The sequence below is a fragment of the Maniola jurtina genome, chromosome 22 (assembly GCF_905333055.1).
Source record: "Maniola jurtina chromosome 22, ilManJurt1.1, whole genome shotgun sequence".
Taxonomy (NCBI): domain Eukaryota; kingdom Metazoa; phylum Arthropoda; class Insecta; order Lepidoptera; family Nymphalidae; genus Maniola; species Maniola jurtina.
The window spans coordinates 10,614,919-10,716,387 of record NC_060050.1 but is presented as its reverse complement, the minus strand read 5'-3'; the positions used below and the strand labels follow the sequence as shown (position 1 = coordinate 10,716,387).

The 101,469-nt window shown below is 36.9% G+C and overlaps 6 protein-coding genes and 1 long non-coding RNA gene across 16 annotated transcripts; 3 read left to right on the top strand and 4 right to left on the bottom strand.

Moving 5' to 3' along the window:
• Positions 1-9,158: 9,158 nt before the first annotated feature.
• Positions 9,159-13,245, bottom strand: LOC123877038 (ATP synthase subunit b, mitochondrial). Its single transcript, XM_045923548.1, has 5 exons — positions 13,091-13,245; positions 11,409-11,550; positions 10,533-10,731; positions 9,919-10,107; positions 9,159-9,417 (listed from the first exon to the last, which is right to left on the bottom strand). Exons 1-5 carry the CDS (start codon positions 13,116-13,118, stop codon positions 9,238-9,240), a joined length of 738 nt encoding a protein of 245 aa, XP_045779504.1. The 5' UTR covers positions 13,119-13,245; the 3' UTR covers positions 9,159-9,237.
• A 587-nt stretch (positions 13,246-13,832) lies between these two features.
• Positions 13,833-17,446, top strand: LOC123877047. The gene is made up of 3 exons (XM_045923563.1): positions 13,833-14,031; positions 14,928-15,092; positions 15,563-17,446. The coding sequence occupies exons 1-3, from the start codon at positions 13,972-13,974 to the stop codon at positions 15,575-15,577; spliced, it is 240 nt and encodes a 79-aa protein (XP_045779519.1). The 5' UTR covers positions 13,833-13,971; the 3' UTR covers positions 15,578-17,446.
• Positions 17,447-18,059: 613 nt separating this feature from the next.
• On the bottom strand, positions 18,060-26,623 carry LOC123877052. Its single transcript, XR_006798480.1, has 2 exons — positions 26,557-26,623; positions 18,060-19,286 (listed from the first exon to the last, which is right to left on the bottom strand). It is a non-coding gene; the product is annotated as an uncharacterized LOC123877052 (long non-coding RNA).
• Positions 23,770-39,401, top strand: LOC123877021 (solute carrier organic anion transporter family member 4C1-like). 2 transcript variants are annotated; one of them, XM_045923511.1, is made up of 14 exons: positions 23,770-23,788; positions 30,628-30,721; positions 31,287-31,451; positions 32,242-32,409; positions 33,053-33,229; positions 34,019-34,222; positions 34,863-34,984; positions 35,546-35,632; positions 35,865-36,000; positions 36,462-36,522; positions 37,176-37,289; positions 37,532-37,656; positions 38,452-38,592; positions 39,099-39,401. In XM_045923511.1, the coding sequence occupies exons 2-14, from the start codon at positions 30,682-30,684 to the stop codon at positions 39,275-39,277; spliced, it is 1,719 nt and encodes a 572-aa protein (XP_045779467.1). In that variant the 5' UTR covers positions 23,770-23,788; positions 30,628-30,681; the 3' UTR covers positions 39,278-39,401. The 2 variants fall into 2 exon arrangements, with proteins under 2 accessions (XP_045779467.1, XP_045779466.1); XM_045923510.1 differs by lacking the exon at positions 23,770-23,788 and having other exon boundaries at positions 30,610-30,721.
• A 939-nt stretch (positions 39,402-40,340) lies between these two features.
• Positions 40,341-58,596, top strand: LOC123877024 (UTP--glucose-1-phosphate uridylyltransferase). Of its 3 annotated transcripts, XM_045923515.1 has the most exons (7): positions 40,348-40,495; positions 41,513-41,539; positions 51,713-51,899; positions 52,361-52,593; positions 52,966-53,171; positions 55,598-56,369; positions 56,766-58,596. In XM_045923515.1, exons 1-7 carry the CDS (start codon positions 40,466-40,468, stop codon positions 56,871-56,873), a joined length of 1,563 nt encoding a protein of 520 aa, XP_045779471.1. In that variant the 5' UTR covers positions 40,348-40,465; the 3' UTR covers positions 56,874-58,596. The 3 variants fall into 3 exon arrangements, with proteins under 3 accessions (XP_045779472.1, XP_045779471.1, XP_045779473.1); XM_045923516.1 differs by lacking the exon at positions 41,513-41,539 and having other exon boundaries at positions 40,341-40,495; XM_045923517.1 differs by lacking the exons at positions 40,348-40,495; positions 41,513-41,539 and adding an exon at positions 46,876-47,071.
• A 483-nt stretch (positions 58,597-59,079) lies between these two features.
• Positions 59,080-69,065, bottom strand: LOC123877022 (solute carrier organic anion transporter family member 74D-like). Its single transcript, XM_045923512.1, has 12 exons — positions 68,997-69,065; positions 66,545-66,715; positions 64,919-65,089; positions 64,370-64,567; positions 63,478-63,669; positions 63,264-63,385; positions 62,309-62,404; positions 61,577-61,770; positions 60,964-61,077; positions 60,444-60,565; positions 59,808-59,948; positions 59,080-59,574 (listed from the first exon to the last, which is right to left on the bottom strand). The coding sequence occupies exons 1-12, from the start codon at positions 68,998-69,000 to the stop codon at positions 59,393-59,395; spliced, it is 1,707 nt and encodes a 568-aa protein (XP_045779468.1). The 5' UTR covers positions 69,001-69,065; the 3' UTR covers positions 59,080-59,392.
• Positions 69,066-69,968: 903 nt separating this feature from the next.
• Positions 69,969-93,997, bottom strand: LOC123877014 (venom protease-like). Of its 7 annotated transcripts, none has more exons than XM_045923496.1 (10): positions 93,805-93,997; positions 86,573-87,229; positions 85,907-86,527; positions 79,752-79,909; positions 78,982-79,180; positions 78,490-78,628; positions 74,426-74,589; positions 72,874-72,975; positions 72,201-72,385; positions 69,969-71,206 (listed from the first exon to the last, which is right to left on the bottom strand). In XM_045923496.1, exons 1-10 carry the CDS (start codon positions 93,866-93,868, stop codon positions 71,060-71,062), a joined length of 2,436 nt encoding a protein of 811 aa, XP_045779452.1. In that variant the 5' UTR covers positions 93,869-93,997; the 3' UTR covers positions 69,969-71,059. The 7 variants fall into 7 exon arrangements, with proteins under 7 accessions (XP_045779452.1, XP_045779453.1, XP_045779454.1 ...); XM_045923497.1 differs by having other exon boundaries at positions 85,907-86,605; positions 86,651-87,229; XM_045923498.1 differs by having other exon boundaries at positions 85,907-86,627; positions 86,697-87,229.
• Between the last annotated feature and the right edge of the window lie 7,472 nt (positions 93,998-101,469).

Sequence of the window (101,469 nt, the reverse complement as noted above, 5' to 3'; positions counted from 1 at the left end):
TTTTATCTGTTATTCGAATTTAAAAATGGTGCTGATTGATGATGTTTTTTGTTTGCAAACTTTGTTAGCTACTTTTTGTTGAAAATTATTTAACCAGAGTCATTGTAGGTAACTTTAGGTTTTGAAGATTTTTTGCTACCTAGTAGTCCGCCATTTTTCTTCGTTTTTTTTTTTTTTTGCAAAATCGCGACCACGCATAAAATTTGTATTGATCAATAGCTGCTGGCATCAATAGTACAAACAATGAAACAAAATCTTCGAAATTGTTAGAAGAAGAAAGTTGTACTGGTGGCGTCATTTGATTAATAAATAATACAGGTTTTACGCAGGGCGTTATTTTGAAAGCCAATCAATTTTAGGTTAGTCCTTCAGCCTGGCTAGTTGGCTGATGAATAAAACAACTCAGCCCAGCTTTTATTGTAATTTCATTTTATTATTATATTGATTGATATGTTCAATGAAGACCTAAAGCTACCTATATTGACTGTAATATTTTCTTGTACCAAAGTGACATAATGCAAAATTGTAGAAAAAAAATTGAAAATTGAAAAAAACTAAACTTGAATTGTGTCACTTTTGTCAAGAAGCAGCGATGATTTTGAGCACCTATTTTTTAAAAAATTTATTGATAGTACTTTTTAATTCACATCACCTCTTTTATATGACGTTCACGAAAACAAAAACTTGGCGCGCATCTATAAATTTTTTTTTTTAATTTATGGTAACTTATGAGATATATTTTTTTTCTATGTGCCATCTTTGGCTTTTTAATATTACTTTAGCAGTGACTATTGCAGTTATATTTTTGTTCTAGTTAATAAGCAGTATAAATTATTATTTATTTTGCTAGGTTTTCTTTTTACTTGTTAAGAACAGTAAAGCACAAAAAAGTTGCGATTATGGTAAGCGCACACATTTTATGTATTTTTTATATAATATAACGCATACCAATAAAGAAACGAAACAAAAAGAGCGGCGTTAATTATATTTATTCGCTCTCACTTATACAGTATACCCGTGTAGAGTGTGTGAGTGAGACGGAATAATTAGCGACGCTTCATTTCGATTTGTTTCTTTATTGGCACACGTTATACAATTTAAGGGCCTGCACAAACACGTCGAATTTGGACGTATGTTTTTTCGTCGTAGTATGTCAATTCTTAATCAAGCTAAGCTACTTAACTTTCTGAGTAAAGCATTTTATCGTCTAAAGCTGGTTGGTTTTATGTAAAAGTCGCTTGTCAAAATTTCGTCGTCGCCTTAGTCTTGTTGTACGGTACAGACCTAAGGCTACTTGGCCCACCGCTGACAAGAAAGCGACTAGCTATCGAACCCATGCGAGTAATTGACCGTTAAACTCGCACACTCGCTCATAACCCAGCGACAAAACTATTCCAACGACACACTCGCTTCTCGTTGCTCGCCAACTCGTTTCTGGTCTTTAGCTTTACTCGTATCTCGGCTACCTAAAAAAGAAAATATTGTCCGTACGTCCAAACTCGATGCGACTGTCAAACATTAAACTGTAATAACTTTACATATAGAGTTGAAAATGTGTCTATTAACTTTAAATTAGCTAAAACTGTTTGTGTTTGTTTATTTTGGATTTTTGAAATTGTTATGACAAATTAATACCAAACCAAGTCGGTGATAAGTGTTTGTCACGAAACCAAATACTAATTAATATTTTTTTGTTACAAATAATTTTGTAACTTATAGAATAAAGGAAAAAGATAGACAAGCCCCACGATAGAACGTGTTTATAAACCGTAGCCAGTGTTTGCAATTGGTAACTCTCTAGAACTCTGGAGTTCCGAGTTTTGCGTTCCATTGTGACGACTAGTCAAAAGTGCTAATTGCAACACTAGGGTATTTTACCATGTTTTGAAAAGACGGCCGTATTCACAATCATTACTATGAGGTCTCACAGTGCGCTCGGACGCATTGTGTAGGTTTCACCAATCGGATCATTGTAAATTGACATGACACAGTAATCTGATTGGTGGAACCTACCACTGTGCGTTCGAGCGCACTGTGAGACCTCATAGTAATGATTTTGAATACGTGTGTTAGTCTTAATTTGATAATAAACTACCAAAAAATTAAGAAAAAACTTATTCAATTTTGGATTTCAAATTTGCCCGCGAAAACGTAGCTGCCATTTTGTTTAGGTTAATGAACTGTCTTGACAACACAGACAAGTAAAAAGGAATTTTCTCAGTGAAGTTGGAAGTACATTACAACTACAATCCATGTGACGTTACAGTTGGAACTCATCATGGCGGCTACAGCTTCGTGCGTTTCGAGCATTTGTAGAACAGATAAAAAAGTGAAATCTTTAAAATGAATTATAAAATTCAAGTAAAATAAAAGTATCAAACAAAAGCATAATAAAGTTCGTGGTGGGATAATCTTTTTCCTATTTGCTGTTGTAACTGTTTAATTTTAGACCTAAGTTACATTGTTGCGTATTATAACATAGGTATAGGATGTGTAATGTAAAACAAATAGGTACACTATGTTATTTGCTTAGCCTCGAAAATAAATGCCAAAATCTTTTGCCTAAAATCAGGACCTCAGAAAACGTAACTAAGCACAAAATTTGGTCCTCTTCAGTATTTTGTTACAGATTTTTACTGAGATCTATAGACTTTGACTTTGCTCAGTCTTAAGACACTGTTAAAACGAGACAGCATTATACCACTGGCATAAATCTGTCTCGTTTTAACTCAAACTTAAGTCTAAGCAAAGTCAATAGATTTCAATTTTCAGCCTTAGGCCGACTCGTCGTGTTTGCAAACTTAAAGGAAACTTATTTCACAAGAAAATAAACTAATTTAGGTATTTATAATAAAAGATATACTATATTTTTTTATAATGTATTATTATTATTGGTTTTTACGCATTTTTTGCTAAGCGAAACTTTTTACTTTTTAAGTGCAATTTTGATACAATATTTAATATTTATAAAGTATTTTGTTTATATTAGCTTGTATAATAAACTAATGATGTATTCAGTATACTGTATATTCGTTATATTGTAAGGATAATAATTAATAATAATAGAAGTGTTGTTTGAACATGTTTTTTTACAGAACATAATACTTCATTCGTATTACACACCGAACAAACGTACCTATAGTACCCGGCAGGAAATATTGCACATCGAAATCTCTTTCTAAAGTTCGATGTGCAATATTTCCTGCTGGGCAATGTAGTTTGGCTGTCATTTGAATCAAACCAATCAAACTCAATTAAATGTAGATATGCTCTAGAACTAACATCTGTTGCCTCACACGAGGGCAGAGAAAAGTTTGGTACGGAATCCCCGATCAACAAAGTGACGAATTCCCCCGAGCAGTTGAGCGACTTAGCCCGTGCACTGGTGATTTTATCAAAATCAAAAGTATTTTCTTGTCTCCATGAAGAAAAAGTGGTCAAAGATTGCAGAGGAGACGGTTTTTATCATATTTACCAACCCTGAAAAAATTGGATCAACTTATACTTCAAGTATATGTTATGATATTCTAACAAACCAATTATCTGGGGTCCAGGTGGTACGTCAACCAGCAGCTGCTGCAAAAGCGTGTCAACAATCCGCTGTACACCACAAAGGTGTACCAGTAAGAGGTGGCGGGGGGAGGGGAGGGGGTTACGGGGGGTTACCGCCGCCGTTTGTGCGTTTTTCTTCTGCCGCCTTTGTGTGTTCGACTGTGTGGTCGTTTTTCCGGTTTTTGGACAAGTGGTGTTCCAGGTGACCATTGGACACATTACTAACATAGGTTAAGATGTTTACTAACATAATATTGTGGGCCTTTGTTGCTTAAATAAATAAAGATTATTATTATTATTATTATTATTATTTGACACTGGAGAATTGTTGACAGCTCCTGGGCCGAGACTAATCTGGCCAAAGGAATTGGTGAATTTTGAGTTGAAAAAATTTGATACGGAATTCCTGATCAACAAAGTGTTTCCCCTAAATTTCCCCGAAACAGTTGAGCGACTACGTCCGACTTCAGTTCACAACAAAACTGTCTGGCTACCTTCGGACAACGGGGATCCCGCGAACGTAGATAGCACTTTCAGGTCATACAATGATGCTCTAAGCCAGCCAGCGGATAGTATGACGCATCGGCAGCGCCTGCTCTGGCTGCAGCAGCGTCGCGCGCCAGGGCCGTGGGCGCAGTGCGCACGGCCGTAGCTGGGGTGGGGGCATTGGGGGCATCTTGTTCGCTTGTTCTATTAGTTCTTAGAATTAGATCCATGCTCATGTTCTGTCACAGATATTACCTATTTGTTTACGAATTATAGGTAGCAATGATGTACATGGTGATTGATTTAGGAGCCAGTGCTTCGGGGATCAGACTAATTATTATTTTACTTCCGTTCTACCTGTAACCAATGCTGCCCTACCTCAAATTCGACTCTAGCTACAGCCCTGGCAGTGCGACGACTGCAACTGTTAGGTTTGCCAGATTTTCACTAAAATATTTAGTTTCATAACTACACTGGCTCAAGGATTTACGTACAAATCCTTAAACTCGGCTAACTTTATAACTAGATATTTTTACGGATATCTGACAAACCACAGACACAGTTAGTTTCTAGAATCTAAAAAATTTCATTGAGCTTGGTCGGTTTACATTCAAATGAGAAGCAAACTACTTTTGTATAGAGAACGCTGGAGAGAGTGCTAGAGAAACTTTTCTTAATCCTACACAACAACAAAATGACTAAAAAGTTTATAACTCGACAAGTTCGATAAAAAATAGCAAATAAAATTGTGTCGTATCCAGAAGTTAAAAAAATTTAAAGTCGTTTTTAATATGTGTGTAGATGTTATGAAAAAACGCATGCCTTTTGGTTAGTAAAATCACTTCTATAAATTCCATTCTAATAAATAGTTAAATGTAATATTTTGTTTTTCATAACCGGTTTTCTAATTGTACATATCAATGCAATAGTTATAATCGTAAGAACATACCACCAAGCAGGAATAGGTCGCACCTAGACAGAAAAAAAGTTTTGTATATTTTTAATAGATCATATTTTTTTTTTAATTCGATTTAGTGCATATGTCGCAGGTATATTGTCAAAGCCGTGATGTTACAATCTCACTAGTGATATTATAACTAAACGTCAATCGACTTAATCTAACAATTTAACGGTCCGGTTTTAGGGTCATCATAATGTCACGGGGACACAGTGACATTGTAAATGTAAGGCAATGATATTTTGACAATCACTGGTCGTTAGATTATGAGGCCGCCTCTGATTGGTCCGTTTCCGTCGTTGAAAACGATGGTTGAAAAAGAATTGACCAATCAGAACGCTTGACGTCTCCCACTACCTACTTCACTCATAATATACCTAGATTTTTATAATGTCACTATAATGACCCCGTGACATTACAATGTCACTAAAACCAGGCCGATAAATTGTAAGAAATTAAGTCGATTGACAATCCGTTTAATTATAATGTCACTATAGAGATTGTAATATCACGGCTTTGACAATATACCTGCGACACATACATTCTAAATCTAAGATCTCACTCGCCATTTTAACTATGTCACATAGTTACAAGTGTAAATTAAAAATTTATAACACTCCCGACAAGTGAAGGTTACAGTAACTGGAAAAGAGCTGATAACTTTCAAACGGCTGAACCGATTTTCTTGGATTATAGCTAAGAACACTCTCGACCAAGCCACCTTTCGAACAAAAAAAAAAACTAAATTAAAATCGGTTCATTAGTTTAGAAGCTACGATGCCACAGACAGATACACAGATATTATAACACCCCTCTTTTTGGGTCGAGGGTTAAAAATGTCGAGTGAGATCTACTAGGAGGCAGTGCGGGTGAGCGGAGAACCCCCACCCCGATTGCCATCTCGACCTGTCGTGTACTATATTTGCAATTTTGCACCAATATACGAAGTTATAATAATATGTATACCTACATACGACCTGGAGTTTTTGTAAATTAACACAACTTTTTTGTAAGTTTTTTTTTAGTAATCATAGGTGACGATACGTTGTAAAGAGCTTTAACTGTGGGCTTTACGCCCTTAACTGAATAACCATACCTACTGTTGTCAAGTAATATTATCGTATTGTAATAAAATAATTGTAACAAAGTCACGCTTTTTATTTAATGTATCCTGTTCCTCAGTGACGGATTAAGACTACTTGGTGCCCTAAGCAATCCATGCCTGTGGGCCCCCCTATAGCCCAGTAATTTGGTCGTCAAAAAGGGGCTTATCTGGAAAGTTTTCAGAATGTTATGCAAATTGGTGATTTTATAGATTTCGATGTGCTCTTTCCGAATTTTTATTTTGCCACCTCGTACCTTTGCCGCTCGCGCCGCCATCTTGGAAAAATGGCGCCCAAAAACAGTTTTTTCACGATAACTTCTTTCCCACTCATTTTACGATAAAGATGGCTATGTAACAATTAAACTAAAGACAATTTCCTACAATTTGTGTAGTCACCTTTTTTTGTAGTCTCAATAGTTTCAGCGTACGAGCGCCACAAAGCCCACTCCAACACACGTTTTGGCTTAATAACTCATTTCCACACCACCATGTGGTAGAGTGAGTGGCGTGATTTTTTTTTATGGTATCTCCAGGAGACGGTAGTCACCTTCAATTTAAGCCATCACTTCATTCAGAGAATACTAACACTCTTCAGAATTCTGCTCGAGATAAGAGTAAATATACTGCATCGCAGTTTCGATCTCATGTGAATATGGACCTTTTTTTTGGGTTTCGAACCCAAAGGATGCCAATGGGACCTTATTACTAAGTCTCCGCTGTCATCCGTTTGTCCGGCCGTCCGTCCGTTTGTCTGTCAGCGGGCTGTATCTCGTGAACCGTAATAGATAGAGAGTTGAATTTTTCACAAAATGTGTGTTTCTATTGCCGTTATAACAACAAATAATAAAAATTTCAAAATGGCTGACATGAAAAAAAAACAAAAAAGTAATGTTATTTCTTGTTTGATGGTACGGAACCCTTCGTGTGCGAGTTGGGCTTGCACTTGACCCATTTTTTTATTTTTTTAGTTTGTAGTGCGAGGTAAAATTTTTCATGCACGAATTGCGATATTGTGTATTGACTGCGACCACATTATAAACATGCTCGAGACACCGAAAAATCGGTCAAGTGCGAGTCCAATTCACATAGGAAGGGTTCCGTACCATAATACAAGAAATAATGCTCTTTTTTATTTTTTTTTCATGGCGGCCATTTTGAAATTTTTATTATTTGTTATTATAACGGCAATCAAAATACACATTATGTGAAAATTTCAACTTTTTACCTATTACGGTTCATGAGATACAGCACGCTGACAGACAGACGGACAGACGGACAAGCAAACGGATGACAGCGGAGGCTTAGTAATAAGGTCCCATGGGCATCTTTTGGGTTTAAAACCCAAAAAAAAAGGCTCAGATGTACGTGAGATCGAAACTGCGATGCAGTATATTTACTCTTATCTCGAGCAGAATTCTGAAGAGTGTTAGTATTCTCTGGTCGAACTGATGGCTTAAATTGAAGGTGACTACCGGTTCCTGGAGATACCATAAAAAAAAAATCACGCCACTCACTCTACCACATGGTGGGGTGGAAATGAGTTATTTAGCCAAAACGAGTGTTGGAGTGGGCTTTGTGGCACTCGTACGCTGAAACTATTGAGTCTACAAAAAAAGGTGACTACACAAATTGTAGGAAATTGTCTCTAGTTTAATTGTTACATAGCCATTTTTATCGTAAAATGAGTGGGAAAGAAGTTATCATGAAAAAACTGTTTTTGGGCGCCATTTTTCCAAGATGGCGGCGCGAGCGGCAAAGGTACGAGGTGGCAAAATAAAAATTCGGAAAGAGCACATCGAAATCTATAAAACCACCAATTTGCATAACATTCTGAAAACTTTCCATCTCATATTACAGAATTACTGGACTACTATCCGTATGTCAACTAGAATCGGTCTTTAAACCTTTACCGCCTAAAAACATTAGTTTTTTGTAAAATAAGATGATGAGATGTAATGTACTTTAGAAGTAGAGTAGTTAGGTTCGAATTGTTGAATGCACAAGCGGGCAGCGAGTGGGCAAGCGGGAGTGGGGTTATGACTCTGGATTGGACTCTATGTCAACTTAAAACGAGCGAATCTTCAAATTAGTCCCAGAAACTTTTTTTGGTGTGGTTTTTGGTGACGTGAGAGTGAGACGTGATGCCCTAAGGATGGATTTTTTTTGTGCTTCTTCTGGTGCCCCCTCAGACGTGATGCCCTAGGCAATTGCTTAATTTGTTTAAGGGTTAATCCGTCACTGCTGTTCCTGTGTATCCCATAGGAGACAATCACCTCAATCAATTTAGTGTATCCCAAAAAAAGTTGACATCACCTCAATCAATTTAATGTGTCCCATGATGCAGTAACTCATGGCCTGTTGTTCCTGCTCGAGGGTACTGGGTAATGGCTTTGATGTCACTGGCTAGTACATCATATTGTTTGGACTATTCAGTGTTATTTTGGACTATTCAAAAGTCAAAATCATTTATTCAAAGTAGTATGTACAATTGTACTCTTTTTGATGGTCGAAATTGTTTATGTACGATATAGTGGTAATAATTAATTAAGTAACTTAAAACTAAAGCTACGAGGGTTCCGAACGCGCCCAAGTCTGAGAAGAGCCCACAACAAACTCACTCTAACAACAAAGTTCTAGGTTTTCCTTGAACACTAGGTGACTTAGGAAGGGTATTTTTAGTTATCCAGTCCATTATGTTGATTGGACTATTCAAAAAGTGTTATTTCAAACTATTTGACATTCAGGCGATGGCCATTGGAGCCGGAAAGTCCTTGGACTACAGGCTACTTAGGAAGGGTATGCTTAATAGTTCAAATGACCACATCACATGGTGGTTTTAGGGTATTTCCTTGAGCTATAGGTGACTTGGGTGGGTACTTTTAGTTATCCAGTCCATCATGCTGTTTGGACTATTCAAAAAGCGTTATTACTTATTTCGGACTATTCGACTTTCTAGGTTATTTCCTTAATAGGCTACTTAGGAAGGGTATTCTTAGTTAATAGTCCAAACGACCACATCTCATGGTTGTATAGACTACCAGTCACAAAAACACTCAATGAACTATATGACGATTTATTTTACTTCAATAACATATTGTACAACGTAATAAATAGTGTCTAGGTCTGGTATCTAGGTTCACTTCCTGGTCACAGCGAGGGCCGCCAGGTCGGCGATGCAGCGATCCATGGCCTGCTTCTCCTGGTCGGGGGTGATGGCTTTGGTCACGCTGGTCACTATCCAGTCCACCATGTTCTTCTGGGCTATGCGGCGCTCCAGCGCGGACTTTTCCAGCTGGTAGTCCAAGCGGCGTTTGACCTAAATAAAGGAAAGAATTTGTTTCAATTGAGTTTTAAAGGATTATTGTCTCCTGATGCATTTTAGTTCATAGTCAAGTGGTGGTAATTTGATATAGTACACAAAATCTAAAGTGGTAATTTTGTAGAACACAAATCCTAAAGTGATAGTAATTTGATAGTACCTACACAAATCTTAAACTGCGATGGTGGTAAGTTGATAGCACACAAAACCTCTGTGATGGTGGTAATTTAGTAGTACACAAAACCTTAACCATGATGGTATTACTTTGATAGCAGACAAAATCTCTGTGATAGTGGTCATTTGATCATACACAAAACCTAAACTGATAATGAATTTGATAGTACGTACGCAAAACCTAAACTGTGATGGTTATAATTCATGAAATATTTTAGTTACATAATTAAAGAAATACTTCAGATATTTAAACGTAAATGAGAGCGAAGTGAGCGCAATTTTTTTCCTATCCAGAACAACTAGATGCAATGCGAATTCACTCACCTCCAGGTAGGCATTCATGAGGCGCTCCCTGTAGGCAGCCTCGAGTTGGAGCAGCACATTCTCCTTCTTGGCCTCAATCAGGAGTTCCTGCCCCTGCGCGCGCCACTGCGCATCTTTCTCACCCTCGATCGCTTCTTCTAGCGACTTGATTGTCTGGATCCGACCTTCATTCCAGGTGTTTTCTACTGCCTGGAAAATATTATTGTTTCTATTATTTCTTTGGTGCGTTCATTTGATGGTTGACAATAACGAGAGCGTAGCGAGCGAAATTTTTTTCTAATTTTAACAAATCAACATAAAAGTAGGTGAAACATCACAAAACCCATTAGCTTAAAAGTTATAACTGACTGTCATAGACTGATATATTAACACAAAAAACCAAATGTTTATGAAGTAAATAAACATTGATTGTATTGTGATTGTGAATTTTTTTATGGAATGTCTTCTCTCATCAACTTTCTTGACAAGCCAGGGTGTGTGGGTCCACCTACTTGGTAGAACAATGATAAAGATAAAGAGACTAGTGTAGTATAGTAGATCCTCTACAAACATCAATTGCTATAGCTACTTACATCAACTATTCTCTACATACATCAACTACTGTGTCTACTCACATCAACTTCCTTGTCCAGCCAGGCAGCTATTTGCGGGCCCACCTTCTTGGTGAAGAAATAGACCATGACGAAGATGGAGAGACCAGTGTAGTACTCATGCTCCATGACGTAGATCTCCTTGCTGAAGAGGTACGTGATAAGGCCAGCGCCAAAAGTGTAAGGTCCTGTCACACCAGTCTTAGAATGGAAGAACTGGAACCTGGAATACAAAAGTTATATCTTTATATGTATTAGCTTTTTTTTTCTTTTTTTTTTTTTTGGTGGGGGTTTAGTCTAAGAAGACTATGTCACCCCCGTTTGTTCTACAATTAACAATTATAATGCATACATAAAACATAACAATCAAAAAAAAAAAAACAAATCAATATTAGCTTTTTAAAGTAATATCTTTGTATAATCTGTAAGTATGAATTTTGTAAATGTTTTGCTGACAAAAAGCCTACCTATCTAATATCATTAATTGACATAAGAATTAATTTCTATTAGACATCATATTTCATATTTTATTCTTTTTTAATTATTGAAATAGTAAAATATTATTGCATGCCATAAGGAGAAATTTGGCATACAGGAATATTATTGTAAATTGAATATGTACTTGAAAAGAGCAACCGCCGAGTTTTTTGCTGGTTCTTCTCGGTAGGAACGGCATTCCGAACCAGTGGTAGATTTTTTTGACGATTCAAAAACACTTGTAAAAGTTTAATTGAATAAAAACATTTTGAATTTTTGAATTTTTAAAATAAGACAGGTGTATCTACAGTAAGATTGATTGATTGATTGAATGTTGAAACAGTGCAGCTAATTGATCAATCAATAAATCCACCTGTATGCATCCACTTATTAAAAGAGCAGCTAGATATAGTTTTTACACACCATTCTTCAGGAATGAAGCCAAGTCTGACTTTGCCAGGCTCGCCTCGCACCGGCCGGGGGAAGTTGACCTCATCTCGCATGCCACTCTGCGACGCGGACGTGCGCGCCACGAGGGCTGGGCTGGCGGACTGCCGCGCTAACGCTGGAAGCAATCCATCCATACTTAATATTATAAATGCAGACCAACAAATTCCTGAAATGCCGGCAACACTTTATTGGTGCTGCAAATGTTCATGGGTGGCGGTAATCACTTAACATCAGGTGCCTGCTTGCTGCTTTACTCGCTATTTTTTTTTTAAAGTGTCTGCCTGACTCTGCTAGATTTTCAAGTCCATGTTTTGAGGAAATTTGGTACAAGCTTGTACAATAATAGCCTGTAGCCACGATGGTAAAATATCTTTGAACATCAAAACATGCTATCGTTCTGAAAGACTAATGTATCCTTCTAGTGAAACTGTCAAGTTTTAAGCAACATTAATCCAAGTCTGTAAATACACTGGACAGCAAATAAACCGGGCCACCCGCTACCTTGGAAGTCTGATTCGATTTTCTCAAAAAGTATAAAATTTACAATTATCAAAATTATACCTGCAGAAAGTGCATTTCATGATGATTAAAATGAATGGAAAGTCATTGCGATTAATCAATTAATTAAGTGTTTATTAAGGATTTAACAAGGAAGAGTCGTTTTCCAGCCATGTTAATCGTAAGTAATCATGAAATGAAAACAAAAATTAAAGCCAGAAAAAAAGATAAAATTAAAAAAAAGTTTTTGGTCAGTATTCAGTATTCCCTCCCCTTGCTCGGATAACTGCCAGCATCCTCGTATTCATCCACCTCACGAGCCTGACGATGAAATCTCGAGGAAATGCGGAATACAATTCCTTGAGATTTCATCGTCAGGCTCGTGAGGTGGATGAATACGAGGATGTTGGCAGTTATCCGAGCAAGGGGAGGGAATACTGAATACTGACCAAAAACTTTTTTTTAATTTTATCTTTGTTTCTGGCTTTAATTTTTGTTTTCATTTCATGATTACTTACGATTAACATGGCTGGAAAACGACTCTTCCTTGTAAAATCCTTCATAAACACTTAATTAATTGATTAATCGCAATGAATTTCCATTCATTTTAACCATTATGAAATGCACTTTCTGCAGGTATAATTTTGATAGTTGTAAATTTTATACTTTTTGAGAAAATCGAATCAGACTTCCAAGGTAGCGGGTGGCCCGGTTTATTTGCTGTCCAGTGTAGATGGGTGACTGAAGTTGGAAGAAAGAAACCAAGAAAAGATGTAGATTAAACTATTAAAGTTTACAATGCATGTAGGATATTAAATATAAAATATATCCGAAGCATGGACTTATATAGGTATATCAATGATTCGAAGAGAAAAAGCAATCAGATTTCAGAAACATTATCAGCTGTAAAAAAGTAAGGTTATTTTTTTTTTTGTAGAACAGCAAATCACATAAGATTCTTGACAATATTTTTAACAGCAACTCCCTACATCCTGAGCAGGTTAAAGAAAAGCAACGCCTATTTAAATACTCCAAATTCGAAATTTATTCGGCACCTGTCAAACTCGCGATTACATAAACCTGCCTAACACCAAGGTTATTAAGTTTTAACATACAGAAACGATAGAATTATATAGGATATAAGTAATTAAACGTACCTGAACGCAAAGCAACGCGTGAAAACATATTTTATAGCGCAATTTTTTATTTTTTCTTGTATTTTCGACAGCCCACCGTAAAAGTACTTTGCGCTAGTGTTGTACCTTTTTTGCTTTTTATCACTTTTTATCGACAAAATTGATTGATAATGTGGCAATGTTGCCCTACTCGTATTCGTTAAATATATCGATCATTTTGGAGTTTGGAGTCCGATTTTCATTTCCATTTTAACTAACTAGTTACATGAATATTATGGAACTGAAACATTTAAATAATAATAATTTACATTAATATAGGAATTAATCGTCTGGATGTAGACTTTGATAATAGCTTTTTGTTTGTTGGTAATATTATTTTGAATTATTGATCGTTGTGTGACTTGCGCGGTTTATATTTTGTAATTTATTACGTTGTTTTGAAACAGATTAACTAGTGTTCGTTTCAAGCTTTAAATTTTCTTTAGACAGTAGAAAATGGCAAATATAGTTTCTAATATTTGGAAGAAAATGGTTAGTTAATCAGAATTTAAATCGATATTTAAAGTAGGTATTCGAATAGAAATTGTAGAACTTTTAATATTATTTATAATTTTGTTTTATTATAATATTTTGATGTATTTAAAATGTACCTATTTAGTTTTTAATACGCTTTCATCTTAAATTATTATTTTAAATAATATTACGAAGGTCAATATTTTCAGCACTGTTAACTTCCAATATTATTGAACGCATAATTAAATGTCAAAATTTAAATGTCATTTTTGTTGTATATTTTTTTGGAATTGCAATTTGTGATGTGGATGGAAATTGGAATGTGTATTTAATTAAAGTTTTGTGATGTGATTGGATTTAAATCAAGTTTTGATTATATTCTCCTCAAAATGGGGATTTTTACGTCTTGCTGCAGACCTTCAGCCTCGGATGTGTTGACTCCTGATGCAGTAAGTTTCCGTGTAACTTTAAAACTTGTGTAGGTAGGAGGAAAATCAATTACATAGTTTTGCTAATAATGCATTTCTGACCTATATATTCGCTTGATAAACAGGCGCAATTCGTAAACAACTACCATTTTGCTAGTTTTTGATTAAAATGTTTCTTAATTGTTTTATTTACCCATTAAATATCATATGAAATAGTTTGCTTTTGTTATATTCTGTACATTTTTATGTCCTCCTTTACAGTAGTTTAACTGTTTTAGCTACCTTTCGTTTTATCAGTATGCAATGCAAATGACCATGACAAAAAATTCTTTGTCTACAGATTTTAAAGTTTATTGCAACATAAATGTGTGTTATGAAATTATGCTAAGTTCTTTATTAAGTACTTTTATTAATTATATGGCAGACCCTTATGAACCTTTATTAGACCAGTGTACATGTGACTTTTTTTTTAATCTACAATATGTTTTGGATAAAATCTTGTATGAAATTCTGTGGTGTTCACTATTGAGCAAAAAAATTAAAAGTTTGTGGTTTGTTTTACCACCACTCAACATATCCCTCCACCAACTGAATGAAGTATCTATTTAATCTTTGATCAGTATGGAAATATGGATGCAGAAGATGCAAGGTTACACAAATACCTATTCTGTACTCTGTTGTCTAAATATGTATGTAAAAGTAAAAAGTGGCTGACTGACTGACTGATCTACCAATGCACAGCTGAAACTACTGGACAGATTGGGCTGAGGCATGCAGATAGCTATAATGATGTAGACATCTAGGTAGGGTAGGATTCTTAAAAATTCAATCCCTAAGGGGTAAAATAGGGGTTTGAAATTTGTGTAATCCACCCGGACGATATCAAGAACATAAGCTATTTGTATCTATGTTACTAGGAGACCAGACGCAGACAGCAAGTAGAAGCAGCTGAGCGGAGACGCACAGAGGAGGCTGGCCGTGGTGTCAAAGATCCAGAGAAAGTTAAACGCATGCAGCAGCGGTCCGAGGAAATGGAGAAAAGGGAGAGAGAATTGCAGAAAGATGGGGGACCTACTTTGAAGGTATGTTATATTTCTTCTGTCCTAGGATTTCTGCACTTAGACATTGTCTGGCATTGTATCTAAGACAGCTGGTGTAAATGTAGTATAGAAGCAGGTGTTATTTTGCGAAAGTCCATGAAATACAAGGAACCAGAAGCTTAGTTAGCTATAATCCGCCAAAGTAATCTGTATGGTGCAACATGCAGCGTGGGACATGCACCACCCACGCTCTCAGTGATAAACATGCAGAAAAAACCAGCCACCAAGCAGCACCACACATTTTGCCAAAGGAAACCCACATTTCTTTATCCTACTACCAACTAACTATAACAAAGAGTTATCCCAATTGCCATTCCTTCAATTTCCACCATGACTGTGAGAACACTAAGCAGGCACGACTAGCATGGGGCCTGACTATGCCTGCGTAACAGGTTTTTAAACTAACTTTTATCATTTTTAAATAAATCCAAGTCTATTTCTTTTCCTTGCAGTGGACGTCAGACTGAAATACGGAGAGTGGGTGTGGCCAGCCCCCCGCAGAACGATACAAATAAAAAACTGACTGCCGACCGACACATGGTACTATTCGAAGACTTCATAACAAATGGGTGTAAAGATAGTGTAGTTTCACTGGAGGGACAAAAATGTGATTAAAACCAAAACTATACTCTATCTGTGGAAAGAAGTTAGTATAGCGCTCTCTCTGTTACACAATCCTATACAAATGATAGAGACAAAAATTTCAATTGGTGCTAAACATTTTTGAGTCACCGACCAATCACAAACGAAACTATGTTTTCTAATTGAATTTTGAATGTTTTTGAAATCATTTTCGGACTGAATTTTGAGTTATTTTTGAAAACATTTTTGAATTGAATAACGAATGCCTTTTGAAAACATGTTTGTGATTGGTTGATGCATTAAGATTTTTGTCCCTATCATTTGTATATTATGTAACAGAGAGAACTCTATACAACTTCTTTCTGCGGATAGAGTACTATAGTATTTATTGTCCCTTTCAAAAGTACCCTATTGATAAATAATTGCGAAAATGGTAAACAAAACAGTGTGATTACATGAAATAAAATTTTATGGGAGCAGCAAAAAACTCAATGCAAACTTTACTGTAATTTTACACGAATTTCGGACTGTGATTGGAAGGAAGTCAAGATTTTATTCAGTGATCAGAATTTTGGGATTCAATTTCAGTACAGTTTAGATTTGTTTGGAAATGAGTTCAGATTTTTATTCTGTGGGCTAAAAACATCCAAAATAAAGAAAAAAAGTATTCTGATTAGAAGTGTAACTACACCATTTTGTTCACCAGCTTCTCAAATTACATAATTCATATTGTCAGAAATCATAGGTCCGCAACTTTTTCATTCTGAAAATGTCAATAATTTTCAAAAGTGGGCATACTTTTGAAAATTATTGGCATTTTCAGTAGTGGGCAATCTTCTTTGTTGGGTGCTTAAGTAAAATTATACTATGGTATTTTTGATAACTTGTGTTTAAAAAATTATAATTTAGTTATTTTAAATTAATTTTCGTATGGTGCAAATTAAAGATTTTAAACATTTTTTTTAAGCCATAGATTTCCAAACTTATTCATACTTACTTTTACGTATTTTTATTTAAAGAGTAAAAGCTGGTAAAGCAACTTGTTAGTTTACTTTGTATAAGCTAATGATTTTAGGGTTATTTCGTGGTTTAACAACTTAATAAAATAGCGTAAATAGCGATAAATTAAATATCGATGATTCAAAAATATCGAATAACATTTGAACAATCTAAAAAAAATTGTTTTCGATTGTTCAATTATTTACAGAACGTTGGTCTGGGACGAATGAATCGAAAATTGAATGCATTTGTGCAATTGATTTAGGTGTTGTATTTATTCATTCCAGACTGCGTGCTCTTTTAGACTTTACAATCTTCAATCAATTTAAATTCAAAGAAAAATTTTACAATCGGTTGTCGTTTTTTATGCGATTGTTTTTTGTGAAATAATAAATCGACAATCAATTGTTTTGTCCCAACAGTCGCTATTGACGCTATTATCGATCGTGGTACATACCTATTACATACCGACTATTTACTGAATACTTTGTGTAAGCTTACGAAAGCACTGCAAATATATGTTTGAATGTTTATAAGTTCCTACAAGTTACGAATTTTACTGATAGATGATAATATAGGTTTATTAAGTTGTATGTATTTTCTAGAACTTATGAAAAAATGAGCATTGAAGAAGATACACACAGCTGTATACCTACAAGCACTTAGGTTAACATATACAGGTACAGGTGTAACCAGAACTTTAACAAAATCGAAATCAAGTGATAATACTGATGATTACTGATAAGATAATATTATTTAAAAAAAAACCCTACGAAAAAATAATAAAAACGTCCTGTATTTTAAAAGTTCACAATATATTGCAAATAAAACATCTGACTGACGTTAGAGGTCAGCAAACGTTCTGTACACCCATCACACTACTAAAGAAACAGGAAAAGCAAGTAAAACACACCAACACACAACACTACACAAATCTTTTAGAACACATTTAACATACGTTTTACTCCGACACTGGAGCATTCTCAAGAGACTTAGACTCCACAATGCAAAAAGAAAGAAGAATAAAAAGAAGAGTCTATTGTTCTCATGATCATTTGCAAGAGACTCACCAAGAAGTCACCACTTTGCAATCCGGTGTTTGACAACTAGTCAAATCACTATCTTTTTATCAAACGTCAAAACACATGGTTTGTATGCAAGCTATGAAATACTGGCATGTGACGTCACAATAACTTGACGTAGGTACTTTTTAGTTTAATCGATAATTTAAAATGGTCAATACACTTCAAACCATAGACCTATGATTTTTCGCTTCGCTTCAAACAAACAAAGGACGTGGATTCTACGTATTTTGGAAGACCCTCTTGTTAATAATCACTGAGAAATAATTTAATTTTGACATAGGCAAATACCGTACTTTGCATTGTAGAGTCTGCAGCTGAAAATGCTATGGTATCAGAGTGCTTTTATACACCACCACTTTTATACATATTTTAGATTATGCGATGTACACAGACCACTTTTTTGGGTTCAGACTAATCTAGATTTTATACAGCGTCATTAGTTAAGCATTTAATGTTATTGGTGTCTAGTGTCTACAAATAAAAGTATTATTATTGATGTGAATACTGAAAAACAATATAAATATATTTAAAAGTAGTTTATAATAAAAATATTTAAATCAGTCAAGGTAAGTTAACTTTATTGTTGAAAAACCCGACCAACTTTTAAACACTTGCCTATGAATTCTATACAAACAAATAAGAAATAGTTGAGATTAACGCACTATTGCTTGGTTTAGCGTCCTAACCACATAACTCTAAGGTTGAAATCTATAGGGTAGGGTGAAACTATAAAGTTGAAATATATACCTACTTTGACTTTGTTTAGACTTAAGTTTCCGTTAAAACGAGACACATTTATGCCAGCGGTATAACGCTGTCTCGTTTTAACAGTGTGTTAAGTCTGAGCAAAGTCAAGTGCTCTCTATAGATCTCAGCCTCAAATTATTCTCGGCTTCGGAAAACGAATTTTTTATCTATAGGTACACTATCCACGGAAAGAAGTTAGTATATGGCCCTCTCTATCACAAGCGAAACTATAATTTCGAATTGAATTTCGAATGTTTTTGAAAACAAGTTTGCGATTGGTTGGTGACTCAAAATGGTTAACGCCCACTGAGTTTTTTGTCTCTGTCATCTGTATGGGATTACGTAACAGAGATTCCTGTACCTTCTGTCCGCGGATAGAGTATAGCAGTGGCGTTCAAATCATAGAGGCGTAAAAGCACTGCTTACCCTAATTGTAATAGTTGAATGCCCATTTTCATTGTGACTTACTACTCAATAAGTTCCTATTGAATGCGTACTCGCTTAGTATAAGATTTTACTTTGCTTCTCTCCAACGTTGTATTTTGAGAGTCGATACACTTTAGCGTTAAAGTAAAATAGCCCTTATGGGGATTGTTTTAATGTTCAAGTTTGTACATATATTTACAGCTAAAGTTCCAAGCGGAAACATTGCGAAATTAAAATCAATGGTACTGAATTTTTTACTCTAAATCAAGAAACTTTAGGTCCATTTCACTTTGACGTCATTTTGTTTCATCTCTCGAATACTAGCGAGAAATAAAATCTTATACTAAACGTACTGACTTCAAATCCTGTGCACGCCACTGCAGTATGGATACCTGTCTTGAACTGTGTCATTGTGATTACCGCAGACATAGAATAAAGTCAAAGCGTCAATTTGAGATGGGACATTTTGCTAGTTCACCAATCTACATGTAATTCTATTATATTATACTGTATATTTGGTATTTTTTTACTGCTAAGCGATACTTTATTACACAAATGTTAATCATATTTACTTGATGTGTAGATGTATAATGAATTATTATGAATAAATGATGTTATTTGATGTGTAATATCCGTCTTTTTATTGAGTAGGTACACTAGTTCAGAGGTTCCCAATTTTATTTGGCTATGGATCCCTAATTGTTCATATTTTTTTTGGCGGAACCCTATTTGGCTATGTTTAACTTGTGATTTGAATATATTATTCATGTTATCGAGACTCGAAGAAAGAACAAATTATAAATGAAAAATAAATAATATGTAAGTAGATAATTGATTTTCCTTGAAACCAACAAAGAAACATACCTACATTTAAGTAGTTAGGTAGATATATCTATACATATAATAAAATTGTAGAAAAGTGGTGTCTGTACAATGGAAATATATAAAAAAAAGTAGCAGGGGTTGTTATTATATTGATGCCGAACCCGAAATTGTAATTAATTTTTTTTTGTCTGTTTGTCTGTGTGTTTGTGCACGCTAATATCAGAAACGGCTTATTCGATTTAGATACGGTTTTCACTAATATATTGTAGTAAGCTTCACTTAACATTCAGTGTTTATTTCATGTCAATCGGTTCATAAATAAAAAAGTTATGTCAATTTAAAGAATCACGGCGAACATTTTTAACGTACACGCTGCCTGAAAAGTCACTATTCCACGCGAACGAAGTCGCGGGCACAGCTAGTAATATTTATATATTAGGAGACAGTATAAAGGAATAAACTTAAATCCGATGTTTTTGTGGAGACATAATAAAAAAATAGGCGCGACAGGTCAAGATGGCAATCGGGGTTGGGACACCTCGCATACCCACACAGCCCCCGCGTTAACCCGGTGCTGGATGGCGCGGGTGACGTGCGGGTGTGCGGGGCGTCCCCCCGCCTTATACCCCAATTGCCATCTCGATCTGTCGCGTACTATACCTACATTATAAATCCAGGATCTAAATCAATCGAAATATAATAAAAAAAATTATAATACCTACTTACCGATAAATATACTACTACGATTCGTATTGTACCTAGTAGGTACTCACTACTCACTATCAAAGAAAGATTTACTTAGTGTCATAAAATTAGGAGTCAAAATCCTTTTAATAATAGGTATGCCCTCTAGACTTATTAATCCTGGAAGGGTACCTACCTCACTTGGTGAACTGATAATAAATAATTTATGTAGGTAGAGTACGCGACAGGTCGAGATGGCAACCGAGTGGGGACGCCCCGCACACTCGCACAGCTCCCGCGCTAACCCGGTGCGGGATAACGCTGGTGTCGTGCGGGGCGTCAGGTGCCAACGGAATTCCAATTTTAAGCCTCCGCTGTCCGTCCGTCCGTCCTTCGGTTTGTCTGTCAGCAGGCTGTATCTCTTGAACCGTAATAGGCAGAGAGGTGAAATCACAGAATGTGTATTTCTATTGTCACAATGACAACAAATAATAAAATTTTAAAATGGACTCGACCACGAAGGGTTCCGTACAAGATTATTTACTTCTTAATTTTTTTTTATTTACATGGTGGCCAGACAGTATTAATGACATCCTTAAACAGGTTTTTCCGCTAACTAAGTTGGCATATAAACTGTTATCGTGCTCAAATAGACGGCTGGCCATTACACGATCAAGTTTACCGTCAAGTTTTCATCGGGCTTGAAGCGGCGCGTCCGGTCATCTGATAGCCATACACCATCAAGCACAGTTCACGACAGTAGTTGTAAAACTTGTAAAAACCTCGAGGCTTCACCTAAAATGGTGGCATGTGTTAAAATGTAGGCCAAGATTAATTTACTCTATGATGTTAGGCTATGAAACGAACTAGTTATGTCACATGGGCCGTCTTGGTAACGTGACAATCACACTAATATTATAACTTAGTTTGTACGTGTGTGTATGTTTGTTACTCCTTCACGCAAAAACTACTAAACAGATTTGGCTGAAATTTGGAATGGAGATAGATAATATCCTGGATTATCACATAAGCTACTTTTTATCTCGGAAAATTAGGGAGTTCCCACGGGATTTCTAATAACCTAAACCCACGCGAACGAAGTCGCTGGCATCAGCTAGTATTTTAATACTTTTAGATCGTGAACTGTGTCTTTTATTACCCCTAGTACTCAAATACCTAATATTTGGCATATAGGTATAGATTCAGGATAAAAACTCTCATTCTAGTTCATTCTGCCATCAATTATCCACACTGATACCCATACACAGTCAAGTTTACCTACCCGATGCCGCATTATCTTCTTCTCTTATTTGGTGGCTTTTTGTCGTGCCAGACAAGCAGAATGCACTTCGCCAATGTCGAGTAGCTTGAGAAGTATAGAAGATTGGTCGGTAAAAATGTGCCAATTTTCGGAGTAGAACAATACTCAATAGTACTAATATGTAAAAGGCCTAACTTACTTGTTAGTAAATTACACTCTGCTGCAGACTTGACCGGTAAACTTGATCGTGTATGTATAGCATTAGTAGGTGTGTATTTTAAACATTTGCATAGTTATGACAGTATGGCATACACATATAGTATCTACATAGGATCTATACCGTGGCAATAATAGTAGAATCGATAACAGAATTTGGTCAGTATGTAAATAGGATTTGGTGAGCAAATTCGTTTTAGTTATTGTCTAGTCCTAGTCTAGTAGTCTAGTTAGGTTTTACAAAAGTAGGTATCGTGTGTTAAATTATAGTGATTAATGGACACCTATAGGTATAGTACGCGACAGGTTGAAATGGCAACCGAGATAAGGACGCCTCACACGTGCGGGATAGCACGCGGGTGACGTGCGGGTGTGCGGGGCGTCCCCCCGCCTCATAACCCGATTGCCATCTCAACATGTCGCGTACTATACCTAATATTGTCAACAACATAACGGTAAGCAAGTCTCCCCTACCTTCCTACATAGATAAGACACAGATGATCTCCAAACCTATTTACTATATTATACCTACTAACTAGGTGTAACCAGAACGCTACCAAAAACTTAGGATTATTATTAACTACCACCTAAACGCAATCCAATGTTAATTACCATTTGCCTCATTTTGTAGGTTTAGTGATTCGGTATTTTTCAAACCCGCAATGTATAGCGTGCAAAACTCAGGTCAATGTCCCACCGACGACGCAGCATTGACCCCGAGTGGCCTATTTACGTAACATTCGTTAACCTCTAGCGTCGGTCAGATGTTTTATTTGCAATTTATTGTGAACTTTTAAAAGTACAGGATTTAAAAGAAATCGCGTTTTTATTTTGTGGTACCTTATCAGTAATCGTGAATACTATCACCTGTCTTCGTTTTTGCTAGCGTTCTGGTAGGTATAGGTATAGTCTATCACCATCATCATCATGATTTAACCCATAACCGGCTCACTAATGAGCAGTGGTCTCCTCTTAGAATGAGAGCCAAGTAGTTGTCCGTCATTAACAGGGCTCTCTCCGTCACTCGTTTCATACAATCGTAGTTCCAATTTCATTTGAATATTAAGCAACCAAAGTACATGAAATTTTGCAGACATATTCTAGAAACTAATATCTGTGTCTGTGGTGTTTTAGATTTTTCTAACAATATGTAGTTTTAAAATTACAGGTTTCAAAGATTTGTATGAAAATTATTAAGACCGCGTAACTTTGAAACCGAATATTTTAACAGAAATCTGGAAAACCACAGACAGATATTAGTTTCTAGAATATGTCTGCAAAATTTCATTGACTTTGGTTGCTTAATATTCAAATGAAATTGGAACTACGATTGTATGAAACGAGTGACGGAGAGAGCCCTCTTAACTTGCAAATTTTTATTAGTACTGGTTTGACATTTATTATCCAAGTTAAGATAATCGAAATTCCCAGCTATCACCAACCATTCTTTAAGAGGGGTCTCTCCGTCACTTGCTTCATACAAACGTAGTTGCAATTTTTTTTTTCCAAAAAAATTTCATGGACTTATGAAATTAGAACTACGATTGTATGGAGTAAGTGACGGAGAGAGCCCTGTTAATGCGGGTGTGCGGGGCGTTCCCAGCCCGAAAAATATAGGCAAGTAAGTATATAATATTTTGAGACATTAAATATGACTATAATATAATATAGGTACCTATCTACATACCTACTAGGTAGGTAGGTAATACAAGATTATCTTATTTTGTGCGGAACACATAATCTGACGGATGCATCATACAGAGTCGAGAAATTGAGATTTACAAATGATAACGATAAGTTGTACGAATAAGTGGCCTTGAATGCCTATGCCTACTGACTACCCGTAAAATACCTAATCAAATACAATATACCTACTTAATATTAGCCTCAATAGCTCAACCGGTAAAGGAGTGGACTGAAAACCGAAAGGTCGACGGTTCAAACTCCGCCCGTTGCACTATTGTCGTACCTACTCCTAGCACAAGCCTGACGCTTAGTTGGAGAGGAACGGGGAATATTAGTCATTTAACATGGCTAATATTCTTATTTTAAAAAAAACCTACTTAATATTAATATAAGTATATCAAATAACACTTATAATAACAAGTAGGTAACAATCAAACAACCCTGAGTTCAATTCAATCTAGGTACGTAGGTACTAGTATAAGTACAATGCGAAAAAAACTGGCCAAGTGCGAGTCAAACTCGCGCATCGAGGGTTCCGTACTCGGGTATTTTTTCCGATGTTTGTGACAATAAATCAAAAACTATTAGGCATAAAAATTTATAAAAATCTGTTTTAGAATGTACAGATAAAGAAAGCTCTTTCATAATATGATACCCCACTTGGGATAGTTATCTTACTTTCAAAGTAGAAAATTCTAATTATTTTGTTCATGAACACATTTTAATTTTTTCCACCACAAACCACACAATGTAACCACAAATTCACGGTTTTCCGATTTTTTCCTAACTGCCAAACATGATTCTAGGTCAACGGGAAGCACCCTATCTTGACAGACACGATAAACGGACTGACAGACAGAGAAACAGACAACAAAGTGATCTTATAGGGGTTCTGTTTTTCCTTATGAGGTACGGAGGCCTAACAATTCGTGAAGTGTAAAACGATGTCGGCCTCCTATCTAACGCCAAATTTTACGTTTAATGATCACCATCATGATCAAACCATTACCGGCCCACTACTGAGCACGGGCCCAGGCTCAGAATGAAGGTCATAGCATAGTCCATCACACTGGCCAAGATGGATTGGCAGACAAGTTACTCATCAAGTGCTAGTCATACATACCATCATACCTATCTACTTAATTCTAGGCCTTTTATCATGATGAGTAAGGCCACGTAAGGCATTGCGCAAACGTAGACGCTTTTGTGTCTTGTGTCGGATACAAGCTACTATTTTTTTTTAAAGAATAAGTATTAGCCATGCTAAATCATGACTAATGTTCCCCTTTCCCCTCCAACTATGGAGTTAAGCTTGTGATAGGAGTAGGTACGACAATAGTGCAACGGTTAGGGTTTGATCCGCCTGCCTTTCGGAATAAAGTCCGCTCCTCAACCGTTGAGCTATTGAGGCTCAAATCATGGGTGGATCTTTGTAAGGAATTTTTGGGCTGCAGCACCCTTGGCTATACATGGCTTCAATCCCCGTTAGACAAAATGGACAGTATTAAGAATTTAAAAAAAATGTTTTTGGTTGTATTCTCTCGCTAGTAGGTACCTACCACAGTTTTACGCTGGGAAGTACTCTCTTCTCTCCTACAATACTATACTACTTAAAGTGTTCTATCTATCTATCTACTATTTAGCTATATAATACTTATTTTTGCAATAAAAATAAAAATACATAAAAAATAGAGCTAAAAATTTTGATAACTCAAAATTTAGAAAACCCCCGACACAAAAAAATATATAAGAAAACTAGAAAAGAGTTGATAACTTTCAAACGGCTGGACCGATTTTCTTCGATTATAGCTAAGAACACTCTCGATCAAGCCACCTTTCAAACAAAAAAACCTAAATTAAAATCGGTTCATTCGTTAAGGAGCTACGATGCCACAGACAGATACACAGATAGAGATACACACTTCAAACTTATAACACCCATCTTTTTGGATCGGGGGTAATACTTAACTAATCTAAGTAAAGCTGTTGATGTCGCACCGATACAGGTTGGACCAATATTTTGTAAAAGCTCTCTAAAATATTTTGTAAAAAACTCAAAATTTTGTAGATCCTCGATAGCGAGTGTCTAACGTTTGCGTAGAGCCTAATGAATGAACATCTTCCACCTAAGTAGTTTATTTTTGCAGTCTCAAGATTTTCATCTGGTAGGCTAAGTACCTACGATGATTTGATGATTATTATCATTTACCTACTTATCTAGTACGTCCTAGCTATGACAAACAAAGTCAGACCTAAGGACCTGGTTAAGTACTTAGTTCTTGCTATGTTCTTTGCCTGGGGCTTGGCTCGTGTAAGTAAATGTCAAAATCAAGCCAAAGTCCTATACCACAAGCAAAGGAAAAATCGGGAAATCGTGAATCACAGAAAAAAATTAAAATGTGTTCATGAAACAATGATTAGTATTTTCAATTTTCGAAGTTAGATAACTATACCAAGTGGGATTTCAATATGGGCTTATGGCACATTGTATAAAACAGATTTTTATTTATTTTTATGCGTAATAGTTTTTGATTTATCGAGCATAATGTCAGAAAATACACCCGAGTACGGAATCCTCGGTGCGCGAGTGTGACCCGCACTTGGCCGGTTTTTATTTTTGCATGTCCCTGGCTGAGATACTCTTAGCACGGAAGTTTAATTACTTACCTAGTTTTGTAAGCTCACAATTTTACGACATAGATCATAAAACTGTGGTAGGCTTCTTAACATAGTTACTCGTAGGTTCATCATCTTAAAAGACTGTGATATTTAATTGTTTAAAACGCACATATAACTCTGAAAACTTAAAGGTACGCGCCCGGTATCGAACCCCCGTCCTATCGAATAAGAAGCCGATGTCTTAACTTTTAACCACTAGGCTATCGCCGCTATGTGGGATTAGGACACATGAACATTAATCATCTATACTCTATACCTACTTACTAATAAATAAAATTGAAGTGTCTGTCTGTAATTTCGAAAGACTTACCTAGCTCATATTATGGCTATTTGAACGGTACCATAACTGAATCACACATTTTTAAAATTTTTGTCTGTATGAGTGTTTAAACGGGTTAATCTTTGGAACGGCTGAACCGATTTTGACGTGATTTTCACAGACAAGTAGAGTATTGACCAGGGTGTAACTATAATAATGTAAAATATGCTACTTTTTTAACCGACTTTCAGAAAGGGAGTTGTGTTTTTCTACCTATGTACATCGAAATCTCCGAGATTTCTGATCCGATTTGCGTAATTTTTTTTTAATCGATGGAACTTTGCGACATTGTTTCGTAAAAAATTTGGATTCCAACTCCTCAATCCTGATGCTTAATTCTCATATATATGCCTATAGTACGCAAAATGGCAATCGGGAATGGTAATAGGTAAAACCTCGATTCTCGACCTGTCGCGTAAAATAGGTACCTACTTATTCAGATTGTAGATAGAGAAGAGATAGAACAGATATATAGGAAAAGATTAGAAGTTCAAAATGTAAAATGCAAACTCTCAACATTGCCACTATCTTGTTATAAATTATATTAGTAGGTACTAGGGATATCAATAAATACGATAATATAATAAAATAATAAATTACTTACCTGGATTGTTTTGTTAAAACTGACTCATTAGGCGCATGCGTGAGTTCGTACACTCTGTATTCTTAAAAATAAATAAAGTTCTAAATAAATATTTAAATAAGTATTTATAAAATTAAATAAAACTTCTTTGTTGGCTCTAACTACACCAAATGAGATTCTTTAATTTTTAACAAAAAGAAATCGGTTAGTAAAATACGGTTCTGATTTTATTTACTTACAAAAATTAAAAACAATTACTTTACTACCTACTTTTTAAAAATTTTAAATAAATAAAAGTGAAGATAAAATTGTGAGTGTTTTAAAATAACAATAACTTGTGTGCAAAAGTGTTTGTTTGTTGATTTGTTCTTCAATCATGCCACAACGAGGTATCGGACATAATATTTAAAGACCTGGAGAGCGACATAGGCTACTTTTTCCCAGAAAATCAAAGAGTAGGTATTCCATTTTAAAAATTATATTTAAAAACCGACTTCCAAAACCACTACAAAGTAAAAAAAATATTTTGAACTTCACACTTTGATATCTATGTAGCTTCTTTTATTATGCTCACCCGACTTTATAGTGGTTTTGGAAGTCGGTTTCTTTTAATATTTTTATTTTATTTTTAAGCTTTTTAGTGTAAATAGTCATTGTGTGTAGTAGGTATCTAAAATATTAATTATAGCAACACTTTCCAAATCCACAAAGATTAGGAGTTCAATACCTTGCAGCATCAGGATTGAAGAGTTGGGACTCAATAAAGAAATCTATGCTCGGCATTTACAGTATTATTTCACCAGGAACAGTTCCTGAATCTCTATGGTTTAGAAGTCATGTACCCTGCATCATCAGGTTTGAGGAGTTGGAACGTGGAGTCCAAGCATGAAGCCGTTGCTTGATACCTAAAATATTAATTCACCATGAGCACTTCCTGAATCTTAATAACTTAGGCGGGCAGCAACCCTGCAGGATTAAGGATTAAGGTGTTGGATCCAATAATTTTTATGGAACCACCACGGAAACTTCTACTTTTAATCAAAAAAAATTGTAAATCGGTCCAGAAACCTCTTTTTAACTCTCTACCTATTACGGGTCAGAAGATACAGCCCGCTGACAGACGGACGGACAGCGGAGGCTTAGTAAAAGGGTCCCGTTGTCACCCTTCGGGTACGGAACCTTAAAAACTTGAAAATTAAAAAAAACTGGTCAAGTGCGAGTCAGGCCTCGCTCTTTTATGGTTCCGTACATAATTATGAACATCACATTTTGGGTGTATGAAATATTTTTTTTCCGAGCTAGAACATCGCAGAAAACCGTGAAAGATAAACCCAAAAAATGTTCGGTTGGTCACAGCTTACGAACTATTTTATAAATCGTTATTTTTAGTATTTGTTGTGTAAATACAATATTTATGGTGCATAATATACCGAAATTTCATATTCCTAACTAGTTTAATTTTTGAGATAGACCCCATCACAAAAATGGTCTAAAACTTTATTTTTGAAGATAAAACATAAATAAAAAATATATTCGTACTCTCTCAATGGGCTCTAAACAATGATACCCCACATGCTAGGGTAAGATTTTTTTTTCTTTTTTGGCATCTTTTTCATGTAACGATGGGAGCCCCCCTGATTAATTTAATTTAATTTTTGATTCAACATTACCTAATTGGTTTTGGGTCAACGTTCTACACCAAATACCAAAATTTCTTGTAACTCATTTCGTCTACGAGCCATCGACCTGCGACACGCGGACAGACAGACGGACAGATACATAGACAGACGGCAGAGTGACACTAATCCTTCCTTTCTTTTTTGCTCTTTGGGTACGGTACACTAAAAAATACGTAGATATTTATTTACGAGTTAATGAAACTCCTTCATACGGTCTATGATGCTTACCCATTGCCTACTCCGTTTGATCACAGTTACTAGAGCTACCTAATTTATCATTATTTAAAACTACATATTCCAAATTTCAAATAGATAGTTAGTTATTGAAATATGTAGTAGGTACCTAAGCATGTTTACAGATTCGCGGAACATGGAAGTAAGGGATAGGTCGAAGGAGTTTATCATTTTGAAACGGAACGCTAAATTTTTTTTGATATTTATTTTGGCGAAAAACAGTCATTAAGTACAAAGAAACACCATATTACATGTAATTACAAACTTATTAATACACAAATTATTACCAAAAAATTACATAATTTACAAAAGTTATAGGAGTATTGATACATTATTGTAAAAAAAGCAGCAGTTATTAACAAGAAAAATTATAAACAACAAAGAAAAAATAAACGTAACATGATATCAAAGGTATAGTTTTGACATAAGTATAAAATTATTTCACTATCAAGTTCAGTGCAAAGACATTTAATATTATGTAAGTTTTGAGTGTGAATTGTTTTGGTTAAAATGATAAAAGATTTTCAAACTGTTACGTGCCTAGCTTCTTAGGGTTCCGTAACCAATGAGTAAAATACGGAGCCCTATTAATGTCACCCTGCTGCCTGTCTGTCCATCTGTCTGTTTGTCCGTCTGTCTGTCTTTCTATCTGTGTCTAGTTCGTAGACTAAATGAGTTATACAGCTGTTTGTTATTTGGTATAGAACGTTGACCTTAAACCAAATATTGAATTAGAAATTCAATTTGATAATTTTTCAGCAGGGCTCCTATACATGAAAAAGGAGGATATGGAAAATTCTCCCCCCTTGCTCCATATATTATGTATATTTAAATCGTCTATATTATGCACCATATACTTACTATATCATATACCTACTGTATTTAGGTAAATTAAAAATACTGAAAACAACGATTTAAAAAATAGTTTGTTAAACAAATGATTTTTTTTGTGTTTTTTTCACGAGTTATTGCGATGTTCTAGCTCGGAAAAGAAATGTTATATTATACACCCAAAATATTATGATCATATCATTAATAGTTATGTACGGAATCCTAAAAGAACGAGGTCTAACTCGCACTTGACCGATTTTTTAAATATCTACTTATCTTCAACACTATCTACCTACTTACGTACTTACTTATAAATGCAGCTTGCGACATCTTTCGTCTGTCTATTTGATAGCGCTTATCTCAAAAAGTGGTCAAGTGCGAATAAGATCACGTATAAGTTCAAAAGGATTCCGTAGTCACTATACTATCCACGGAGAGAAGTTAATATATGGCTCTCTCTCTCTTACGTTAACAAATGACAGAGACAAAAAACACAGTGGGCGTTAACCATTTTGAGTGGCCAACCAATCACAAATGAAGCCGTGTTTACCGTACTAAAAACATTCGAAATTCAATTCCTACCTTCTTCTAAACCCCTTTATGGCTCTTGAATAAAATAAGTAAGTATGTAATTTTGTTCTGTTTTAGATATATAAACAAAACCTATTCATCGTCAATACGTACCTAAGAATGCAACAGTAATTTTTATTTACATGAGATTGCGATATTCCAAAAATGTCGTTGCTGGTTGGAGGTTCAACAATATGTGCAAAAGGTTCGTGTGACCTTATAGAATTTTATAAATTTTTAAGAAACTGTCCTTAGCCTGCTTCTGGTTCTATATTCACGAAGGTTCACGAACACCTTTACCTATGTACTAAATGCTCTGCTGAATGCAAAGTTAAGCAGTACTAGTTACCTAGATGAAATAAGAATTACTACTTGCTAAATCCATGGCTTAATGTATCAAATGTATAAATGTGTTAAACTTCCAAAAAGGTGAATGTTCTCAAACTTACCTTAAGTAGGTACCTACCTGTTACTCTTTTATGGTGGAGGAGAGAGTGATGTGTCTCCTGACAGATTTTGCAAAAGTGCGAGACCCTGCACATTGCAAGTAAATGTTCCTATTACCTCCTTAATAAAATTAAAGCAGATCGCATCCCCGGTAAATTAAGGTAAAAAAAAACAATTAACGCAAAATTGGTTCTTTATTTCATAAATTGTCATCAGTTTTCTCTCACCGCCTTTTTCGTATCTGTCGTTATGGCAGTCAGGGGCAGAGTCGTTATTTCACTTATTTGCGTTGATTTATTTACTATAATATTGTGTTTTTACAGTGCTGGAGCGTGTGAAGTCATGGATCAACCCGAAGAGCTTCAACGTCGCAAGGTTCAGAGGCATTGTGATGGGTGTGATGATTGGGACCACCCTGGGTGAAATATGCGCTTATAAGCTTTTGCAGCAGGATACCAGGGCTGGGGACCTTCCTGCTTATACCATTGGTAAGTAGATTTGAACTGCTTCGTTGGTCTAGGGACTGGTTTATGCGGCTGCGGACCATACAATCTTGAATTCAAGTCCGAATCGGACCAAAAAAGTAATAAGGTTTTTATGACAAGTAATAGATTAGTGATTTTATACATCGTGCGTCGAAAAGCTTGTAAAACTTGGCTCTGCGTCTGATTTCTCTCCGGTCGTGTCGGATTGCCGACTCATTGGACTGCGAGACTGAGGGGATAGAGTAGAAAGTGCACCGGCTTGTGCACCTAATCCTACTTATCAGTAGGCAATGCGAGCAGCATCAAAAAATCATGATTGCATCTTTGTCAAACCCTTGCCAAATGCGAGGTTAGAGAAAAGGACTTGGGAGTCCGAGATGTCGTTGAGCGGACTCCTACGCGTTCACTATAAACTGTGATTGCTTGGAGTTTGGACCTCAAAACACAAAAAGAATTGATCGCAGTGATCCTTTGAGCAGAGATCTGCTTTTCGCTTTCTCCTGCCACTCTCTCTCTTTGAAGTTAAAATTTGAAACTCCGTATTTCCCTATTCCGTAGTGTATAGTTATTAGTAAGGTTTGGAATACTCTTCCGCGATCAGTGTTTCCTACCAATTACAATCCGGGTATCTTTAAAACAAGAGTGAATAGGCACCTTCTAGGTAAACGCGTCCCATCTTAGACCACATCATCACTTTCCATCAGGTGTGATTGTGGTCAAGCGCTTACCTATAGTGAATTAAAAAAAAAACATATTGTGATATGTATGTCTTAACATTATTTTAATATTTCAGATGTAACCATATTAGTCGTAGCTTTGTTTGAAGTTTTGGTGGCACCATTCGTATCCTGGTGGGGCTTCAAGAACCGGCGCTCGCTTCTGATTGGCTACACCACTGTCACACTTGTGATCTTTCTTTCGTGGTACTTTTTGCCTGGCCATGGCAACAGAGAAGAATCAGGTGAGATGTCCATCCATCCATCCATCAGCCTGTATGCGTCCACAGCTGGACATAGGCCTTTCCAAGAGCGCGACACCAAACACGGTCCTCCGCCTTCCTCATCCACCCGCTCCCCGCCACCTTCTTCAAGTCATTGGTCCAGCGGGAGACAATGTATCACAATAAAATACAGGGTGGGAAATTTAGCGTTATTATTACACTACCTATACACATTTCAATGCCAATAACTTTAATAAATAAATTGCAATATTTTGTAGTTTTAGTGATTTAGTATTTTTCAAACCCGCAATGTAAAGCAAATTAGTGTAATTGGACTTAAAAGGTCCGTTCTAATTAAATAATTAATTTAAAAAAAATAGCGAGCAAAATTCGAGTCAATACCCCACCTACGATGTGGCATTGACTCCAAGTGGCCTACTTACGCAACGTTCGTTGACCTCTAGCGTCAGTCAGATGTTTAATTGTGAACTTTTAAAAATACAGGTTTTTTAATTGTTTTTTGCGTTTTTTTTGTAGTATCTTATCAGTAATCATCAGTACTATCACCTGTCTTCGTTTTTGCTAGCGTTGTGGGTTACACCCTGTATTATCCTCTCATTTATGTAAATCACCATCAGAAATTCACGGTTCTTCTGGTTTCCAGAGTTTTGCAACGGAACGAACGACACCGCGTTCCATGGTGTTCCAGCGACAACCGTCGCGAGGCTGATCATCATCATCCTTAGCTGTATCACCTTCGTGCTGACTCGCGTCGCGTGGTGGAGCCACGGCATCGCTTACTGCGACGAATTCGCGCCTGAGAGAACTAGCGTGCATTATGGTAACTTCAACAGCAATTAATAGATATTGTTCAAAAATCTTTTTCAACCCTACCCGGAGCAATAATTACCATAAAAGTTGATCAAATCAGTCCATACCTATTAATGCGAAAGTGTGTCTTTCTGTTTGTCTGCTAGCTTTTCACGGCCCAATAGTTTAGCTAATTTTAATGACATTTGGTTCAGAGTTAGCTTACATCCCGGGAAAGGACATAGGCTACTTTTCAATCTGGAAAAGCAGAGAGTTCCCACGGGATCCTTGAAGACCCATCCATTTAACCGATTTACAGGAAATTCGCCGTAAGCTACGCTACTTGCACCCCGGAAATTGATATAGGCAACTTTTTATCCAGGATAATCAAACAGTTCCCATAGGATTTTTCTACCTATGTTTAGCATAAGTTACCTGACCAGTATCAGCTTCTCTCGGTTGAGAGTTCTGGTTTATTCTTAGTAGGGTCTACAAGGAAGATTACACCCAGTTAAGTTTTTAAACCGAACGGTGAGCAGTTTGAAATGTTAGTATATTGCTTCCTAACAATTTAATACCGACAACCAAGATCTTCTTCTTCTTGAAGTGCCGTCTCCTACCGGAGGTAGGCAACCATTAGGGTTATCTGCACGTTGGACGCTGCTGCGCGGAAAAGAGATCGGGTACACTCTTCCCTTACCATTGGCGTAAATTCTTGAGCCACGATGTTCTCCTTCAGCTATTTACCAGGATAGTATTTGAATTTTTTTAAATGCCTGATTAATTGTCATAAAAGTAATCATTTTACTGTCATCCACAGCACTAGTCCTGCTGGCCAGAGTTATACCGATGATTCTGGGCCACAGGCTCCTGACCAACGACGTGGACAACAATATGACGATACAAACTGTGTTCATGATGGTCGGCTTCACGCCCAACCTGGTGCAGCTGTTTCTGCTCCTGCCCAAAACTGCGCCCAAGGTGAAGGGAGTGCAGAAGACTGCGTTACCTGATGAGCATAGGGGTAAGGAGTAGTTTCTCTTCATGACCAATGTCGTCGTTGTTACTAGACACATTTCAATACTGGTTATTTTTTCTGCCCCAAAACTACATCCATCATCAAGGGAGTGCTGAAGATTGGGTTACCTGAAAAACATAGATGTATAAAAGTTTCTCATCATAGCATAATCTGAGACAAAATTCCGCAAAGCACAATGAAGTACTTACTTTGGTGTTAATTGATGGTGGAACTGACTGGGAACCGCTCTAAAGGGGCGCCGCGTGTATGTCGGCGGGCGCCGGCACAGACGGAGTCCATACTTATACATACATATAGTTTCCCTAACTTGTAAATAACTACAAACTTGACATTGGCTAATCAGTGTAAAGCCAGACAAGAAAAAAAAAATAAAGAAAGTACTTACTTACATAATAACTAACTGCTTTTCTGTTTTTCATCTTCAGCCCACCACTAAGAACGGGTCTTCAAGTTCAGGTTATGGTTGACACGTTGGTCCATTGCAGATTGGCAGACTTTAAAGACATTATGGAAAGCTCTCAAGCACGCAGGTTTCCTCACAATGTTTTTCTTCACTGTAAAAACGATTCTTTAAGTGATAACTTACTGCATGTTTTTATGAATGTCTTATCCTCTTTGGTTGCAGATTTCTTTACAAGCATCAGTCGCGTGTGCTCCAACCCCCTGGCGACGTCGCAAATGTTCGCCATGGGGCTGATGTCGGCGGCGCTGTTTAGCTACATGCACAACGAGGTCCTTGTTGTTAAGGTAGGCACTACATATTGATATCCTGTAACATATGATTTTTATGAAACAAAATACTTGGTGTTTTATCACGAATGCTACTAATGCTAATGTAAGTTATGTGACATTGGCTATGTAAATTCAAAAGCCGCGTCGCCAAGTGATTAAAGGTGCCCACGCACTTGAACTGAACTGCGCGTCGCGTCAGCGCCCCGCACGATATTCTCTCCAGCCGCGACGCGCGTACGTCACTGCCGCGCGGCGCGCCCCGCACGATATTTTTCTATATCGTGCGGGGCGCTGACGCGACGCGCAGTTTAGCTGCAGTTCAGTTCGATTCCCTGAGCCGAGTGGGCACCTTTAGCGTTCCGGTACAATCTCGTGAAGAAACCATACGGAATCCTCGAGTCTGACTTTTGGGCAGTTTTTTACTCGCTTGATGGTGGTGATGGTATGAACAGTTTATCAAATGCATGACTTTGGTTAGGATTTTTAAGAAAATCTAGGAAAATTAACTTTTATCGCAAAATTGATTTCGATTGTATACGAATTACGATTTGTAATTCGTATTCTTTTCTTTTTCAGGTGAAATTCAACTTGGTTCCCGAAAGGAATGGGACAGTCAACGTTGCAGAGTTATTCCAGTACATCTTTCTAATGTTTGTTGTGGGGGTAAATATTAATTTATGTATATTATGATTTTCGGGGGTATAGTTCCCGAGTGGTCCCATTTTTTGGTGAAGATCGAAAATAGCTGATGATGGAACTCCTCAACGGATGAGCGTAAATTACTCGCGATCAGTGTAATATAGCTTTTGGAGTACGGAACCTTCAGTGTGCGAGTCTGACTCGCACTTGTTTTTTACTGTCTAAAGAGCAATAATGATATTCTTTGTGGTTCCAGTTTGCCGGCAATCTGTATGCTAAGCCGATTTCGACGGAGTTCCGCAGCGCAGCCGTCATGAAACAGATCATCCGGTCGACAATCTTCGTGATCATCTTTTACGTTCTCTTGACCCTTGCAGTTCGCTGCGATCATGGTATGTTGATATTTTTAGGGTTCCGTACCTTAAAAGGAAAAACGGAACCCTTATAAGATCACGTCTTTGTTGTCTGTCTGTCTGTTTGTCTGTCCGTCCGTCGTGTCTGTCAAGAAAACCTATAGACTACTTCCCGTTGACCTAGAATCATGAAATTTGGTAGGTAGGTAGGCCTTATAGCACAAGTAAAAGAATAAATCCGAAAACCGTGAATTTGTGGTTACATCACAGAAAAAAATTGTGTTTCAATTTTCAAAGTAAGACAACTATACCAAGTGGGGTATCATATGATAGAGCTTTACCTGTATAATATTCTAAAACAGATTTTATTTATTTTTATGCATAATAATTTTTGATTTATCGTGCAAAATGTCGGAAAACATACCCGAGTACGGAACCCTCGGTGCGCGAGAGCTGACTCGCATTTGGCCGGTTTTTTTTATCATTAAATTGATTTTCAGGTTATGTTTCCGGATTAAGCAACGATAGCTATGGCAATCCTGAATGCAGCCTCTCTTGTGGGTATGTAACTTTGCCTATCTACTCAAGCCGGCACTTATTCTCAAGCCAGTTTCAGTTTAGTGTAGAATAATGACTCGATAATTCTCACCGAAAATTTTCGGTGTCAGTCTGGAGTCTCAACTCTGAAGGACGTTCTTGCTCGCATTTGTCGACTGCGGCAGCTTCAGACTAAGGCTTAAATCTATAGAGTGCACTTTGACTTTGCTAGACTTAAGACACTGTTAAAACGAGACCGCTGATATAAAAACGTCTCGTTTTAACTGCAGAAGGGAGTCCCTGAAGATGTTCCTCTCGACTGTAAACCACATAAAACCTTCAAACTGAGCACAAGCAAAAACACCAAAACCATGTTCTCGTCTCGTCTCTTCTAAGTATATTAGTCTTTATTTATTTCATTACTAGATGGTACCCGCGACTTCGTCCGATTTCATGTAAATCGGTTGAACGGATAAGACTTTAAGAACCCCGTGGGAACTCTTTGATTTTCCAAGATAAATAGTAGCCATGTCCTTTCCCGGGGTGTAAGTTAACTCTGTACCTCATCAAAATCGGTTCAACTGCTAGGCTGTGAAAAGCTAGCAGACAGACAGAGAGACAGATACACTTTCGCAATAAAATTAGTAGGTATGGATAATTTTGTTGTGTTATTGCAGGTGTGAGCCCCGCATGCGCGAGTTTGAGCCGGTGTGCGTGGTGGACGACATGGTCACCTACGTGTCGCCGTGCCAGGCGGGCTGCGGGGGACAGGAGTTCGTCCACGGCATTAGGTGGGCTATGGTTATTTCAGCTCAATGGGAAGAACCCTATAGATTTCTTGATAGACACGACAGACAGACAGACAGACAACGAAGTGATCCTATAAAAGTTCCTTTTTCCTTTTGAGGTATGAAACTCCAAAAAGTAATGAGTTTTTACCAGGTCTGAATCACTTTCCTCTCAGTGGTAAATTATTTTGACGATTCAAAAGCACTTGTAAAAGTTTATTTGAATAAAAATCTATTCTATTCAGGTCATACACAAACTGCACGTGCTCGGAGAGTGGCCGCGCCGTGGTGGGAGCGTGCAGCGACGTGTCCTGCACGCAGGCCTACCGACTTCACAGCATGATGCTGCTCGTCATTGTCGTTTTTACACGTAAGTATGAACTAAGAAAATTCGACATAGGCCTCTCGACATAGGAGGCCGATGGACACGCAGAGTATGAAATACAAACTTATAACTGTTAGCGATATTGCCTTTGCCTAGAGTTGAATTTAAAAAAAAAATAAAGACAATTGGGGAGATGGGGGCAAGAAAAGCGGTTGATTATTTATTGATTCGAAACAGAAAAGATTGGAATTTATTCTTAAGTTTTCAAGAAGTTAGTAGTTTAGAATTAAAGTTAAAGTTTATCATGCATTGTATAGCTATGAAATAAAGTCAGTTCTTATGAGTTGAGGATATTTTATTATAACCTTATAGTATGCACTTTTTTTTAAATTGTAATAATTTTAAGTACTTACCTATCTAATCAATTAATTAAGAAAAACTTGTATAGTGCCTACTTAACTCTGCAGTAAAGGCTCTTTATTATTATTTTTTTTACTAAGAAAATTCAGCTGCCCACTGGCATATGTGATCAAGTTTACCATCACTGCAGGACTGGAAGCGGCGTCAAGTAAACTTAAACGTCTATGGTCAGCGTGCAATTGAATATAATTTGCTTTTATGGTAAACAAAAACGCTGTGGGCTAACCCATGCTGCAGCATGCCTGAGAATTATTCCCACTAGATTACAACATGGGGGTATTCGAGGGGCGGACCAACAATTTTTTTTAGTCAGATACGAGTTAGCCCTTGACTGTAGTATCTGACTGCTAAAATCATAACCCTTCCTTTTGCCTTTGCCGCAGTCGGGTAAAAACTGATTCTGTATATTATATTTTTCAGTGCTAACCTTGCATGCCCAAGGAGTTCTTCTGCTGCGGACGGTGGACCCACGGGACCGGTCTGTGGTGATGGGGATGACATGGTCCATGGTCACTCTCATGACTTTCGTGTGCGGGTACATGCTATTTATAGGCATTAACGGTGAGATTTCTATCAAATAAGTACTTTTTTTACGGGCTCCGTACTTTTTAACGCGTTTTAGATTTTTTTTAAAAAAGATCCACAATATGTTTTCTTTTAACTTTTGTTAAAACCGTTGTCGTTAGTATTTTAAACAGCGTCCTCTATTGACGTTTAGATGAACCACTACGTCAAACTATGTACTTAGCTTTAAAAAATAAGCTACTCACTTTAGTTCTTTAATCTACTTGACAACAGATGGCGCTGTTCAGTTACATGTATAGTATGGATTCAGAGTTTTCGTAAAAGTTCTGGAATGATTGGAAAAGGGTTGTAGCTTCAAAATCCTTAGCAAAGACTAATAATCCTTAGTTGTTAATAGTAACATGTAACTAATTACTTTTTACCATTCAGGTTTTCTCGTGTTTTGCTTAATAATGTGGATATCACGCTTTCAAGGCACAGGTTCGTCTTAGCTAACCATAGGCATATGCCATTAGGATTAAAAAATATGTTTTTTTTTTCAGTGGCTACCTGCCGATGGTTTGACTTCGAAGGAAAACAGTGTCACTTGCAGACCAGCAAATACCCTTACCACGTCGGCGGCACCTGCACCTTCCTGGCTCTCATATCGCTCTTGATCAGTATCATGTCTACTTTCTCCATACAAAAAGCGAATAAAAGTATAGAGAATACCAGATTATAGTGTGTTTAAAAATAATATTGAATAGTTAATTTAAAAAAAATGTCATTTGTTGGTAATATCGTGAATGAAAGTGATTGATGTAAATATCATAATTTTAGTGTAAAATAATGTAAAATAACTAGATACTAACTATAATAATAATACGTGATTATTTTAAGCGTACCTAATAATTTTATGTAAGTAAATAAGTATGTGAATTAAAGTAATTAAAATAGTTTTGTGTACTTTATTATATTTCAATTTTTAAATTAATTAAATCATCCATGCTTGACGAAAATCATGCCTGATAAAAATTCACTTATCGCGCTCGCTCCCTCTTGTTTACTAATCGTGCTCGCTTCCTCTTATGCGAATAAAGGTCCATATAAACGCCATTTTCACATTTAAAGAGCAATATTTGAATGTAATTATTTTAATACAAGTATGTATTTGTTTATTTATGTGAGTAATGACTGATGATAACTGAAAAATGGAATGCGATTATTGAATGCAAATATGGGATAAGTATACTTTAATTAAACAGCGATAGTAAGTAAAGATTTTTATATAAACCTGTGAGGATGATACTGCCATTGTCGCAATTAAAATACCATAAGCCTACGTTGTCGTATTAGTTTACAAATTGCGAAAAACCAAATTTAATTTGAATTTCGCGGTCAGGCCCGTCACTTCCACCTATGGCATTGTGTAAATGGACCTTAAGTAAATGCCACAGAGTACTTTTTTTTTCTCTTTCGTCTGGCTTTACAAAGATTAGCCAATGTCAAGTTTGTCGTTATTTGTAAACAAGTTAGTTAAACTTACAAGTATGGACCCCGTCCGTGCCGGCACTCGCCGACATACGCACGGCACCCCTTTGGAGCGCTTTCCAGTCAATTTTAACAAAAAAAAACACTGCAAAAAGGCAGAGCACGAACGCCAGCTAACACCAACACAGACGAAGTCCAGAGTACTTTTTACATACGGGAAAATGCACTTCTACCATTCCAAAAAAAGCAAAAAAAAGTCCAAAAATAAAACGCAATCCGACACATGTCATCAACATATGGTTTGTGACAGTGACATTTCCTTTGTTTGACAAAATTACATAAAAGTAAAAAAGTTAGCGTAGAACGATACAACAGACAACTATTATCGATATTATCAATTTTCCTTGTGAATGTGTGTAGTTTGATAAGTGTTTACGCAATGGCTGATAACAGAGACGCGAGAGCAAAGGTAATACTTATCAACAATACTCGCTTGAACTTCTCGAGTTATCTCAGGCTATTATAGTGAGCTATTTATCATATTATCGACTGCTGACCTTGTCGAATGCAAAGGTCATTTAAAGGGTCATGTTTCTATTAGGTACAAAATTATGATATTCTTGATGAGTTATTTAACCTATTCATATAATTTTTTAATCATGGTTTTGCCCAGAAAAACTAGACAACTAACCTATTGTTTACTGTGTTAACTGACTTATTGTTTTTTTATGGATTATTGATTTACTAATAAGTATTAATACTTATAATTGTACTTATTTATTGCAACTGAATAAAACCAACTCAGATTTAAGTTTCTCAATAGTGCCTATAAAATTATAGTTTAATTACTTACCTAATAATAAATATTATAAATGCGATAGCCATGCGATAGCATGTCAGACTGTCTACTAGGTTTTCACTGCCCAAGTTTACCCGAATTTGACAAAACTTGGTACACAGATAGACATCACAGAGACAGACATTGGCTGCTTTTTGGAAAGTTAAAGAGTTCCCATAGGATTTTTGAATAACTTAAATCTACACTGAACAAGTTGCTGGTCCTTATCTAAATGATACAGAGATAGCTTACATCTCGGAGACAAATGTAGGCCTCTTTTATGCAAAGAGTTCCCCCAGGACTTAAAAACCGAAAAGATGGAGTTTCAGGTATCATCTTGTAATAAATATACTTTGTTCGTGTTTAGGTTATTCAAAATCCCATGGGAACTCCGAAGTTCCCAGGATAAAAAATAGCGTATGTGTTAATCCAGGGTATAATCTACCTCCATTCCAAATCTCAGCCAAATCTGTCCAGTAATTTTTGTGTAAAAGAGTAACAAACACACCCACATACATAATCACAAACTTTCGCCTTTTTGGGTAATATTAGTGTGATTTTTGGGTAATATAGATGTGGATTATAGGTACATACACATAAGTAATTACATATTATGAATGAAAAAGTTAAATAAAATTAAAATTCCAGACCGATGACAACCAGCTGAGACCAGCGGTAAGATAGAAGAACTTTAGAATTGTGTTTTATTCGTAAATAACATATTTTTTTCAAATATTTCAAAGTTTGGTTCAATGTTCATGTTTTAATTTATTATTTACCTTTACTTTATGTAGGTATGTAACAGCATGTGATATATTGTTTCAATGAGTATTAACTATGGTTTATACATATTTAAAAATATATTACATATTTTTTGAATGTGTTTAATTCATTTAAATATTATTCTGTACAATTTAATATTTTACTCTGTAGAGTCTAGTTTTTTAAAATAGATACCTACTAAATACTAATTATTTTATCATCGCAGCTCATTTTAGCATGAATATAATAGAATAGAATATATTTTTGTTCAAGTAAACTTTTGCAAGTGCTTTTGAATCATCAAAATAACTTACCAATTTCTTAGTAGTATTAGTGCATTGCATAATTTTAACCTATATATGAGTACTAGCCGATGCCCGCGACTTCGCCCGCGTGGATTTAGGTTTTTCGAAATCCCGTGGGAACTCTTTGATTTTCCGGGATAAAAGGTAGCCTATGTGCTAATCCAGGATATTATCTATCTCCATTCCAAATTTCAGCCAAATCCGTCCAGTAGTTTTTGCGTGAAGGAGTAACAAACATACACACACACACACACACACACACACACACACACACACACACACACACACACACACACACACACACACACACACACACACACACACACACACACACACACACACACACACACACACACACACACACACACACACACACACACACACACACACACACACACACACACACACACACACACACACACACACACACACACACACACACACACACACACACACACACACACACACACACACACACACACACACACACACACACACACACACACACACACACACACACACACACACACACACACACACACACACACACACACACACACACACACACACACACACACACACACACACACACACACACACACACACACACACACACACACACACACACACACACACACACACACACACACACACACACACACACACACACACACACACACACACACACACACACACACACACACACACACACACACACACACACACACACACACACACACATACAAACTTTCGCCTTTATAATATTAGTGTGATGTTGCATGATTTACCTACCTACTTAATTAATTCTGTGTGTTGGTTATAGAGTACAAGTAGTACTCACATTTAGGATGGTTGTCATCACTACCAATGGTAACTAATTCTGGATTTCTACTAATGGTAATTAATTGGATCAAGTTTTTTTTCTACTAATGGTAATTAATAAACTGTTGGATCAAGTTTTTTATCAAAGTATTGTTAAAGTTGCCACCATCAACATTATCAGCACTGGTCTCCTTTCAGAAGGACAAAGGTTTAGGCTGTAGTCCCCTCCGCTGGTCTAGTGTGAATTGGCAGTCTTCACACATCTTTGAAAACTTTATGGAGAACTCTCAGGCATGCAGATTTCCTCATGGTATTTTCCAGCAAGTGATATTCAATTGTTTAGAAAGCACATAACTGAAAAGTTAGAGGTGCATGCCCAGGATGGAACCCCCGACCTCCAGAATAGAAGGCCGACATATCAACCACAAGGCTATCAATGCTTTGAAATTACCATAATATTGTATACCTACACAGTACACTACTTAAAATATTGTGTGGATTTACGCAAATCACTCCTATATGATGGGAGCATGACTAGTTAAATTGATAAGTAGGTATCATTCTCAGGGAAGTATTAAATATGATGAGTTTTACTATTTTATGCAAAGCGTAAAATAGCTAAGCAGTTTAATTTCTATCATTGTTAAAAGTGCTCTAGCCTGACTCAGGATACTCGGATGGAATTTTTGAAAATCGGTGGGGGGGGGGGGGGTATGAAGTATTGAAATTTTGTAGTTTTAATTTAATTTATTTATGCACGAAGTTATATAGAAGTATCATAAATACGAAAGTATATTATACTATGTTAAGTATTGTCTGCCATGAACGAAAAAGAAATAAATCGATATCTGGCTTAGTTTTAGATCTAGAGCAACACAAAATAAAATAATTAGCATGAATTCACGTTTTTATGGAGAATTAAGTAAGACTAACTTTAATATCAGAATACATAATAGTACAATGGCCTTAATGCAAGTAATTTATTTATATTGAATGTGTTTGAGATAACAGAGCCATGAGTATTATTTTAGGATATATTAAATACATTTTTCCATTTGAAAAAAAAATATACACTTTTAATCTATAGGTACTGTATTATAACGAGGTAAAGTTTGTAAGTTTGTTTTCTCTGGAACTGTTGAAACGATTTTGAAAAATATTCTTTCACCTGTGGAAAGTTTAATAATTTGTGCATTATTACATATGTTATGAAGGTGAGATGAGATTCTAAACTGGATTCAATTAATTTTGCACGCCATACTTGACAGGATATGCGAATTTAAGCAGATAGGTACTAGGTAGGCCTTATAGCACAAGTACAGGAATAAATCTGAAAACCGCGAATTAGTGGTTACATCATTAAAAAAAAAAATTAAAACGTTTCAATTTTCAAAGTAAGTTAAATATACCAAGTGGGGTATCAATATCATATGAAAGGGCTTTTACCTGTACATTCTAAAACAGATTTTTATTTATTTTTATGTTTTTGATTTATCGTGCAAAATTTTGGAAAATACCCGAGTAAGGAACCCTCAGTGCGCGAGTCTGACTTGCACTTGGCCGGTTTTTTTTTTATATTAGAGATCCCTACGAAAATTGTAATAAGCTACCCGTGCGAAGTCGGGGCTGGTCGCTAGTTTATACTTGTATGTGCTTAAGTTTAATTTTAGCAGGAAATGCACATTAAGTTTATGTAAACTTGTATGCCCAATTACCTATGTAGTTTTTATTACCAACTTTTTGTCATTCACATACTGCAGTTAAGGAATTATAAAATATACTATAATATCTTAATTATTATAATCTGATTATAACCACATGATTATAACCTAAACATTATTTAGGTATACCTACAAGTAGGTACTAAACACTACTAAAGATTTCTGCTGAATCACTATAAAGTAGAATTTTTTGCAAAATGTCCGCCACCTAAGTTAAAAACAGAAAGACAGACAGCGAAGTATGGATTACTCTTTTTCCTTTTGAGCTACGAAATCCTTACAAACTACAAACTACATAAACGATGCTAAGTACGGAACCCTTCGTGTGAGAGTATAGCTCGCACTTGACCGGTTTTTTAAAAGACGAGGACCCTTTCTTCCTTTTCCTGTCCAGTGTTTCTTGTTTACGCATGTAATAATTAATGAAAGTCATACTATATCGCTATAGTATATTGATCTCATTTAAAAGACAATAATTTACATTAACCTTAGATTAAACTAGCGGCACGCTATGATGGCCGGTTTGACGTTTGTCCGCTCATGAAGTTCCGTATTAATTGATAACGACTTTGAAGGAAATAATTGTATTACTTTATTGACGATAGTGATGTGCAGAGATTCATAAATTTTATCGAATGTAGTTTTAGGTTTAGGACTCAAAATTTATTTATTAAATTGATTTCTTAAATGTATACAAGTGTAGAAAAATCAGTTTGCACCATTTAAGGGGTGAATGTACTTGTGAATATGAACAATTTTCACTATGTGGACAAACCTCTGAAATCGCAAAAAAATATCAATAAATTTTTAAAAATGGAATCTAATACGATCGTCACATAGGATCGCTGGCTAGCACAACTACTACCTCCGGCAAACTCGCGTCAATGCTCAATGCAAAACAAAGCAGTTTCGAATTGACGTTCATATGTTTTGTATAATCTTTTGTATTCATATGTTTCTTGTGTGCATATAAAGTATGTATATTCATTTTCGTTCAAATATTCAGTTCGTTCAAATAAATTAAATAAACATATACATTTTTGTTTTATTAAACCTATTTAATCAGGTACAAAAACAAAACTTAATTGTTTTTTGTTCGAGAATAAATTGACATTCCACATCACTATTGTAATGTGTCAAACCGGCCATCATAGCGTGCCGCTAGTGTAAGAATAATTGGTCTTTATTAGAATTTAATTGGAATGCTTAATCTAAGCCATTAACTGAATATTGTTATGTTACGTCAAACCTCGTAAAATACATATTTTATGTTATCAGCTTTTTGATAAAACTGTGCCCGATATTGACGTATCTGAACTCTGAAACTACATAATTACATCCTGTGACTTTGATTATAACATAAAAGATAATTTTTGTTATTCAATTATTTTAGAGCCGTGATAGCCTAGTGGTTAGAAAGTTTGTCTTCTATTCAGGAGGTCGGGGGTTCGATTCCTGGGCACGCACCTCTAACTTTTCGAAGTTACGTGCGATTTAAGAAGTTAAATATCACTCGCTTTAACGGTGAAGGAAAGAAACCTGCATGTCAGAGTTCTCCATAATGGTCTGAAAGATGATGATGAAGATTTGGCGAGCGTAGTGAACTATGTCCAACCCCTTCACATACTGAGAGGAGTGCTCGTGCTCTGTAGTGAGCTGGCGATGGGTTGATCATGATGATTCTATTCTTTTGAATTCACCTAAGCTGAGATTCTTACGATATGTACAAACGGAACCACAATATTGAAATTATAGATGCCTTTATTTTAGTTACTAGCTGATACCCGTGATTTCGTTCGTGTGGGTATAGGTTTTTAATAAATCCCGTAGGAACTCTTTAATTTTTCGGGATAAAAAGTAGCCTATTTGTTAATCCATAGTATAATCTATCTTCATTCTAAATTTAAGCCAAATCCGTTCAGTACTTTTTGTGTGAAAGAGTAACAAACAGACACACATACATAAAACTTTCACCTGTTTATTATTAGTGTGATTAGTCGCCATAATTCAATTGCTAATAAATATTTTTTTAAATAATTTAAAAAGTACCCACAATCGTAATATCATATTCCTAGGTTTTTGTTTTTTAGTCGCCAACCCAACCAAAATCTTTGGAATCCGTAGTTAATTTTTAATTAATTAAAATTTATTTGCGGCCGCTTTAAATACGACCCTTTATAAATTATAATACATATTATAAAAATACTAGAATTACCTGTGTTTAAAAAAACACAAAGTAATAGCTATAATGGTGTATAATTTAAAAAATACGTCCTAGGTACGTGATTACACGTGCGGAGGTCACTTATCAACGAGTAGACGGACAAACAATACATTAATATTGCATATACACGAACCATGTATATATCTATTGTATGTATGTACCTACGTAACCACAGTAATCATTCCATCATTTAGTTTAAAGGCGTCACTTGTCCGCATCGCGTACTTCGCGCGCTCGTTTTTCCTTCTTCGCGCCTAAATTTGACAGTTCTTATTTTTTTTCCTCAACTGACAGTTCTTGTGACATTGTAATTTTTTATATTCAAGCACTTTTTTGGTTTTTTAATTAATCGGCCATGGATGTATTGAATAAGGTAATAATGGAAATTTGAAAAATGAAATGGTTAATTTGGTGTAGGTAGGTAAATTTAATTCACGATTTTTTCGATAAGAGTTGTACTTGTACCACTAGTTATCCATAACTAAACTAATATCATAATAATGCGGAAGGGTGTCTATTTGTCTGTTAATTATTTACGAGTCAATCGCTGAACCGATCTTGACGTTTTTCACTAAGATATTTTGATCCTGAGGACTTGATTTTAATTTTGAAAATTCATCGGACTTTCGAAAACCTAAATCCTCGCCGACGAAGTCAGTTATTAGTTGTAAATCCATATATAATTAGAATCGTATTTTTGCATGTTTTTATTTTATATTATAGTAGTTAAAAACGCAGAGCAGGGAATGATTAAGTACCTACTTATGGCGATTTAACTTGAAGGTTAAATAGAGTTCAAAACTGTTTATTTTGTCTATCATCGTGAAGTAGTAAGAAAATAATACCTATCCATTTGCTTATTGGACATTATTTGCAGGTCGATATATTTATTTAAATACTAGCTGATGCCCGCGACTTCGTCCGCGTGGATTTAGGTTTTTAAAATCCCGTAGGAACTGTTTGATTTTCCGAGATAAAAGAAGCCTATGTGTTAATCCAGGGTATCTATCTCCATTCCTACCCAAATCCATTTCGTAGTTTTTGCACACATACAAACATGCACCACACACAAACTTTCGCCTTTATAATATTAGTGTGAAATCACATCACATCTCAGGTCCACTAGGTGCTGATGACGGGTCTGCCCTCAGAATGAGTAGAGTTTAGGACATATTCCACCATTCTGCGCAAGTGCGGTTCTGGCCAACATTGATATTTAATACCTACTCTATAAATTAACGAGTAAAGGGTTGCGGCCTTTACTCGCGAAGGGGTTCATGTTCCATAGCGAAAATTGTTCACTTACTAACCATACTAACTTAGGAAAATAAGGGAAATGTAATAACTAAAAAATTAACCTACTATGTAACTAATGATTAAGGAATATGAAAATAAAAAGGCTTTTTATTTATTTTTTATTTATTTCTATCAATTAACAATTTACAAAACAAACTTACGCTTTAAAAATGAAATTCTTAGAATCCATAGTCCATTTTATATTTTATATTTGAATTTGCCAAGTGGCTTTTTTGTAGGAACTGTTTTATCTCTGGTAACATTAAGGAAAGTCAGAATTCTGACTGTCCGACTATAACTACTTACCAGTGGCGCGCAGGTCATAGAGGCACAAAAGCGTTGCTTACCCTGATTCGAATAGTTCAATGCCCATTTTCCAGTAAAGAGGGAAATACCTAACTTATGCCTACCCTGCCTAAACCCTGTGTACGCCACTACTACTTACCTCAAGGAATATAAAATGCGTATATATTGAGATCTCACTCACCACTTTTACGATTTTAGCCCTTGTTTTAACAGGGCTCCTCTCCGTCACTCGTTTCCACTCGTTTCATACAATCGTAGTTCCAATTTCATTTGAATATTAAGCAACCAAAGTCCATGAAATTTTGCAGACATATTCTAGAAACTAATATCTGTGTCTGTGGTGTTTTAGATTTTTCTAAAAATATGTAGTTTTAAAATTACAGGGGTTCAAAGATTTGTATGTAAACTTTTAAGACCGCGTAACTTTGAAACCGAATATTTTAACAGAAATCTGGAAAACCACAGACATAGATATTAGTTTCTAGAATATGTCTGCAAAATTTCATGGACTTTGGTTGCTTAATATTCAAATGAAATTGGAACTACGATTGTATGAAACGAGTGACGGAGAGAGCCCTCTTAAAGGTGAACTGTACTTTTGACATTACAGTTGACACATAGAGTTAAAATGGCGAGTGAGGTCTCATTTTGTACGGACGATATCATATGATTTGTCAAAAACGCCGCTGTAGGAGAGTTATTAAGACTGCACACTGCGCACTTGATAACCAGCCTTGTAGTTACTGCTAACTCATTGAACTGCGTCTAGTATTTCTTTACAAAGTAAATTCAATCGTATCTCTAAGCAGTAAAGTTTATTTATTAAAGTAAACTTGACGCTTCTTATGACTTTTTGGATCGGTGAAGCAATTATGTTTGAGTATTTTGAATGAAATTATTATCAAACCAAAGTACCTACGAGTAAGTAGGTTTGAGATGAGAATGTGTACTTGGGTACACATTCTCATCTCAAAGTTTTTTTTTTAAATCTATGCAAAATAAGGCCCGGTGTCCACTTAAGCGGAGAGATGTGTACAGTAGATCAATCAGTTTATTGACATACTAGCGACCCGCACCGGATTCGCACGGGTAGCTTATTACAATTTTCGCAGGGATCTCTACTATTTTGAAAATTAAAATACCCTACCGGCAAAGCAGTGTCGCCAAGCGATTTAGCCTTCCGGTATGATGCCCTGTAGAAACCGATAAGGGAGGTGTGGGTTTAATAAGAAACTGCCATTCTCCTTTCAAGTTAGCCTGCTTCCACCTTAGGCTGCATCATCACTTACCACCAGGTAGATCGCAGTCAAGGGCTAACTTGTAATGAAATAAAAATAAACAAATAAATTAACACATCTCCGCCCATCACCAGTTTACTGGATACCGGACATCCGAGATTCAAACCTTAACATTTTAAACATCATCATGTTTAATGATCCTTCAAGATTGCAGATTTATTTGGACTTTTGAATTAAATTAATAATTTTGTTGAAAATAATTAATGAGGGCATCTTTGGTCAATAATAATTATTATTATTCACTAAAGTTCCCATTTTTTAAGTCCATTTTTTTAAACACATAACAAAATTTATAACACCCCCGACAAGTGAAGGTTACAGTAACTAGAAAAGAGCTGATAACTTTCAAACGGCTGAACCGATTTTCTTGGATTATAGCTAAGAACACTCTCGATCAAGTCACCTTTCAAAACAAAAAACTAAATTAAAATCGGTTCATTAGTTTAGAAGCTACGATGCCACAGACATGATACACAGATACACACGTCAAACTTATAACACCCCTCTTTTTAGGTCGGGGGTTAAAAAGTCCAAATAAGTCCTCTATCTTGAAGGAACATAAATATTAAATATTGTTTGTTCACTTTCATGTCCTATGTTACCATTCAGACAGCAAAATCGATTTGATATAATTGTTATGAATATACGGTCAACGGACTGACTGTTATAGTAATAATTATAGTTTTGTGAAGCGTTATCAGCTGTTGTCAAGTTCGAAGAAGTGAGATATCTAAATTTTAATTTTTTAAATCACCATCATCATGATCAACCCTTCGCTGGCTCACTACAGAGCACGGATCTCCTCTCAAAGTGATAAGGGTTTTTTTAAAAAAAAAAAAAGAATATTATCCATGCTAAATAAGTCTAATATTCCCCTTTCCCCTCCAATTAAGCGTAAAGCTTGTGCCAGCAGTGGGTACGACAATAGTGCAACGGGTGGGGTTTGAACCGGCGACCTTTCCGAATTCAGTCCGCTCCTCAACCGTTGAGCTATTGAGGCTTTGATATTTGGTTATAGTCTACCACGTTGACCAAGTGCGAAGTTCACATCTTTAAGAACTTTATGGCGAACTCATCATGGTTTCCTCACGATGTTTCCTTCACCGTTAAATCAAGTGATATTAAATTATTTAGAACGCACAATAACTTTCAAAAGTTAGAGGTGCGTGCCCGGGCTCGAACCCTCGACCTCCGATTAGCAGGCGGACGTCCTAACCACTAGGCTATCACAGCTATTTTAAATACGTAATACTAAACTAGCTTAAGTCGGCAGTTTCGTCCCTGTGGACTACACAAATTTCAAACCCCTATTTTACTCCGTCAGGGGTTGAATTTTTAAAAATCCTTTCGTAGCGGACTTAATTACTATCTGCATGCCCGATCCGTTCAGTAGTTTGAACTGTGCATAGATAGACATCAGTCAGTCAACTTTTCTTTGTATACATTTAGATATACAAGTGTAAATTAAAAATTTATAACACCCCCGACGATCCAAAGTATCTGAGTTTTCCAAAACATCATTTTCAAATAAATAATTACCTATGTATTTAGGCAACGTCCATCTTGACAGCTTGATATTTGTCTATTGACATAATATTATGAACCTAACGGTTATCTAACCTTCTTTTCTACAAGAAAACTAGAAAAGAGCTGATAACTCTTAAACGGCTGAATTATTTTTTTTAGATTATAGCTAAGAACACTCTCGATCAAGCCACCTTTCAAACAAAAAAAAACTAAATTAAAATCGGTTCATTCGTTTAGGCGCTACGATGCTACAGACAGATACACAGATACACAGATACACACGTCAAACTTATAACACCCCTCTTTTTGGGTCGGGGGTTAAAAAGTAAAGAGATTTATTTACCCTTAGATGATGCCCGCTATTTCGTCTGCGTGGATTTAGGCTATAAAAATCATGCGGGAACTCTGCTTTTCCGGGATAAAAGTTGCCTATGTCCGTCCCTGGGGATGTAAGCTAACTCTACCAAACATTAAAACCGGTTTAACTGTTGGACCGGAAAAAGCTAGCAGACAGACAGACAGACACACTTTCGCATTTACTCGTATAATATTAGTATAGTGTGGATTTAATTATTCTATTCCTCTAGATAAGAAGTCATCAGCGTACACCGTCAGGGTCTCGAGACTTCAAAGAAGCGACCAAGCGCGATGCCCTCGCCAGGCTGGAGGTGGAGCTGGATCGACTGCTGGCAGCTCTACCAGAGGTGAAGAAGACCCTCGTGGAAAAGGAGTTCCGAGGGTTCAAGAACCTCTTTCGCAGATTCTTGGCTGAACGTTAGTATCTTATCTATCTATCTAAGCTCTCTGTAGGCTATGGTTTGCTCAAGTCAATTTTTCCATCTATCTTTATCCTCTACGAATTAGATTCAGCTTATCAATCCGATAGCCTTTGTATCCTGATCAACGCCGTAGATTTTTTTGAATTTTAAACGAAGTAATGCATGGGGATCCACACTGCCAATTTATCCCGATAGGTGGCGCATAAGCCAACCGGCCATAGAGGTAGTATATCATCTGTGGAACTGGCTATACTGAGCTATCAAACGCCATAATTTTAACTGTAAGAGCTTCCAGGTATCCAAACATCTTTAAATAATTCACGACAAAATCGTATATTGTATCGATATCAACAAAACAAACAATGCAAATCTAGAAAATTCTGATTAATTAATTTGGCATTTATTTTCCCAAATAATATCACAGATATAAGTATAGACTTGATAAACTCTTTTCAGAGGGACCTTCGGTGACATGGGAGAAGATCCAGAAGCTTCCAGAACACGCAGTCATAGACTACTCGACTCTAGAGACGCCCACCACAGACAACGTCCACCACATGCTCGACAAACTGGTCGTGGTAAAACTGAACGGCGGTCTTGGCACGTCTATGGGGTGTAAGGGACCCAAGTCTGTCATACAAGTGCGGAATGAACTGACTTTCCTCGACTTAACTGTACAGCAAATTGAGGTAAGTAAATTTTAATGGTATCATCATCATTATCATCATCACCCATAGACGTCCACTACTGGACATAGGTCTCTAGTAGGAACTCCCACACGCCCAGGTCTTGCGCTGCCTGAACATTGCCTCTCTGCGCTTCGTTTGATGTTGTCTGTCCAACTAGTGTGGTCTACAACGCTGCGCTTTCCAGTGCGAAGTGGGTATTCCAGCACCTTGGGCTCCCTCTACTGGAAAAAATCCAGAAGCTTCCAGAACAAGCAGTCATAGACTACTCTACTCTCGAGGCGTAGGCGTCACGAGATTTTCACGTAATACCTTCTCCAACCGTTTTAATTCTTCAATTTTTTATCAACTATTATAGACGCACAATTTTCGCAGCACCTGAACAAAACGTACAAATGCAACGTGCCACTGGTCCTCATGAACTCATTCAACACGGACGAAGACACGCAGAAAGTCATCCGCAAATACAAAGGGTTGAAACTAGATATCCACACATTCAACCAGTCCTGCCATCCGCGAATCAACAGGGAATCCTTGCTGCCCATTGCCAAGAACCCTGACGTACACGCTGATATTGAGGCGTAAGTTATTTTTCTAGCTATTTTTAATAAACAGTTGGTGCTATAAAAAAACGCATTCAACCAGTCTTGCCATCCGCGAATCAACGGAATTCTTGCCAAGAATCCATTGCGAAGAATGCTGCCGTACATGCTGATCTTGAGGTCTAAGTAATTTCTTTCCTATCTTTTTTCTCTGTGATTAATGTCATTTAAAGACATTAAAAAAGAGTTAAAGCTAGACATCCACACATTCATCCAGTCTTGCCATCCGCGGATCAACAGGAAATCCTTGCTGCCCATTGCCAAGTACCCTGATGTTCACGCTGATATTGAGGCGTAAGTCACTTTGTCTGCTTTAGTAAATGTCATCCGCAAATACAAAGGCTTGAAGCTAGACATCCATACATTCAACCAGTCCTGATGATACAGAACCCTAAAAAATGATGGGTTAACTGCAAATTTTGGAAGAAATCCCTTGGTTTGTGTAATAATCACAGAGGCGAGTACAGAAGATCTAGAAGAATCCATTTGCAACATCAATCAATATTCCCCAGAAATTTATAACAGAAGTCGATCATAAACTTTTCACTTTGATAAAGTCGTATTTAATTAAACTGTTAAATTTAACTGTGGCTGTTGTACACAAGCTAACTCAAAATTTTTGAAATTTACTCATAATTCAGATATTTTTACTCTTTTCTAAGTTGAAGTCTATAGGGTTGACTTTGACTTTGCGCAAACTAAAAGGGTACAGATTTATGTCTCAAACATGAATATCCTATTTTAACTCTGGTAAATTCAGAGCAAACTCAAAGTACGCTCTAAAGATTCCAGCCTGAGACCTCCAATATGGACTAGAAAAGAAAATTTTATAAATGAAAAACATTCTTCAAATCCAGAACGAATCATTTTTCAGTAAGATTTTCATTCACTTGATACTGGACGCTTTATGGAAATGGCAAAATAATTCTATAGCCCGAGATATTATACCATGTTACAAGTACCAACTTGACATTTCCTACGCGATTATTTTGATAAGGAAATCTTACGCGTGTAATGTAGTTTGATACACTATCAGATAGTGACGCTAGAAATTGATACCTAACCTTGCCAATCTATAATTATGTTATCTTTTCTAAGCTAACATCCATACTAATATTTATATTTATACTAGCTGATGTCCGCGACTTCGTTCGCGTGGATGTAGATTTTTTAAAATTCCCGTGGGAACTCTTTGATTTTCCGGGATAAAAAGTAGCCTATGTGCTAATCCAGCGTATAATCTATCTCCATTCTAAACAGCCCAATCCGTTCAGTACTTTTTGCGTGAAGGAGTAACAAATATACACACACACACATACAAACTTTCTCCTTTATAATATTAGTGTGATATTTATATTTATATAATATTATGAATGCGAAAGTGTGTCTGTCTATCTGTCTGTCTATCTGTCTGTCTGTCTGTCTGCTACGCTTTCACGGCTCAACCGCTGAACCGATTTTAACGGAATTTTGTACAGACTAGGATACATTCCGGGGAAGGACATAGGCTACTTTTTATCCCGGAAAAACAAACAGTTCCCACGGGATCTTTAAAAACCTAAATCCACGCGGACGAAGTCGCGGGCATCTTCTAGTTAATTATAAGCCGTTTGGAATTATGTCAAGAGTAAGGTTATTTACGTGGTTTATCGATAAGATTTAGCCGGATTTATAGCCATCTTTAAGTAAATTGACAATATGTAAGCAATAGCATGGCTATTGCGTGTTATGGCAGCTATGAAATTGAGTCGAACACTACGAAAATATTATCTACGCCCATCTGATTCCCAATCAATATCTATTGCCGAGTTGAGTTTAAGTGGACGTTATTCATGTTGGTTACCGAAGTAACCTAATTACGTATTCGGTCTTTGACAGTTAGGGCGATTACGCACTGCATGCTATCCGAGTCCGTGAAAATACTTTCCGAAGTAGTCATAGAACTATTTGTATGGTAGCTTACGCACTAGCTCCGACTTCCGTCATCTATGAGAGGTTCTCGGATGTGTTGGATTCAAATCGGACGTATGACGTAGATAATAAGTCAAAGATGTCCACTGAATTGGATTGAATTTGGATCAGAGATTGTATTAGTGCGTAAGCAATATCCGAGTTCGGTCCGAGTTTATTACATCCGTATTTTTAAGCCCCGACCCAAAAAGAGGGGTGTTACAAGTTCGACGTGTGTATCTGTGTATCTGTCTGTGGCATCGTAGCTCCTAAACTAATGAACCGATTTTAATTTAGTTTTTTTTTTGGAAGGTGGCTTGATCGTGAGTGTTCTTAGCTATAATCGAAGATAACCAGTTGAATCAAGTGCGAGCTTTAGACCGCAAGCAACAACTTCAAAATTCTTTATTTTCAATAATTTGTAAATGCAGCCCAATTTTTTTTTGCCTTTGCAGATGGTACCCACCAGGTCACGGCGACTTCTACGAATCCTTCAACAACTCGGGTCTCCTTCAAAAATTCATCAAAGAAGGCAGAAAATACTGCTTCATAAGCAACATCGATAATCTGGGAGCAACCGTCGACCTGAACATCCTCAATCTCCTGCTGAACCCTGAGCAAAAAGCTGGCTCAGAATTTGTTATGGAGGTCACTGATAAAACCAGGGCGGATGTCAAAGGAGGAACTTTGATCCAGTACGAGGATAAATTGAGGTTACTCGAAATCGCTCAGGTTCCCAAAGAACATGTGGATGATTTCAAATCTGTCAGCCAATTCAAGTTCTTCAACACAAATAACTTGTGGGCAAAATTAGAGGCGATCCAACGGGTTGTTGAACAGGGATCTTTGAATATGGAGATTATAGTTAACAATAAAAGTTTAGCGGATGGTGTTAATGTTATTCAGTTGGAGACTGCAGTGGGAGCAGCCATGAAATGTTTTGAGGGAGGGATAGGTGTTAATGTACCCAGAAGTAGATTCTTGCCAGTGAAAAAGACTTCCGATTTGTTGCTTGTAATGTCGAATTTGTACAGTTTATCTCATGGTTCGCTAGTAATGTCTCCCCAAAGGATGTTTCCTTCAACTCCGTTAGTCAAATTGGGGGATAACCATTTCGCAATCGTGAAGGAGTTTTTGAATCGGTTCGCGACTGTACCAGACCTGATAGAGTTGGATCATTTGACGGTATCTGGTGATGTCACGTTTGGCAGAAGAGTTTGTTTGAAGGTGAGTTGAATATTATCTATTTATATCCGCTTTCCTGGATGGAATTTCGGAAAAAACCTTCCTTTTTTCCTTTCTTAGGGGAGTCTATGTTATAACCCCCTTTCCACTCTCACTAAGCGAAAAGCTTGTGCTAGGAGTGGGTACGACGATAGTGCAACGGATGGGTTTGAACCGCCGACCTTTCGGAATTCAGTCAGTCCCTTACCGTTGAGTTATTGAGGCTCATATACGGTTTTTTACCCCCCCTACACACCAACTAATATACTATATAATAAAATACAATTTTATAAGTTTGACTATGCAGTTTTTAAAGGAGTATTATATCCGCAAATATTTTCCAGTTTTTAATGGTTTCAATTAAAAAAAATCTAATATTATTTTTGTCCTTTTTTTCAGGGTACCGTGATCATAATAGCGAACCACGGCGACCGTATCGACATACCTTCGGGTGCGGTGCTTGAAAACAAGATAGTTTCCGGAAACTTGCGTATTCTAGACCACTAAAGCCCACTACAGCTGCTGGCGGCTTTACATCGCCGTGAAAAAGCCGGCGACCTTCGAATATATCTAAATAATAACATGGCCTGGCTTTAGCTGTTGGCTTTTATCCTCTCTTTACGTCACAAGTGTTAGAATAAGTCCGAACTAATAATTTTGAATGGATTTTGTAGGCCAATAAATTCCACCTACAAAATCTATTGAAAATATTAAAAAAATAGGTACTGGATCATAATAATGTATTTCTAGGTAAAGTCTGATCTACACCTGCGCACACGCACGAACCGTCCACACAACATGGTTAAAACTGGTTTTTTAAATAAAAAACATGTATAAAACTTGTTTTAAACATTTGTTTAAAACAATGTCAACCCTGGTTTATAGTTTTATACTGACTTGTGCAACTCATTTTACCTGTGAGATAAAGTTTAAAGTAACCGTTACTTGGACGGCTTGTCATTCAACTAACCAAAATAAGTTAAATATCGAGCGACTATTTAAATCGATATATGTGCGCTTAGCTTTTGAGTTGAATAGGCATATTGTTATTTAATTTTATTAACGTTGTAAGCACTGACCTCTACTAATACAAGTACGCTGGATCTGCGATTGCCGGCCTGCATTCTCGAAACTAAATGCTAGTGATGACATCTGTCAACAAAATGTCAAAGTATAATCTTGAATTGCCAGTACACTCGGTGGAGCAATTCGAATCGGCACAAGAAATTACAGTATTTACCACTTAGATGAGTTATGCCGATGTCTTATTTTCAATTGAGCGAAAATATCTCAGGCGATCATAGCGCGCGTCCGTCCACTATTGGTATTGCCAACGCGCCATGTTTTGTATGGACGAAATATAAGAGAAATAGCACGAGTCTCTTTTATTCTTGTGTCTAAAATGTTAACGTCAAGTAATAAAAAAAGGTCTAAATCATAAAGGTATGCATTTCATTGGTGTAAATTCGGTTTTAGTCTGCGTTAGGTTGCGCTTTTATACTAACGAAATATGTCGATGCGACTTTTAAAAGTGGTAGTACGTCATCTTGTATGGCACACCTTTTCTAGCGTACTTGTATATGTTCATATCTGTGGTTGTAAGGTTATAATAATAGTTTAGTATAGTTTGTGGATTACTTTAGAATAAATAGGTTTAAGTAAAATAATGTGAAAAATGTTGTCCCCAAAGCACAAAATAGCAGCTTATAATATTTTGTTTTAGTCTTTTTTAGTAAATGTTTAAGTTATTTTATGAAGAATATCTTTTTATACGTTTTATTCTTAGTTTCGTGCCATTTAACGTTTTATTTTTGGAATTTTATTTAGTATTTACGATTTTCGTGCAATTTTCGAGTAGATGCCAAAATTAGGATAAGTATCAAAATCCATAAAATACATAGGCATAATACTTGCCATATTTCCATATTGATGTTATGTCAAACTTGTACTTACTTATTTGAGATAGAAATCAATAAGAAGATTAGAATAAAGAATTATAGTTCTGCTTATTTTTAGTGTCATTTTTAAAATGTTTGTTGGAATAGAAAGTTATTCTTAGAAAAAAAACTGAAACGTAAGTCAATGTTGGTGTCAATAGTTTAAGTTATGAAAGGGATCCATTGATGATGGTTTTCAAAACAATTTTATATTTATAATTTACCTAAATATGCTTGAGCCATTTGGCTCAAATGGCTCAAAATGGCTAGAACCCAAAGCCGTAAAATCAGTTGAATAAAAAGATGCAGGCTTTTTAATGTTTTTCCACCACAATGTGTTTATATTTTATCAATTTTATAATATTGAATCTTTTTTACGGCCTAGTCTATAGAAGAACGTCGATAACAAGTTATTTTTAAAGAATACGAAATTTACTGATTTCTATTCAAAATTTAAAACAAAAGACAAACCCTTTTGAAATCTTTTATAATATATATCTTAGAATAATAATTATGAATGAAATTATGAATATAATATTATGAAATCTTCATATTTGAAAGCATTTTTATTTTCTCGTAGACCGTAGTTTAAAAAATCTGTAGGAAAGGAGGAAAGAAAATAGATTTTTCAAAATAATTAATTTAATTCTTAAAATTAGTTACTTAAGCCTAAATATTTACATCAGTTCTTAAAAATTAAAATACAGACAGCCCCGCGCCTACCGACCAGATGGAGTACTTGTGTGTGGCAAATGCCGTCCTTTTACCCTCTATCTGATTTAATTACCTATTACTACTACCGGAACACCGGCCTGTCCGCACACGATTCGAGTGTGTGGGTAACGGTATAGCACTGATGTTCGAGCGGGACAAGGACAACGCTATATTAAGCAACATCAGTGCTTCTCAGAGAATCGAGTGACGGCAGTGCCAGTAGCCAGCCATTATGTTGCAGGCGACGATAAATTAGCGGGGAGTCAGTGTCGCTTCTTTACGTAGGTATTCGCGTAGGTAGTGATAGTTAGCATTCTGTGCTTGTGGTAACTGGATTGAGAACTTAAGTTAGAGCTAAGTGCAGCGTTTCCATTATCATCTGCCGTCGACATAGACGTCGGAGGTGCTGAGCAGTTCGGGCGCGGCGGGGTACCGACTCGCTACGAAGCTGCACACGCCGGACAGCAGGGCCAGCCCCGCGCTCACCGCGCCTACCGACCAGATGGAGTACTTGTGGAGGAGGCAGATGCCGTCCTTTTCGTACGCGCACGTGAAATCTGAAACAGCATTAAAACGGTTAAACTTTGGGCTAAACATCATTATCAAAAACATTAAACGACAGATGTGAGCACGAGCGCAGTGAGCGCAAAAATTTATTAGAATAGAATAAATTTTTTCTCAAGTGCTTTTGAATAACCAAAATCATTTGCCACTATATCGCTTCGTATCTGGGATTTTCGGGGCTCAACTCCCCACCACCATGTCTATGGCGTTGGGTTTGTGTACTTACAACTAATGACCATGTAGATGAAATGTCCCAGCACATGGGACAGCAGCCCGATGAGCGCGAAGCTGACGCCGATTGCTATGGGCTTATCCCGCCGTCGGACAGCGCGCAATATTACCATCCCTTGCATCAGGAATGACGCCGCTGGGAAAAAGAATTTTTTGATAAAATTAACCCATTCTTGAACGACGTGCCAATTTGGGAACACTTATTGAAGTAAAAAAAATATATTGGCTAAGTGCCAAAGAGCCGGCACACGGAGGGTTCCCTACGATCGTACAAGAAAAAACACTTTTTTAATTTCATGGCGACCATATTAAATTTTTTATTATTGTTAACATCTGTTTGTTAAAATGTTTCTGCAAATAAAAAATCTTGAATCTATAGCGGTAGTAGAACACATTATGTGATATACTTACTTATTATGGTTCACAAGATACAGCCTGCTGACAGACAGACGGAAGGACGGACGGACGGACAGCGGTGGTAGATAGGTATTGGTAGGTAAACGGATGAGGATATGCGTGCAAAAGGGGTTGATATCGATATTATTTGGTCTTTCTCTCCTCTTTTTTCCTTCCACATATAAAATGTGAACTATAGATCTCGTCTAAAAATCATCGATCGATCGATGTTTACCTGCAGCGGCGAGGACCAGAGTGAAGAAGACCAGGTAAAGGGAGTACGGCAACCAGCACTCGGGGAGGGTACAGCTGCCGCGCACCGCGCGGTGAGGGCCACACTTGCACTCCTCAAATAACCTGGAGAAGCAACCGAGGGAATCACTACGTGTAACGTTGCAGTAGGTATATTATACCTACACTTTCTTTTCGAAATTCCTTGACGTTCCTTCTGATTTTCTCGAAGTTTCTATGCCAGACACAAGTTTGGCTCTACACACCTTCAGCACTACGCAAGAAAGCTGTGCATGATCTTTGTAGAGGGTGTCACGCGTACTGTCATCCTCATAGTCACGGATGTTGGTGTCTTGCAACATGTCATTGATATACAGGATGAAAAGTATGGGGGATAACACTGCGCCCTGAGGGACGCCAGCACTGATTCAGGGAACTGTCGATACCGACATGTTGCGTCCATCAAAAAAGCTAGCAATCCAATTACACAGCTTCACAGGTAGTCTGTTATGTAGGTAACTTACTGGAATCCATTAAGATCTTCGTACTGCTGGCAACCAGCGTGGCAAGGAGAAAAGTAAGTGGTGCTCGTGTTTAAAATGCACAGCGGCGCGAACCCGTACCGCTCAGAAACACACCTGAAACACAAAGCTGTTTTTTAAGAGCGTAGGTTTTTTTTAAATTTACAGACTAGCGCTTGGCTGCAATCAGACCTGCTAGCAAGTGATGATGCAGCCTGAGATGGAGCGCGCTTGCCTAGAAGTTGCCTATTCACTCTTGATTTGACTAGGTAGGTCTTTCATAGAAGCTTAAGAAGCCGTATAAATACCTAACTACGCAATATATTAATTATCAATGACACCAAAGGTCATCTGAAGTAGATCGCTTCAACTGATAATTTCTTTGCATAACTATTATATAACTTTGCATACCTATTTTTTTTAAATGGTTAAAACATTTCTCTCGTCACTCGTGCCATCTTTGCGTTGTTTAAGAAGTTAGTAGGTACCTACACGCACTCCGAGCTGTACTTAGGCTGGTGGTACAGCACAGTGCACAACGCAGCCACCAATACAACCATACATACACACACACACCGCCGCGCCGCCCACTTTGCTCGCCGTGTGAACATCTTACCCGCACTCCGCGCTGCACTTAGGCTGCTGATATAGTCCACTATCAAAGCCAGCCATGTCCCCCGTCTGACAGTGCAAGCCCGCCAGCACACAGAAGAAGGCTGCCACCAACACACACACACCGCCGCCCACTTTGGAAGCTGTGTTGGACTTGACGCCGTCACTGCGACGGACCGAGAAGCGCATTCTGAATATCTGAAAAAATCAAAATTCTTCTTCTAAATATGGACACGAGACGTGTTTGCTATGTGCCTCATAGAAAACGCAGAGTCATTCAGCGGGCTATGGAGAGAGCTATGCTTCGAGTTTCTCTACGTGAAATATTAGCATGGCTAAGGTTTGAAATATTCTTCCGCAATCTGTATTTCCTACCAATTATAATCCGGGTATCCTTAAAACAAGAGGGAATAAAGATCTTCTAGGTAAGCGCGTCCCATCTTAGGCCGCATCATCACTTTCCATCAGGTGTGATTGTGGTCATGCGTTTGCCTATAATGAATAAAACAAAATGATCAAATCAGAAATAAGGATATCCAACAGCAGGTGACCCAGAGTAACTGACGTAGCTCAGCGAGTGCGAAGCTGAAAGCAAACTGACTAAACCAACCAGATGATCCAGGATTTCTATGGTAACCTAAATATTTATTGGTCATGTCCAAAGTAAAAGTTAAAAATGTAAAAGCAAATTGTAAGGCAGATTCTTAACATAATAAAGTAACCAAGTTAATCTTACCGAGACAAAGAAAATGATGACCAGTGAGCGGAAGATATCCATGATGGTTCGTGTAGTGCGCGGGTCCTGCCTCAGCGTCTCCACGTGAAATTTCGCCTGCAAACATATCATTGAAGGTTAATTGAAACTAACAACTACTTACTTAACATTTTTTAGTAGCTTTAATTTTTTCCAGCCTGTATGTGTCCAGCGTCCACTGCTGGACATAGGGCTTTCCAAAAGCGCGCCACCAAACACGGTCCTCCACCTTCCTCATCCACCCGCTCCCCGCCACCTTCGGGTCATCTGACTAGCTTTAATAATGTTCTCTTTAACCGTGCCTTGACCGAACTTCAATTACGCCAGTCAATGTCAAGAGGAACACACTAATATTATAAAGGAGAAAGTTTGTATGTGTCACACACACATGTGTATGTTTGTTACTAGTTCACGCAAAAATTACTGGACGGATTGGGCTGAAATTTAGAATGGAGATAGATTATACCCTGGATTAGCACATAGGCTACTTTTTATCCCGGAAAATCAAAGAGTTCCCACGGGAATTTTAAAAACCTACATCCACGCGAACGAAGTCGCGGGTATCAGCTAGTACACTATAATATCTCCTAGTGCACTTTCTGTTTCTTTCTCTCATACTCAGATGGGATGACGACTAGAGAGAGAGAGAGAGAGAGAGAGAAGAACTAACTTTACGTGCTCCCCGCTACACGGGTGTGAGGCGCCAACTTCCAAACTGCTGCTGAGAACTTTTTCACAGAACACCCTAAAAAATTTTTTTGGGACTTTAACCTGGGACCTCATGCCGAATAAGTATCCTTCATAAACATCGTCATCCATCACCGATCTACTACTGAGCACAGGTCTCCTCTCAGCAAGAGTATGGGTTGGACATAGTCCACCACGCTGGCCAAGTGCGGATTGGTAGACTAGCTATCTAGCTTCAGTTAGTATTTACCTGTATAGTAGCTGTATCGTAGTTCACATAGCCAAAGAGAGCTGTGTTGAGAAGGGATAAAGCTACAGTCTGAATCAGTACCGCCTTATTCCGCAACATACGACCAATTGGTTTCAAGATGCCTAGAAAATTGAATGTCATGTTAAAAATCTCCAGACTCTAAGATTAAAAGTTTAGTTTTACTGAGTTCATTGTCAATTTTTATAATCATTACAATTATATTCCTTTTCCTCGAACTCCTTATACCCCTCCATCCTCCTCGGGAAGAGGGTGAACAGTATACAGAACATGAGGGTTAGCATGGAGAGGGATATTTGGGCCTCCCACCAGTCGTCCCTCACTGATACCGCCCTCATCCAGTTCTGTCCGCTCAGACCAAGAGACAGTCGGATTGAGATTAGGATTCCTGAAAAAAAAAAATATTAGCACAACACAATATCACTAATAAACCAAATTAAAAAAAATGGTTGTCTGTAAAGTCGGTTTACTGACGATAGTTGAACGTGACAACAAAGGCCGATTGTGCTTCTTTGTCGCTCGTTCCGCGCTCTCGCTTGCACTTCAAGCCTTACATGGAACGCCTCAGAGCGAGGTAACGCCGCATGAGTCATGTTTTTTCGTGCGTGCAGCCGGCTCTATCGAATTATAAGACGTTGTCACGTCAAAAAATTGTTATAACTGGTGTTAGTGACGATGCATTCTTAGATGGATTTTGAACTTGAAAGAGATATGGGCTATGGTATAAATTAAACCCATGCCATGATCGGTTTCTACGTGGTATTAGACCGGAATGCTGAATCGCTTGGGAACACATCCTTAACAGTGGAGTATTAAATAGAACTAAAGTAAGACGACGCAGAGAAACCGATTAGGGGTAAGTGTTTAATAAAACTGCCATACCTACTCCTTCCAGGTTAGCTCGCTTCCTTATTTGACGGCATCATTACGGCCCGGTAGTATGCTACCGGGCGAAACTGCAGTCTAAGGCACAGATACACATGCCTACATAATAGCGCTACATACATTTTAAAAGAGCAACCGCCGAATTATCTACTGACTCTTCAGCAAGATAGGTATTAAGTGGTCACTTGATCTATTTCTGTTACCATAAAAGTAGGGTCCGCTCTCGGGTTCATGGTCGTCGAGGTAAGTGAGGCCATGCGCCCACACGCTGATCTTGGTGAGAGCGCAGAGGAGGGCCGTGGTAACCAGGAACACTGTGCGAGGCACCACCAGTGTGTCTTCCGCGGGTTGAAGCTCGTACAAGTTGGACGAACCTGAGATTACGTCACCTCCGCAAAGTTCTGGTAAGGAAAAAGGAAAATTTTAGGGGATTTATGTTAATGTTAAGGAAGATGAAGTCTTGTTTCGGAGGAACTTGCCTCACCCAGAAAGATTTGTAGAAGTAGTGGTAGAAACAGATTAGGTGGCAGAAATCTTCTCGATATTTACTGTCTCAGGAAGTCGATTTTTTCCCTTACAAAAGGCAAGAGTATTTTAGCTAATTCAATACCCACTCTCCAAATAAGGATCTACAATTTTTTTGAGAGCTGCTGGACACAAGCTTGCACAAAATGCCTCATCCCTCGTCCCCACCACGCCACTATTGCTCTTAAGTAGTAGGAAATATTAAATAGCAGAACAGAATGACTTACCCACCGAAGGTCGCCCAGATTCAGCAAAGGGGAAAGCCAGTACGATTAGCCCTGACACAGCTGTTGCTCCAAGCCAGCCTGACAGCGCGAAATGTCTCATCCCTCGTCCCCACCACGCCACTATTGCTCCTAGTAGGAACTCCGCTCCCCCAACTCCTAGCTGTAACCAATCTAGACGAAAAGAAAGATTTTAATATCCCGTCACGTGTACCTTTTTGGGTAATTCCATTGCTACTTTCCCTGGATTATAAACACATTTGGCAGTAAAAGTTTGTCTATATTTAGGTACTTTGTCACGGCAGCTTTTTTAACCCTTGCCTTGCAAACAGGCGGTTTCCGATTAGATTCATTAGAGTGTGCTCAGGAACTTCACAGCCTTGTTCCTCCTTCACTATTCTATCACAGAACAGCGAGAAACCGTGAAAGTTGGCATCTTAGCGGTTCTAGTCACACCGTTACCACTCGTAAAACTGTGCCGTTACAGTGCAGAATGCCTTTTCGGCATCCATGTTTCCCGAATAACCCAAATGCCTGAGAGTGAATTATAGGCATCTTCTAGGCAAGCTCGCTCCAACCTAGATCTCATCATTGTTTTTTAAGCATGATTTTCATCAAGCGTAAAACCTACCAGGTTACAACAATAGATTTCAGGGTTTTCTATTGTTTTCTTTCTTTTCTTAACAACTAACAACTCAATCTCGGTCAGTATAATGTTACTGCACATCTCCTAGTTATTTGTGAAGGTTGATCTTTTTTCTTCTGGATTCGTTTTCGCAATTAAAAATGGTGATTGCTTATACCCACCAGCCAATCCACCCAGTCAGTCATACCAATAGACGTCATTGAAGCATATCTACAAGAAAAATATCTACTAGGCTACAATATATTTTAGCACTGCCATACCCCTTGCAGATTAGCCCACTTCCATCTTAGACTGCATCATCACTACCACCAGGTGAGATTGCAGTCAAGGGCTGACTTGTATCTGAATAATCTATACTATCTATACTTACTAATAAATAAAATTGGAGTGTCTGTCTGTAATTTCGAAATAATTACCGCATATTAAGGTCATATGGTTATTTGAACGATACTATAACTGAATCACACGTTTTTAAAATTTTTGTCTGTCTGTCTGTCTGTCTGTCTGTCTGTCTGTCTGTCTGTCTGTCTGTCTGTCTGTCTGTTTGAAAAGGCTAATCTTGGGAACGGCTGAACCGATTTTGACGGGATTTTCACAGACAAGTAGAGAATTGACCAGGGAGTAACATAGGCTACTTTTTTAACCGACTTTCAAAAAGGGAGTTGTGTTTTTCTACCTAGTTATGTACACCGAAATCTCAGAGATTTCTGAACCGATTTGCATCATTTCTTTTTTAATCGATAGAGGAACTTTGCGATATTGTTTCATAAAAAATTTGGAGTCCAACTCCTCAATCCTGATGCTGCAGGGGATCTGACCAATCCACGCGGGCGAAGCTGCGGGCATCAGCTAGTGAAATATAAAGAACTTGGCGAATTGGTCTTTAAATTGGACTTTTGGGACTGAATCTAATTGTTACAGGTAGAGTGAGAGATTATGACCTGTTACGTCAGGTCACTAGTAGTCTGTTGTCTAGACTATACCTTCATTAATAGTCCTCAGGTAGCCCGTCCCGGCGTTTCTTCGCAGCAGCAGGAAGACATAGCTCTCCAGGAAGACCACGATGAGCAAGGCGCCTTGGAGGAACAGGTCGAAGCGCGGGATGGTGAGGATGTACTTCCGGAGGAGGAACCATGCTTTTGCTATCACTGGAACTGTTTTTTTTTTTTATTCACTATAGGTAAGCGCTTGACCACAATCACACCTGATGGAATGATGGATGGATGGAAAGTGATGATGTGGTCTAAGATGGGACGCGCTTACCTAGAAGGTGCCTATTCACTCTTGTTTTAAAGATACCCGGATTGTAATTGGTAGGAAACACAGATCGCGGAAGAGTATTCCAAACCTTAGCCATGCGTATGAGGAATGAAGACGCAAAACGTTTTGTGCGTGTAGATGGAATGTCGACGACATAAGGATGGAAACTCGCCCGACGTCTTGCGGTTCGGTGGTAAAATGGTGAAGGGGGGACAAGGGGGGGACTGATTGATTCATACTTAATCCATACTTCCATACTAATATTATAAATGCGAAAGTGTCTGTCTGTCTGTCTGCTACCTTTTCACTGCCCAACAGTTTAACCGATTTTGACGAAATTTGGTACAGAGTTAGCTTATATCCCGGGGATGGACATAGGCTACTTTTTATCCCGGAAAATCAAAGAGTTCCCACGGGATTCCCAAAAACCCATCCGCTTGATCGATTTGTATGAAACTTGGTACCGAGGCAGCTTGCGTCCCTGTAATTGACATAGGCAACTTTTTATCCCGGAAAATCAAACAGTTCCCACGGGATCTTTAAAAACTTAAATCCACGCGGACGCAGTCGCGGGCATCCTCTAGTAATACTTATTATAAATGCGAAAGTGTGTCTGTCTGGCTGCGACCTTTTCACGGCCCAACAATTTAACCGATTTTGACGAAATTTAGTACCTACAGAGTTAGCTTATATCCCGAGGATGGACATAGGCTACTTTTTATCCCGGAAAATCAAATAGTTCCCATGGGATCTTAAAAAACCGAAATCCACGCGGACGAAGTCGCGGGCATTCTCTAGTCCATAATATTATGCCTGTCTTGGTCTAGTGGTTAGCATGTTCGACTGCGGAAGACGAGGTCTTAGGTGCGATTCCCGGGTTGGGCCAAAAATAGGTACCTACTGTTCGGTTTACTAAGGCCAAAGTAATTTGAATTCTCTATACCTACAACTATCAGGAATGTTATTTTCAAATTAATTATGTCACTCCTCACTATCAAACGATGACCTTCAATAACGATTATTAACCTAATCAAAGAAAAATGGATAGTTATTAAATTGTTTTGTGGGCTACGTTTTGTTCTATTATCCAATATCTCTATTTGCCTAATACGAACTGAATAATTACATATAATTATCACATGAAGGGCTACAATTTACGAGTATGTAAGTACTCTAAATCAATTGACCTTTGATTATAATTTGAATAAATTAGGAATGAGCGTAAATTTTTATTATTCCATTCATATAATTATATCAAATACAATGTGAATTCTTAAAAACTACCTACTAATGTCAAAACCTAAAAACGAATACTTAATAATTAATTAAGAAAACACAGTAAAAGTGCATTTTGATTAATATGTTTTATATTAGGCAAGACTAAGTGCTCCGAGTAAATTAAAAATTTATAACACCCCCGACGATCCAAAGTATCTGAGTTTTCAAAACATCATTTTCAAATAAATAATTATGTATTTAGGCAACGTCCATCTTGACAGCTTGACATTTGTCTATTGACATAATATTATGAACCTAACGGTTATCTAACCTTCTTTTCTACAAGAAAACTAGAAAAGAGCTGATAACTCTTAAACGGCTGAACCAATTTTTTTAGATTATAGCTAAGAACACTCTCGATCAAGCCACCTTTCAAACAAAAAAAACTAAATTAAAATCGGTTCATTCGTTTAGGCGCTACGATGCCACAGACAGATACACAGATACACAGAAACACAGATACACAGACACACAGATACACACGTCAAACTTATAACACCCCTCTTTTTGGGTCGGGGGTTAAAAATTAACATTAATATATTTTATCATCGTCAAAAAGTCTGCCCCTGGTTGCCCCTAAAATATAGACCGTACAGTACAAATGAGCGTAAATATACCTACCTACTATATGCCTAGTTTTTAGTAAGATTCATAATCCTATACTTACTATATCTTACCTTTTTGCTCCTACAAACATTTTCTTAATAGGTAGGTCTCTACCTACAGTCTCTGATATTTTACAATTTTAATGTTACGTACCGAGCGATGAATCAAACAAAATAAACAAAAGGACTGCAAATTACAAACACCAGTCTCAGTTTTTATGTAGTGCTTTGGTCTAAAATGTTAACTTTTCATTTAGTAAATGTAAATAAATAAAATAAAAATGCGTTTTACCCATTATGAAGATTCTTAACTCCCCTAATCACAGAAGATTTTACTGTGAACCTTTATTTAATCACTGATTAGGATGGTATACAGACTATACACCACAGTTAATATTCTTTCACGCTCTATGCTTTCAAGTATCATTACCACCTTTATTATTTTAGTAATGTAAACCGCAATAAAATAAAGAAATATTATAAAATTCGCAACGCTTGTTATCAGTGTACTGAAATTCTTCAACTGAGTCGAACATTTTTTTATCGATTCTGCCAGTTTTTCTTATCTATCTTGGATCCTAATATCTACGGATTTATAAAGATAACATTTGTTTTGTATCTTTTCATTCGATGGTAAGTTGACTGCGATCTCACCTGGTGGTAAGTGATGACTGCCATATTCCTTCCAAGTTACGGGGCCTTAAATCGATAAAGGGCTTGTCTTTACTGGTAGCGTAGTAACTAGTAACTAGGCACGACGGAAGCCTGCCTATCCAGACTAGAGATAATTTAGATATTATCACCACTTCCAACAGTTCCAACCACCGGGTAGACCAATAAACTTGAAAAATTTTAAAAGAACCGAGAAAAAATAATAAATAATTTTGATGCTACTAAAAATAAAAATAAGGCAAAGAAACATCAAATTAATGAAAATAATAATTTTATTACTAATAAATAGAATCACTGGTTATTAAAAAAATTAACAAGAAACTAATACAATAATATTTTGTGTTGTCATATTCATATTTACAATCCTTTACAGAAAACTTGGAGCAAAATAAATGCCAACGAGACTATATTAGTAACTTATTACTAAACCTCTGCTGTCCGTCTGTCCGTCCGTCTGTCAGCGGGCCGTATCTCGTGAACCACAATAGGCATAGAGTTGACATTTTCACAGAATGTGTTTTCTATTGGCAGTATATCAACAAATAATGAAAATTTCAAATTGGCCACCGTGAAAATCAAAAAGTGTCTTGTACGATGGTATGGAACCCTTCGTGTGTAAGTCCCAATCGTACTTGGCCGATTTTTTTATCATGGCGTCAAAGTTTAACTTTAAAACAAAGTTCAGTCATTTAGTTCGGTCTAGTCTTAGGTTTAGTTAGTATAGAAGATGTATTTGCCTTGATTTAAAAGTACCCAAGTTATATACTAATTTTATTATAGTAGGGTGGGTATTTCCTTAGTTCTACTCTACAGAGTACAGAGGATTTTTATTAAATGATCAATAAATAAATACTGTGTTTAAACATAAAATAACAATAGAAATATTTCAGTAGGTTATAAACTAATACGTGAAAATACTATAAATTAATAAGTAGGTATTTAGGTACTATTGGACGGAATAGAAACTTTTTAAAGCTCGTTCATCCTAACATACATATTAATATAAAATACAGGTTGCTTTTAAAACGCTAACCAAAACAAAGACCACAAAAAACATATTTTGGTGTTTGTTGGTCTTTCAATCACTAGTAACTATACATTTCAACGATAAAAGGCACCACCATATTTTTTGTTAGCTTTTCTTCTTCTTTAAAAATAATACTTAATAGAATTATTTAAACCAATCATTTGTTGCTAATTTTGTAAACAAATTAGTGACATCTATTGAATCTTGCCGATGGTCTTCTTAATTGAAATATATTGTATTTAATTAACAGTTTATCTTTAGCTCAAACTAAACCACAAATTATATTTATCTGTAACTAAGTGGATTCTTATATAATTGTTATTTTACTTAATTATTCTTATAGCTAATGAGTTTTTAATATCACTAGTTAAGGTGGCATTTGACTCGACCTATTTTTGAATAATTAACCACGAGTTCATAAACGTGAGCGTAGCGAGCTGGATTTTTCTAAATCAAATTAAGTAAAAATACCTTGAGGTTTTTTTTAAGAGACTGTCAACGTGTACCTCCTAACAGATCGTCACAATTAACGAGTAGGTAGCCGTCAAACTACGACACGATTTTTAGTAGTAGGTAGTAGGTTTCGACCCAGCAAAACGCCACCTTAAATATAATTTCATTAGAGTCCTAGTAGGTGTTTTTCGTGTTTCCACAGTCTAAGGTCCGAGCATGTTCTGCTGCAGCCACGGCACGAAGTTGGTGACGCGCGTGTAGACCCCAGGGAAACCAGCCTCGGCGCACTTTTTGCCGAACGATACCACTCCGATTTGGTAGAAATAGGTCTTCAGGGTCTCGAAGTTATACTGTAAAAGTAAAAGATAAAGTTGAAAACTAAAACCCGACAAAGATCGTCTTATTAAACGCTGAAATATTATAAAAAAATTCTCCTGTTTCATTTGACATCCCACTCGGTACAATAGCATAAAAAATTTTGGAGACCTCCACTATTTTTGATGTAACATCCGTTAGGTCAATTTTTTTCGTATAAAATATAACCTTTGTCACCCAGACATTTACAACTAATCAATTGACACCTCATTCATCAAAATCGGCCCAGTAGTTCAGGCGCTACGGTGGAACACACAGAATATGGATACAAACATACATACATACGAGTACATAGATTATAATATAAAATCATAACCCTCCCTTTTGGCATTGCCGTAGTTGGGTGAAAATGGAAACTTTTTATACTACCCTACCTACAATGTACGTAATACCTACTTATTTTGAGTTTCATAGTAAAAGGCAGAAAGGGGCAAATTTCATGATAAGCTATATATATCATGGGGCGGCCGCTATTACCCTAGCCAGAGTCCTTGCCTCACTTCTTGAAGCTGTCGCACAGAACTCGCTCGTCAATCATTTATGCTTTATATCTGTGTACCTCTCTCTACAGAAGATCGTCACCATTGACATAGGGGAAAAAAAGGGGAGCTAACTGACGACAAGCTGCATCATTAGCCTATTGTCACCGCTATTACCCTAGCAAGAGTCCTTGCCTCCCTTTTTGAAGCCGGCGCATTAAACACTCGATCGTCTAACACTTGTGCTTCATAATATGCAGGATAGTATTCGATACCACTAACAGAAGGGGGTGAAAGGGGGGTTAACGCACGATAGGCTGCATCAAGGGGCCACCACTGTCACCCTGGCAAGAGTCCTTGCCATCCCTTGAGGCCGGAGCGCATAGAACTCGATCATTGATCAATTGTGCCTTATACATCGTGTACATCCTATAGAAGTTCAGCAGTTGACACCAATGGCAAAGGGGTGTAAAAAGAGGGGTTGACTCACAATAGGCTGCATCAAGGGGCCACCACTGTCGCCCTGGCAAGAGTCCTTGCCTCCCTTCTTGAAACCGGCGCATAGAACTCGATCGTCTATCACTTGCGCTTTATACGCTGTGTACGCCTGTCTACAGAAGTCGTTGGAGACCACTGGCAGCTGCAGCACTTGCAGGCGGGTCGCTTTTGGGCCACCTGCACAAGAATATAAACTAAAAAGATTCCGACGAATTGAGAACCTCCTCCTTTGTTGGAATTCGGTTAAAAATAATCATGAAAATGACTAGACATAAATCTTTAGATTAAATAGTTTGATCGAAGAGAAGGCCAAAATCTTATTGAGTGAATTTCCACGTTTTACAGGTAGGTAGGTAGTAAAACAAGGTAACCTTTTAATTTCTTTGGACAGACTTATTTAAAAGGAACTGAGCTACTATCGTGAACTGTGCATATTGCAACCAAACAGCTTTCAGGGATGTCCAATTCCAGTTTCATACTAATTCATTCAAGCGCGCTCCATCTTAGGCTGCGTCATCACTGATTGCAGCCAAGCGCTAGTCTATATAAGCTTAACATTAGCTTCATGGGTTTTTGTTTGAAATAGTTCTCCTATTGGTTCTACTAATGTTTTCAACAATTATACCTACTTAGACAATTTGCTCAACATTTTAAAAATGACTTACGGAACTCCAGGTCGCCCCATCCAGCTATGAAAGGCGTGTAGTCCTCAAAGTTCATAGACCTCAGGTTAGTCTCCATCGGTATGCAGATGGGTTTTATGAGATCTGAATAAAAGAAAATACAAACACATTAAATCTAGTACAGTATCCTGGAAATCTACCCACACTAGAAGATGCCCGCGACTTCGTCCGCGTGGATTTCGGTTTCTAAAGATCCCATGGGAACTATTTGATTTTCCGGGATAAAAAGTTGCCTATGTCAATTGCAGGGACGTAAGCTACTTCGGTTCCAAATTTCATGCAAATCGGTTATGCGGATGGGTATTTAGGAATTCCGTGGGAGCTCTTTGATTTTCCGGGATAAAAAGTAGCCTATGTCCATCCCCGGGATATAAGCTAACTCTACCAAATTTCGTCAAAATGGGTTAAACTAGTGGGCCGTGAAAAGGTAGCAGACAGACAGACACACTTTCGCATTTATAATATGAGTATGGATAGTATGGAAGTATGGATGGATTACTACCCATATTATAAATGCGAAAGTGTGTTTGTTTGTTGGTTTGTGCTTCACGTCTCAACAAAGCCACGATTCACCTGATGTTTTGCAAGGTTACAGTAGACTTGGAGATTGACATGGGCTACTTTTTACCCTGGAAAATCAAAGAGTTTCCACGGGATTTTTAAAAACCTAAATCTACGCGGACGTAGTCGCGGACATCAGCTACTATCATATTATAACTAAACAAACAACGGTTTATCGGTTCTGAACTTAAATTCTTAGAACGTTGGGATTACCAGTTTCCTAATAAAGAAAGCATGACGAACAAAAGACCGGACTTTCATATTTGCGTAGATATTTAAATAGAGAATATTGGAAAGTAAATAATCCAATATTTATTCAATAATTGCAAATGGGCACGTACAGGAAAATGAGTTAGTTCCAAGAAAAATAATATAGATTTTTTACAACTTTATTATCTGTTATCTCCCAAAGCCACGATGATCCAAACTACATAGTCGTTGATCGTTTCTCCCCGTTTTGGGGACAATACACAGAGAAACTTACAGCTTTTATGAAATAACGAGGGGTTGGCACGCGCTGGCATTTTCTCTATTACCTAAGAATATTTATTTTTCCTGAAATGTAGTAGCTTCTCACTGAAATGTGTAAGAGGCGCACTATATTATCTAGATCTACGCGGCCCATAGGACCTTGTCAACGCGAACTGACATGAGTGAATAACTAAGTCTAGAAAATCTAAAGCGCCGGGCAAATCGCGTCGCTTAGGTTTCTACTAAGGAAAACTACCGTATTACCTTGTGGTGGTAGCTACATTCGCAAGCAGATGGCACTTCTCACTCATACGAAGAAATCAATCAGCAATCATTGAGTACAAGTACCTAAGTTTGACAACTCACGACGCTCTCACAAGATGGCAGCACGAGTACTTTCATCGGAAGTCAAAGTAGAGCACGCAAAATCTGAATCACACTAACAGAGTTTTCCGAAATCTGCACGCCGCTCCCGTACAACCTACTTCAGGATTGGACTAACCGGTAAACTGCACGTCGTTCTGCAGCACCAGCAGGCCGATGTCGTTGGTGAAGGCCTTGGGGTTGTAGTTCTCGTGCTTGATCTTGTTCTTGATGAGCACGTCCACGGGCGTCGCGCCCTCGTCCTCGCGTGCCAGGTCCAGCTCACCCACGCGGACGACGTACCTGAGAATAAAGGGTAGGTATATTTTAACATCATTAATTTGCTTCAATAATATGCCGGAAAGTCTTTGAGTGGAGACCGCGTTTAAGCAAGCGTAGTGTGTCCGGGACGCCCTCCAGCACGATGGGCCGACGATATAAAGCGGCTGGCGGGAAGTGGCTGGATGATGATGATGAATTTGCTTATGTTAGGGGGGGGGGAGGGGTTATATTAATATTTGAGCGTGTGCGATTTGTATTTGAGTGTTATCCTACCAAAAATGAACAAAATTCAATCAAGAAATGAAAATCTGTGATGTGTCTACATTGTGTCTTCTTTGGTTGGTTATACAGGGTGTATGAACGCTAGCAAAACTTAGCGCTATCATTGTACTATCTAAACACAAATCATTTTCCTTATACTTGAAGTTTTAATGATTTTTTACAGTTCACAATATATTGCAAATAAAACCTCTGAGTGACGCTAGAGGTTAACTGTGTGCCTAGTGGGAGATATTTAACCTATTCGATCGCGTAAAAGTTAACTACGTTTTGTATGGAATTGAAACAGCGCCATCTAGTGACAAGAAGGGGAAACATAATTTGTGAGTGCGAGTTTTTTACGTCCTCGGGACCGACTATTGTTTACAGACTCGCATGCGAAAGTGACAACGTGAGCGCACGTGATTGGTTGATTCAAGAACTATGCGAGTGCGAGTATCAAATTTTGACAATTCGCGAAGTAAATCGAGTAAACACGACGCTAACGCGATAGTTAAGTTGTCGCATAGATTTTTACAGTGAAAGTGGAGTGAGGAGATAATTTTAAAGACATTTATTTGCATTTTTCAAGTTTAATTTAAAGGACTACGGAAATTTATGGCAGGGCGGTATTTTAATCAAAACTACTTTTAATTTACTTTTCTAGGCTCTAAAAGAATATGTGTTCTTAACATAATCAGTTTTCTAAATCACATATAGATGGCGCTGTTGTCATTAACTTACAGACTTCCACGTAAAATTATTAAAATATCTTGTACGATGCTACGAAACCCTTAGAGTGCGAGTCCGACTCACACTTGACTCATTTTTATTCCTTATTATGATGACGTACATACTATACCTACCTACAAAGACGATGATTTCAAAACATAAACATAGACAGTAGGTATAACCAGTTAAATTTTGATAGACAGCTGCTTCCATACAATCACTTCATAGAAATTTCATTCTAAATTTGGTTGGTTTATATCACGACGCCAACATTACAAAAATAATAAATGCCATTCACGGTGAGTACACGCGTATGGGCTGGTTAGCTTCGGTGGAATCTCACACTCGCTGACTCGCGATTCTCGATGCGTTTGACGTTAGCTCGGTTAACGCAGTAGTGAAGTCATTCGAATAATTTTGTGGATCTCACACTCGGCACACGGGCGTTACGCAAATAGGCGACTCGGAGTCAATGTTACGTCGTAGGGGCATTGACCCGAGTTTAGAATGCTATTCATCGCGGTTTGAAACATACTAAATCACTATAACTACAAGAATAAGGCAAAGGGTTATTGGCATTGGATTGTGTTTAGTTGGTACTAGATGATACCCGCAGCTTCGCCCGCGTGGATTGGTCAGAACTCCTGCAGCATCAGGATTGAGGAATTGGAATCCAAACTTTTTATGGAACAATGACGTAAAGTTCCCTTAACGATTCAAAAAAAATTACGCAAATCGGTTCAGAAATCTCGGAGATATCACTGTACATAGTTAAAAAAACAAAACTCCTCCATCTTTCAAAGTCGGTAAAAAGTTTATGTTACTCCTTGGTTAATCCTCTACTAGTCTGTGAAAGTCCCGTCAAAATAGGTTTAGCCATTCCGAAGATTAGCCCGTTCAAACAGACTCAACACTTCAATTTTATTTATTAGTAAGTATAGATAATAATCCTAAGTTTTTGCTAGTGTTCTGGTTACACCTTTTATTTATGACTGTTAATGGTCTTAAAATTGTTCCCCGCATGGCATAATTGGGGGCCTATTAAATGGCTAGTCTAACCTACTCGTGTGGTCTAACAGTTCACTGGTATTATACATTACAGCTAAATAATGATACATAATACCTAACTTCGAATGTGTTTGAACCGGATACGGGTTGTAATTTAGCTACGTAGTCTGTTATTCACGAGGAATCATTTATTTTGATAAATAAGGACATTATTAGGTACTTACATGTTCGATGTACAAAAACCTAACCTACCTAAATAAAAACTGCAAGCACAATTTAAATATCACACTAATAATATAAAGGCGAAAGTTTGTGTGTATGTGCGTATGTTTGTTACTCTTTCACGCAAAAACTACTGGACGGATTTGGTTGGAAATGGCGATAGATTATAACCCTGGATTCATCCATTTATACCAACTTTAGCGTTTATAACATTAGTAGGATAACTACGTACGTAGTTAAATAGGTACACTAAATAGAAAATCGTACCTAATTTACGCAGACTTGTCAACAAAAATGTACAGTAAAAATATTGTAGGTCTACTACAACTTATCCCGTTAGTAATGTCATTACTTATAATAAGTACCTACTTACACATGTTTTATCATAACTAAGTCTAACATTATTCCAATAATAGTTCTATCTAACATTGTTCCTAAAGCCATAAAGAGGTGTCTATTAATCAGACATACATACATATTAATGACTTAATCACAACTTAATGTCTCAATGAATTTATCATTTGCGGATTCTATAAGTATAACATAATATAAAACGTCGTCGGTGCGATTTATACTAAGACGAAAAGGCACTGCATACCCACACGTAGACAGCGTGTATGATAAATTTAAAATTATAACTTAAGGGGCATGAGACGGGCCTGGTGGCGAAATTCAAATTTAATTTGGTTTTTCGCAATTTGTAAACTAATACGACAACGTAGGCTCATCTCATTCTATTCTCACAAATTAGTCGATACTAGAATTAATTTCTTAAACTCGACCCTTTCAAGTAAAGATTTTTATATAAACCTGTGAGGATGATACTGCCATTGTCGCAATTAAAATACCATAAGCCTACGTTGTCGTATTAGTTTACAAATTGCGAAAAACCAAATTAAATTTGAACTTCGCGGGCAGGCCAGTCGCTTCCACCTTAACATAAAAATAAGGTTAGTTACTGTACTAAATAGTATCATAAATTCTTTCGTTGGTTCTCTCTGCTACTTGACAAACATTCAAACGGTCCTTCGAATTTACTGAAGTTTTTTACATGTTTGTTTCCGCGATCAGCTGTTTGCAGGGTTGCTACATCGGAGTTTTCTTTATATTCTCATCACGGGTATAATGTTATTTCATTGTCTCTCCGTCTGTCGTGTCTGTCAAGAAAACCTATAGGGTACTTCCCGTTGACCTAGAATCATGAAAGGCAGGTCTTATAGCACAAGTAAAGGAAAAAATCCGTAAACGGTGTATTTGTGGTTGCATCACAAAAAAAATTAAAATGTATTCATGAATAAATAACTGTTTTGAATTTTCAAAGTAATTGAACTATACCGAGTGGGGTATCATATGGAAGGGTTTTACCTGTATATTCTAAAACAGATTTTTATTTGTTTTTATGCATAATAGTTTTTGATTTATCGTGCAAAGTGTAGGAAAAAATACCGGACGAGGTTCCCCTCAGTGCGCGAGTCTGACTTGCACTTGACTGGTTTGTTTAGTACATCTGCTTTACGGTCATAATCTAACACCTTGTATATTAAAAACAATAGGCTTTTTGAAGATCGCAATACCAAACATGGTCCTCCACCTTCATCCACCTGCTTCCAACCACGTTTTCACATTGGTCTGGCAGGCTGGAGGTCATCCTGCACAGAAGGAAATTCGGTCAAGGGTACTTTAGTATTATTGGCTACTTACAAATCATCCTCATGGTTGTGTATGCAGTGAGCAGCAGTGAGGACATGGTGGTGACTGATGAGGGAGCCGCCGCAGAGCCAGCTGGTGGTGGGACTCCTTTTGCCCTTGTAGCCCAGCAGCGCCATCCATGGGAAGTCACCTGATAGAAAACAAGAGGAAATTTGATTATACCGATGATTCGACTAGAATCTAGATGTATTGAAGTAAAAATATGCTATACCTGGTTAAAAACCTACTGTTTACTAAGCTATTACACTGATCGCGAGCAATTTACTCTTATCCATTGAGGAGTTCTGTTCTCCATCTCCGAAGATATTCATCACATCTTCACGAAATTTATGTGGGACTAAATTGGTAAGAAATAAAAGTATTCTTACCAAGTTTGGCGACTGTTCATTTGCTCGTCTATTGATAATGCCTTTGCCGGCACAGCAAAGACACAACAAACTGGCATCAGCCATAATTTAGTATAACTAATAAAGTATTTCTTACCAAGTTTAGCATCAATGCCACCCACAACTCTGCTGAATGAAGCGTTGCTGACTCCACACTCGGGCGGAACAGGGAAAGCTGATATGAAATCATCTGTCAAGGATTTCCCAGCCGCCGTGTCGACAGGGGCAGGCGTTGGGGCAGGCGTTGGGGCAGGCGTTGGTGCAGGGGTTGGTATTGGTTCGCGAGGACAGCAGACCTGTAAATATTACACAGTTAAAATACTATCTTGGATATCTCCCTGGCACAGTGAGCGCTATGATCTTAAAAATGGGAGGTGGCAAGTTCGATCCTCGGCAGAGGTCATTTGGAAAATTACAATTTCAAAATTGTCTCTGGTCTGGTTTAGTGTGATTCCCACCCATTCAACCAATTTATATGAAACTAGAGGATACCCGCGGCTTCGCCCGCCTGGATTTCGGTTTTTTAAATCCCGCAGGAACTCTTTGATTTTCCGGGATAAAAAGTAGCCTGTCTGTAAATGTCCTTCCCCGGGATGTAGTCCATGTCTGTACCAAATTTCATTAAAATTGGTTCAGCGGTTGGGCCGTGAAAACGTAGCAGACAGACAGACGGACAGACAGACAGACAGACAGACACACTTTCGCATTTATAATATTAAGTATGGATTTGGTATAGCGGGATGCAAACTATTGCAAAAAAATGGTAAGATGCTGAACCGATTTTGACCCATCGACTCCCTCGATGTTGATGTCAGCAGGTTTGACTGGAGCCAAGCGTGAGTCTATAAATTAAAAAAAAAGTAATACCTTAGGGGTGCTGCCATCGAAGCCGCAGTGCGCTTTCCTCAACACCTGGAGAGCTCCGGAGTTGGACTGCGCCTGCAGCAGCAGCTTCACGTAGGGCGGGCACAGCTTGATGTTGACACACGACCCCACTCCGTTATCTACCGTTGGGCAGGACTCTTCTAAAAGAAATGAAGATAACGTTAGCTACTCTGTGAGAACATACAGTGCAATGACTTTCGATCTTTGCCCTTTGAGTTTTGAAGGAGTGAGGTCAGAAGCGTCAATGGATTATGATTTAGATTCTTCCCGCCTTTCTCAATTCTACCATGTGTGAATTGGGAGCACTAAAATCTTTGATTTTTCGGTTCAAATGTATGAGGGCTCTTCAGGTGAATAATCAGAGTAATTGAATGCTAACTAAATTGAATTAAAAGCTAGCACCCGTCCGTCCGTCCATCTGTCCGTCCGTCTGTCTGTCTGTCAGCGGAGGCTTAGTAATATGGTTCCGTTGGTATCCTTTGGGTATGGAACTCTAAATAGGTATGATTGCCATTGGATGCTATTATGTTCTCATAGTGTTCAAATAGTAGGTAGATAAGTAAGTTTAGTCATAAATATCTCATGATAGAAATTACCTTCATAATGCATAATTGAAAAACAGGTATTGATACAGTACAACGTACGATAAATCAACTTGTCGATAAATTGTTATGATTTATTATTTTCTCCAAGTGACAAAATGCCGGATGTAGCCTTTACGTATAAAATTATAATTAGATATATCTGCTCATGTGCTTATACTACATCCTGTTAGGTTTTGTTCCTAGAATAACTTTGTTCTGATTTGTAAAAATGTATATTCATACCTATATGTTAAGGTTTAGGACATAGGTGCCTCAGACCTCAGTACCTATACCCGCTATTTTATTATACGTGAATGTACGTCTGTTTGTATGTACGTTCATCTGTTATACTTAGTTTTTTTTTTCAGAATCTTAAGCTGAATAAGTAAGTTAAAGTAAAAGTTTAAGAATTTACTAATTGGCAATTGCCGCCATGTATTGAAGTACCTGATCGTGTTTGAAATATATCTAATATTTTCTGTATTTAGTCATGTATAATTAATTCAGTCCATTAAAAAACTATCATATATGATTTATTTTTTTAAATGGGTAAATTGTTAGTTAAAACGCCATAAAAACAAAACAATAGGCACTTCCCTGAGAGATCATTAAACTTGATCTTGACCATGATGCAAGTTGAACAATAGTATACAAGACGTATATACTTATTTTAACATAACATTAAATACAAATCACTCTGATATACGAAAAACCATCTTAGTTTGATTAGCCTAGCTTCCACCCCTGCTCAATATTAGACCTCGATCACTATAGAGAGACAACCAGCGCGTGCCAGACCTTCGTTATTTTTTAAAAGCTGAAAATTTCTCTGCGTATTGTCCCCAACACAGGGAGGAACGATCAACGACCACGAACGTATTCCTGTTATCCATCCCTCCTCAATATTAGACCTCGATCACTACAGAGAGAGAACCAGCGCGTGCCAGACCTTCGTTATTTTTTAAAAGCTGAAAATTTCTCTGCGTATTGTCCCCAACACAGGGAGGAACGATCAGCGACCACGAACGTATTCCTGTTATCCATCCCTTCTCAATATTAGACCTCGATCACTACAGAGAGAGAACCAGCGCGTGCCAGACCTTCGTTATTTTTTAAAAGCTGAAAATTTCTCTGCGTATTGTCCCCAACACAGGGAGGAACGATCAGCGACCACGAACGTATTCCTGTTATCCATCCCTCCTCAATATTAGACCTCGATCACTACAGAGAGAGAACCAGCGCGTGCCAGACCTTCGTTATTTTTTAAAAGCTGAAAATTTCTCTGCGTATTGTCCCCAACACAGGGAGGAACGATCAGCGACCACGAACGTATTCCTGTTATCCATCCCTTCTCAATATTAGACCTCGATCACTACAGAGAGAGAACCAGCGCGTGCCAGACCTTCGTTATTTTTTAAAAGCTGAAAATTTCTCTGCGTATTGTCCCCAACACAGGGAGGAACGATCAGCGACCACGAACGTATTCCTGTTATCCATCCCTCCTCAATATTAGACCTCGATCACTACAGAGAGAGAACCAGCGAGGGCCAGACCTTCGTTATTTTTCAAAAGCAGAAAGTTTCTCTGCGTATTGCCTCCAACACAGGGAGAAACGATCAGCGACTACGAACGTAGTGGCTTTGGGAGATAACAGATAACAAAGGTATTCAAAAATCTTACGTCAACTGTATAGCAATATTTTCAATAATGTGATTTTTTTGACTTTTAGTTCACGGCAGTGGTGTTTTTAATTTTTAACCCCCGACCCAAAAAGAGGGGTGTTATAAGTTTGACGTGTGTATCTGTGTGTCTGTGTATCTGTGTATCTGTCTGTGGCATCGTAGCGCCTAAACGAATGAACCGATTTTAATTTAGTTTTTTTTGTTTGAAAGGTGACTTGATCGAGAGTGTTCTTAGCTATAATCCAAGAAAATCGGTTCAGCCGTTTGAAAGTTATCAGCTCTTTTCTAGTTACTGTAACCTTCACTTGTCGGGGGTGTTATAAATTTTTAATTTACACTTGTTTAGATAATACGGCCTATGTGCGTGATATTTGAATCATTGCAAAAATATCTATCTTGGATCCGGTTACGACGAATAATTATTGAGTGACAACTGACAAACATTACCTATGTACCTACGTCTAAACTAAACCAATATAGAGGTGCATACTGAACCGAGGTCGTTCTCCCCGTTTGGTATGATCGGTGTAATTGCTGGGCTTTAAAATTTTCTCATAGGTAGGCCTACAGCCATTGACCTATTTATTACAATATACCTAATAGCTGACCCGCCACGATTTTGCTCGAGTGGAATTTTGAAAATGGAATGGCGAGGGGACCGAATTTTCAAAATCCTGAAATACGTATAGTACGCGACAGGTTGAGATTACAATCGAGGTAAGGCGAACTCCCCGCACGCCCGAGGCTGTGCGGGGCGTCCCCACACCGGTACAAGGGTACGGAACCCTTCATGTGCGAAAACAACTCGCACTTGACCGATTTGTTCATCTTCTAGTAAGCGTGGTCCAACTTAGCGTCAGGCACAAACCTATCTGCAATATAGCGAAATCGCAGAAATAACACCCGAAGGATTTAAAAACAATTATAAATGCGACTATTAGAAAAACACAATATACTTTAGTGTGTACAGGGGTCTAGCTCTAGGCGCAAGTTTGTAAGTCTCCTCACATATACTACACCTGACCTGCCAGTAGCCGACCTTGGTCGTCTCTCCAAACACTCTCAATGACTATTGACCACAAGGAAAAACATTTCAATACGAATCTCATCATCTAAAACTGGTTTATACATCGTTAAACAAATTATACTTACGTATATTATGAGTGATACGAGAATTTGGCCTTCAGGGATTTGGGAATTCCAAAATCAATCAAACAAATTAACCAAATGAAAGTAAATTGGCGTTAAACTATTTTGTGGCCTGGATTTCAACCCATGTACCTGCCTAGTATTAAGTTAGATAATTGAGAAATGTTAGCCTGAAAAATTGGAGAAATGCTTAACTGAACGAACCCCCAATATTGCGAATCATAAAAGGACTCATTTTGAAAATCGGCAGTAGGCCTTAATCAAAATAGGCCTTAGCGTAGTTGAGAGATTGGTAGGTAGGGGATTCTTGTTACATTAAAACCCATCTAAAATCTTACAATGGGGCTGGCATATAGGACACCTATAAAAGCCCCTTAAAAATAATAATAAAAAAAAAAACTTACAAAACACAATCATAACAAAGAACGTTATAAGTACTACTCGTGTGTCTAAAATGGATTGGAAAAAACGAACTAAACATCCAAAAGGCCTACCACTCACCTATTTTTAACTACCGACTCAAAAAGAGGGGTGTTATAAATTTGACGTGTGTATCTGTCTGTGGCATCGTAGCTCCTAAACTAATGCACCGATTTTAATTTCGTTTTTTTTTGTTTGAAAGGTGGCTTGATCGAGAGTGCTCTTAGATACAATCCAAGAAAATCGGTTCAACCGTTTGAAAGTTATCAGCTCTTTTCTAGTTGTTACTGTAACCTTCACCTTGTCGGGGGTGTTATAAATTTTTAATTTACACTTATATAAGCAAGAATATTGTATTTATTTATATCAATACTTTTGATTCCATTAGCTATTTATTTTAGGTAAAATACTGAAACTCGACAGAAATCTAATGCTAGTCGTTAAACGTACAGATTTATTACCTACAACTTGGACTATAACCAGTTTTTAACAAAATTGTTAATTGATGTATCATGTATTGTGTTCCTTAATTATTATTTTATAGTTTGGCCTAAGGCCAACCACGATTTCATAATAATTATTTTTTTTTTAATAATCTTTGCTTGGATGCATTATCGTAATGTTGATAGTCCGAGAAAAAACGCGCTAATTTGGAAGAGCTATAATTGTTCAGACATATAATACATATGCTATTTAATGGGAATTTTAATACAAAATGTACCAAGAAAAACCCAAACCGCATAATAAAAAACACATTAAGTCCAACATGAGTATTATTCATAAGTTTTGTAACAAACACTTGCTTTTTGCTAACGTCCATTGGCAGTTTCATAGTCAGCAATTTTTAAGGTCTGAATAATTTAACGATTTATGAGAAAGACTTCCGGCCGTATTCACAATCATTACTATGAGGTCTTATAGTGCGCTCGAACGCATAGTGTAGGTTCCACCAATCAGATCATTGTATATTGACGTCACACAGTCATTTGATTGATGGAACCTACACTGTGCGTTCGAGCGCACTATAAGACCTCATAGTAACGTTTGTGAATACGGGTGTTAAATTAGAAAGATTGTACGTTCTACCATACAACGACAAACAAGGAAATAAATATGATTATGATTATTCTATTGTCGTAGCTACACCTAGCGTTAGTCATTGGGAAAGTAGTAAAATTTCATTTTCTTAAGTAAAAAGAAAATTTAGCCCTTGAATAAAAATAAGTAATTTGAATATAACATAAAGGAGTATAAATGAAAAATGTCGATAATGGACGTACGAATGCAAAAGTGCATACAATTCTCACTTACTCCATTAGAGTTAATTGCTATATCCATCAACGCTTTGAACAAACAATAATAATAATAATAATTAGCGGTTAATGTTAACCTTACATGCAAACAAAATGGTTAAATACAACACAAATATCTAACTACTATTTAACTATACTAACATACAACATGCTTCAATCAGTATCTAAGTGTAAGTTTTTAACATTTAACATTTAATTTTTGACATTTAATTTTGTATTAATGATTTGGACATCATGATCATCCATACAAATTGAGACATGAAGAATGATGACAAGAAAAGTCTAATGACTCGTCTGTTAACTTAAATACTGATAGAGGGAAACTCTTTGTACGTCGAAATTATCTATAATAAGTACCTATTACCTAATCTAAAATAGTTAGTTACAATTTAATCACAATTTTTATAGCAGCCTTATATAGTTAGTAATGTCAATGTTATTAAACTCAAAGGTGCAAGAATTTATATTGTGGGTTAATTACAAGTTATTGATTTAATTGAAGCTTATATCCACTATCCAGAGGCTTTAATTTGAAGTGAATTTTTTGCTCAGGTATTTAGAATTTAGGTTAGGAGGTCGGACGTCTCTGAGTTTGGATATAATAATGTTAATCAATTATAATAAGTATTAAACGTGAAATAGAATCAGTGTCATTTGCCTGAAAGTAGGTACGTTTTTTGTTCCAGTTAATTCCCAATTTTCATAATTTTCATATAATCAATCTCATAATAATAAAAACAAGCTTAATTTGATATAATCTGCTAGAAATCACTCCTACTTATTATTTCTAGATTTTAAAAAGCTGAGTTTTCGCCATTTACAGCGAATTAAGGCTTGTTTTTAAACGAAAGGCAATCTTTATCATCTCCCATGCTCATGCTTTACCTACAGAAATTGCTATATCAAAAATCTGTCTTCATGTTAATCTTACACCACCAATCATTTAGTTTAATTAGTAGTATAATCAATAAAAAGTTTATTTACTGAACCTTCGGTGCCAAAGTTGTTCCTGTTATCGGTATCTGGCACTGGTGTTCGGGGAACGTCATTTTCATTGGCAAAAGTTGGTGCATTAGTATATCCATTGCCAAATGCGGGCCCAGTCTCCTTGCCACTGATAAGCCCTCCGTTATTCCCATTATTTGGACCAAACGCTGGACCATTTTGTTGGCCACTGACTAATCCACCCTCGTTAGCGAAACTAGGTGCTTCTGTATTACCTTGGCCAAACGCTGGACCATCCTGTTGGCCACTGACTAATCCACCCCCGTTACCAAAACTAGGTGCTTCTGTATTACCTTGGCCAAACGCTGGACCATTTTGTTGGCCACTGACTAATCCACCCTCATTAGCAAAACTAGGTGCTTCTGTATTACCTTGGCCAAATGCTGGACCATCCTGTTGGCCACTTACTAACCCACCCTCGTTAGCGAAACTAGGGGCTTCTGCATTACCTTGGCCAAACACTGGACCATTTTGTTGGCCACTGACTAATCCACCTTCGTTAGCAAAACTAGGTGCTTCTGTATTACCTTGGCCAAACACTGGACCATTTTGTTGGCCACTGACTAATCCACCTTCGTTAGCAAAACTAGGCGCTTCTGCATTACCTTGGCCAAACACTGGACCATTTTGTTGGCCACTGACTAATCCACCTTCGTTAGCAAAACTAGGCGCTTCTGCATTACCTTGGCCAAACGCTGGACCATTCTGTTGGCCACTGACTAACCCACCCTCGTTAGCAAAACTAGGCGCTTCTGTATTACCTTGGCCAAATACTGGGCCATTCTGTTGGCCACTGACTAACCCACTATCAGGTGAATTACCTTCGTTACCAAAACTAGGTGCTTCATTGCCTTGGCCAAACGCTGGGCCATTCTGTTGGCTACTGACAAATCCACTATCATAATTTTGACCATTTCCTTCGTTATTAGGTATAAATTGTTGGTTATTATTTCCACCATTTTCAAATCCGTACCCAGTTTGCTGATAGGGATTTTCAGCTGGTCTCTCTGCGTATTCTTGATTATTCTGTCCGTTATTGTAGAATCCATTTTGAGTTTGGTATCCTTGGTTAGGGAACCTTACACTATTTGGTCTGTTATTATAATACTGATTGTATTGGTTGCCTGGTCTGTTTTGATTTTGATTTTGGAAAGGATAAACATACTCTGGGTTGTCAGCAGGAGTCTGTGGTTGAACATGTAGGATATTTCCCAGGGTATTTCTAAATCTGTTCGCTGCGTTTGGAATGAAGTTCTGCCCAAATCCGAATGGCGATTGATACCTTCGTTGCTCGCGGGGGAAGAAGCCTATAGGAGAGAATAAATTATGTTTAGCTTATAATATTATGAGTATGATCTATACATTGAAGTATAATATAGATCGGTTTGAAAATTTAACATTGATCTCGCGTCTCACATCTCGGGTCAAGTTTAGACATATAGTTCAGCAGCCAAAGAGAAAATTGTCTAGGTACTCTAAAAGACAGTTTTATGATGTACACTGTAAAACTGTGCGTGTAAAACTAAATTGTGCGCTAAAAGGCTAATACACAATCTGTTAAGGTAATACTACCCTTTTTCCGCAGGGCAGCACTATTTTCAGACCTATCAGTTTAGTTTAGAGTTTGTATACACCGTTTTACCACCAAATTGGTACTAACTCACTACTAACTACTTACTTTGCAAAATGTGTATCGCCTTTCATGCAACTGATATTACGATCTACGTCCAGTCAAGAAAGTTTCAAAGAGTTTCAGTTAAAACACGGAAAGTTTTAAAATTTACACACCGTTCAATTATACTTTATATCATAGTAGTCTTTAACAGTAATTATACCGCTTCTAAGACTTAAACAATTAAAACTTAAAATCAAATCTAAGCCCTACATAACACTTACAAAAAGATAAATAGCAAATCTTGAAGTTTGTTTAAAATTTTAATATTCGCAAACATACATTCGCAAAATAAGTAATCAATGATAATAGTGTGATCAGCTCCGATTTGCATATTTATGTCTGAACAAAGGTTAAAGCTAGTCTGATAAAGTTTTTAGTTGCCAAGGAATTTGAAACACTGACTGATTTTCAATCTTGTTTTTAGCGTACAAATCAAGTTTTTGTATAAAAACTACTTTTTTTACCTAGAAAATCCAAGCCTAGAAACCACGAGCAAAATGTTTAGATTGACACGGATATAACTAAAACTGCGTACCTACCTATCTACATAATCTATCTATACTAATAAATAAAATTGAAGTGTATGTCTGTAATTTCGAAAAAACTACCTCATATTAAGCTCATAGGGTTATTTGAACGATACCATAACTGAATCACCCGGTTTTAAAATTTTTGTCTGTCTGTCTGTCTGTCTGTCTGTCTGTTTGAAAAGGCTAATCTTTGGAACGGCTGAACCGATTTTGACGGGACTTTCACAGACAAATAGAGGATTGACCAGGGTGTAACATAGGCTTTGTTTTTCTACCTATGTACACCGAAATCTCTGAGATTTCTGAACCATTTTGCGTGATTTCTTTTTTAATCGATAGAGGAACTTTGTTTCATACAAAATTTGGATTCGAACTCCTCAATCCTGGTGCTGCAGGGGATCTGACCAATCCACGCGGGTGAAGCTGCGGGCATCAGCTAGTGTAGTCATAAAGGTGCCCACGCACCACAACTGCACTGCAGCGGAACTGCGCGTCGCGTCAGCGCCCCGCACGATATTCTCTCCAGCCGCGCCGCGCGGCAGTGCGGTACGCGCGTCGCGGTTGGAGAGAATATCGTGCGGGGCGCTGACGCGACGCGCAGTTCCGCTGCAGTGCAGTTGTGGTGCGTGGGCACCTTTATGGTGTACCTACTAAGTAACTATAGCAGTGTATAATATAAAGTACCGAATGCCTACTCAATGCCACAAAAAACCGAGTTCAAAAGCACGACAAAAAAAGAAAATCACACTATATTTACCCAGAATACTTAATTCGATTCTGTCATGGTCACTGACTACCTATATAGTTAGTACCAGGTACTTTATTAAATAGATATAATCACCGACCTCTACTAAAACAAGTAACACTGGACTTGCTATTACAGATCAATTTTAGAAACAACTTGACTATCGCCATTTTGGCGATGATTCTAACTTTTCGGAGTTTTAAGGTGCATGAGACGGGTCTGCCCGCGAAATTCTAAATTAATTTGGTTTTTCGCAATTTATGAACTAATACGACAAAGTAGGCTTATGGCATTCTAATTCCGACAATGGCTATCATCTTCACAGGATTACATAAAAATCTTTACTTGAAAGTGTCCAGTTTAAGAAATTATTGAAAATAATGAGTTTCATATGAGTTATCTACTCACAAATTAGTCGATACTTTAGCTAATTTCCTAAACTGGACCCTTTCAAGTAAAGATTTCTATATAAACTTGTGAGTATGATACTGCTATTGGCGCAATTAGAATGCCATAAGCCTATGTTGTCGTGTTAGCTTACAAATTGCGAAAAACCAAATTAAATTTTAATTTCGCGGGCAGACCCATCTCATGCCCCAGCGATTAACTAAGTATCACTTAAACGGTGAAGGAAAACATACATAAGAGAAAACTGCATGCCTAACAGTTCTCCATAATGCTCTTAAAAGTGTGTGAAGTCTGAAAATCCGCTCTTGACCAGCTTGGTGGAATATGGCTTAACCCTTCTCATTCTAAAATAAGTTTGACGTGTATATCTGTGTATCTGTCTGTGGCATCGTAGCTCCTAAACTAATCAACCGACTTTAATTTAGTTTTTTTTTTCTTTGAAAGGTGGCTTGATCGAGAGTGTTCTTAGCTATAATCCAAGAAAATCGGTTCAGCCGTTTGAAAGTTATCAGCTCTTTTCTGGTTACTGTAACCTTCACTTGTCGGGGGTGTTATAAATTTTTAATTTACACTTGTATTATTATGAATAGAGATATGTTTAAAATATTAGGTAACTCTGATGTCAGTAGGTAGATATTTTTAAGTAAATAAGATCAGATCTGTTCACATAGTAAGCAGATGCTAATGCAATCCTTGAGTATATAGAGATGATTTCAACGCGTACCTAGATAATTACATATAATAATACAGTGACATGTTATGTAAATGAAGTCTTTTGATGAATAAACTAAGATTTGTGATTGTGCACTATGACCGAAGATTTTATTTGTACTAGGTATCATATATGCTGTAGATAATATATACCTATTCAAATCCTTTTCAATACTTGCCATTGTTGCTTTATTAAAAGTTGTAAAATCTAAAATAAAAAAAATTGGTTGTCTGTAAAGTCGGTTTACTGACGATAGTTGAACGTGACAACAAAGGCCGATTGTGCTTCTTTGTCGCTCGTTCCGCGCTCTCGCTTGCACTTCAAGCCTTACATGGAACGCCTCAGAGCGAGGTAACGCCGCATGAGTCATTTTTTTTCGTGCGTGCAGCCGGCTCTATCGAATTATAAGACGTTGTCACGTCAATAAAAAAGGACCTATTAACTACCTATTGAAATCTGAAAGGCCTCATTTAATAACAAATATCAGAATTAAACTTTTTGAGTATTTTTAGATTTCATCCCAATAAAAAATTGTTTTGTCGGTTTAAAAATTTTAAACCAAGATTAGGTTTAACTGACACCTTATTTTTAATGGTAAGTAAATACCTACCTACTCATATAGAATTAGCATTTTCTTGCAAAAAATCCTATAAAAATACCTAGTCCTATATTCATTCTACGTTGTTAATGTTTTTAGGTCAATTATTTTAATGATTATAATCGCTCATAATTACGAATCGTAAATGATTTGATCCGCTGGCAATGGCATTTTTATGGGTATTCGACACTGTAGGCACCTTTAGGTAAAATAACTATAGTAATTATATAAACTGGTCAGGTTTGAAAAATCGGGGCAGAACCGTCTTAACTGGCCGAATAAACTAGGAATATATAACTACGACAGCAAATTATTTATTTAAACCACTTTATTGTTAACAAAATAACAAAGCGTAAGAATATAGGATACACTTTATAAAAATAATTATAAAAAACAAGCTAGGTACCTACAACCAGTGGCGTGCACAGGGTTCAAAGCCAGGGTAAGATGAAGGTATGAACTTATTTTCTGGCAGGTCATAATGGAAAATATGTGTTGATTTATTACAACTAGGGTAGGCAGTACTTTTATACCTCTATGAGCTGCACGCCACTGCCTACAACCTACCTAGGTAGGAGCAGCAAAAAACTGAAAGAAAACCGTGTTGAATTCTACCGCGCAGTGATTATGCTATTTTGATCGAAATCGTAAACTTTGTTCTCAATAATTTAGCAAAGTTTTGGGCCGTTTGGTTTAGAAATTACTTCAGTGATTGAACTCACGTACCTAAGTTCGTAACGTACGTACGTACGTCGTCGTAAGTACGTACGACTTAAGTTTAGCACAGTTCTAAGCCATTTTGCTTCCTACCTTACCAAAATTGTACCTATTCAGTGACCCAAAAATGTCTGGATGAAAAAATAAGAATTTTGATCGAAAGGGTAACTGCGAGTACTTAATACTTATACCGTTCTGTTGGACAGCTGCTCAATTACCTACTGTCGTAATAATAAATGTCGTATGTCGTTTTAAGGATCAAAGCGAGTAGGTATATTTTGACCACGCATGCCTGGTGTCTTCTTGCAGGTTAATGCTATTTTCTATTGGCCTGGGCTTTCACTAGCCAAAAGAAGGACAGGTCAAATAATTTACAATGCACGCAAAAAATCCATTCCTGGTGTCTTCTTGCAGGTTACCGCTATTTTCTATGGGCCTAGGCCTCCTACAAGAAGGACAGGTCGAATAATTTACCACGCACAGGTAACGCCGAAATATCATCTAAGTTCCCAGCCCAAAGCCGTTAATTTTATTGACACGATTAGTTTATTTCCTGACATTGCAAAACCCGTACTTGACTTCTTATCGGTTGTTTACCTTTTAAAAAGGTACCTAGCCCTTTTTAGGGTTCCGTGCCCAAAGGGTAAAAACGTAGCTCTATTAATGTCCCTCTGTCTGTTTGTCTGTCTGTCTGTGCGCGTGTCACAGGTCTCGAGCTCGTAGATGCCACAAACCTGTTTTTTAAATAAGTAAATTACCGCTTGATTTACTGCATTTTAATAATAATTATGGTAACCTATTTCTATAAAACTCTACCTATTACCTAAATATTACACAGTGCTTCGTCCTGGAGCTACAGACCCGGCTGATCAAAGTGGAATTAACAGGGCTCTCTCCGTCACTCGTTTCATACAATCGTAGTTCCAATTTCATTTGAATATCAAGCAACCAAAATCCATGAAATTTTTCAGGCATATTCTAACTAACTAATATCTGTGTCTGTGGTGTTTTAGATTTTTCTAAAAATATGTAGTTTTAAAATTACAGGGGCTCAAAGATTTGTATGAAAATTTTTAAGGCCGCGTAACTTTGAAACCGAATATTTTAACAGAATTCTGGAAACCACAGACATAGATATTAGTTTCTAGAATATGTCTGGAAAATTTCATGGACTTTGGTTGCTTAATATTCAAATGAAATTGGAACTATGATTCTATGAAACGAGTGACGGAGAGAGCCCTCTTAAAAGTGGAATCAATTGTGTGTGGAATCAAATGCAGTGGAAGGCTGGAGAATTTTGTAGTTTGAGTGAGGTGTTTTGAATTTTAAAGTGTAGTGTTAATAAAATAGGATGTTCTTAAAGTTTTCTGTAATTTTTATGTTACTTAGTTGTTGATGATGTAATTTTTATATTCTGCCCAAGTGCGGATATGGCAAACTTCACACACCTTTGAGAAAATTACGGAAAACTAACAAGTTTTCTCAAGATGTTTAATTCCTTAAAACGCACGTAACACGGAAAAGTTAGGGGTGAGGGACCCTCCCATTCAGAGGGTCTGGTGCCCGGGATCGAATACCAGACCCCCAAATAGGCAAATCTTGACCGCTAGGCTATTTAGGTAGGTATTATGATAAGTACCTAACTCATAGCTATTATAATGTAACAATAAATAAATAAATCTTTTAATTGCCATTAATAATTCTCTTGACTCTAATTGCTATATTTGTGTGAAGCGTTCAAAGTTATACGTACAATCTATAAAATAAACGTGTTTTGCTTTGAATTTTTCCTATGCTGTTTTTTATGGAAAACATCATTATAACTCGCACCTACCAAATTACCTAACTATATTTACAAAGGTTTTGAGAGCTTTATTTTTTGTATTTGATAGGTAGCTCTAAAACCAGGTTTCAATTTTCTTAGTCTAAATAGTTACTTAATATACCGCTATATAATATCCGCTTTTTACATAAATTATTATACGTAGGCATCTATAGATATAATACTTATCTATCTTTCGTTAAAAACTATAATCGAAATAAACTTACTTTGTAACAAGATTTTTGTAAAATTTTCAATCAGCTTCATTTTTCAGACGGTTTTGTTATTATACTGTATGAATTTAGATTCTTGTTGATAATCTAAGTAGGTACCTACTGCTATAAATTAAAATTAAACACTTAAGAAACCAAACTAAATTAGGAAATAAATCAAGATTCTCCTTTAAATATAAAGAAACAATCTAGCATATTATTTTATCAGATTCTATACCTTTCTACAGCAAACTGTACTTTTAACATAATCGTAAGTATAAAACCTTTTTTTATAAGTCCACGAGTATTAACAATATCTCCAAATAAACCTACCCATTGACATTTAATTTAAAAAAATAAAAATAAGCATACCTACTTACTTAAAAATAGGTACTTAATAATAGTCCTTACCAACAAGAAACACGTGAATGCTAAAAAAAAAAAAACTAAAAATAACACTTACCGAACTGGCAATACACTAATTGGTAGCACAAACAGATACACAAAAAAACCAACACTCGCGCCATGACTGTACAACACAGTTCCAAAAACCAAACTGAATTTTAGTTTTTAGTTTTTTACTTACTTAACCGGTATAAACTTTATGTCAAGTTTTTGTAAATATACGTACGTCGGTCCGTCGGCCGGTCAATCTAGTGCGGTGATCTTGACCGACTTATAAATATAAGTGTTCGATTCGAGGCGATCCGTGACGTCACAGCATATAGCTTAAGTTGAGAGCCAAGAGTGACCGGAACTAAGTTCCAAGGGAATTGTATCAAAAAACCCCAGTTCCGGACTCATTTTGATTTAGTGCACTTCTGTGGAATATTTCCCTTATGAGTAACTAGCAAACGGCCGGCGTACGTGGGCGCCAAATGTTGTAGGTTGATGGTACTATATCAGAAATCTTCTCGTAAGTCCCAACAAAAACTGTACAAAGTTTGAAGCTGGGTTTCAAGACAATCGGATGAATTATGCGAGAACACGTAATGCGTAGGTAACGAACAGACAGACAAATTTTATTGATGACAATGACACAGGCAAACATTAATTTTCAAATTAACAAATTTCCGTCCATTTTCCTTACTAAATTGTCCTGCCCCTTTTTCACTTTTCTCTGCGTCGTTCTCCTTCGTTCTTTATTTCTCAATTTTTTTTGGGATCTTGTGGGCCCACATCTTTTTGCAGAAATCGGGGTTCGTTGACTTTTTTAATTAACCAAATTAAACCAAAAATTTTCATGTAAACTTATTTATGAAAGTAGAAAGGTAGTTTTAACTTATAATAATGGGAATGAGCTTGATATGTTCTTCGAGGCACGAAGGGACCAAACTCCAAGTTATAGTTAATTGAATGAAAAATCTAATATTCTTTTTAAAAAAAATCAAAAAAAATCCTGCCAACCTAAATGTGCCCTAATTCATACTTTATATTGCAAAAACTTAAAACTTACCTTGTATTTTCTGTGACCGCTTTCTCCCTCTATTCTTAACAACAACCACTTTATATTTATGTTTTACATTATTTACTTGATTCGGAGCATAATTTGTCTTATAGACATAATCTGTATTATTTAAATCCTTAGTATTCAAACCGTTATGTGAAAAACTACGAGTATGCCCAATTGTGGGGAATAGACTTTCGTATCCGTTTCCATAAATTGGGTATTCTTGACCATAAGTAGGATGTGCTTGACCATAAGTGGGATACGCTTGACCGTAAGTAGGATGCGCTTGACCATAAGTTGGGTAAGCATGACCAAAATCGGGCGAAAAATGATTATAAAGCGTTGGATTTGCTTGGAAATTATGACAAGGGTGTTTGGATTGTGGGTATTTTTTAGCGTAAACATAGGGAACACCATATTGTTGGTCATGACAGCTTCTGTCTTGCAATAAAGTATGGAGTAAGGCCTCATAAGCTTCGTAGTACTCTGGGGAGTGGGTTGGACTTGGTGGCTTGTATACAAAGGGGGTGTCCAGGCATTTGTGCGCGTTTTGGGCCAGGATTAGAAGAACAGGGAATGCTTGGACAATGCTGCATATTGTGTGACCATCGATTGTCATTTTTTTAAAGATTGAAAGAAGTTTCTAGAATTAGTTTGATTGAACTTCACTTATTGATAAGTTCGTTTCAATTCAAATTGATGGGATTCAATTTTCAAAATTTAAGGGATAAACTTTCTTAAGCTAAAAATACTTGAAAATGGAGAGTTTAAAAAAGCAATATTCCCACGAATTATGTAAAGTTAAAAGTAAGTAGATAAGTTTAACAACTAAAAAAGTTTAAAAAAAATAGGGGATGGGTAGACGCTAGTAAAGTTTTAATATTAAGTTAGAATAAACTAGTTTTCGTATACAGTATGTCACTTTCAGCGATTTAGACGAAACTAAATCCATTTTTGGACAATTTAGTAACAAAAAGTAGGTTATCTATAAAATCTGTAATTATTTCGTCAACTGATTTCATTTGTTACTGTTGTGATGAAACAAAATTGAACGCATGTATTGTAATAACTAAAATTAGGTGAATTTTCAATTGTTACCAATATTATGTATAATTAGCATTGCGTGTATTTTACGTAAATCCTTTCCCGCCAATGATTGCGCCGAAAAAATCTGACTAGAAAATAATGAAAATGTACTCTCTAATCTAATCCTCATTGCTGAGGGTCGTGATCCTTATCCATTATTCATATTGTCAGGATAGAAGTTCTTTTGGGACAATGCGGTGGGCTCCCAGATTCTTATACATATACCTACCTACTTGATTAAGAAAACTAGGAACGAGATTCCGATTCTTAGGTTTAACGGTTATTATAAGATATTCGTGATAATAACCGAAACCGACAGCTTTCGGTTCATGAAATACAGACTGCTGACAGACAGACGAACAGACGGACAGACGGACGGACAGCGGAAGCTCAGTAATAGGATTCCGTTGGCACCCTTCGTGAACGGATCCCTAAAAATTGAGATCAGAAGTGGGATCATTTTTGCTAAATCGTAGGTTCTTTAAGGGTAGATAGGTATTAGATGAATCAGTGTGTGGGAACTAGGGCAAAATAGTTATTTGGTGTACGATTGACTAATCATTAGTATTTAGTACCGTCCGGCGGTCACCGCATTACGCATAATTTTGCCCTCTGTAGTATTTGCCTTGTCCGCGAGATATTCTCGAAAACCAACTTGTTTTAATCGAAACTGAATGCATTATTAACTGAATGCATATAATGCCATTTTTCCTAGTGACTCGTGGGAGTATCCTAGAATATGTGAATAGGCGTATCCTAGAGCAATAGTTCTACAATAAAATATAATAGATAGGTACCTACTGATACTTATTTGTAATTAACAGGGCTCTCTCCGTCACTCGTTTCATACAATCGTAGTTCCAATTTCATTTGAATATTAAGCAACACCACAGACATAGATATTAGTTTCTAGAATATGTCTGCAAAATTTCATGGACTTTGGTTGCTTAATATTCAAATGAAATTGGAACTATGATTGTGTGAAACGAGTGACGGAGAAATTGAAACTGACAGAAAGTTGGAAAATTTATTATTATTAATGAATGTTGAGTATAATAAGCTACCTTATTCCTAAAGATAGATGTCAATTCACAAAATGTAGTCTACATAAAAGGAAAAAAAAACTAGATAAGACTTCCCTAAAATGCAATTTGCATAATATATTTAACATTAACATATTCATAGGTAAACGGGTAGGTTTTTATATTACGATCATAATAATTACGACATTTATTATTAAATAATATGATTTTTGACACGAAGGTCAATTTCGAACGTGGATAATAAAATATTCACGGAATCGGTTCTGTAGGTAATATTATGTAATTTGTTTTTATCAACAGATAAAATATAGAAGGAAAGTATTCTTTCGATGGTAATGTCACAAATAAACATTTAAAGCCTGACCAGAACAAGTGTAAATTAAAAATTTATAACACCCCCGACAAGTGAAGGTCAAAGTAACTAGAAAAGAGCCGATAACTTTCAAACGGCTGAACCGATTTTCTTGGATTATAGCTAAGAACACTCTCGATCAAGCCACCTTTCAAACAAAAAAAAACTAAATTAAAATCGGTTCATTAGTTTAGGAGCTACGATGCCACAGACAGATACACAGAAGTAGTAGGGGATTCGCCGGTTCTGCCCCATGCCTCGCTGCCTCAGCCCCCTCCGTGCCTCGGTCAAGATCGAAACCTAAAAAAAAAAAAAAAAAAAAAAAAAAAAAAAAAAAAAAAAAAAAAAAAAAAAAAGGTTTTGGGGTACGCTGAATCGATTGCGCTCACTCCCGACGTCGTATCTCTAACGGTTGCAAAGTTAGCTTTTCGAAAAACTAATCCCTAGTTCGTTATCTAATTGCTTAATCACCTACTAATGACGCTCTATTGTTCGCTGGCTCGTTGCTTCATTCTATGGGTTTTAAAGGAAACGCATGAATCATAACTACTCTTTATTAGCCTTCAAATATTGATTTAAATAACTCACATAAAAATATATCATTCTCTACTGTATTTCCATTGAATAAATCTAAAAAATCTGAACTTGTATAGTAACCCGTAAACATGAAATACAAATACATTATACAATATTCTCCACAAACTGATGTGTAATCATTCTGTATCCGCCTTGTATTGAATTGCCATATTCTTGTGTTTCTTTCCAAGAACTGCTTATGATATTTTGGTGGTGCTCGTCCAAATGAATCAAAATATTGTCCAACACCATTTGTATCTATATATATGGCTATCCAATGCGATCCTGGTTTATAATCGGGGTCTAGATTGCTTATTAAATAGGCTGGTGTTTCAACATAAATCGGTAACCGGTTTGCGGCATACACATTGTCTTGCAGACTTGGGTGTATTCTTCTTAAATATGTCTTTATCCCTATTGTATTCATATTACTTCAATACTACTGATCTTATCGCTGCCGAGGATCATACATGAATGGGACGTAAGGCCATGTTATTTCAGATATATTATAAATCATCAACCCATCGCCGGCTCACTACAGAGCACGGGTCTCCTCTCAGAATGAGAAGGGTTTTTTGGCCATAGTCTACCACGCTGGCTGAGTGTGGATTGGCAGACTTCGCACACCTTTAAGAACACTATGGAGAACTCTCAAGCATGCAGGTTCCCTCATGATGTTTTCCTTCACCATTAAAACAGTGTTATTTAATTAAGTACTTGAAACGCACAAGACTTCGAAAAGTTAGAGGTGCGTGCCTGGAATTGAACCCCGACCTCCGATTAGAAGGTGGACGTCTTAACCACTAGGCTATCACAGCATAGTCTTATTAAAAATAATGGTCCATAACTTAAATAAAAACAAAAAATATTTCTTGTATCAGTGTTTTATTACAAACCTTAATAATAATGTAGGTACAAATTATAACTTAATCTATTTACAGAAATTAGGTTTCTTAGCTGCTATAGTCCACGCTTACATTACGATTTTTATCAATTTCAATAACATTGTCAAACTCTGCATATACGATGCAGTTTATCGTTTCAGGAATAGCTGAATCAAAGCGAACTTCTAGCCTCACACTACCGTGCTTTATAAGATTCCAATGACTAGAGTGAGCTGATAAATCAGGAGTTAAATCGAATGCTAAGAGACAATAGCCTTTTGCATATTGTTCCCTAGATATTCCGTTCCCTTCATTTAAAAAATGGATTCCCGTGCCTGAGAATAACGTATGATAGGCTGAACTGAAAGTATTATCATCGAATGATGGTTGCAAAGCTTTTGAAGGTATTTGTTGGCCATCAATATATAAACTAAATGTATTCATATGATAATTTTCAAAGTTGAATGGATTTTTCGTAAGAGTTCCATTAAATGCTGCGTTGTTAACAAATCCGACAATACATCTGCCTTTCAAAATATGAAACATACAGCGGTCCAGATTGCACTAAAGTATTCATGGAACGACTCTATGAGGACATAAAACTAATATGCAGAAAAAATAGTTTTCAAAAACGCCCAAACCCACTAACAAAAGATGATGAAATAACGATTGCAAATTCTCATAACTGTCACATATGTGAATCAAGACTGAATGGAGAATCCATTCTGGACTTTGACTGGCATACTGGAAATCTAAGAGGTGTAGCACATGAATCATGTGTGGAAAAATATCGCGCTCCCCGTCATATTCCTGTAATTTTACATAATCTTAGTAATTATGACGCACATTTCATTGTTCATTCATTAAATTTTACGGAAGGTGAAATCGAAGTAATACCTCAAAATAAAGAAAGATATATTTCGTTTTCAAAAATATTAAATGTTAATAACCAACAGATAAGTTTGAGATTCATAGATTCTTTCAAATTTTTGCCGTGCAATCTTGATCAATTAGCAAAAAATCTCAATGACGATCAATTTAGATCGTTAAAAAGAAACTTTCCTCATAATGATGACTTTAGTCGTTTAAGAAGAAAAGGTATTTATCCGTATGAATACATGACTTCCATTGAATGTTTAAAATCATCATCACTCCCATCTCAACCTCAATTTTACAATTCGCTGTCTAATTCCCATGTTTCCGATGATGACTATAATCATGCAAAAGATATTTGGAGTCATTTTTCTTGTCAAAACATGTTAGATTATTCGAATCTGTATTTGCAAACGGATGTTTTGTTATTAACGGATATATATGAAAATTTTCGTGATATTTGCATCAAAACATACGGATTAGATCCAGCTCATTATTACACAGCTCCAGGTTTAAGTTGGGATGCCATGCTTAAATATACTCAAATTGAGCTAGAGTTATTGACCGACTATGATAAAATAGCTTTTATTAAAACTGGGATCAGAGGAGGCATATCTCAATGTAGCAATCGTTATGCAAAAGCAAATAATCAGTTTATGGAAGATTATGATAAGGAAAAACCCAAATCATATCTAACATATTTAGACGCTAATAATCTTTATGGTTGGGCCATGTCCCAGTATCTTCCAACAGGTGGGTTTGAATGGGTAAACACTGAAACAAACTTTAAAGTATCAGACACATCGGATATTGGCTTTATTCTTGAAGTCGATTTGGAGTATCCTAATGAACTTCATGATTTGCATTCCGACTTACCTTTATGCCCTGAAAATCTTCGTATCGGGAATTCTAAAGATATCAAGTTAGTACCCAATCTTAATAATAAAACGAAATATAAAATTCATTATAGAAATCTAAAACAATGTCTTAGTATGGGTATAAAGTTAACTAAAATTCATAGAATATTAAAATTTAACCAAAGTCCTTGGTTACAAACATATATAGATTTAAATACGAATATGCGAACTTTGGCTACTTCAGATTTTGAGAAAGATTTTTACAAATTAATGAACAATTCCGTTTTCGGCAAGACTATGGAAAATATCGAAAAGAGAGTCAATGTTAAAATGTTAACGCATTGGGAAAATCGTGGTAAAGTCTTAGGGGCACAAGACTTAATTGCTAAACCTGAATTCCATAGCTTAGCCGTTTTCAACGATAACTTGGTAGCAATACAGTTGCGCAGAACCAAATTAACTTATAACAAACCAATTTATTTGGGTTTTTGTATTTTAGACATTTCTAAAACTTTAATGTATGAATTCCATTATAATTATATGATAAAAAAATTTAACAAGAATATTAAGTTATTGTATACAGATACAGATAGTTTAATTTATCAAATTTTTACAGACAATTTTTATGAAGATATAAAATGTGATCTAATTAATTATTTCGATACATCCGATTATCCACAAGATAATATTTACGGCTATCCAAAAATAAATAAAAAAAAGTTAGGATTCTTTAAAGATGAAAATAATGGGAAAATTTTAAGAGAATTCGTAGGATTAAGATCAAAAATGTATGCACTGGATGTGGACCATAAAACTTTTGCAAAAGCAAAAGGAGTAAATAAAAGTGTCACAAAAAATATGACCATGGAAAATTACAGATCGTGTCTACTTGATAAAAAAATTCAGTATTGTAATATGCTAAGATTTCGATCCATCAAACATGCGATATTCACACAAAACATTAATAAAACTTGTCTGTCGTATAATGACACCAAGCGGTATATTTT

Excerpts from the sequence above, each read along its gene's own strand:
- LOC123877038 (XM_045923548.1), bottom strand. The coding sequence starts at position 13,118 with ATGTTTTCACGCGTTGCTTTGCGTTCAG. Across the intron at positions 10,108-10,532 it reads GGCTGGACAAGGAAGTTGAT|GCAGTAGAAAACACCTGGAA; the intron begins GTGAGTAGACAC and ends AATATTTTCCAG. Across the intron at positions 9,418-9,918 it reads TCATGAATGCCTACCTGGAG|GTCAAACGCCGCTTGGACTA; the intron begins GTGAGTGAATTC and ends TCCTTTATTTAG.
- LOC123877047 (XM_045923563.1), top strand. The coding sequence starts at position 13,972 with ATGGGGATTTTTACGTCTTGCTGCAGACCTTCAGCCTCGGATGTGTTG. Across the intron at positions 14,032-14,927 it reads ATGTGTTGACTCCTGATGCA|GAGACCAGACGCAGACAGCA; the intron begins GTAAGTTTCCGT and ends CTATGTTACTAG.
- LOC123877021 (XM_045923511.1), top strand. The coding sequence starts at position 30,682 with ATGTCGTTGCTGGTTGGAGGTTCAACAATATGTGCAAAAG. Across the intron at positions 30,722-31,286 it reads TTCAACAATATGTGCAAAAG|TGCTGGAGCGTGTGAAGTCA; the intron begins GTTCGTGTGACC and ends GTGTTTTTACAG. Across the intron at positions 37,290-37,531 it reads GAGTTCGTCCACGGCATTAG|GTCATACACAAACTGCACGT; the intron begins GTGGGCTATGGT and ends TATTCTATTCAG.
- LOC123877024 (XM_045923515.1), top strand. The coding sequence starts at position 40,466 with ATGGCTGATAACAGAGACGCGAGAGCAAAG. Across the intron at positions 52,594-52,965 it reads TAACTGTACAGCAAATTGAG|CACCTGAACAAAACGTACAA; the intron begins GTAAGTAAATTT and ends CAATTTTCGCAG. Across the intron at positions 56,370-56,765 it reads GCAGAAGAGTTTGTTTGAAG|GGTACCGTGATCATAATAGC; the intron begins GTGAGTTGAATA and ends CCTTTTTTTCAG.
- LOC123877022 (XM_045923512.1), bottom strand. Across the intron at positions 60,566-60,963 it reads GAAGATCTTAATGGATTCCA|GTTATTTGAGGAGTGCAAGT; the intron begins GTAAGTTACCTA and ends TTGCTTCTCCAG. Across the intron at positions 59,949-60,443 it reads TCTGGTCCTCGCCGCTGCAG|CGGCGTCATTCCTGATGCAA; the intron begins GTAAACATCGAT and ends TCTTTTTCCCAG.
- LOC123877014 (XM_045923494.1), bottom strand. The coding sequence starts at position 93,868 with ATGGCGCGAGTGTTGGTTTTTTTGTGTATCTGTTTGTGCTACCAATTA. Across the intron at positions 87,230-93,804 it reads ATTAGTGTATTGCCAGTTCG|GCTTCTTCCCCCGCGAGCAA; the intron begins GTAAGTGTTATT and ends TCTCTCCTATAG. Across the intron at positions 72,386-72,873 it reads ATGGGGCGACCTGGAGTTCC|GTGGCCCAAAAGCGACCCGC; the intron begins GTAAGTCATTTT and ends ATTCTTGTGCAG.